A 144179-nucleotide genomic window follows, 5' to 3' on the forward strand; every position below is an offset into this window, starting at 1 on the left:
ACTGAGAATAATAATGGCATGCCTGAGAGTAGGGTCTTTGTTGCTTTCCCTTATGAGGAAAATGCTCTACCCTTTGGATTTGAACAATTGCCAGATATAGTTCAAAGAACTTATTGTCACTAGTTAGAAAGAAAGGAAAGAGAAAGGAGGAGTAGAAATAGGTGCAAACGATTACAAAGACTAATATCGCATGATGATGAGGATGACTCAGCTTTGGCCTTACATTGGTTTGCACAAACGCCTAGTGAACATCATGGTAATTATGTTAGGATTATTAGAGAATTAAAAAAGGCATTGGAAGTAGAATGTGAGGCAGCAATGATTGCTATGAATGAAGCAATGAAGAAAATTACTGAGTTGCAAAAGAAAAAGGCAGAATTTCAATTTAGAGAAAGGCGATATGTAGATGAAATTTCACTTCTAGAGTTGTATTTAGAAGAACAGAGGTCAAAATTTAGTAGTGAGGAGTTACAGATGGAACAAGCCTTACCTACAGATAAGAACTATTGGGACGAATATGAAAAGACTAATTGGTTTTGGAAAAAAGATAAGTCTAAGTGTACTTTTGAACCAAAAACTCAAGGGAAAAACCCTACTAGTGCTCCTTGGTTATATCATCCCTTTGAGCACTTCAATGGAATTATGCAAAGATGTATCATTGTTCTAAGGGACCACTAGTTGGTTATCAATGAGTCCAATCTAAATCCGCTAAGATTAATATACAAAATATGCAAGAGGTTGTATTACCTCATCCAAGAGAAAGGGTGATGCATTTTACTATCTATGGGGATGGAAAGGAACCACAACTTAGATGGTTTGAACCTGCAACACCTAGGGGTTTTGTAGAACTTAAACAAGTCATACATTATCTGGGTTGTCAAATTCAAGGTGAGGAAAATGAGGATCTACATTCATTAATTATTAAACTTAAGGGTAACCAATGGTCTTGGATTTTAGATGATTAAGAATGTTTAGAAAAGAACAATAAAATCTTATGTCAATATCCTTGTAAGTTACATGATCAATATCCATGTGATCAAGAGCAGATTTGTCAGATAATAGGTTCTATAAATACCATGTTCACTACAAAGTATAATATAAATTTGAATCCTATTTTGCATGGCTAGAGTAAAAGACAAGGAATTCATACCTATAAGCTATTGGATGTCCATATGATAGAAATGATTGAGGGTATTCAAAATGATCTCGCTATTGTTCCTTATACGGTTGTACCCTTAGTACATTCTGTGAATGCGAGGGAAGAAGAACCAGAATCGAGTGCCATGAATAGTTTGCTTGAAAATGTATCAATGGGGATATCTGAGGATGTACCTACAATCAAGCCTCGAAAAATCGCCTCTTTGTTTCTTGAAGAGCCCGAAGTGGAAGTAGTTAAAATAGAAATGGAAGAAGGGAAATATTTAAATCTAGGGGCTCAATTGGAATCCCAAGATCAAGAAAGATTTTAGGAGGTATTACGAGCACATGTTGGGTAATTTGCTTGGTCTTATACAAACCTTAAAGGTATTAGCAGGCCATGAGCTATATTCTTTCATGGATGGGTTTAGTGGCTACAATCAAGTGTTGATTCATCCTAAAGATCAATCCAAAACTACCTTTACTACTGAATGGGGTACATTTGCTTATAAAGTAATGCCTTTTGATTTGTGTAATGCACCCATGACATTTCAAAGAGTTATGATTGCAGCTTATCAAGATTTTCTTCAACAATGAATGGAAGTTTTTCTAGATGATTTTTGTGTCTATGGGATGGCAAAAGAAATGCCTAATCAATTGGCGCAAGTGTTTGAACATAGTGACGAAGTAGATATCTCCTTGAACCCTGATAAATGTGTTTTTGGAGTGCCAAAAGGAATGTTGTTGGGGCATGTCGTTTCTAAAGAAGGAATAGCTATGGATCCAACTAAAATTTCTAAGATTTTTGCACTTCCAGCTCCAAAAAATCTTAAGCAATTGAGTGGATTTTGGAGGCATCTAAATTATTATCAATGATTCATTTTCAATTTTGGAAAAGTGGCCTCACCTTTGACAAATTTGCTACGAAAGAATACTCCTTTCAATTGGGTTGCTGCTTGTCAAGAAGCCTTTGAATTTCTTAAATAGAAGTTAATTGAAGAACCAGTATTGGCACCCCCGGATTGGACAAAAGAATTTCATATTCATTCCGATGCATCTATGTATGTTGTAGGAGCCATTTTGTGCCAAGCTGACGACAATAATTTGGATCATCCAATTTATTATGCAAGCCATAATTTAAGTGATGCGGAAAGAAATTATACTACTACTGACAAAGAATGCTTATCAATGGTATTCGCGGTGGAAAATTTATGTCATTATTTATTAGGGAATAAATTTACTATTTATGTGGATCATGAGGCATTAAAGTATTTGCTTAATAAAGCAAAACTTTCGAGACGTGTGATTCGTTGGATGTTGTTATTTCAAGAGTTTGATTTTCAAATAAATACTTGTCCTAGTAGAGCTAATGTTCTAACAGATCATCTTTCACGATTATTAACCTTAAGGAAGAAGATGTGGAGGATGATTTACCAAATGCATCACTTTTTACTGTGGAGACGCAAGTTCCATGGTATGCTGATATTGCAAATTTTCTTATTACAGCTCAATATCCACATGGTGTTGATAAATGATGAAAGCGACAAATTTTAATGCAAGCACTCTCCTATGGATTATTAGGGAGTTATCTTTATAAATTATTTCCATGCAAGGGTATCTATCGACGATATGTAAGGGAAGATGAAGTCCCAGTGGTTCTTAAGGCATTGCATGATGAGTCGTGTGGTGGCCATTTTGCCAGTGATTTAACAGCACGCAAAGTTCTATTAGCTGGTTATTGGTGGCCTACCCTATTTAAAGATGCTTATTATTATTATCGAAAATGTGATGTCTGTCAAAGGACTGGTCATCCTTCTAAGAGTTTTGCTACACCTTTGACACCTACATTGGCATTAGCGCCTTTTGAGAAGTGGAGAATTGACTTTGTGGGCCCAATTGATCCACCTACCAGATATCGATCTAATTGTTATATATTGGTTTTTACTGACTATATTACTAAGTGGGTGGAAGCGAAAGCGCTTTTAAGATGGATAATGCCATTGATGTGGCTAAGTTTATGTATGAGAATATCATTACCCATTTTCATTGCCCATTAGAATTAGTAAGTGATCAAGGTTCCCATTTCTTGAATTGTCTTATTAGCGAGCTAATGGAAATATACAAAATTAAGCATCGAAAATCAATGCCTTATTATCCCTGAGTTAATGAGCAAGTTGAAGTAACCAATCGCATTATTTGTGGGATTTTAACTAAAACGGTTGCTTCTCACCGAAGAGATTGGGATGAGCGTCTGTATGAGGCATTATGAGCCTATTGAACCACTTATAAAGTGACAGTGCAAAATACACCATTCAATTTAGTTTATGGAACTAATGCTATTTTTCCAATTGAGCAAGGGTTGCCTACTCTATGAATTGCCCTCTCGTTTCGATTAGGTGAGGCTCAATCGTTGACGCGAAGGATTTTACAGTTGGTGAGGTTAGATGAGGAAAGATTATTAGCTTTATAGAGCTTAGAAGCAATGCAAAAACGTCGTAATGCTTGGTATGATCAAAATATCAAAATATGAGAGTTTAAAAAATACAATTTAGTTTTATTATATAATAGTCGCTGCTACAAATTTTCTGGGAAGCTCAAAATTCATTGGTTAGGATGTTTTAAGGTTGTTAAATTTTATGATAATGGTTCTCTTGATGTACAAGATATTAATGCTCAAAATAAGATATTTAGAGTTAATGGCCTCCGTCTTAAACATTGTGTGACTTAGTTTAATTAGGTATAGTTAGGTAAGTGGTTAGAATGGCCCCTTAAATAATCTATATTTGGATTTCTGTTCTCTTTTGGGGGTTTTTAATGGGATGGATGCGCTTTACCATCGTCTTGATGCTGATAGTTCTGATCATATTCATGTTGGGTCTTATAATATTCCACATTTTCAGACACATGATAGATTCTTATATGCACCGAGGGGAGAGACCTATTGCGGTTCTTTTTTTGTGATCATTTTTTATTTGCAATTCCATCCACCATTTGGTTGTAAACAGTGTCGAAGGCATCTTTTCATGCATGCTCAGCTTTTGTGTTGGTAGTGTCGTATATACTTTCAATGCTATGGTACCACTGCCATGCAGGATGCTATAAGCTACACTTATCAGTGCCACAATTATGATAGTGTATTCTCACTTGAGCGTGGTGTTGCTTAGTCTAGGGTGGATAGAGAGCAATAAGAATTTTGCCGATATCAAGCAATTGTTTACTATTTTACTCTATCATATCCCGATGATCAAGTAAATGTTAGTTGTCCTTGTTGTGCTTATATCTATTGGTATATGTCACTAAATTGATTGCTTATTACGCATTCTCTATTTAATAAATTCATGTCAATAAATTAATGACTCTCTTTTCTTTAAGTGTTGATGATGATTTAGCATGGCCACGAGACCATTTAGAGACTAGTATTCCTAGTGCATCACTTAATGGGGTGATCAGAGCATTGTGACAGGGATATTTGGTATAGGCACTCCAAGTTATGAAGGGGAAAAGAAGTGTCTGCCAAGTATAAGAGTGTACACAAGAACCAAGGAGTTACACATAAATGAAGATGGATTGAGTTCTAAGAAGAGGAAGTGCACTACCATTGTATATGTATTTATGTGTGCATCTAGGGATGCCTAAGAATGTTTACTTGTGTGTAATGAGCATTGCATTCATTTGGGGTCATCCTCTCCCCTATAAGTCAAGGTTTAAGGTATTTTCTTTCATTAAGAAAAACGAGAGAGGGAATTCTCTCACTAAGAAAGACGGGAGTTGTGATCCTCTGGAAGTGAGGAAAGAAGTGATTTTCTCTTTCTAAGGTCTAAAATGACACAAGCTTTTGTGTGGAATTCAATCTTAAGGTTGAGGCCCAAGGAAATCTAATGAACTCTCCTTATCTGTGACTCAAGGTGGTTGCATGGACCACAAGTTAAGAGTATAGTTTAAAAAGCTATTTTTTGAAAAAACTATTTTTAAAATATCTCACAATAGAAAAAAAATCTCTAAAAACGAACCGCTATGGTTATCAAAAATAGCGAGATCTACAACTTTTGTGTTGGACGTTTTTTCATCCAAACAATGCACAAAGAGATATCTCAAAATTAGTGCTACAAAGTGAAACAACCACATCTTGCATGAAGATCAACTCAACTCTCTCTCCAAGAAGAGAAGCTCTTGAAAGCCTATAAAAGAGGAGGCTCTCCTTGGGTGTAAGGAAGAGGTGAAGGAAGCATCATCTTGCATGTATCCAAGAGGAGAAAAGAAGGTACAAGTGCTGCGAAAGGTCTGGTGAAATCAAGTATCGTGGAAGCTCTACTGAAATCAAGTTCCAAGAGGAGAAGAGAAGGTGCAAGTGCTACGAAAGCTCTGCCAAAATCAAGTTTCAAGAGGAGAAGAGAAGGTGCAAGTGTTGCGGAAGCTCTACTGAAATCAAATGCCAAGAGGAGAGCCCTACACATATTGTGTAGAAGAGAAAGAGACTCAAGAAGGATCAAAAGGTGCCAACTTCCAAGTTGTGCAAGTGTTAGCCGATTGTATACCATGCAAGGAACCATGATCTTGTTTCCAAGATCTACAAGTAAGAATTGGCTTATATATAACAAAGGAGCTTGCTCCTTGTCAATAATACAACTCCACAAGGGGGGGACTGGCCCATCTTCCGTCCCTAGTGTGTTGCCAATTTCTCTACCTCTCTCTCTACATCTTTCTTTTCTCTCATCTATTCTCCCTCTGTGCCAACATAATATTTGCCATATATATTTTAAGTATACAAGAAAGTCGAGCGTGTATCTTAGATTCTATAACAGTGGTATCATAGTAGGTCTCTTTGCTTTTCTCAAAGTAAAGGCGATCCTTGCAAGAAGAAGGTAAAGATGGCAACTAATGAAGCACCTACAAGTGCGCAATTACAGGCTCAATTGATAGAGTATCGTAGCTTGTTGGAGATTCCCAAAGTACGTTAATTGATTGATAGCTCAAGGGTAAGGGAAGAAGCTACTTATGAAGGACCGAATCCTCCAAAAGATGGTGATACTGGAGGAAACACCATTGCACCAATTGATGGTGAAGATGCAAAGCATCCAATTGCTGAGAAGCTTCCTAGAAGGAAGAAGGATTCTCAAGTCAAGAAGAGTAAAAAGACCTCACCTCGAGTGAGGCGATAAGGAGGGAGTCATCTCCCTCAACAACCAGCTACTCCCCTGATTACTCAAGTTCCTCCTCATCATCATCATCTTCTAGTCTCTAATCTCTTGGTTCTAAGTCTCGTGCAATCCGCAAAAGGAAAAAGAGGGACCATAAGAGGAGCAAGCTTAAGAAGACTAAGACTTTCAAGTCTCGGGATAAGGACATAAAGTTTGACTCTTACTCCAGTAAGAGAGATCCTGCTAAGGCGTTAGCCTTTGTCAGTTGCTTTTTTTAATGGTAATTTCTCAGAAAAGTCCAAGGCATATAGGCATGCACTTGAAAGACACCGCTAGCAATTGGTGGTTGACTCTCATTTTGGAGGGAAGGAAACCAACTTGGGAAAAGTTCAAGAATAAGTTTTATGCTCAGTTCTTGCCTCCTGATTTTGAGAATGATGTCAAGAAGGAGTGGGATTGGCTAGGCTAGAAAGAGCAAGAAAATGTCACTAGTTATGTGGACAAGTTTTGGTCTACTCTTCTCAAGGTTACTCCTTTCATGGAGATCAACGATGAAGAGAAGAAAAGGAAGTTTGAAGCTGGCCTACTCCCTCATTTACAGAGAACCATGAAGGTGTATCCACATGAAACCTTATCTCGCATGATGGAGACTGCCATCATAGCTGAAAGTTTGCATACACCTAGTACATCTCGAAAGTTGGAGATGAGTTCTTATAGAGCTAGACAAGAGCAGCTCTATGACCAACCAAGAGACAGGACTAATCGAAGAAGACCTACCTTTACCCATGACCAAAATTCAAAGCCAGAGGGTAACAAGAAGAAGCGCAACTATCTCTCACCCTATGAGATACAAAAGTACAAAGAGGAAGGAAGCTGCTTTCTTTGTGGTGAGTTAGGGCATATGAAGCCTGATTTTCCTCACAAAAGGAAGGAAGAAAATGTGGTTAAAGATCCTCCTCTGCCATCCTCAAATTCTATTCCGGATGTGCAAGCTAACACTCATTCAAATGAGAAGAAAAGACAACTCTTAAAGGGTTTGGGGACACTCAACAATCAACAAGTTTTGATACTCTTTGATCCAAGGTCCATAGATAATTTTGTGTCAACAGGTACTATTGAAAGGCTACAAATTCCATCGAATCGATTGGGAACACCAATTGAATCAGGTTCGGCATTTGAAGGACTTACAACCAATTCTACTCCTATTCAAGGGAAGTTGAATCTTAGAATTGGGGATTACCACGACCAAGAATCTTTTCTACTTACACCCATAGGTAACTGTGATGGTATCTTAGGCATGCCTTGGCATTACAAGATTATACCTCTTCCTGATTTTGTTAAGAAGACCCTTGCATTTCAATTCAAGGGTCGGAACATAGTATGCATTGTTGATGTTGGAGATTGGCCTGTGCCAATGGTTAGTCATGTTAGCATTTTTTAATAAATGAAGAAAGATATTTCTATGTACATGATTTTTGTGAGAGAGTCATAAGAAACTAATGATTCAAGGGCACTTGGTGCCTTTAATGAACACACAATACCAACTAATGCTTCTAAGTCTTAGACATTAAAAGAACCCCTCTCTTTAATTGATCTAGCTAGACATGATTTTGTTAAACAATATGAAGATTGTTTTAGTGATTCACTCCTAGGACAATTACCTCCTAAGTGCCCGGACGATCACACAATTGATCTGATACCAGGAAGTTCACCACCTAACCAACCTCCTTACCAAGTAAGTGCAAGTCAGCAATAGGAGATAATAACACAAGAAAACGAATTGTTGGAAAAAGGGTTAGTTCAACCTAAAGAATTAAGTTTCTTGTGACTCAAGAACTAGTTCTCATAGTTCCGGATCTTCAAAAACCTTTTGAAGTTCACTGTGATGCTTCTGGGGATTGCATTGGAGTTGTGCTTAACCAAGAGCATCATGCAGTAGCATTTGAGAGCCGACACCTCAAGGACCATGAGCTACATGCTCCAGTATATGATAAAGAGGTTATGGTGATGGTACATGCACTTCAAGCATGGAAACACTATTTACTTGGTGCAGATTTTGTTATTAAAACATATCACCAAAATCTAATATACTTTTTCACTCAGAAGAAGCTCTCAGAGAAACAAATGCGTTGGGAAAATTTATTATCTATGTTTCATTTTCAAATCCTTCACACATTTGGAACTAAGAATGTGGTAGCAGATATTCTATCACGGTGACCTCAAGTGAATGCAATCGCAACTGTTTACCATAACGAGTTCATGGATTTACCCAAAATATATACAACTGATTCTGACTTCTCAACCATATGGGATTAGCTTAACTCAGGTCAGTCGATTATACCTTACTCAATTCGAGATGATTATTTGTATAATCATTAAGCAATTTGTGTAGCATTACCATTGCGACACAAGGTAATGGATGAAGCACATGCATCTCCATATGTTGGACATAAGGGTATTCTACCCACTACTCAAGCATTGAAGAGATATTTCCTTTGGCCCACTCTTAGAGCTAACATTGAAAGATATGTCTGCGAGTGCAAGATATGCCAAAAAGTAAAGTATGGCAGGCATAAACCACCAGGTCTACTAAAGCCATTACCTATTCCCAATGAGCCTTGGGAAAGTATAGCCATGGACTTTATCATGGAGCTTCCTCACACACAAGCAGGCAATGATGCAATCTAGACTATCATTGATAGATTCAGTAAGCAAGCTCACTTTATACATGTGTGAAAGACAATCAAAGCCGATCATATGGCTAAGCTATTCATTGCTCATATTTTCAAGCATCATGGCATGCCTAAGTCCATTATAAGTGATAGAGATTCCCGCATGACCAGCCTCTTTTGCCAAGCTCTCTTCGAGAACCTCGGGACAAAGTTAAAGTTTTCATCCTCAAATGGATGGGCAGAGTGAAGGTGCTAATTCTACTATTTTGGACCTTTTAAATTCCTATGTCTCTGATAATCAAAGAGAATGGGAAAAGTATTTGCCTTTAGTAGAGTTTGCATACAATAATACGATGCACTCTAGTACTGGTAAGGCACCCTTTGAGATCATCTATGGTAAGCCTCATTTACCACCCATTCTTCTTACAAAGGATAAGATCTTTGTAGTAGCAGATGATTTTGTTAGAGACATTGATACAACTTTCACTCAAGTAAAAGCTGCTATCCAAAGGACACAAGAGAAGCATAAACGCGAAGCAGATAAGCATCGTCATAAGTTAGATCTCAAGTTGGGACAATATGTTCTTCTTAAGTTTGAGAAGGCTCGCTTGAAGAAGTAGAAAGGTCAAAAGGGTAAAGTGGTTCAGCTTTCTAATCGCTATTATGGCCCTTTCAAGATCATCGATAAGAGAAACGATGTGACTTTTTGTTTGGATCTACTAAGTCATTGGAACATTCATAATGCTTTCCATATAAGTTTACTACATCCCTATATTGGATAACCTCCAATATGGAACCAATCAAGGAAGATTTACTTGACATAGAAGAAATAGAAGAGTTCCTTGTGCCTGAAAGAATTTTACACCATCAAGACAATACTCTAAGGTCAGGTAAGGTATTACGGAAGTATTTGGTTAAGCTTAAGAATTTTCCCCCATTGGACGCTCAGTTTATGACTGAGAGAGAACTACAAGACTTTTCAAATCTTCTTAAGGACTATGCATCCCCTCTACAGTTGAGGTCAATTGTTTAGAAGCCACAGGGATGTCACTAAATTGATTGCTTATTACGCATTCTCTATTTAATAAATTCATGTCAATAAATTAATGACTCACTTTTCTTTAAGTGTTGATGATGATCTAGCATGGCCATGAGACCATTTAGAGACCATTATTCCTAGTGCATCACTTAATGGGGTGATCAGAGCACTGTGACGGGGATATCTGGTACAAGCAGTACAAGTTATGAAGGGGGAAAGAAGTGTCTGCCAAGTGTAAGAGTGTACACAAGAACCAAGGAGTTACACATAAATGAAGATGGATTGAGTTCTAAGAAGAGGAAGTGCACTAACATTGTGTATATGTATTTATGTGTGCATCTAGGGATGCTTGGGAATGTATACTTGTGTGTAATGAGCATTGCATTCATTTGGTGTCATCCTCTTTCCTACAAGTCAAGGTTTAAGGTCTTTTCTTTCATTAAGAAAGACGAGAGAGGGAATTCTCTCACTAAGAAAGACGAGAGACGTGATCCTCTGGAAGTGAGGAGAGAAGTGATTTTCTCTTTCTAAGGTCTAAAATGACAAAACCTTTTTTGTGGAATTCAATCTTAAGGTTGAGGCCCAAGGCAATCTAATGAACTCTCCTTATCTATGACTCAAGGTGGTTGCATGGACCACAAGTTAAGAGTATAGTTTAAAAAGCTATTCTTTGAAAAAACTATTTTTAAAATAGCTCGCAATAGAAAAATGATCTCTAAAAACAGGCCGCTATAGTTATCGAAAATAGTGAAATCTACAACTTTTGTGTTGGACGTTTTTTTATCCGAACAATGCACAAAAAGATATCTCGAAATTAGTGTTGCAAAGTGAAACAACCACATCTTGCATGAAGATCAACACAACTCTCTCTCCAAGAAGAGAAGCTCTTGAAAGCCTATAAAAGAGGAGGCTCTCCTTGGGTGTAAGGGAGAGATGAAGGAAGCATCACTTTGCATGTATCCAAGAGGAGAAGAGAAGGTGCAAGTGCTGTGGAAGGTCTGCTGAAATCAAGTACTGCGGAAGCTCTACTAAAATCAAGTTCCAAGAGGAGAAGAGAAGGTGCAAGTGCTACAGAAGCTCTGCCAAAATCAAGTTCCAAGAGGAAAAGAGTATGTGCAGGTGCTTCGAAAGCTCTGCTGAAATCAAGCACCAAGAGGAGAGCCCTATACACATTGTGTAGAAGAGAAGGAGACTCAAGAAGGATCAAAAGGTACCAACTTCCAAGTTGTGCAAGTGTTAGCCGGTTGTATATCATGCAAGGAACTGTGATCTTTTTTCCAAGATCTACAAGTAAGAACTGGCTTATGTGTAACTGAGGAGCTTGCTCCTTGTCAATAATATAACTCCACAAGGGGGGGGGGGGGGGGGGACTAGCCCATCTTCCAATCCCTAGTGTATTGTCAATTTCTCTACCTCTATCTCTATATCTTTCTTTTCTCTCATCTATTCTTCCTCTGTGCCAACATAATATTCACCATATATATTTTAAGTATACAAGAAATTCGAGCGCGTATCTCGAATTCTATAACAGTATATGGATATGACCAAGGGATACTCTTTAGGATGTTTACAAGTGGAACCTATGCCCTATTATGACAATGCAACTGCGACTCCGCTCCATGATGTGATGGAAGTTTTTAGGGATGCACCTGATAGCCGATCTATGATATCTGATATGTCTACATTGGAGGCTATTCATGAGCATCCTATATCTAATGGTTTAGTTGACAGGCTTGACATAGATAGTGTGGATGATTTTGGATTAAGGTTATTGTTTGCAGTAGAAGATCTTAGAGAGTTTAAATATTTTAGTTTAGCTCTTTTGTTTTCTTAGAGTCTTTTGGGGTTTTTAACTTTATTCTACATATAAAAAACAACATACAAAACAAATAATCCTAGAAAAAAAAACACATTTAGTTTGTTGATATCTTTACATTTTAGGTTTTAGCGCACTTTAGATTAGTTAGTCTCCACGTAGTTAAGTAGTTAGTTGCACGCACAGTTGGGATACTCCTTCAGTGCTAGAAGCTTATTGCAAGGAAGTTTGACTAGATGGTTGGTTTCTAAAGGAGTTTCACTCTTAATTGATCTAACATATTAATGGTTTAGTGGTTAGTGGTTGAGTTCTGTGCAGGTTTGATGATTATTGCAATTTGCGAACCACTACGTGTTTATCTTCGCATTACCTTGGAGTTGCAATATCCACGTACATAACAGGTTGTTTCATATCTAATTTATCTATTTATATTCGTTTGAAATAATGGAAAATTAAAATTTTAACTTGATTAAAATCATTTAGAGTTTTTCAAACCTAAATACCTACAGAAGAAACACAAACCTCATTTTTTAAAACACAAATACACCAAACGATACATAAATAATTTAGTCTATATGAGAGTCCACCCACATGGGATGGGACTTAGCACCAAGGAGTGATTGAAAGGGGGTGATATGTGTGCATGACATAATGAATTTCATTGTATGGGAGTCTGATTAGGAATCCAATAGAGTTTTTCCCTATCTTTATGTCACTTTTCTAGCGATATGTTGGGGTAGCTGAATAACAAGGTTCTCTCCACGAAATTTTGACTAAGAGTAGCGTGGACGAGAGATGCTAAGCTTATGAGTATCTTTTTTTATCATTTGCTTAGCTAGAGTGACTAGTATTATGTGCTAGATTAGATTCCTCGAGCAAAGTTGTTGAGCTGAAATGTTTGACCTTTTTTTTTAAAAAAAACTTAAAGTTCAATCCAAATAATAAAAGTTCGAAAGAGTCTATATATTCATTCTTCAAAAGGAAAGAGAAAAAAGAAAGAAAGAAAGAAAAAATGCCATGAGACTGCAAGGTTAAAAAGAAAAAAAAAACACCAAAAGAAGATAACCATCACTTCTGAGGCTTAGGTAGGCTGTAGGGATTTCCTTGATGGGTGCCCTATGTCCGATGCCTTGCATCTCTTGGGGGTGGGACCTTTTGGGAAGGAGAATCAATGTATATACTCTTTTGGCATTAAAAAGCAAGCCACTACTATTAAAAACAACAAACAACAAACAAACATTTTGAACAGTTAGAAGCTAGGGACCATTGACTGGTTGTTCTAGTAGAACATGGAGGGTTAGCAACTAAACCATAGGAGTCCTATTTGGTTTCGTAATATTAGCTTGCTTTGTTTGGGTTCTTGGTTAGGCATGGGCCTTATCAGTGAGGCTATTTCAAAAGCAATATTCCTAGTAGGATAGCAGTGTGGCATTTTCTTGCCTAGAGGGATTATTGTTGTTTAGCGGCTCTAGAAAGCTTCCTAGTTTGTATATTCTATATGCACTAGATGAAGCTATGTTATACACCTAAGTGGGGAGAGTGAGTAAGGGAATATTTGTTTTGTTGGATTTATAATATGACACTAGTAACTGTTTTCCTATCTTTTTCAGTATCTACTAGTTTTCTATGTGTGGTTTTGTAGTTCTTGTAGCTCCGCTCATGACGACACTTCACAATTAAGTGGGGGAGAATGACAACACCTAGAAACAATGCCTACTATTGCAAAATTTTTAGCAAAATTGTACACAATTGGCACATTGTTTCCAACTTTTTACATTAATTTAATGTAGATGCAGTGTTTGTTGTTGCTGTTTTTGGAGGCCGTGTCTTTGCAGTTTTCCAAGACATGTCATTACAAGGAAGTTCTTGTAGGAGAGGAAGGTGGAGTTTTAAATAAACTCTGATAGATTTACTTATTGAATCTACATGATTGAGAACAAAACCCTGCTGCTATGTCCTGATCATCATCATCATCATTTACATTGATAATTTGGTAATGATTTTAAAGGGGGTGATTATTAGATCAATTATTATTGAGATCCCTTTGGGGAGGTAATGAATATCAAGTCATTGGAAAGCTTGAACCTTTCCGCAACCAACATAGGATCTTCCAATGAGATATTCAAATTGTCAAAGCCAAAAGTATCACGGGATCTTTGCTTCTTAAGGATTCTTTGCTTGACTGAGCATAATATACAAAGGATACTTGGTTTTAAGTACCATCTCCTTATTCACATGTGGACAATGAGGGTGTTAGATAATGAGAGAGAAAGCCTTGTAGACAAAGAAGGAAGACTAAGTCCAGACCTAAATACAAACAAGAGAAGTAGTTTGGCAATGAACTCATATTGAGAAATATTTGTCTTTCTAACATCCCCATCTTCCTTAGGCTTACATTGTCAATAGTAAAGTTCTCCTAATACCCGATTTAGATATGTCAAGACTTTCCCATCAAGAATGAATTGTTGGGAGTTAGTGAAAATAAGGAAAAGAAAAAATAAGAAGGCCGTTGCAAATACGAGGTGATGGGAGGGCATGCGAAATGAAGAGGCACTAATTGATGGAGAAGATGAAGGAGATGCTATAAGGGATGGGGAGTTGCCTATTCGCTTTAAAAATTTTCACAAATAGAAAAGGCCATTGGAGGCCTTTGGAAATAGGAGGGGTCGTGAACATGAAGGGGGGCGCCATCATGCTACAGTGGAGGATAGAAAGAGGGAGACGTTGAAGAGGTTACGCTTGCTGGAAGAAGATTCGGAAATGAGAATGAAGTCCATAGATAGGCAACTGGAGAAGAAAGAGAGGGGGAGATCATCAAAATCTGCGTCAAGGGCGCCATCATCTTCTTGAACGCCATCTTCTTGGGCACCATTATTGGAGAGAGAGTGAGAGGAGGAGGCTTCTTGAGCTAATCACAACCAAGAAATGGACAAAGAATTGTAATTGGAGAAGATGAAGAGGGGAGAATTGAAACTCGTGCCTCCTACATGATCATCATCATGCCTTCCCTTTGAACATGGAAATAGGAGATTCAATGTACCCACCCAAACAGAGATTACATGCTTGGAGAAGAATTTTTTCCTCTTCAATTCAGTCTACTTCGCACAAGATTCTGTGGCCAGACTACCAAGATATGCAATTAGTTGTCTTCTCCTTCATAAGTCATCTCACTGTGAAGAAGCCATAGCTATAGCTATTAAACTCTCAATTAAAGCTTAATAGCTTTATCTCATAAACACCATTCCCATTACTAATGAGCACTTAGCGAGTAAGAAGCTAGGAGGAAGTAAAAAGGGAAAGCTCTCGTTTGAGATGACTGGGTGGAGGATAGATCTTGGCCGGATTGCAAAGGACAAGGTTTCCAAAAGCATAATTGTGACTCGTGTACGTTATGTAAGTGCCTTGCATCGTTTAACATAAATAAGTCATTCAGCATAAACATTTCTTTGGTTTATAATTTTTATAAAATGTTTGTGAACCTCATTTTCAAGTTTGAATGTTGTTTGTATTTATCCATGTTAGATTTATATTTTAAAAATAAAAAATAGTTAAAATGGTTTAAAATTTGTATAGATAAATTTTTATAAAATATTTGGTTGAATAATTATGATATGTAATATTTTTCTAATGAAGTCTAGACTACTTAAAGTATTTTGAATTTTTTTAAATTTTTTGAAAGATGTTTAATATGTCTAAAAATCAAAAACAATTATTTTGGATGAAAATTACAGTATTTATTGATAAGAATCATATTTCTAACTCAACAAAAATTAGGATCTTTTATAGAAAAATTGAGAATATAGTTTCGATGTTTTATGGAATTTTCTTGGGGTTAGAGAAAATAAATCAATTTGATGTTATTACTTTGAAGCATTATTAATATAAAATATGGTGTGTCCAACTTTATGGAAATTAAAAGTATAGACAAGGTATTAAGTTATACCATATTGGACAAGGAAAATGCTTTTAAAGGGAAATTAGAGTTTATGGGTTTTTTGTTGTGAATTTTTACTGATTTATAAATAATAAAAGGAATTTATTATATAAAGATAGAGGAGTGATCTTTTAAAAGGAATTTAAATGGAGATGTGTAGATAGATCTATTGGATCTATGCTTTGAAGTTTATTCCCTAAGGGATAAAAATCCTAGGTTTAGTGTTTTAGTGTCTAGTATAGAGATATAATCGTGAAAATATAAAAGATGAAGTGCAAGAATAAGTAAGTTTATTAGATTAGTTAGACTACTATAAACGAGTGTCGTAACTACTAAGGAAGGCTAGAATAAATCATAAGAATTAGTTATTTATATCACCTATTCAGTGCAACAACTCCTAGGAGTTGGCTTGAAAACTTGATTAAAAGTGGCTTGGTCTTTGGTCGATCAAAAACAAAAAGTGAATGGAGAAGCTCATTCTTGTATGTGGCTAAAACTTGCTCTCCTCCTCCTCCTCCTCCTCCTCTTCTTCTTCTTCTTCTTGCTTATTTGAGCTTGTGCTTGAGAGAGGGAGTGTGAGGGAGTGAGGGAGTGAATGTGTGAGGGTGAGAAACCGTGGTGGAGAAGCTCTCCATCTTCTTCTCTTCTCTTGTCTTGTGCCAACAATGGAGCATGGAGCTTGGAGCTTGAGGATCAAGCTTGCTTGGAGCTTGAGGATCAAGCTTGCTTGGAGCTTGAGGATCAAGCTTACTTGAGCTTGCACCTTGGATCGTGGAGCTACAAGAGTGCATGAGAGAGGATGCAACTTGATCGAGCAAGGAGATAAGATCACTACACTTGTAGGTGTGAGAGCGTGTATGGCTATGTGAGAGGTAGCCATTGCACTTGGCTTGAAATGTTGAAACGATAAGCAGTTCGTGGGTCTTAGCAATCAAGCTAGAAGCTCCCACATCTTATCTCTAAGTTCTTGCTCATTATATTCACATTGCATAGTATGGAACTTATCATTGTGATTGCTTGTAAAGCCATTGTTGCTTGACTAATTTCTACCATAAGAAGACTAAGGTCTTGCTACACATATGGGTGGCCTTGAAGGATGAATATTTTCCCCATCAGCGTTGCCAATAGGGAATTCATTCCTATGGGAAGTCTCTTCAACTTCAAAAGTAGTAGTAGGAATCCCTGTTTGGGTACCTTTTGGGACATGTTTGCAATTTTTCCCTTTCTTGGTGAATTTTTTCCCTTTCTTTCTCCTTTTTTGAATGTTTCTTTTAACTAAATTTCTCTTTCCCTATCTTGGAATTCCATCCATTTCTCAAATTGATCATAAAAGCCTATCGATGAAAGACATGGTGTTATTCATGGCATCAAGTAGTTATTCATGCCTAGAAGAGAGTTGGGTCTCATGCTCACCCAAAGTAGCATTCAATTGGCGAAGTTCCCAGTACACTTGAGCATCATCAAAAGACCTTTATCATTTTCGAAGAGGGAATCTCTAAATTGGATTGAATGTTCCTCTAGAGCCTTATTTTTGCCCTTGTGCCTTATCATGGTAGTATAGTCCTATAATACCTACTGTCACTAAATCTACTATAGCTTTTGCTAGAGAGCTACAATCAATAAAAATTTTAGTTAAAATTGAAGCTTACTTTTCCTCTTCAAATAGAGCACTTAATGCTACAGTTTGGTTCATGATAGAAAAAGTTCAATCTATGTAAAATTGTCTGACAAAATGTGTCCAAACTCGTCCCTATTTGAATGACCTTGGTGGGTGATCCATTAACTCAATTCTAGCCCTATCAAACCCCATAGGCTTATTGTTTAGGCTTGGAGGTTACTATGGAACACTTAGGCCCTATAAATAATCTATGGCAAGCTTTAAATGACCTGTAACACCTATGTTTGAATCTTGAAATACCATATTTCTCATTGTAAGCCTTGTTTCCACATGTTTAACCAATAATGAACTAAGAGACACGCTCTAATCCTCTATAGGAGCTAGAAATAGGCTTGATTCTTCAGCGATGACACCATCTCCAACCCTCCTCGACATTGTATCTTTGTGAGGGGTAAACCACGTTCATGGCTCCCTATATGGGCTTCGAGATTTGAGGGGTGTGCAAAGTTCCTCCTCAAGTTAGGTTGTATACCCCTTTGAGATCCTAGATACAAGGGAGGGTCACCTCTCTTTTATCTTGTATCTCACTCAGCATCTACTTTTTCCACATGAGAATTTAACCATGGCAATAGCATTCTAGGCTAATCAATCAACATGATATGCATAGACTTGAATAAATCTTTTAGCTTTCAATGAGATACAATGGAACTTAAACTGAAATGTAAAAATATAGTGGAGAATAGGGCTTTACGGTGGGTAGGCAATGACTCACTACTATCACTTACCTTTTACAATGGATTTTGTATTTTCAATTATCAAAACAAACACCCACTAATCAAGGTTGAGAGTTAGAATGAAATTTCAACTCCATTGAGTCTCTATGAGCAATGCCTAGGCTAATTGAAAAGATTGAGGACAAATAAACTTACTAATTTGAAATAAGAGAGCATTCAAGCAAGATCATAGCTCAAATTTACAATAAAACTTAATTCTTGAGTCTCTTCAACAAGTGTATTAAAGCTCAACAAAATAGATTGAAGAAGAGAGACTAAGAACTAAGAAAATAACTTAAAAGGCTTGATATTGAATGCCCTGAAGAATTAATACAATCGAATGCATTGATAAACTCTTCAATAGGTGGCTCCAATAGCCCTCCTACAATCAATGAGTAAACATTACTTTGTCATAAGCAAAAACCCCAAAATAATGCTCCAAAATTACACTCCATAGCCCCATAATGTCTTCTATAGCTCCATAATGCATCAATGCTGATCAATAACAAGCAAAGATCACTTGAACCTAATCTAACATGGAAGACAAAAGCTTGAGGAATGTCCTTGTGTCTACACCTTGGCTTGTTGGATTTAGGGCTACAAGAATGCGCATACATAACTTAGAAAAGAAGAAGCTCAAGATAGCATAACTCAAAGAGTATTGAGATATATCAATATAAAATATTTATAAGACCAAGTATACTACATGGAAAAAAACCTCCTACAAAGAAAAAAAGTGCCATGGTAGTTCTAAGTGTATTCACACGCATCACGACCAAAATATGGTAACAAATTCCCCCTAGGAGTGATGTAATGGACAAGAGCTAGCACTCATGTATAGGAAAATGCCAAGCCCAATCGACTAGAATCAATTTGCAAAGGAAGGTAAGCCCAAATCTTTGCAAAAAGCTTTAAACTTCTCATGAGACAAAGCCTTTGTTCAAAGTTCTACAAGGTCATCTTGTATTGGCACATAGGCCAAGTTGATCTTTCCTCTACAAAGAGTATCTTCCTAGCATAATAATAATGCACCTCAATGTACTTAGTACATGCATGAAATATTCGATTCCATGCAACTTGCACTATGCTCTAGCTATTAGCAAAGATAGTTGTGGCAAATGAATATCCAACACCCATATCAACCAAAAAATATCCAAGCCAAACACACTCAATTGTAGTTGTGGAAGTTCTCCTATACTAAGCCTCATAACTAGAAGTAGCCATAGTGGATTGCTTCTTGCTCAACCATGACATGCATGAGTTGCCAAGCATGAAGCAAAACTCACTTCTTGTGGATGCATGAGTGGCATAGCAACTAGCCCAATCAAAATGTAAGAATCATGTGAATTTGGCAATATTTATCTCCCCTTGGTATAAACTAGTCCAAGGTTCAATGTAACATTGGAGTAGCGAAAGATATCCTTCATTTTTTATCAATGCTTAGTACATGGGCGATGCATAAACCTATGCATCTATGAGATTCCAATCTGAATGTTAAGCCTCATAATTCATAAATTAAACATTCAATAGCTTACTAATAGAGAAAGATGTGAAAGAAGTCTCCAACATCATGAAGGTTCAATTTCAAACCTATCTCTATAGAAGTAGTAATAGGCTTGCGACCATGAATCTCTACAATAATGTCTTAATATAGATTTTTTGACACAAAGTAACATCTCCATCACATTGCTTGAACTAAATGCCCAAAAAATGATGCAATAGGCCCAAATATGACATGTCAAGGGTAACTCAACTCAACCTTAAAGTACAACAATATGAGTCTCACTAGGACCAATGAGCAACATATCATCAACATAAACCACAATGAGCAGATGCATATCATGCTTATGTTTGACATATAATGTGCTCTCAATTGGACTATTCTGAAAGCCATATATGCAGTTAAGTATATATGTATCTTCTCATATTGTACCCAGGTGCTTGCTTTTGACCATACGATACCTTTTTCAATTTGCACACTTTGTTTTCTTGCTCCTTCTATATAAAATCACAAGATTTAAACATATACACCTCCTCATGTAAATTACCTTTTGAAAATGTGGTTTTGATGTCCAACTAATATGTATTTCAATCATTCTAAACTGCTAATACACAAATGCTACAAATAGTTTTCATATGATGAGTAAGAGCAAAGGTCTCATCAAAGTCAATATCTTTCTACTAAGCATAACCTTTACAAAATGTTTAGCTTTGTAGAGATCAATACTACATATGACTTGCATTTTAACTTGTAAGCCCAGTAAGTGCCCATGGCCTTCTTTCCGAGAGGAAAATCCCATAAAAACCAAGTACCATTTTTTACAATAGCATCATACTCAAATTACATAATAGCTATCCAATTTTCTAACTTTTGTGCCTTTTCAAAAGGCACATGCTCATCCCTCATCACGCACACTAAAAATAGCTAATGCATAACAATTTGATGCATAATAGGCACTATGAGATTCCAATAAGTATGACTAGTCAACAATGCATCCACTTATTGTCATGCAATGTTTGTACCATCCATTTTAGCACAATCTTAGACTCTTCAATCTCTACACTCTCAAGAAGAAGTACATCGTGCACATCCACATAAAAAATAGGCTACTATGTTGTATCATGAGAAACTTGCATAGGTTGAAATTTTGCCTCATTTGGTGCTACATATGATTGTGCACCATTGAAAAGAGAAAACAAATTGTCATAGATATCCTATGAGCATACATTTATTTTCTTTGTATATGGAAGTAAAGGCTAAATAGCATCTTCCAAAAGATTAACATTTTCTTTCAAAAATTTGTAAATAACAAATATGCATTTCAAATCCTTGTCATCCAATTTCTTGCATTGTTACACTAGTATCAAAGAATAAGCTAAGCAACCAAAAACACACAATTGAGAAACATATGGCTTCTTTCCATGCCAAGTCTCATATGGAGTGACAAAATGCAATGCCTCATTAGGACATCTATTAAGTACATAAGCTAAACACAAAACAACCTGAAGTCAAAAATTATGGTAAAGCTCAACTTTTAATCATACACTACGTGTTCTTCCTTTCAACTATACCATTTTGTTGTAGTATATATAGCATTATACATAGATGCTTTATCCCATGCTCAGCTAGGTATGCATTAAACTTCTTAGAGATATAATCTTCCTCTCAATCAAAATAGAGAGGGCCCACTTTATATCCTAGTTAAATTTTAGCCATGTTGACAAACTACTTGAAGCACAAAAACACTTCAAACTAGCTCTCAAATCATGTATCCATGCATGTTTAGAGTAATCATCAATGAAAGTCACAAAGTATAGATAATCATGCATGTTTGGAGTAATCATGAATGAAAGTCATAAGGTGTAGGTAATTGCAAAAGATGGTGTTTGCATAGGACCATAAACTTTAATGTGTACAAGCAATATTTTGTTAATAACTCTCACTAGACCATCTTTTGGAAATGAACCATGCTCTATTTTACCCAATATGTAACTTTTACAAATGTATTTTTTAGGCTTCTCAAGAGTAGGAACAATTGCACTATATCAAATTTCTACAAGGGTAACAAACTAGTAAAATTCAATTGTCCAAACATGTATGCCAAAGTTTTGTATCTAAAATAACCTACAAATCTACAATCGCATATGCATCTCTTCTTCCATACATTCACTATAGTTATTGAGCTTGTGTATCTCATGACATGCATAACTAGATGTAATAGTTGTATCACCTAAAGCAAGATCATGAATTGTGTATCTATCACCAATAAACTTCACAATCAAACCAAATTTGATAAGTGCAAAAACTGCAAATAAATTCTTCTTGATCTCTGGTACATACAAATCATTTGTAAGTGTAAGAATACTACCATGAATAGTAGTCTCAATTACAAACTCCTTTAATAGGATAAGAGGAGTGATTGACATACATGATAATATTGCCTTTTGGGGCAAGCTCAAGAGAAATGAACAAACTGTGTAAAGAAGTAATGTGCTTAGTGGCACCCCTATCAAAAGTACCATATATCTAGATCCACATTAGATATGCAAGAATCATATAAATAAATCCATAATTGCATTGTGCACTAAATTTTCACTCTATATCATTCATAATATTTGCATATTTTGACCTAGAAGTTGAGGTATCTATAACAACTATACTAGCCTCTTTCAAGCAGTCCCTAATGACATGATTTTTGACATTATAACACTTACATATTTTATTTTCATTTTTCTTCTTATCATAAATTAGCCTTCTTTGTCTAAATAGCATTTGGAGATTTATACTTATCAATAGAACATGCAATCTTTCCTTTACTTTTCTAATTAGCCACAAAAGCTTGATCTACAACATGCACAATGGACCTATTTTGTCAAGATTATGCTTCTTGTAGCAAGCAAAACAAGAAACAACTCATCAAATGATAAGGCATTTAGAGTTTCTTTCAACATAAAATAAAGCGTATATACAAAACTCTGATAAGAATTAGAAAAGCCATTGAGAACAATCTAGTAAATTTCATTTATAGCATTAAGATCTTGTCTTTGTCAAAAAATTGTTCATGAAGTCACATTCACTCTCTAATTCCTTATATAGATAAGCAACATAGGCTTCATTTCTTCCTTACTATAAATGTGCAAGTATATTCCACGCATCTTTAGATATTTTAAATGAATAAATATGTGGGGTCATGGTACATTCAATAGACAATGCAATTAAGACATGAGCCTCTATATCTCTTCCATCACAACAAATCTACTCAAGAGTAGATGGTGGTGGTGCTCTAGTATTAGTTGGAGAAAAATTGAAACTTACAACATCCTCAATACCACATGTTTTTGTTGTTTCACTCAAAAGTTCCAAAATACCACTAGGACATTTTTCACTTCCATGTACAATGTTTCAAAACCTCTTTGCAACCATTACATGATGCATCATTTGAAGCTCATAGTACATAGTTAGTTCCATCCAACTTATCTTTAAAAGCCAACATACAAAGATCACATGATTATTTCCAACCATAGCTATTTACTATACTTGATGCAAAAGTTTCCTATATAAAGAACAAATATGCATAACAATTTGTGCTATGTAGCATAGCACAAAGGAGACTGTAAGGGTTCTTACCTACAAAATTGACTGTCCTCAAAAATTATTCACAAAATGATGAAGTAGGCTATACAATACTAGCAATAATGCAAAGGAAGATGGAAACAAATCCAAATCAAAAATCTAACAACGCCAAGCTCTTACAAGCCTTCTCACATTATTTTTTGACCTACGAACACTCATCAAATCTCGTCCCAATTTGGAAAAATCAAGCAAAAGGTATTAAGGAATCTGCCCAGGAGGTCAAAGCTCAAGTTGATACCAATTGTTGGATTTAGGGTTACAAGAAGGCACATACAAAGCTTGAAGAAGAAGCTACTTGAGAGAGCACAACTCAAAGTATATTGAGAGCTATCAATAGAAAAGATTTACAAGACTAAATATGCTCTAAAGTGAATAGGCATATATACATGGATGAGGGGAAAATCCTTCTAGAGGGAAAAAGGTGCCCCATTGATCCTAAGAATGTTCACACATATCACTACTAAAATATGGTAATATTCCTATATTTGCTCTAGCTCGTCTTATTTTCACTGTAATCGGGAGAAAGACTAAAGATGTTGGCATAATAATCATGAACTGGGGAAAGGTTTTGTTCTTGGTATTGAGCTTTGTTGCCCTTTTTATCCATTATTAAGGGCAAAATTTTTCTCTCCTACTTTTTCTTCATTAAAGTATTTCTTTGGTAAGCTTATTTATTTGCCCACCCTACCACCACTCGTTGGGCCTTACGCTCTTCTCCGTTTTTGAGCTCTAATTTGATTTTGAGGAGATCATGTTGGGCTATAAGGTCCTCCCAATTCGTAGCTTGTTCTAGAAGGGTAGAATGTGTACACATTCGTGCCTAGATGGTTTATGGTTTTTCTATGAGTTTATTTTTAGATTCCTAAGGAGATCTTGGGTCTGTTTTATTACTTGCTGCCAAGTAGGAGGGGAGAGGAAAGAGGAGACTGCAACACAACCCCAAATGTATTGTGCACCCTTTTTAATATGCTCCAATATGGATAGGCTAAGTTCGGCATGTAAGTAGGTAGCATTGATGATCTAGTCATAGAGTGGTTAGATATTACAATGTCTTTAAACACCTTCAAATCAACACTTACTTTAAAGGAAAGTAAAACCAAAGGAGACATAAGCCCCATCTCTTGTAGTCTTTCTCAGAGTCAAACCCTTTGCTTGTTAGACCAGGTAAAGAATCTTTCATAATCTGTTTCTACTAGACTATGTTTTAATTTTAACGTTAAACCAAGCCTCTTTATATTTTCTTACAATTTGTCACTTTTTAAGGATTTTGTCTAGAATACATTCCACTATGTTAAAGTCTCGTGAGGATCATGGGGCATTGAATCTTCATCTTTGAAAACAATAATTTAGCATATGATGAAACAATTGCAAACTCCATCATCTTAAAAATGATAGCAACCCATTAGTTGTTAGGGTCTTTACATATATGTATTTCACCATACTTACCATTCTTGAATGTACACCAATAGCAATCCCTCCAGTTCTACTTTTGTGCTCGGTGAACTACCACAAGAAGTCAATGGAGACACTCTTGAATTTCTACCTAAGAAATTCCCTAAAACCTTAATTTCTTACAACCAAATGCACTTAGGAGAGAGACACAAATCTATACCATCTCATTTTTTATCAATGTAGCTCTAAAGGGGTCAAAAAGACCATTTGTATTGTATGAGGTAGTTTTGAGAGACTTCATCATTGTTTCTTATAAAGTTTCCCCTTATGAGCTAAAGGTTTGGTTTGTAAAGTGGGGGAGGCAGCTCCAACCTTAAGAGTACCCTCTTTTGGATGCTGATGGCTAGCTCTTCTATCTCAAACAAAAAAGTAGTATATGTTGTTGTTAGGGAGTTACTGTGGTGATAGAACTCCACCCCCTCAAGAATTCCCAATTCCTTTTCATCCAATTTTTAAGAAATTCTATGAAGGGTCGAGGCTCAAGGCATAGCTCCATGTTAAAGTCCCATTCGCAAACATATTTTTCCAATGATTGATGTCTTCATGCAAAACAGAAATTCTAACCTTACCTTTCTTTCTTGATGTTTGATCATGGTAAGATACATTCGCTTGGGGGGGGGGGGATAAAGGAGGCCCTCTGGCTATTGCCTAGGGGTTTTTTGTGAGCCTCTACTTCCTTCTATTGTTGTATGTAGTGAACTACATCTCATTGACCATTGGTGAATATTTCTAGCAATGTTCGAGGGCCGAGACACTTGGGAGTTTGAAAATCTCCCCCAATAGAGGAGCTCTCCATGTCTTTGTTAGATTAAGTCATAGGTACTGGTCAAAATCTAGAGGAAGCACATATCTTTCTTTATTGACTACAAACACGAAGTTGAATTGTCCACAGTTATATGCTCGCATAGAGAGAGAGAGAGAGAGAGAGATTCTTTGTAGGAATCATATTTGAAGTGCCATTCACCTAGTTATATGCTCGCATAGAGAGAGAGAGAGAGAGATTCTTTGTAGGAATCATATTTGAAGTGCATTCACCTGAGAGAATTGTTTTCTTGGGATTCTTGGTGTTTGTTGGCTATAGCAATAGTTGGGCTCTCATTGAGATCTCATGTGGTGGATTGGTAAAGACCCAAAAGGCACATGTTTAATATATTAAACTCGTGTTATGGCTGTTTCGAGAGCATCGCTTACTTTGAGAGTATCCGAGGACCACAAGACTGTTACATAGCTGCCCAGACGCCACTCTCTTAAAGAATCGGTCAATCAAATTAACTACTGTAGTGTGATCGAGTTTTTCGTATTTCTTTTGTAGGCCTCTTAACCTCTTTCTTGTGGTTCAGCTCTGAAACTGCTGCTGTAGCAAAGCCTTGATATGGTTTATTTAAGAGGAAAAGGTGGTGGGATTGTGGGTGGTGTCTGTGTGGATGTGTCAATGCGCTTCCCTCTGTTGTAACGAGATCGGGATTGGAGGAGGGCCGTGTCGGAGTCATCATAGCCGAGGGCAAGCATGTGGACTGCCTCAGGTGACCGCAGCAGCTGGCGCGCCACTAGAAACCCTGCAATCGTCCAGGTCTGATGGAGCCGTGCCTGCTTGCCCACAAACTTCCCACTCTTCAAGTCATAGTACTCTGGCCACTTGTCTGCTGCCAGCCTCTCTTCCGCCACTTGCGCTGCCTTGCATGCCAGATCTGGCCTCTTCATTTTCAAACAGGCTACTGTCAACTGTTTCAAAACAAAGGATGGTTCAGAAGAAACCAAATTGATCCACCTTAAGTACCTGACAGGTTGTGTGATGGCTCTCCTTGCACTGTGTCACGTTACCTGCCATAAAAGGGTCGGCCAAGAACCTCCATTATGATAAGACCAAGGCCTGCAAAGGTGCTATATTAGGCATTATGTTGAGGGCTATTTGCCAACAAGTAGACCAAAATATGCACAGAGACTTAAAAATGACCAATAAAGGTTTAGAAAAGCTCATAGGGGCTTCCCACATGCCCAAGTTTGTGGTTAGCCCCAAATCTTGAAATGCAGTCTGGCATTTACAAACGACACCCATTACAGGTAGAGTTTGCAAATTTTGCCTTTGTTTGTCAGACAAATGCAAGATATTTTCCTGAATTGAATGCAAAAGGCACAGTTTTGTTCCCTTGTGTGAAACCCCTCCAATTAGCTGCTGAGATTTGAAAGCGTGTTCAGAAAGTTTTAAGCAACTCGTGCATTCAGAAGTAAAAAACAGCTTTAACAATCAAACACGCAAGCATTACAGCATATATGATATAAGTACCAGTTGTCTTATGTAGCTGTTAATGGAGTCTGGAAATCAACTGAGAGCGTTGGAAATCGGGATATCCTATCCCAAAATAATAGTCAAGATGCAGAGTGCGTGCCTTACAAGTAGCACTATCAGAGCAACTGCCTGTGGAGTCAACTGAGCTTGTCGTGACTCCTATGAATAACTGCACTGCAATCTGCAATGGAATATCAGGTGTGGAATAACCTACCCCATATAATTACCAAAATCTGCTGCATCTGCGTTACAAGTGGCTTTTATACGATATGCTAATGGTTAATAGATCCACTGCTTTCTTCCAGTCAGTCCTTGTGTCAAAAGGTTTAGATAACGTTAGGCTAAAGGTGCCAGTAGCAGGTCACCCCCAGAAGAAGATCACACCCATGCACCTATTTAAGATCTCTTCCAATCGACTGAACTTTCACTTTAGTGGAGTTTGCTTATCGCTCATTGTTGGATTTGGGTGATCTTCTCCCCACAGCGCGGTCTCTTACTGGCACATAGAGATTGGGCATCAACAATGAAATTCTTAGAGGAAGAAGAACTTATGTCGAGAATCGCTTCCTTGAAGCGAAGTAGAAGATCAACTCGAAAAGCAGAAAACGATGCAATATATTAGTTGCCGAAGCATTTTCTCTTCGCTGACCTAACACTGGCTCGTCTACCCTAACACAGCCAAATTGCTGCTTAAACTTGTTTCACACAAGAGGCTATGTATCCTATGAGGTGACTTGCTGTAAGGGACATTTTCTCAAATTAAAAATGTAACTTCTGCCGTGGCTTTTTAAAGGATGATTATCAGATGCCAAACAGTCTCATTCCATGTAATAATAGTTATTGGATGTTTGGCTGACCTCTCTCTATGGATCATTAAGCCAGGATTCAAGTAGGTTGTATGGTACTTGGTTAGAGCACGGCTTCACTGGCTGCAAAAGAATTTCTATCATTCTACATATATCTACCTAAGTGCCTAGCAAGTCACTGAAATCTACTCTTTTTGCATTTTCACCCCTCAAGAAAAGACTGGCGATTTTCACCCCTCAAGAAAAGACTGGCGAATTCCAGGAGCTCCTTAAGTAATATTGTGTACTAGCAGCAAAAATTATGCTAAACTTACGTGTTTTTGGGATCACTCCCAGTGATAATTTGCCATTCATTATCTACAAGTGCTGGATAACATATCTTGAGGGGCATGCTTCCCACGAGATCAGTCCACTTTGCTTCAATCAGGTCCAAAATAGCATGCGATTGTTCAGGAGTAGCTAGTGATCCGACAATTGACCACAAGTTGCCCAAGGAAAAGAACCTGAAATCCATATGAGCAGGCTGTAAATTGCCAATCAGGTAGCCCCCACGATCTGGCATCCAGTCTACCAGCCATGCAGGTATTTGATCTGGATAGATATTGAACTTGTTCACAGCTTCATGTGAGTACTCTTCTGTCTTGTAACGATATATAGTATTCAGCCTCTTCATGTCTAGCCAGTAGTACTCCCGAATATGAAAAGACAACGATAATAATCTGTTACTGATAGCTGGACTGAGGGTGTCATCGGCTGGAAGCATCTCACGTGCACAGCGAAGTGCCGAGTAAAACAGAGCCTGATCATAATGTCAAAGGTTAGGTGTTTGTGACTCTCTTCTAGATCTTAGACTCCAATGTCGAGTCAGAGAAAGTTACTGCTCTCACTTTGCTACACAGAAAAGAAGATTTACTGAGACGATTTGTATTAGCAATGTAGAAGCTCTTGACACGTTGGGCATTAGAAAAGGGAACACAGCTTACTTGAATTTCCAAAGGGTGCCCATGGATGCCCATTCTACGATCAATCATACAAGAGCCATCAGTCACCAGTAATGTGGGGAACATATCAAAGCCATCCTCTAGGCACAATTTTAGTACCATCTTAACACCTGTTTGCACATCAATTCTTTGTTGCAATGAAAGATCACCAGTACACTTTCCGTATGCTCTCAGCAGAATTATCCACCATAGACCTGGGTGTAGTTTTGATCATTTGTTAAGAACTTCTCTGTGAAAGCTAATAACTAAATGACAGCAAGACCTTTGGAATTTTGGGGTGTAAAACTCATCAGAATTTGATGATAGCCTGTATATCTAGTATGGAGGCTTAACACTAACCAGAATCAACTGGAGCAACTCTACCAATTGCAGCCTCCCCAAAATCAGGATCTAGAGTCTCTTCATTTGTAGGTGACTCAGCTTTAACTTCACGTGGAACAAGGCGCACCTTGAAACTAGCTGGCATCAAACCTTGCCCGGGACTAAACCAATCCACAGTTTTCTCCCAGCTCTACAAGTAGATTAAATGTGATGAGAAGAAGTTATTCATGTACACAATCATTCAACCAATAGATTTACTTGTTAGACTCCACGTTCATAGAGATAACTCACCCAGGTTTCATAGGAATCGTAGAAACCTTATTTATAAACCACAAATCCCTTGATGTTCAGCAGCTTATGCATTGCAGTTGAAGAAACAACTCATGCATTAGATTGTTATCTAGTGCCTCACTTACTGATGATGTAAAGTAAGATAATACTCGCAACTGTTCCCAGCATGACCAGGTTTTTTAAGAAAGATGCTGCTGATGTGTCCTCTGATGTTTTGGAATAAAAGGTCTGCTGATGTCTCCCCTGATGTGTTAGACTGAAAGCTAAAAATGCTTTCTCACAGAAGAGGCAGGTTCAAGTCCCATTGGTCGCACTGGCACTGTGGTGCAGCCCACCACCCCACAACCTTGTGGTTCTTGTCCTTTTTAGGGACAATTGACCCATTCCTGGTGAGATCAGCTGTTCCATGGCCAGCACCTTGTCGCATGTGTCAGTTCACATAGCTCTTGTCAAACCTATTCCAATCTTAGGAAGGGGATAGCACCGTGCCTGTTGAGAGTGCTTTCATGTGTACTTCCAACAACTGATGTCAGTCGCAACCTTTAAATGGTAGAGAATGCAAAGCTACACGAGAGCATAGAGGGACTCGGCAAAGATGGGAAAAGCCATCAGCTTGGCACTTTGTTCTGAAGAAAAACTGACCTCTTTGTTTGTCTTCTGACTTTCTAAAGAATAGCAATACAGTTCCCTCTCACCTGACTACACAATCATCTAGAGAATGCAATAGATTATGAAGTACAATGCTGAGAAGATGGAGGTCCATTACTCATAATCTGAATTTACAATGAAAGATAGGATTCTTTTATCTTAGCATGTTCCTCTAGGCACCTAAGGGATGAATAACTTACTAATGCAACACAGTATAAAGCTGAGAAGAAGACCTTTACATGTCTTCTGACTTAAACGATGACTGATAGCATTACTTTAGCTGAGCATCCCCCTAGTATTAATCAGAAAAATTTTCTGAAATCTACCATGCAATACAGTACAATGCAAAGAGGACCTTTATATTCATATGGATTTTAGGATTTGTATAATATATTAGTATTAATCAGAATTGAATGTGAAACTTTACATGACTTAGAATAACAGACATTAAATTTTATTGGATGCCTGCGCAGTCAGAACTGTCTGCATGCAAATTTCAGGGTGAATGCATGCGATACTTGCAATATTGCAAAACACCAGGCTCCGGTAGATGAATCTGGTCATCATGCCAGCCAAACACCTACTATCATATCAAGTTAAAGTATTACTATACTGTTTAGATTCTTTGGAACACTGTGCTTCAGAAGTCCCCATCATTAAAAGATGCTCTTTACAATGACAGGATTACTTTAGCTGAGCCAATTGTGTACAAAACCTAGACTTGTTAATCAGAAAGATTCTGAAACTTGTGACGTGACTTAAGAATTTACTTTCAACATGAAAAATAATTGGACACCTGCCCAGTCAGAGGTCCATGCATGCAAAAGTCAGGGTGAATTGATGTAATACTTGCAGCTAAAACTGGATATTGCAAAACACCCTTGGCTTCCGGAGATGAGCCTCGTCATTCTGCCAGCCAACATGAACACCTATTGTCATGTCCATTTAGTATTTTACCATACTGTTCGGTGGGATCCTTTGGAACACTGCTTCACGAATCCCTATCGTTTAAAGATGCTGTTGACCTTGTCTCACAAAGCCCCTCCTAAACTTACTCCGGGAAGTCCAGGACATAAGTAGAATCAGCAAAACTTAGAAACTCTAGAAAACACAACTCTAAAAGCACCAAGTTAAAAAAAATAAGTGCATGAAGAACCATAGCTGCTCTCAGCTTCTAAGGATGAATTCAGGAGAAACGAAATGGCCCTCATGGAATACTTCTTGTTTTCTTTTAAGGAGGACTTGAGTGAGGATGAAAACTCAGAAGTACTTCATCGGCCTTCAAAAGTTGCTCGAATCTGTTGGACAGCATATTCCAGCAACAAATACTGAGGAGCTGGTTAATATAGAAATGCAACACTCCTTTTTTATAGACCATCTTAGCTTCATAAATGGCATTACGTTATGTAATTGTAGTATTGACTTGAAATTTGGAGCTGAAATTCGCCATTATGTGGGTCTTTATAGGAACTATCCTCCAACTATCTAGCATTAACGAGGCATTTCACCTAACAGGTACTGAATGTGCATCCAGCCCATCACTTCCCAAACACAATCTTACCTGCTACTCCACCATATGTATGTAGGTATCAACTGGTTATGGAGTTTTACTAAAGTCAATAGATTTATATTGCAACCTCCTCCTGTAATCAATATGCAGTCTCACCTTTCACTTCTATTCAAACATGTAGATAGAGGCCATGGATAAATTTTTAAATGCCTACCAACATGTATGTTGAGATATTTGCAATCACACCTAATGTAGCCTCTTTGTATGAGGCAATCTGGGCTTAGGACATTCAGGCTGCAGTAATCCCATATGCACAGAGAGGGAAGATTGCTACCCATCCAACAACTATAGAGCATTGTACTTGACTACCATTTTTCAGCATAGAATGAATACAATGTCCTGATGCTTTGTACTTTCAATGAAGTGTTTTGTCATTGTCAATACTACACAAGAATGTCTTTATGAGTCCAAGTCTCAATCTTGGAACCTAATTCACTTGTGAAAAAATAGTTGTCTTCTTTGTCAATGTCATCATGAGTTCTCTCTTCATCTTCCATCCTCCATAGCTTCCGCAGTTTGCCATGCTCTAAATCCCGCTCATTTCGACATGGTGTTAGAGCCCAGTCGGACATGGCACTGCTCCTCCAGTTCACTCTCATCTAGCTCAGTTTGAGCTCAGTCCAACTCAGGCCAAGTCTAGGACCTCATCTCCTACTCTTTCTTCTCACTGCCCTGCTTGGCAGCCAGGGCTACACAGCACATACCCTGCTTTGAGCACTCATATCTCCTCATAGAGACCATATCTCTTCACGATTCCTTCTGGGAGAATCTTCCCCAACTCAAGGCGCTCCTCACTCTCACATCACAGCACGACATTGCTGCACCTACCTCCCAGCATTGCGCAATTAGCTCGTCGCTGTCCAGATCCGGCCGCCTGCTGGTCGTATGCCTCGTTCGCGCTGTACTGTCCGTGATTAAACCTGTGACCATAGGGCATTTGAAGAGCAGTGTTCAAACCTCCTTCCACTCAAATATCTGACCAAATGATCAAGCGTGTGCACTGCTGCAGCCGAAAACACAGTCGCATGTCTCTGAACCCTAAAGAAGAAGCCATAGCCACAACATCAAAGCTTTATCTCTACTTTAATTTTTGGCTCAAGGATCCTCTGCCACTCAGACCTGACTGAACACTGAAGATTCTAACAAGGATTTCTCATCAAATCACATCAAGGAGGGGAGATTTGTGCTTGGAAGATTTGAAAGAGTTGAAGAAATCAAGTAGCTCGAGCAACAACCACATCAAGCTCCTCTTCCAACTCATCCTTCTCACTCTTCTCACTCAACTGAAGGTTTTGCTACTCTGATTTGCTCCAAAACTCAGTCTTCAGCAAGAAATCAAAACATCAAAATCAACAACAAGAAGGTTCAAGAAGATCCAGCATCAACATCAGGCTCATCAAAAACAGGTATCTATTGATACTTATCAAGTGTTATTTGGCATTATTCTTCTTATATCCTTTGATACACTTAAGTACAACACTCTTACTGATTTATCTCAAATTTGAAGCTGATTCTTGGTCATATCAATGACAATCAAGAAGATTTCTATGTGGATATACTTCATGAAGAGTAACATAACTTGTGTTGCTTATTTACATGACATAGAAGATGTTCTTACTCTACCTGCAGAAGAAAATGGAGCTGCCTACACCAAAGAGAAATCAATGAATCCATTTGAAGACCTTGAAGACATGAAAGTGCAAAAGTTTGAAGACATTTTCGTTGTCTCAAAGATTGTACCTTTGCGTGAGGGGAACCATAAAGACAAAAACCAGATGACTAATGTAAGCAAAGTCCATGAAAATGATGACCATGAAGGAAAGATCAAAGAGAAAAAGAAAAAGTAGAAAAATCATGAAGACTCTGAAGCGGCAGGCAAAGTGAACAGTAAGTACATGATCAAAAAGGGCAAGCTGGACTACTCCGACAATAAGACTTACAATGAATTGAGTAATGCTGAAAACTGCAAGGGCCTACCGGTCCTTGATCCAATTTTTTGCTGACTTCTTTAGCCTTATAATGTCTAGCCCAAATGTCTTTATCATAAGCTTGTAAAACTCCTCATGTAGCCTTGTACTACAGCCTTTGTAAGGCCCCTGCTACAGCCTCTAGATGACCATCATGTTTGTGGTACCCACACTTAGCCTTTTCTGCAACAGCCTCTGGTGTTTTACCATGTTTATGGTGTGCCCACACTTTGCAGGTGTTACTTTCACTAAAGCCTCTACACACTTTGTACTTTCTGGTTGTGATTGAGAAGGGGTGTTGAGATATTTGCAATCACACCTAATGTATCTCTTTGTATGAGGCAGTCTGGGCTTAGGACATGCAGGCTGCAATAATCCCATATGCACAGAGAGGGAAGATTGCTACCCATCCAACAACTATAAAGCATTGTACTTGACTACCATTTTTCAACATAGAATGAATACAATGTCATGATGCTTTGTACTTTCAGTTAAGTGTCTTGTCATTGTCAGTACTACACAAGAATGTCTTTATGAGTCCAAGTCTCAATCTTGGAACCTAATTCACTTGTGTAATAACAGTTGTCTTCTTTGTCAATGTCATCATGAGTTCTCTCTTCATCTTCCATCCTCCATAGCTTCCACAGTTTGCCATGCTCTAGATCCCGCTCATTTCGACAATGTAGACTCTCAATGTGCCTCTGGAAAGCTTGTAGACAGTGAAATTTTAGCACCTAGAGTGAGCACTCTTTATTGTGTGAGCTGATCTGGAAGGCTTTGCTCTTGACTCCACTGGCTGCAGTAACTCTTACTAGAATTTGCAAGGCCAGCTTCCAAGGTAGTCAGCTGGCCAATTACTTGATCCTCGTATTGCAGACCCTGGACTTCAAGATTCTTATGTAAGATACTAGTCTTCCACTGCCACAATGCAGATGAGAAAAGAGAATCCAAAGCTGAAAATGATTCTCCTAAATATATTGCAGCAATAATGTGGATGTGTACAAGGGTAAAGACAACATGCAATTCTGCACCCCTGTGCTGTCTAGGACAGAGACTCTCCAGCACTAACAATCCACACAATCAGCACGATCAGCACAAACTCTCCTGCTGCACTCATTCTTTGTCCAGCGCCATACATTTACTGCAGACTGCAGATGATGGCATTTGCTGATGACAACCAACAAACAACCAACCGACATCGGCATCATCCATGTCAAACCTTGGGATGCCACATGCCGTCCTAGTGAGGGATCTGTACCAGAAAGCAATGTCCCATGCCACGTCACACTCAGTGCTCCCCTCCCCCTATTCCAAGATGGCAGTGGCTGTTAGTAATGGAATCGATGTGATGGATTGATGTCCCAACACTGCCTCTGACACATGCACACATGCACACACAGATTGTAGTACATATGTATGTAAGTACGTACGTATGTGTGTGTGCGCGCGCGCGCCATTACCACTTGACTATGACACCCACCCTAAAATAGGCACATTCAATTAATCAAACAGCCCTACATCATCTGACCTGATCCATCATCCTGTCCATCTGGCCTGCCCGGCCTACTTTGCTGCCTGCTACATACCACCCAATCTGCCATGTATCACGGCACATGCTACTACCTGTGACAGTCCTGTTGCCCGCCTGCCACCATCCAGGCACTTACTCTTGACACATCATCAGCTTGATGAAGGATGACTTTAATGTGGGCACTGCATGAGTGTATTATCATACAAGGCTTTGCTTTGCTAGCTTCCAAGGTAGTCAACTGGGCCGTCACTTGTTCCTCAATTTTTGTAAGCCATGGACTTGAATTTAATTGGTCGTGTGCTTGAAGTTGTAAGAGTGTACAATTGGAGGGGAGCTACGGAGCTCTACCCCGAGACTTACGGACCGCTTATTGATCAAGCGTTTCAAGCCGAGCGGCCATGGCTACCTCTCACATAGCCAACCCGAAATGCCTACCTTACGGGCGTAGTGAGCTTACCTTGATACTCGATCGAGTTCCCTCCTCTCTCTTGCACTCCGGTAGCTCCACGATCCTTGTGGCAAGCTCAAGCAACCTCAAGCTCCATCCTCCATAGCCGCGCAAGAGAAGAGAAGAGAAGAGAAGAAGAGAAAATGAAGAGAGAAGATGGGGAGCTTCTTCTCCATGATCCCTCACTCTTACACACTCACTTCCTCACTCCTTCACACTCCCTCAATCCCTCACTCAAGCACAAGCAAGAAGGCAAGAAACAAGAGAAGAAGAAGAAGAAGCTTTGGCCACACACAAGAATGAGCTTCTCATTCACTTTTGAACTTTATATACATGCCCTACTTTTTGGGCGGTCATCCCCACTTTTTACATGGCCGGCCATTAGCCTAGGCCCTCTTTTCCTATTTCCCACCGTTCTAACTTATCCTATTCCCAACTAATACATACAATTTGCACAAGAGTGAGCCCGGTACTCTTTTACAAGGATTCGGGAGCGCCTTCACATTTAATGGCGCGCTTTTACTCTTTTCTTTTCTCGAGGCGACACTGAAACCTTTTGGAGAGGTCGTCATTCAAATTTTCAGGGTCCGACCTCCATCCGAGGCACCTTTTCCTTCCTTTGTCCTGTGCCCTTCCGATTATCTCCTTCTTCCATTTTTCCCACACCTCTGCTCCATTTTCTTAAGGCCAATCGATAGGGTTGGGATCCCCTCGTAGTAGCACCGGCTCTTCAGGGAATTGTCTGCGCAATGACCGTACTCTGCGTTGGGCTTCCTCTGCCAGTTCTTACCTTCTTCTTCTGGCTGCTACAATGCGCTCAAGCATGTGGGCATCTTCAGGCTCTTTAGACGGGAGATCTAGTAGAGGTGGACTGGGCATTCTTCGTTGTTCTTCTTCAGCATCTTGCTCCAAGTCCGGACCCTCTTCGACATTCTGCTCGGCCACTGCTGGGGCCACTTGTGGTGGTGGTGTTAGCTGCTCCTATTCTTCAAACCCAAGTTCCTTAAGCTCAACAATGGAGAGGCTGGCACAGCGCAAGTAGTGAAATTGTTGCTCTTTCGTGATTCCTCTGCATGTTGGAAGCTCCCGTTCTTGAAGGCTATATCTTGGCGCTCGGGTAGTCAGTTCTAGCTTCCTTCTTACCTTCTCCACTGAATCATTGCCCTCCGCTTGGGTGACATGTAGTACTGTGCTGAGAAAGGCTTGCCTTTGTGTGTTGGCGCATACATCGGCTGCTTCTACCTTGGATTCGGCAAGCACTCTCTCGCATTCAGCCACCGCCAAGCGTTCCGTTAATTGCCTAACCCTTTCAAAGTTGTTCTTTTCCCACTCGTTGGCTCTCTCGTCCATCTTCCTTCTTCCCTCTTCCAGCTCACTTGCCAAGGTAGTTACCACCTACTGCTGTTCATTTGTTAAGACCCAGAGTTGGTTCCACTCCCTGGATTTCCGAGCCAGTTGTTCTTCAACAATTTCTTTCGCTTGATTTGCAATGCTGAATCTCTGTTCTGCCTCAGCAATTAGTTCTGACTTTTCTTGCGCTAGCTGGTCGTGGCTTTGGATCTCCGCAAGGTGCAATCTTCTTTGTGTAAAGGCCATGGCCATGAGGGCCTCTGTGTCTTCCTTGGCAATCTCCAATGCACCTTGCAGTCGTTGTGTCTCCTGTTGCAGCCCTTGTGCTTCTGCTGCGAGGATTGCCAGCCTTTCCTGTGCTAGGAACTCTATCTCTCTCTCCAGTCTATCTTGTTCCTCGAGTTCATACCATAGCTTTGCTATTGTATCCTCTTGCCGCTCGCTTGGCTCACCTTCTTGAGCTGCTAACTGTCCATACCTTTCTAGTTTGGCAGTTCTCTGTTCCAGGTCAGCATATTGCTACACTAGCAACTTTAAGCTCCGCTGCTCTGCCACCAAGTTTTGCTCTTCGTCCTCCAGGCTTTGTCTGAGGCGGCTCTCATTGTCATGGGCCTCTTTCGTTTTTGCTTCCAGTTGATCTTGCAGCACTTTCACCTCCCTTTTTCGGTTGGCTCCTTGCTTTGAAACTTCTAGCCTCAAGGCTGCCAAAGTTTCCTTTTCCTTCTCCAGCTCTACCAGGGCCACCTTCTTTTCTTCCTTTGCCTTGTCCAATTGTGCCAGGAGCTCAGCCACGTAAGCGTCGTAGTCCGCACCAGGTGGCATGGGAGTAGAGGCTATAGTGGTTGACGCCTCTAGCTTTTGCCGTTTCGGATCTTTCCTGGACTCGGCATCTGCAACAGCGGGTCTTTTTGCTCCAGTTTTCGGTACAATCTCAGCCACTTTACTGACAAGCATCTGCATTATGCTCATCATTTGGGCCGTGTCCAAAGGTGGCATGGGTTGCGGGGCGGTTGTGGTGTCGGTTGGCACCAGCACGAAGGAGGAAGGCAGGGGGTGCAATAGGGACTTGTCCTTGCCTGCAATCACTGGGGTTGCTTCCACACTGCCACTTGCTTCGGCCTCATAGTGGGGACTCAAAGGGTTGATCTCTCCTCTTCCATGGGTTTCTTCAATAGATCTGCAAGTGGCCTCTGCCAACTCAGTCAGTTCTTTCATCCTTAGCTCGTCGGCTTCCTCCTCCGCCCTTCTTTGCCTCTCTTCTTTTGCCCTTTTTGATTCTTCTCTAACTCTTTCGAGTTCTTCCTCTTCCTTTTTCCTTCGTTGCTCCTCCACCCTCCTTGACTCTCTTTGAGCCCTCTTCACCTCGGCCCGCTCCTCTTTGCTTAGTCTTTCCTCCTTCTTCTAGCTCTTGTCAGTCTTCCTTTGCTTCTGTGGTTTGGCCGTTTGAGTGGATGGTATTTCCGGCTCTCCTTCGTCGCTTATCGTCTTTTCGCTTGAGCCTTCTTCCTCGCGGTGAGGTGAGCTTTGGTGCATAGCTTGCTCTTCCTCTACGCCGGCATCCTTGATAGCCTCGTCAATGATTGCCGTTAGGACACCTGCGTATCTGATTGTAGAGGCTTTTGTGGCAGGTTTTTTTCTTGCGGATCATGCAGTAGAGGCCGGAGAATCTCCACCAGCTAGTGCTGCAGTTAGAGCCAGGAGCACAGCTGAACTCCTGATAGTTTTCTGGACAAAGCCGTTCCAATCCACCTCTGAAACTCCTGCCACGATGCTTTCCAGCAATGACACCCTAATTCTATTCATTAGTGCATTGTATCTATGGCCCGAGAAAAAGACGTGGACCATTTTAGCTTGCATCCTTGTCGCAGGGTCTGGAATGTCAGCCAGACTAATTCCATCCACCGTGTGCACGTCCTCTTTTCTGACTCCCATCATGGCATACACATCTCTTTTTGGACGCCTCTCTTTCTTGGGCACAAGTCCCAGGCTTTCTCAACAATGTCTGCATTAAGGGGCACTTGCACCCTTCTTTCCTGGTCACCTGCCCTTGCTGTGACCGTGCCATAGCTCCTCCCTTCATCAAAGCTCCTTAAGAAGTCCGCGCACATGCTGTAGTCTATAGCCTGTCAGACCTTTTCGACGTACTTTTGGAGGTTACATTTGTCCACCAGCTCCCTCACGGCCGGCTCTTCCAGGATGGCTTCATCTAAATTCATGGTATGCTTGAACGTGAACTGGCTAAATCCACGCGTCTCGATGCTGATTCCATTCTTTGTCAACTCCTCTCCAGTGAATGGAAGTTTACTCTGTCCTGCCATGGTAGGTGCCTGTCATCACACCAAGTCAACATTAGCGTTATAACTTGACTCATTACTAACAAAAACCCAAGAAAGAATGTGTGTGTCAATTTGCCGTGTTGATTCAAAGAAATGAAACTTGGAAATAATTCACAACCAACATCTTTTTTCTCCTTGCATTCTTTCCTATTTGAATTCAGTTGATCATTTTTATCCATTATACATCTTGCTACATCACTTGGCTCTCATTTGCTCCCCCCGCTTTCCTCAAGTGTTAAGGAAATCCTTCCTAGGATTAGCAAGGGAAGGAGGAAGGCTCGCATGGGCTGTGTGGGGCGAGTTACTTGGCCAACAGCCAAGTATAAAGATTAGGGTTATATTCAAACTGGGCATGACGATCAAGTTCGCATGGTCGTATGGAAGCTTGAGTAATGTAGGTCAAGACATCATGAAAGATATCCCCGAAGTTGAGGCAACTAGCAACATGCAACTCCTCTTCCGTGAGGAACTTGTCAATGTAAGGGTGGGCCAATACCCGGTCATCTAAGAGTATGTTGCATGTAATGGTCAAAACCCTAAATGAAAGAGGTGCCACATAAGTAGGGTCGTGTTCAATTGTTTTGATTGCCCTCCTTTGCTCAGCATTGGTCATGATACGGTAGCCTTTTTTTTCCCATTGGAGTCGTAAGGCATACCACAGTTGTAAGAACGAAGAAACAGAGCTAGTAAGCTGCGTGAGCTCCTCCAATTCTTGTTCAGGTGTAGAGCGAGCAAGCTTGCAGTAAGAGGTGATTAATCTTCTGAGAACAACTTGCTCCTTTGAGATTTATCCATTAGCAATTAATTCGGCGGCAATTTTGGGAAATTTGATGGTCATAAACTCATAGTCTTCCCAAGTGCATGGCAACACACGAACATCAGAAGCAAGGGGTTCGTCAAGAAGTCCTAGGTCAAGCCTCTCATAGCTCCTAGCGAATGTGGTAAAGGTGTCATCCAACTCCTTGATGCATGTCACTACGTCATTACCCGAGGTCTCAGCAAGATCCTTGGCCACTGAAAGGAAAAATCGTCTTTTGTACAAAGGCTTAAGACCTGCTGGTGGTGATGATGCAATTGAGTTGGACAGTGGTGACTCCTTTGCTGGCGTCACAGATGGGACTTTGCACTCTGGGGCACTTTGAGATGCTGCAATGGGCTTCAGTGGCACAGAAAGTGTGCTGCATTCTATTCGAGCTAGCATGGGGGTGCGCAACTCCTCTGACTTGGATGATGCTGGGGCATCCAGCTTGGAATGATAAATGTGTTGGGATTCATTAATCACCACTGGTGCTGGTTTAGCTTTCTTTGCAGTTTGTGCTTTGTATGTGCTAGCCTGTCCAGCTGGAGTGGGGTTGCTCAGAGTTGAGCCTCTTGAATGTCCACTCTTAGGCACCCATATCCAGGGGTTGCCCTTATAGTATCCTTGTGCTCGCAAGAGAGCTTTGGGGATCCATCGTGGCGTGGTAGTGCGTCTATATCGATAGCATATGAGCTGCCTCTTAGGTTGCGACTGATAGTTTTTGCGTTTAGAAGCACTTTTCTGTAGTTTACAAGGAGATGGCCCTCGTCGTTTTGGCACCCATATGAGCGTGGACTCTTTGGCCTTGTGAATGACCTGGGTGGGCTTGATTCTAGCAGTTTGAGCGTGGGGTGAGATATCCCTGCCCTTCTCCTTAGGCTTGGTCATGGGCGTGGCCGTAGGGGTCTCTATCGGTGGCTCTGCAGTTGTGGGAAGCGCAAGATAACCCTTGCTGAAAGTAGTCACTATGCGCACATTGCCTACAGCAAGATGGATGCGATCTAGGTTGTAGTCCACATTGCAGTTCGTCTGCTTTTTAAAAGTGCGACCTAGTAGTGACTTATTACCGGCCCCTTTAGTGTTTGATAGCACATAAAAGAAGACTAGGATACTTTTAGACTCGAAGGAGACATCCACTTTGCATTTTTCTAAGAGTAAGTGTTGCCCCCAAATGGGCTAAGTTTAGCGTTTGTGGGCTGTAATTTAGGCTGACCGATACGTGTCCAATGATCATGCATCAAGATATTACAGTCGGCACCTTCGTCGATCAAGGCATCAAAAGAATACGTCCGTTTTGCAGTGACCGTGATTCGTAGGTAGGCGGGTGCTACTGCTTCTTCATCTAGATCTATTAGTTCGGTAATTGTGGCCACGCAGACGTTGACAGGGGCTTCAAGCATAGGTGGCTTGTGCAACGGATGGGAAGGAGGATAGTACTTTTTCATGCGCGTACCCGGAAAGGTCCCAGTCCTCGAAATTACATTTTCTATTTGTGACCTTTTACAGAGTATAGTAGAACGAGGTCCCCCTAATCAAAGTTGGGTCGGTTGACATGCTTGTCAAACCACATCTTTCGTCGTGCCTTCTCACAAATCAGAGCGTAGGTGGCTAAGAGTCGAGTCTCCGTGAGACGCTCTAACTCCACTAAGCGGTCGGTCAAACCACATCTTTCGTCGTGCCTTCTCACAAATCAGAGCGTAGGTGGCTAAGAGTCGAGTCTCCGTGAGACGCTCTAACTCCACTAAGCGGTCGGTCCAAGCTTCTCTTCCCTCCCAATGCTCCTGAGCTGCTATCCTTAAGCTAGGGACAAAGAACTCTAAGGGTAGAATGGCCTCCGTTCCATAAGTCAGTCTAAAAAGCGTCTGTCCTACAGCCGTCTTATAAGCTATACGACAGGCCCACAAGGCCGCCATCAATTTATTATCCCAGTCTCTTCATGATGTGGATACTATTTTAGTAAGTACGTTGACTAGGATTTTATTCGTGGACTCTGCTTGGCCATTTTCCTGAGGGTAGTAGGACGAGGACCTTCTACGAATGATTAGGAAGGTTGAGAGCAGGTGGGATATCTCTTCATTAATGAAGTGTGTGCCCTGATCGCTCACTAGTTCGATTGGACAACCAAACCGTGAAAAGACCTGCTCCCACAAGTACTTCGCAGTGGTTCTAGCATTGTTCTTTCTAGTGGCTCTTGCCTCCGCCCACTTCGTCAGGTAATCAGTTGCCACAATGATGTAGCGTGCCTGGGGAGTACTATGCCGTAGGACTGATAGATCCAATGAAGTCAATGCCCCATTTTTTGAAGGGCTGTCGAGCTATTATAGGGGTCAACTCCATCTTATCCTTGCGCATGGGCACCTTAGTCCTCTGGCACTCATCGTAGTGTTTGACAAACTTAGCAGCATCACAGAATAGGGTGGGCCACCATAGTTGGGATTGTAGCACCTTACGGGCGGTCGTATCCCCAGTAAAGTGTCCTCCAGCTATCCTGCCATGCGCTTCTCTCAATACATCATGCATCTCGTGCCCACACACACATCTACGCAACAAACTGTCTTGTCCTAACCTATAGAGTTGGCCAGCGATCAGTTGGTATGGTTGGATTTTTAAGATAAGTCTCCTTAGCTTGGCTTTCTCAATAGGTCTCTCAAGCAGACCATTCTCTAGCACTTGAACTACATCATCGGCCCAATATGGTGTCAAATCAGCCCTAAACAAGTCTCCTTCGCCAGACAGGCCAAAGAGATGAGCGTCCGGTAGGTCGTCAGGTATGCCTTGTCCAGCAGCTTCTCCCATGGGTATCCGGGACATGTGATCAGCCATGTGGTGCTGCTTTCCCTTACCTACAACCACAAAAAAATCAAATTCCAACAAGAGAAGTAACCATCTTGCTATGCGACCTGTAGCGCACGGCTTATTCACAAGATAAAGCAAGGCTTGATGGTCAACGAAAAAGACGAAGGGTGTGGCCAACAGATAATGCCTAAATTTCTTCACAGCAAACACCATGGCTAACCCTTCCCTTTCTGTAGTGGAATAGTTCATCTCCATTTCGGTGAGCTGCTTTGCTAGCAAAGCTCATAGGGTAATCAAGGTTATGTTCACCAGCCTAGCATAGAACAGCTCCAATAGCAAACTTAGAGGCATCTATGTGTACATGGAATGTTATACTCCAGTCTAGGGCTCGTAAGATTGGTGCAGGGGTGAGAGCCTTCTTCAACTGTTCATATGCACACTGGCATTCCTCAGTCCACTCGAATACGATTAGCAGCTTGTACAATGGTCTAGCAATCAATGCGTAATTCAGTACAAAGCGTCGGTAGTATCCCGTATGGCCTAAGAAACACTGAACGCCCTTGTAGTTAATGGGTGGTGGTAGGTCGACAATGGCCCTGACTTTTGAGAAGTCGGTAGCAATGCCATTCCTTGACACTATGTGCCCTAGGATAAATCTGTGCTTCACCCAGAACTGGCACTTTAAGGGGTTCAACGAGAGATGGTATAACCGACACCATTCAAAGACAGCTCTCAACTTTTCTAAGTGTTCGGCCCAACTAGAGTGTATGCATAAGTCGTCTACGAACACCTCTAACTCGCATCTAAGCATATCCTTGAAGATGGTGCACATTAATCGTTGGAAAGTTGTAGGCGCATTCATTAGCCCAAAGGGCATAACGATGTAGACGAATACACCCCACTCCGTGGCGAAGGCAGTCTTGTGCTTGTCGTCAGGGTGCACTTGCACTTGATTATAGCCAGAGAAGCCATCTAGGAAGCTGTAGGCTTCTTTGCCTGCCACCCTCTCCAACATGTGCTCGGTATACCGTAAGGGGTAGTTGTCCCTCTTCGTAGCGGCATTAACTTTCTTGTAATTGACGCACACTCGAATTTTACCAGTCTTTTTCATAACGATCACTATGGGCGATACCCAGTCCGTATGCTCAATCTCATATATATATCCCACCTCCATGATCTTATCGATTTCTTCCTTCGCTGCATGGGTGTGTTTGGGACTCATAGGGTAAGGTCGCTGCTTTGTTGGCACCGCATCTGGAACCATTGGGATATTATGGGTCACAACCCTAGGATGACTCCTTTAAGTTTCTCCAAGGACCAGGCAAACACGTCGACATACTCTCGTAGGAGAGCAACAAGTCTAGCCTTCTCATCCTTGGTCAAGTCGTCAACGATGAACGTAGGTCGAGACTTCTTGCCTTCCCCTACCAAGTCAACTTCCTTGACCTTGGCGGGTCCCTCAATTGGCTCACTGGCTTGCCCTTGTCTCTTTGCTCCTAGCAAAATCACCACTCTATCACCCTTCTTAAACTTCGTAAAGCATTTGGGAAGATCTTGCGGCTTCTTTTGCCTCTCTGCTTCTGAGTCCTTAGTTTGCTTCCTAGCCTCCTCCCTTAGCCGTTTGCGCCTTAGGTGGACTGGCAAGTCCCCTTTGGAACGTCTGACCTTAGAGGGTTGGGGTATTTCGGGATCACTCTCTGTACTGACTTTAGACTCCAAGTTAAACTCACATCCCTCGCTTGAGGAAGGAGTTTCGCCACGGGGTCGTAATTCAGTAGGTGAATCCGTCTTTAGTACTGGAACTACCAATGGCTGCGCCACCCCTGCCTGCTCATAATCCATGGCTCCCATGTGCTCCAACCAGGATCTATCGCACTCCGTCCACATGACTCCTTTTTCATTCCAACCTGCCCTTTCCCTTCTAGGCCTAGAGTCTGCCATGATCTGTTCGATTGCTCTCCCTTTAGTGTCATATTCTATCGTGTCCAACTCTTCTTCACTCTTGTCTCCAATAGAGCGATAATCCTCGTACCCCTCTTCATCAGAATCTTGCCCCTCTGGCTGCTCGTCATCCCCCAGGTTTTCCTCTCCAATCTCCTCTTCGTCAATAACTAAAGCCCAATTGTATAACAGGTTAAGATCGTGAATTTTGGTCCATTTCCACTCAGGCCTAGCCAACAAATCACTTAGGGTTTTAGATTAGCAGCCATGTTGCCCTTCAGTTTATCGGTCAGGCACTCTATGATTTCCTGAAGCTCGAGCTTGTTGGTGGGGATATGGAACAAGACTAGTTTTCCTGGATCACGCGAGCTTCCTGCCATCATGCAGAGTGGCACGATGGGCTTCTTTGCTGGCATGCTTGGTGATTTAGCAGCTTACCTATACAGCTCTTCTTCATCTGAGAACGGTAGGTCAACGGTTGCCAAGACATGTATTCAATCCCGTTCATCCTCAGGGCAAGGGATGTACTTGGTCAATGACCCATAGGGTTTGCTTGCCTGTGCATCACCTTTTAGCATGGTTGAGATAGCATCGAGGTTGGCTAGGGTAGTCTTCCAGGTGTCCATCTCAACCCTCACCACTTCTGTTCTATTCTCCAAGAAGATGAGATTGTTCCCCCAGTCTTCAGTAACTCGCGCGTTCCTCATCCAAGGTCGGCCTAGCAGTATGTCGTAGTCCACTCCCTTCATGACAATGAAGTTCACGGAAAACTGCACTCCTGCGACCTTCACTGGCCAGTTCTTTAGAACCCCGAATGGTTTGACCTTCATTCCGTTGGCCAATGTAACATTGAACCTAGCCGTTTCCACAAGTGGGTTTCCCCAGGCCTATAGAACTGCGTGGCTCAAGACACTGACCTCGGCGCCTGTGTCTACGATTTCTTTTCGTATTGCGTCCCCCAAGGCTAAGATAGGTAAGACTGCATGCATCTCCGTGCCTTCCCAGAAAGCGTTAACATGTAGTGACCTTGGAGTTGAGTGTAGCATTAGGCTTGGAATCTGCGTGACTGCGTCCTGCTCTTGCAAGTTAGCAGCAGTATGCTCCCCTTTTCCCTCCACCCAGTGTGTTAATTCTTGCCATAAGGGAGGGTGCTGCCGAAGCAAATCTCCAAGGCTCACGGTTACTGGGGTGGTTACTAAAGTGGTGAGGGGGTTGCTGGGTGGTTGGCTTCCTCCTTGGTCAACATTCTTTGGCCATATGTCTTGGTTAGCTTGCTGACAAGCTTCTTCTTGGTCTTGCCTCTATGGCATCTCACGTGGTGTGGGTGCGTTCCCCGATTGAGGTCGTGATAGTGAAACGGGTGTACTCACACTAGAGAGGTCTTCCATTCGGTCTTCCAGTATGAGTTCTACATCTTTAAGGTGTTCCTGGGCGTCCTTGACCCACTCCTTGACTTTGGCTATAGCCTCGAGTTGCCGTCTAGGGTGGGGGTATTCCCCTACCTTGGCACTCCCTAGTTCTGCTGTCTTAGGAGCTGAGGTCTCTGCCTTTGCATCAGTGACCCTCCTTCCTGTCACTAGAGTTGTAGCTTCCTCAATCTTAAGGGTAATCTTTGCGTCTGTTCTCTTTCTCCTTCTCCTCCGGCTTTTCTTTCCCAATGAGGCTGCATCTAGGTTACTTGGCCCAGGCAATGAGATGCCTGTTTGTTTTGTCTGTGCTCGCGTCATGACATGTAGTGGGATGGGCATATCCTCACTGCCAAAGGTCTCCACACCGAACAGCCCCACGGGTACGGAGGGCACGTTGGCAGAACTAGTTGATGGCTTCCGTCTGGGACAGTCAAGAAATAGGTGTGTAATTCCTCGAAGGTCAGCTTTGTCCTTGTTTGCATGTTCCCTTTCTGAGCAGCGTGATGAAATATAGCATGGATGACCGCAAGTCCAGCATGAGATTGGATCTTGGCTTGGTCCTCCAAAGCCTCTGTCTCTTCCTCTACCTAGCGCCATTACCGGCACTAGTCGATTGTCCATCAAGACTGAATTTCCTTTCTCATCATAGGAGATGTATGGATTCACATAGGTTTCCTCTTCACTAGGTTCTTCCACATAGTGAACAGGAGCATCACTCGGTGGTTGGATTACATAGGGCCCTAGTGGTCTAGGTATGCCTGTTGGGTTCATCTCTAGCCTAAGAATGGCCGGTCTTGCGTCATTTGGTGCTGGAAGCACCAGCTAGGCTCCCCTGCCAAAGAGGTTAGGTGGCCTGTTGCCCAAGTATGGAGGGTTGCATTGCTGTGCATATGGGAATCTCCTTAGCAATCTACAATGCAATGCATCATGACCGAACCTACCTCAGTTCGAGCACGGCCTAGATCTAGGATCTTGGCACTCAGCTAGGAGGTGGTTTCTGCCACAATGTATACACTGCACATGCAACCGCACAGGCTTCCTCATCTGTTCTTGCAATCGTACAAGCTCCATTCTTACCTCAGCCAGCTCCTGGCCTTGGTCAACACCTTTTCTCTTATCCCGTATGCTAGAGTTCTCTCTCTTCTAAGGCTATTGTCCGCTCTGGAGCTCTTTTGACTTATATTGTCCCGACTGATGTTCCTCATGCTTCGCTCCCTAAGCTGATCGTCCACCCTTATTGCCTCTTCAAAAACACTAGCTAACACGTTTCTGTGTAGAGTGGAGTTACTAGCCAAAGCCTTGTACAGCCCCTCGCTTCGAATTTCATTTATAAACACGGTAGACACATCCTTCTCGTTAGGTCACTCATTGGCAGGGATCCTCTTGAAGAGGCCACACACATGAGTGACGTAGTCTCTTACATCTTCCTTTTCCCTCTGATTGACATTCATTAACCGGACGATGAGATTGTCAGAGTACCCTACCTCAGAGAATCTCTTGATAAAATGGTCTTTAAGATGGGCAAAGTTCGTGCGCTCAGCTGCATCTAGACTAGTGTACCAAATTCTCCCCTTATCATCTAAACACAGCCCGAAAGCTTGAGAGCATTGTGCAAGGTTCGTGAAACCGTTTGCTTCGCAAACTTGTTCAAATTGCTCCACAAAGCTATATGGGTCATTGCTAGGTTCGTACTTGTCTAGCTGCTTTGCTACAACAAGGATCCTAGATTACCCCTTTGCCCCTTGCGTGACCCCTAATCCCAAGAGTAATGCTGTGGCTAAGGCTGTTGCCCTCTGCTGAGCGGACGTATTGTCCATGAGCTGTCTCGCTACAAGTTCACTCAATGATAAGCCAGCCTCTGCTGCTCGCTCTCTCTTTGCATTTGGTCCTGCTTTGGCTGCACCAGCCAGGGCTAGCACATGCCGGGCCCCGTACATGTCTACATCTTGTTGGAGTTTCTTAGCCTTTTGCTCGTGGTTATAGGCAATTATGCTCTCTAGTGCCTTTCTAATCGCCTTTCTTTCCTCTTCTAGGTTTGCTACCACTTCCTCTATTGGCCTGCCCTGAACTACCGTCCTAGTCAACAAGTTGTACTCATTGACTAACTCCTGCACTAGGGCTGGGAATTCCCCCAAGTCCAGTCGGTCCTCTCTTTGTCCGCGTCGTGATTCTGACATTGCTCCCACTTCCAACTCCACAAGGTTGTCGATCAACTTGAGTAGCTCCGGCAGCATCCGATCTTCTATGTTGTCGCCTTCTGGGTCGTCGTGTTGTGCTTCGTGCTTTCTAGTGCTCAGTGCGAAAGCAGGCTTCTCCTTTTCTTGTAGTACACCTTTGGTGATGAAATCAAGAAGTGAGGTGCGGATGCACGAAATGCTCAATGCAAACTCCACTCTTCCCCTCACGTTCGTAGCCTGATGTGGCTCTAAGCGTAGGTTCTGGCTGATCTAAGGTTTTACTGAAAGTCCCTGCTGCATTCTCTATTCTGCTTCACGGTTGGTTGGTTGCTTGGTCGTCGAACGTCAAATCAAATTCTAATTTTAGTCTGCTCAGTGTCTAGCTGTTCGGGGTGAATCCTCGATTATCCTGTCTGGCCTCTGGCTTCTAAGGGCTAAACTGGGTTTCCTGGGGGATCAGGGATGTGAACAAGGTGGCCAAGACTGTGGAGCAAGTTTAAAAACCTTCTATTTAAAGTTCTGATGAATTGGTCCGATTCTGGGAATCGGACAGACTGGTCCAATCCTAGGAATCGGACTGGGCTAGTTTGAGTTTCACGCTAGAAACAGTGGTCAAATTCTACTTTGGTCTGATTTTCCGAGTCAGACAGGGAAGGTCCAACTACTACAATGGGTCGAGTGGTCCAAATCCATCCGGGACTAGGACATGTGGTTCGATTTTGACACCGGATCCGATTATAACAGTCGGACGGGGGTAGTCCGATTTTCGGACTGGTCCGATTCTAGGACTCGGATCGGAAAAGTGGTCCGATTTTTGGAGTCAGACGGTCCGACTTCAGAAATCAAGCAGTCCTATTCTGGGACTCGGACGGCCTGGTCCGACGGCGCCGACAACGGCCCGCAGGTTGCACGCGATGCCTCAAGATCAATGCCTACTCCACGGAATCATGCCGTGCCTTCCAAATAGGTGCAAAGCAATAGAAGGAACTGTCAAGCATACCTTGAAGCAATGCGGCACTTGAATCGATCGGCGCTTCAACGATCTCCCCGCAGCTCTCTCTTTCTCTCTCTCTCTCCTTGGCTCTCAAGCTCACTCTCTTCTCAGAAGGCAGAATGTCAAATGTGGTCTTTCCTAGTTCCCTGGGCTCAACGATCTCCCTGCAGCTCTCTCTTTCTCTCTCTCTCTCCTTGGCTCTCAAGCTCACTCTCTTCTCAGAAGGCAGAATGTCAAATGTGGTCTTTCCTGGTTCCCTGGGCCTCTTATTACCCCATCCCAGCCTGCTGTAACCTCAGAAATTAATCCCTCATACTCTTTCAGCCAGAATTCTGAATCTGTGCTCCTATTTCCCTGTTTCCAGCAGCAGCAGAACCCTTCTGTTTTCCTTCTTTTTCCTATCCTAATATTAACCTAATGCAACCAAAATCAAAACCAGAGATGGAGATGGATGGGGTCCTACTCTAACATTCAACAATAAATCAAAATAATTACTTGCTCCATGGATCAAAACCTCCTAAATCTCCTAGCTATCTCGAGCACCGGTTCAGGTTGCAAACCCTACTTCTATGCTCGATTCGATGCGCACGGCGCTCAAGGCTCGATTCCATCGGTCCTGGCAATGGAACCAATACGGAGGGGAGTTATGGAGCTCTACCCTGAGACCTACGGACCGCTTATTAATCAAACGTTTCAAGCCGAGCGGCCATGGCTACCTCTCACATAGCCGACACGCAATGCCTACCTTATGGGTGTAGTAAGCTTACTTTGATGCTCGATCGAGTTCCCTCCTCTCTCTTACACTCTGGTAGCTCCACGATCCTTGTGGCAAGCTCAAGCAACCTCAAGCCCCCTCCGTCAAGCTCCATCCTCCATAGCCGCGCGAGAGAAGAGAAGAGAAGAGAAGAGAAGATGAAGAGAGAAGATGAGGAGCTTCTTCTCCACGATCCCTCACTCTCACACACACTTCCTCACTCCTTCACACTCCCTCAATCCCTCACTCAAGCACAAGCAAGAAGGCAAGAAACAAGAGAAGAAGAAGACGAAGCTTTGGCCACACACAAGAATGAGCTTCTCATTCACTTTTGAACTTTATATACATGCCCTACTTTTTGGGCGGTCATCCCCACTTTTTACATGGCCGGCCATTAGCCTAGGCCCTCTTTTCCTATTTCCCACCGTTCTAACTTATCCCATTCCCAACTAATGCATACAATTTACACAGGAGTGAGCCTGGCACTCTTTTACAAGGATTCAGGAGCGCCTTCACATTTAATGGCGCGCTTTTACTCTTTTCTTTTCTCAAGGCGACACTAAAGCCTTCTGGAGAGATCGTCATTCAAATTTTCAGGGTCCGACCTCCATCCAGGGCTCCTTTTCCTTCCTTTGTCCTGTGCCCTTCCGATTATCTCCTTTTTTCAAATTTCCCACACTTTTGCTCCATTTTCCGATCCTCTGTGCTGCGGTAAACAACAACGGAAGGAGAATATGAACATGGACAGAAAAGGGAAGAGAAAGACTGCAATGAAAGAAGAGAATGGAAGTGATCATTTTGTACTGAACTTTGAATGAATGCTGAATACAAGGTGGACTGATCAGTCTCTGCATGCAGCCCAAGGCATCAATGAGAGCACCAAACCAGGCTAATGACAAATGACACAACCGGAAGATAGAGGAGAGTCCTAAATGTCAGAGTGTGCTCAATCTGCAAAAAAGAATGAATGACCAGCAACTGAGCGATTGCCATAAACAGCCAATCAATAGATCAACTGGCCGAATGTTGTGTAGGAGTGCCAAAAATCTGGCCAACTGCATAAAATAATGAAGAAAACGCAGTCACCTATAACATGAGCTGATTGCCACAAAAAACAGGTATGACTACACCCTCCAGCCATTGAAAAAGAAACGCAAGACTGGAAATAAGCATCAGCCAATGTATGTACACAAAAAGACTCACTGAAAGTGTAATGCACAATAATCCACACTCAAGAATGGGCAGCATCCACAAAGCAGCTCTCCAGTGAGACTATGTAGGAGTCTTCATGAAAGAAGACAACAATGCCACAACAAAAGAGATGTCTGGCTGAGTATGAATGAGCTAAAACAAGGAGCCAACAAGTAACCTATACCAAGTGGCATTTGGTAGGGAATCTCTGCTGCCCTCTGTGTGATACCCTTGGCAATAAACCTAGCTTTGTGCTTGTCCAAGGTGCCATCAACTAAGTATTTGGTCTTATAGACCCACTTCACACCTATCACCTTTTGCTTTCCTGTACATGGAACCAACTCCCAAGTCTAATTTCACTCGATAGAATTGAGCTCCTCCTACATAGCATGGCACCAAACATCCTATGCAAGAGCCTCCTCAACAATGGTAGACTCATGATCTAATAAAATCCTAAACATAAGGATAGTTCACACAAAGTAAAGTACCTTGCTTGGCCTATAGCCTAGTTGATCTACATGGGCCCACCAATGTCTTGTAAAATTTCCACATCCTACACAAGTTGAAACTACTAGAGAACAACAATGGATTGATCCTACTACAATGGAGACCTAGAGGCCTTCTATACGTATGAAGCATCTATCTCAATAGGGGACTTCCCCTCACTAGGCAAAGATGCCTCCCCCACATCAAACGACGATGACTCCTTTGACAGATCAATACCCCATAAAAAATCCTAAGAGAATGGGGTAGGAGTAGAAATACTCAATGAAAAAGAAGTTGCTAAGAGTGGAGGAGTAGAAAGAGAAAGAATAGGGTTAAGGGAGAGGAGGAGGAGGAGGGGGAGGGGGAGAGGGAGGAGTTGGAGATGAAGAAACGGTACTAAGAGGTAGCTTGGAAGTAGGGGAGGTGTTGATGGTGGGGTACAAGTGGAAGCAGGGGGTGGGGGGGTGGGGGATGGGTTTGGATATCAATCAAAAATGGAGAACCGTCTGCAAAAGAATCACCGTCACTGAGACCATCTAAAGCCACAGCCTCATCAAATATCACATCCCTACTCACCTTTATCTTTCTTTTCTTCAAGTTAGAGCTATAGCCCTTCAATATGTTTGTACTACAACTAACAAAGATGAGCTTTCTCAAATTCAAATCGAGCATTCGGATCAAGCTAAAGCCTTGTCTACTTGTCCACAGTCATTGGCATCACATCCAAAGATGTGAAAGTGAGAGACAAAAGGATTCTTCCCAAAGAAAGCCTCATACGGAGTCATGTTCTGTAAGGACAATATCGAAGACATGCTACGGATGTGAATTATAATAGTAGCAACCCCCTCACCCCAAAGGGAGGAAAATGTCATATTGCTCCTAGCATCAATTGGGCCATCTCAAGCATGGTCCTATTGGGGCACTCAACCACGCCATTCTCTAAGGATAAGTGTACTCCATCCAAATGGCATGCTCCCTACAAAACCTGTCGAAGAATTTAGAGCAAAATTTGTTAGTGAATAATGTCAATTCATGAGTGAGTCTATGCATGTATTTGTGGGCTAGGCACATTTTGCCAAAGTGTCATGTGGTCGCAAATCTTAGGTGCCTGATTTGTGGCCACCCTGGAGAGTAACGGCTGGCCGACTTATTTTTGTGGCCCCCAATTTATGGCTAACCTATTCATATTCTCGGCCTATTTGATAGGCCATTGTCCCATCCTCATTTAGAGTGCATACACCATGTTTGCAAGGTTTGTCAAAGAGAGGGAGCTGGTGCCAATGCCCACAAAACCGATGACTTGCAATTGGTTCCATATTGTCTCGTCTTGTTTATGGGTTCCATTTCCCGAGCATTCTCTTTATAAATTCTTTTGCAATGTCTCTTTGTTTGCAATCTCTCCTCTCTTCTGTTGTGTAGTCTGTTACAACAGATTCTTGTGCTTTCATCACTGCACCCATTTTTGACACCATCCACGTTGGGATTTTCAGTGCTGTTTTCTGCTATTCCAGGTCCACCCTGTTCCTCCACTGCTGTTGCTGATCCTTCCTGACTGCTGTGACCTGTTTCCAGCCTAGGCAACCCCTGCCTGCAGCTGTTCGACCTGTTCCCTGCTCTAGAAACGTGTGTTTTGACCAGTTGTACCTGTGTGTTGCTGATCCTTCCCGACTGCTCTGACCTGTTTCCAGCCTAGGCAACCTCTGCCTACAGCTGTTCGACCTGTTCCCACCTCTAGAAACGTGTGTTTTGACCAGTTGTACCTGTGTTTCACTGCAGCGATCAGTTTTGAGCCTGGATGACTGCATTTTATGGTGCATATTGATCATCAACATTTGCCCTTTAAGGCTGTTTTTATTTTCTACAAGCTGGGCGACAGTATTTTCAGGCTCTAATTGCTGCAATCAATGTGCAATCTGTTGAGTGAAAACATGCATTACTTGCTGATTAGCCTCTTAAACAGCCCCAAAACACACTAAAAATGCTCTTTTAGAGTAAAACACTAAAACAGGAAGCGGTTCGAGAGAGTTTAGTGGAAACCCTAAAATGGAGAGCAGTTCGAGAGAGTTTAGTGAAAACCCTAAATTTTTGGGGCACCCTTCCACATCTATAAATAGACAGGCTGCCCCCATTCAACCTCATTCTGTTTGTGCAAGTTTCTCACTCCACGTGCAGATTTCAACCATCAACCTCCTCCCACATGGCTGTCCAACCCTCGAGACTGTTGCCACTCCATCCGTGTTTGCTCTTGCTGCTAGCGCCTTCATCCATGCTGACGTCAACTGCCGTCGACATCATCATCTGTTACAATCTGATCATCCAGTCATCGCCAGCCACATCAGACACTGTTTCAGCCTACTATTTACAGTAGACTGTGCACAATTTCCAGCCTCCGATCAATGGTACATTGCTATGTTTACCAATTTCCTACCTCCAAACTGCTGTGTTTTGGTGACCAACCTGTTGCCATTCACTATTCAGCACTTCGACTGGTGGTCACAAACTTGGGATCCGTCTTCGGACATTGCTTTACCCTTGAGCACACTGTACACTCTTACATTCATTTACAGCATTCATTCACTTCAGAGTTGTGTTTTCTCTCCCTTCTTCTGTTTGTGTTTGAGTTTCTGTGTTTGAGTTTTGAGTTTTGCATTTAGGGTTTGAGTTTTGCCCTCTGTGTTTGTGTTTGTCTCTTTGTGTTTCTGTCGTGGTCGTACACTCTGTGTCCTCAGTGCAAACCCTAGCAGTTTTCTTCACACAATCATCATAATCTAATGCAAATGTAGAGTTTTAGAGCAGCAATGAAAGCCATGCCCATTTTCATACCAATTACAATGACTGGTACACTAAATAGTAACCTCATGTGGCAAACATACTATCAACAAACAGCACCATGGCATGCCTGGATCGATCGTCAATGATCAAGATCCACAAATGACTAGTTTGTTTTGGAAAGGGTTGTCTAAGAATATAGATGCCTCACTAAAACTTTCTTCCTCCTTCCATTCACATATAGATAGTCAATCGGAAGAGGCAAATTCCACAGCCTTAGATATTTTGAGATGCTATGTTTTAAACCATGTGCATAATTCCACTAGCAAAGCTTCTTTTGAGGTTATTGAGGGTGGAAAGAAAGTTCCACCAATCTTGCATACCAAGGACAAGATTTTTGAGGTTGATAAATATATCAAAAACATCCATGTTACCTATCAGAAGGTCAAACGAGCATTGCAAAGGTCACAAGAGAAGCAAAAAAGAGTAGTTGATCACCATAAGACATGCATTAGAGTTTGCAGACAGCAATTGGGTATTGCTCCATTTTGAAAAGGCTAGGTTGTAAAAAATGAAAGGCAAAGAGCACTTTATCCAAAGATGAATATGTGTGATTATGGGCCCTTATAGGTATTGGAAAAGATTAGTGATCTAGCATATAGGCTAGGATTGCCTTCATATTGGTGGATACATAATGATTGTCATGTGAGCTTATTGCAACCTTTTCATATTGATGTATCTAAGGATAATGATTTTCATGTGAGCTTATTGCAACCTTTTCATGTTGATGTATCTAAGGATATATGCATTGAAATTTAACCAAAAATTGAGGAGCTAGATGAGCTTTTGGTACACAAACAAATTTTGACACATAAGGATAGAAAAATCACATGTGAAGTTTCTAAGAGATGCTTGGTGAAGTTTCAAAACTACTCATTGATGGATGCCGAATGGATGGAAGAGGGAGACTTAACAAACCACCAATGAGTAATTTTGAAACTACTCACTGGTGGATGCATAATGGATGGAAGAAAGCAACTTGGCAAACCACTCTCAATTGTTGCAACATTATTTAGTAGCATTTCAACATGAGTCAAGGATCTTTTAGGTTCCAACGAAGCCGGAGATCTAGAGCATTGCTTAATGCTCAAGGAGGAGGCAACAGTTCCACTACTCTAGTAATGGAAAGTTCACATATATAGTGGATCTCCGATGTATTCAAGGTGCTAGCAAATATTGTCAGTTAATGAGTAAGTCTATGTATGTATTTGTGGGCTAGGGACATTTTGCCTGAGTGGGATGTGGTCACCAAAGTTTAGGCCTACCATCTGGAGATTTATGGTTAGCCGACTTTTTTTTTGCCCCAGATTTATGGCCAACCTATTCATATTGTTGACTTATTTATAGGCCATTTCTTCCTCCTCATTTAGAGTACATACATCATATTTATAGGTTCTATTGGAGAAAGGGAGATAGTGCCACTGCCCACACAGTCGATGACTCACACTTGGTTCTATATTGTCTCATCTTGTCTATGGACATCAATTCTCGGGCATTCTCTTTCTAAGTTCTTTTGCAATATTTCTCTTTCTTCACAATCTCTCTCTTTTCTCGTGTGATGTGTAGTTTACTATGGCAAACTCTCACACTTCCAACACTTCACCCACTTTTGACAAAACTTACCACCATAGTTGACTCATACACCTCAAGCTTTGAAAGTCGTGTGTTTCAACAAATGCCTTCCAATTGCAGAAGAATACACCTCACTTTTATTTTCCTAGAAATAGGGCCATATAAACCTACTAAAATCATCAACAATACGCATTAGAAACTTGGCCTTCCCAAGGGAGACCATACCCATAGGTCCGCACAAGTAAGTATATGAACCAACTCAAGCGGAGTAGATGCCCTAAGTGATGCAACCTACGGGGGGGGGGGGGGGGGGGTGTGATAAACCTGCACTCGTTACGCACTCAACACGGCACAGAAAGGTAACACGATATGAGCTCAAGGTATACTCTTGTATTATTCAATCCAAAAGCGGGACAACATAGACACATCCCAGGACTACACCCTCGTGACGCCGCACATAAGAGGGTTCACCACTGGGTATAGGGAATCACACGTAGAGTGGAAACAAGGCAGGGCTTTGAGTCACTACTACTCCCTATGTAAGTGCAATTGGTAGCAACGGCATGGTATAGCTACAAAGCCCTTACACTCACCCCCGCTTACTGGATTGCTGACCTCAGCAATCTAAGGGTAGCGTTTGTTATTTGACTCATCCGGGGTCTTAACGCAGCTTTTCCTAGCAAGCTGATCAGTGTCTGCCGGTCTAAAGGGACCGCGGGGTCTTAACACAGTCTATACTATCAAACTGGCCAGTGTCTGCCGCACTAAGTTATTGGGGCTTTTCCTTTTTTATGGAGTTATTTGTGATGATTGCTACCATGTGAGTCCACCCTCGACTCGATTACATTTGAGGAGTGGAGGCACATTCGAGGTCTATGATTGAGAGCCGCATTATTTGTTGGAGTGTTGAGGCGGCTCAAGGGTCGGTAGAAGGAGCAGGGGGGTTCTCCTCGAGCCAAAGGGCGAAGGCATCCTTTCCGCGTTCACGGGCCTCCGCTTCTGAGATCCAAATGGCCTCCTTGAGTGGACGCCCGCGCCACTTGGTGAGGTATTCGGGGAAGCCTCTTTGTTCCCGGCGTCGGAGAAATGCTTCTACTTCGAAGGGACCATTGGAATGGAGCATTGGTACGCGCCGTCCCCATTGGTTGTCGGGATAGAACCTGCGCAGAAGACGAGTATGAAATGCATTATGAACACAAACACTGTCTGGCAGGTCCAGCTTGTAAGTGACTTCGTTCAGCACTTGAGTGATTCGGTAGGGTCCATAGTAGCGGTGATTAAACTTTGGGGTCATGTTTTTGGGAAGTGACATATTCTTAGAGCTCACTAGGACCATGTCTCCTTTGGCGAATAGTACATCCTTTCTCTTCTTGTTTGATTGCTCTGTCATTGTTATCTTGCTCCGCTCGAGACTTTGCTTAGCTGCTGCATTGCGATCTCTCCATTTCTTCAAGAATTCTTCTGCATCTTGATCCTCCGCTTTGGCCGCTCCGGATGCTAAGGCCAGTGGTGTGATGACTTCTTTTCCTGTAGCTAACTCAAAGGGAGTGTACCCTGTAGCCGAGTGGATGGAGCTATTATAGTGAAATTCCAAGACATCAAGGTACAAGGCCCAATCTTTCTGATCCACTCTAGCATAGCTGCGGAGGTAATCTTCGATACCTTGGTTGACTCGTTCTGTCTGTCCATCTGTCTCCGGGTGGAAGGATGATGAGAATCTCAGTTGGGTTTCCAGAGTCTTGAAGAGTTCTTTCCACATGTTGCTTATGAATCTTCCATCTCTATCTGATACAATGGCCAGTGGTAAGCCGTGCAATTTGAATACATGTGTGAAGAAGAGGCGTGCTACCTCTTTGGCATTCAGTGGTGGTTTGGCCGGGATGAAGTGGGCCTATTTGGAAAAATAGTCCACCACTACAAAGATGATTGTGTACCCATGGGACTCCGGTAGTTCCACAATGAAGTCCATGCTGATGACATCCCATGGGCGGTTGGGTACTGGTAATGGTTGTAGTAGTCCGGCTGGTCTTGATCTGGGTGCTTTGACCATTTGGCAAGTGGGGCAAGTTTTGATGTAGTCTATCACTTCTTCCTTCATGTTCGGCCAAAAGAACTGCTTCCTAAGGGCCTCCAAGGTTTTGCTTTGCCCTTTGTGGCCTCCAATCTTGCCGTCATGTATCTCATGTAGGATGAGTTTCTTTAATTCCACATTGTTGGGGATATACAATCTTTTGCCTAAAAATAGAATACCCTCTTCTAAAGTGTACATTCCATGGGGGGTCTTCTGTGCTTCCACATCTTGGATTATCTTGTGCATGTCTTGATCTTGTTCTAGGGTCTCTTTGACAAGTTCTATGAAGTTGCTGCTGACAACACTGACAGCTTTCAGGTCAGCTTTCCGCCTCAAGGCATCTGCTATTTTGTTAGTAGAGCCAGGCTTGTGCTTAATTTCCACGTCAAATTCGGCTAGGAAGTCTAGCCAACGGGCTTGCTTTGCTGATAACTTGGGTTGGGATTGGAAGTATTTGAGGGAGATATTGTCGGTGAAGACTATTGTATGCTTGTCTTGAACATAGTGCTTCCATTTTCTAAGGCAGTGGATGACTGCCAACATTTCCTTCTCATGTGTGCTCCACCTTGTTTCAGCATCAGTAAATTTCTTCGACTCATATGCAATGGGGTGCCCCTCTTGGACCAGTACACCCCCTATGCCATAGTCAGATGCATCTGTAGAGATTTCAAAGGGTTTGGTGAAGTTCGGTACCCTTAGGACGGGAGTTTGGCTCATGCACTTCTTCATATGCTCAAAGGCTTCCTGTTGCGCGTTCCCCTATGTAAACGAGTGGTCTTCTTTGGTGAGGTGGGAGAGGGGGGCAGTGATGAGGCTGTAATCTTTGATAAATCTTCGACAAAATACTGTGAGGCCTAGGAACTCCCGCACTTCTCTTACAGTTTTCAGTACAGGCCATTTTTGGACAGCTTCCACTTTCTTAGGATCCACTTTGATTCCATCTGCTCCTAGAATAAAGCCTAGGAACTCCAATTCTTTCACTGCGAATTCACATTTTTCCGGCTTGGCGTATAACTGATGTTGCCGCAATTTCTCAAAAACTTGGCGTAAGTGTTGCTTGTGCTCTTCTAAGGTCTTGCTGTAGACTAGGAGGTCATCTATGTAGATAATGACAAAGATATCTATCTCCGGTCTAAAAATTCCATCCATGAGGCCACAAAATGTGCCTGGCCCATTGCTTAGGCCGAACCCTAATACTAACCACTCAAAACTACCATATCGGGTGCGGAAGGCTGTCTTTGGGATATCTTCTTCGGCTATGCAGATTTGGTGGTATCCTGATCTAAGGTCAATCCGACTAAAGTGCTTGGCCCCATGCAGTCTATCTAAGAGGTCTTCCACTAGGGGCATAGGGTATTTGTTCTTTATGGTGATTTTGTTAAGAGCCCTATAATCTACACAAAGTCTAAGTCCCCCATCCTTCTTCTTTAAAAACAACACTGGAGCACCAAAGGGGGATTTGCTAGGGCGGATGAATCCTTGTTCTTCTAGTTCATGTAGTTGCTTCTTCAATTCCATGAGCTCAGTGTGGTTCATGCGATAGGGAGCTCGGGCCGGTGGAGAAGACCCTGGAATCAACTCAATCTTGTGATCCACATCTCGTCTGGGTGGCAGACCTTTGGGTAGTTCGGCTGGCATTACATCTTTGAATTCTTCAAGTATTTCTGCCACTTCTGTGTTCCTCTTCTGTTATTTGGGTTTCTTGCCATCTTCTTCTTCTTCTATTGGTCGGATCATACACAGATAGACCATATCTCCTTGTTTGACTAATTTCTCGACTTGCTTTGCACTGCATGTCATGATACGTGGCCTGATGACGGTCCCTTGGACCGATGCTTTTTGGGTCTGGCCCTTTGGTTGGTTTGCAGCTGGTTTTACTGTTTGGCATGATACTCCTGGCTTGTTCTCCTTCATTTGCACCTTGATTGGGGTTCTACCAGGTAGCTGCATTCTTTCACAGGGTACTCTGACGCCTTCTCCTTGCATATCTAGAATCATTTCATTCACACCCTTACCAAACATTGCAATGACATACTTGTCATAGAATTCTAAGCCTAATATCACTTCAAAATCATCCATGGGGGTTACTAAGAAGTTGAGTTTCGCTTTCCACTTGTCGGCTTCCACTTGGACTGCAAAGACTTGTTTTACTTCCTTGGCTTCTCCTTGTGCGAATGTTACTGTCAATCCTTCTGGGGCTTTGGATAGTTTCAATCCATGCTTTGCTGCACACTGTGGTGTCATGAAGTTGTGGGTTGCTCCCGTGTCCACCATGATAGGTTGGTTTCCTTCGCCCACTCGACCTTTAATGTATAGATGGTGGACTGCCGCTACTCTGGCTGCCATGCATTGGGGTCGGGCACTAACTGACCCTACCCTTGGGTAGTCCATGCTCTCTTCACTTCCATTTGGAATTTCCTGGATACGCGGTGGTTGTGGTTCTTCTCCTCCGTATGCACAAGCTGCATTCACCCTTGATCCACTCGATGAAGCTGTCTTCTATTGGGCATCTTTTTTGGTAGTGTGGACCCCCGCATTTGAAGCATCTGATGCCAGTGGAAGGGCCTGGGGGTCTCCACCATGATGTGTTTGATCCTGCAGGCCCATATGATGTGCTAGGGGTTGGCCTGTAGTGATTGTTTCCCCATCTCCCTGCTGCTCCTCTTGGGACTAATGCGGTTTGGGATACGGCCGTGGTGTTAGTGGTGTTTTGACTCCTGGTATCTGTGAATGCCCCTGTAGGAGCATTGGGCCTTTGGTTCCAGGAGTTGCTGTTGTTGAAGGTGTTGTTGAAGTTGTTGTTGAACCTGTTTTGATTCCCTTGTGCTGTTCTTCTGCCTTCCAGATCCACCAGTCGTTCGGCCATTCTCATGGCTTCTGCTAAGCTTGTTGGCTCTTGTCTCTCCACATCTCTTCTAGCCCATTCTTGCATTCCAAACAAATATCCATGTAGCTTAGTGTCGGTATCCATGTTTGGTAGTTACAGCATGATTTGCCTATATTTGCTGACATATTCTTTCATCTTTCCCTGTGCTTGCTTGAGGTTCCTCCATTCATCTCTCACTTTGAATTTCTCCAGCTTTGGAATAAAGTAGTCCTTCAGTTCTTCCTGGAGTTCTTCCCACGAACAGATTGTGTGGCCCTCCTCCTATTCTAACAGGTACCAACTGGCAGCATCCTCCTCCAAGTAAATGGCTGCCACTTCCGCCTTCCTGTCTTCGGTGATTCTTGAATATTTTAAGTACCTATTCACCTCTGCGATCCATTTCTTCAGAACCAACCCATCTCTCTCTCCCTTATACTTGGCGGGTTGGGGCATCTTGAATTTTCCATAATCATCTTCTGAACTACTGCTATCTTCCTCTTCTTTGCGATGGTGCTTCTTCTCCTTCTTCTTGTCTTTCTTTTTGCTTCCTAATTCTACTACTTTCTCCTTCTCCTTCCTTGTATCTTGCGCCCTCCTAGATGACTCCTCTCTACTCGTTCTATCCATCTCCTCTTGCATTCGGTGTCTCCTCTCCTCTTCTTGTTGTTGACTCACCCATTCTCTATAGCCCTGCTCTACTTCTAGTTTTTTCCTCCTTTCTTCCTCTTCCTCTTTCATCTGCATGTTCCTCCATATTGATTCTAGCATGCCTGACATACCATCTATTTGTCTTTCTAGTCCGGCCACCTTCTCCTCTTGGGCCACTCTCTATTCTTGTCCCCTACTCTTCTTCCTCTCCTCTAATGTCGGGAGGGTGATGTTCTCCCTTTCTTCCTCCATGTGGTTGGTGGTGGTGTCGACGCGGGGAAGCCGCGTTTCGCCTGTGGTGGTGTGGGTCGTGCCGCGGGGAAGCCGCGTCACGTCTTCAGACAGTGGGTGTCGAGGTTGGGACGTCACGCCGGGGCGACGCGTCGGGGGGGAAGGGAGGGGGGGGGAGAGGCGTCGCGACGTGGGTCAACGCGACGTGGGGCGTTACGACATGGGGCGTCGCGACGTGCGGCGACACGACGTGGGGCATCGCGCTGTGGGTCGTTACGACTTCGATCTCTTCGGGGCACTGAATCTTTCCTCCTGCTTCCGTGAGCACTCCTTCACTCCGAGCAAGAGTTGCTCTGATACTAAGTATGATAAACCTGCACTCGTTACGCACTCAACACGGCACAGAAAGGTAACACGATATGAGCTCAAGGTATACTCTTGTATTATTCAATCCAAAAGCGGGACAACATAGACACATCCCAGGACTACACCCTCGTAACGCCGCACATAAGAGGGTTCACCACTGGGTATAGGGAATCACACGTAGAGTGGAAACAAGGCAGGGCTTTGAGTCACTACTACTCCCTATGTAGGTGCAATCGGTAGCAACGGCATGGTATAGCTACAAAGCCCTTACGGGGGGGGGGGTTTGTGTGGGGGGGGAGGGGATCTAAAGTTCGAATACCCACCCATAACGGGCATGCAAAAGCAGCCAAAGCTCGTAAGAAGACTATGCTGTAAAGGTGGTGTAAGCTTGTAGGTCCCACCCTCCTATGTACCTATCCAAAGCACAACACTAGAATATTCAATAGTAACAGCATCTTGCTGGGAGAAGACTATTCGTATACCTAGCTACATCAAACCATGAAGAAATAAGAGATTAAAACCCTTGTCTAGACATAAACTACATTGGCAAAAGAATCTTGATGATCTAGTAAAAGGGGAATGATCCCCACTCCACAAACTTGGACAAAAGAATTGTCACGAATGGTAAGAAAACCCCTTGTGGACTGAAGGCCTTGAAACCAACCTTGTCAATAGGTCATATGTAAAGAAGCCCCATTGTCCACAAGCACTAGTCTCTTGTCAATGGAAGAAGCAAGTGCCATATCTTTGACCTCATACAAATGGAGTAAAATCGACTCTATAGTAGCCAGGGTAGCCTTTGAATCTTTATCACCTTCCTTTCTTTAAATGGGGGTATTTCTATCAATACTTCTCCTCCAAATGAGTGCCTTTCACACAATGTGGGCACTTTGGCTTTGACTTCTTACCATCCTACTTCTTGTTCTTAGCCTTTTGTTTGTTCCTCTTGTTCCTCCCTCCTATGCCTATAGTAAAAGCTTTCATGGAGCCAAATCCACTCACACCTATCTCCTTGAGTCTCTTCATGATCCAAAAGAAGTGGAGCTGAATCCTCCCATAGAACAATATCCCAATCCTAGAGGTAAGTAAACTAGTATAGAAGATATCATACTTTGGAGATGGTAGATGGGTGACAAGAATCATTGCCATATTCTCAAATGAAATTGTCCTACCAAGGGATGAAAGCTCGTTCCACATGTCCTCCATCTTGTTGATGTGATCCTTCATGGAAGGAGATTGATCAACAAAAAGCATCGAGAGTTTCTTCTCGAAGGAAGCCAAAGCACTTGTACATATGGTGCCATTACAGCTATGAGGGGACCTGTATTTCTGGCCCTATGAGAAACATCTAAAGAAATAAGGGGGAGAAGGTAAAATAACATGGCTCTGATCTTCTATCTTCACATCGCAATTCACGATATTTGGGCTGGTAAGTACTCTTGTCTTCTAAAGAATAAATAGACTCCTCATCCAAGTCATCAAATGCATCAAACTAGTAATCCATGGCTCTTCAAATAGACCTGCAAACACACAATAATCTGTCATATTTCTAAATAAGGCTGCTTGAATGGACGTGACATCAGCTATACTCTTCAAAGAGAAGTTCTACATGTCCAGCACACTTCATAAAAGGCTCAAACAATGCAGAAAATCTGTGTTCTTTGCAACAAATCTGGTCCAAACAGCAGCCTGACTATGGCCTTCTCTTCTTAAAGCCTTGGAGTTCTCTCTTTTGGCAATGATACCATGTGAGTATGTGCAACGGAAGAAGAACAGAATACACAGAGAGAAGGGAAGATAATGAGAACAATCAAAGAAGATAATGGAAGTGATAAATCCGCACTAAACTCTGAAAGAATACAAGGTGGACTAATCAGTCCCTACATGCAGCCCAAGGCATCAATGAGAGCACTGGATTAGGCTGATAACAAATGGAAACACCATGAGAGTCCTGAATGTCAGAGTGTGCTCAATCTACAGAAATGAATAAATGACTGGCAACTGGATGACCCAATCAGCAAATAAACAGGCAACTATTGTATAGGAATGCCAAAAATCTGGCTGACTGCATAAAATAATGAAGAAAATGCAGTCATCTACAGTATGAACTGATCAACACAAAAAACAGGTGTAACTGCACCCTCCAGCCATTGAAAAAGAAATGGAAGGCTGGAAAGAAGAGTCAGCCAGTGTGAACACAAAAAAGACTCTCTAATAGTGTAATGCATTGTAATGCACACTGGAGAATGGGCAGAAACGGCCAAAGCTCTCATGTCTCCATCCAACTCTTATTGGAGCTCACAACCACGAGATGACAAACTGAAATAGTGCAAGCTAATAGAAGCTGGACCTGATCACTTCCTAGGGAAGTGACGCATGTGCAAAACAATGTGCCCGATCTCCCATAGGTGTCGTGCAAATGTGTTTTAAAACAGTTTCATACATAGGTGTCGTGCAAATGTGTTTTAAAAAATTACATACATTGTGGGGTGCCACATGACAAGTGAATAGTCCAGCACTACTTATGTGTCATAGCACCCAATATCTGTCATAGGCCGTAGTAGGTGAAAGAAGTCATGGCCCTCACCTTGTGGGGTAACCTTTTGGTTGGTGAGCGTTAGAAAGCAAATGGTGCCATCCATCTCAGTTTGTCCATGCCACTATGTGCTTCATTTGAAGGTTTCAACAGTCGGCTTGACCATCTAAATCTGAAAACCTTAGGGTGATGGAAGACCTTCGGCCTCTCCCGTAACTTCTTTACAGGCCCAGGATTCAAACCCTGGGAAATGGGTTCTCTCTAGAGGTGTGCATTAAACTTCCAACATCTCCCCTCAAGGCCCACTTCAGCAGAGTTCCCAGAACTCAGGTTCATGACCACAGTTCTGATACCATGTTTGCAATGAGATGGTCTATATTGCACCTGTTCGTCCTTGGAAATAATGCATCTCACTTGTGTACACAACTGCAGACTTAAATTGAAAGGTTTTCAGGATTGGTTTGGCCAACCAGATCTCAAAAATTTGGCGATGGAGGATCTCTGGCCTACCCCTTTTGTTCAAAACTTCCTTACAGGGCTAGGATTCAAACAATGTGAGGGTACACTTTTGAAAATCAAAACAAGCACAAAGAGGGCAAGCAATTAAAAAGTCAGATTCTGCAACTTCTAGTCTTCCCTCATATTTACACCAAAAGGTTCCTCATAAGTACAATACAATGTTGGCAGGGGCACATGCAAGATGAAATACCAAAGGAGGATAGACCTCACAGCTCACCTTTTTATGGCAATTTTATTATATAGCTAAGTAACAAAATGATGTGACAACTGACCCATGCACTTTGACTGTTTGCAGTCATGATAACAAATCCTGCCCATTCATTATGAACTATGGCTTTGTATTCAAAAAGTAACGGTTAACTCTTTTGTTATTTCAAGTCAGTAAAATCTGCAAATTATCACGGTGACAGAACTCATGGACATATCTCATTCTTCTTCTTTTGTGTATACAACAATCAATTATAATGCTGCTGAGTTCTCACCTGCAACTGCAGGGTATGGAGAAGAAAATTTCTGACAATCTCCACTTCACCTTTGAGCAAGAAAGCAATGGCCGAGGGTATGAAATCCCGGATGAACACTTGATCGTAGTTCAAAGGATTGGGATCTGCGGGGTCACTAGCTGCAATGGTTCCTACTGGACTGCCACAATAGTACACCATAGCTGCCCTAAGCAGTTGCCAACCCTCCTTCTCGGCTGAGCTCTCTTTGAGCACAGAGTTGCATGTTCCCCTCGGCACATCATGGCATGGGCAACTGCAGGATGTGGTATCATGTATCACATCCGGTGCGTCAACGGCTCTTTCAGTATAGCTCGTGCTATGTTTCTGAGCGGGGTCGCAGTAATCGGACGGCGTGGAAGCGACGCTACCGTGATCATTCGAAGTGTACTGGAGCGATCCCTCACCGTCCTGAGGAATCTTTCGCGGCTGTCGTCGGTCGTCATGGCCAGCGCTGCTGCATACACCTCTGATGCTGAGGAAAGCAGGGACATTTGAATGAGGATGGGGCAAAACGTGAGCCTTGCAGAAGGAAAGGGGACGAAGGTGTCTGCCTATGATATAGGCGTCTGCAGTGGAGACACCATGGTTGATGCAGAAGGGGTGCTTGATGATGCGTCTGACATTACTGCCCTCAATGGAACTGTTCATGCAGAAGGGCTGCTTAATAATATGGAGTCTGCCATTAACGAGACTGCAAAGGCTGGGGGTGCCTCCAGAGCCGTTGGCTTGTTTTGCCGCATGTCGAGCCGACACGAGCGGCAATACCTTACACGAAGCAGCCGACATGAGCACGGAAGCATTGATGGCTGTGAATTGATGGCTACGTGCATGCAATATTCGCCGCTGGGACAGAACCGTGATTGCTCAGCATCACGTCACCGTTGGCTCCTGACACACGTCAATTTTAACTACCCCTTGTAAGCCTAATAACTTACTAAGGATATGACTAATACTGCTTATATAGTCGCCCTGCTATGACCTTTTACGACCTTTTGATCATCCATGACCTTCTACTTGCCATAACCTTTGAGCTTTCATTACCTTGACATTCCATCACTTCATGACCCTTCATTCCTATGATGTTTATTCTTAAGCCCATTCATTATTAAGTAAAATACCATGATTATTTGGACGAAATGCCCTAGGAAGGACAATATGAGGAAAGTTGTGAAAACATGATGTCAGTGCGTAAAACTTTCTTCAAAAATGAGGTGTCAGGTTAATGAAAGCTCAAAGGTCATGCTTAGGTGGAGGTACTAGAGCTTATTTAGTATTGAAAACTAAAGTGGTGACTACAATAATATGTGGCATGTTCTCATAATACCACTCACTGAACTCATATGCTTGTCATCAGAAGCATGCTTAGGATGAGTTATGGACAAAATACATTATTGTGACATTTTGTTGAGGCTCAACCCATATGAACAAGGTACCATCGTCACAATGTTATGACAAGTCATTAGTGTTTCTTGATCGTTTGATAGCTATATGCTACTTTGAATATGATGGCTTCACATTAATCACTCACCTAGCTACGTGAGTCTATATGTTGGTTTAATATATATGTTAGCATGTCTCCAAATGATCATTACTTGCCATATTCAATACCTCTTATTATCAATAAAAGTTAACTTTAGTGTGCATTATCTCCCCAAATGTGGGAGGATCTAGGTTGGCACAACTTTTCACAATGATAGAAGCCATGCTTATTGGTATCTTGGAAGACAATGATCGCAAGGTCATTTAGCTTGTTGAAATGTCCAAAGATCAACCACTTGCATGATGCTCTCCATGATCAAAGCAATCGATGAGTTAGTTATATTATGTCACAATTTATTGAGTGTCTAAATAGTCTACAAAGCAATTCACTTACCAATGTAACAATGCATTAGGGGAAATGTGGACTCCAAAATGATTATTTAGAATAGGAGTTAATGAATTTCTTAGTTACTAAATTGCCCCCACAAAAAAAAAAAAAACCTATTGCATCATGGTCCCCATGTTAAGTGGAGCCCACTACTACATGTTAAAAAGAGCATGTAAATTTTGAATACCAACCTTCTTCTCCTCTCCCTTTATCAAAAAGAGCTTTTTTTCCCACCAAATAGTCAAGGAAATCATTTTTTGCGCCTTTATCCAAGAAAAGCTTCTAATTTGGTCATTTTATTTTCCCCATTCAACAAATATGTTACTAAAATTTCAAAACAACCCTTTTCTTCCATAGCTATAACCATAGCTACATAATTAGCTTCTCCATTCTCAATTCTTTGGCACCTCACTTTTAAAGCTCCAAACATAGTTATCTTCTTCTCAAACCCATTTGAACGGCTTCAATGAGGCATCCTCAAGATTCCATCTCTATAACCTATTATATGAAGGATGAGCACAAATTTAAGGAAATAGAAACATTCGAGAAGGATTTATGAGTCTACAAGCAATCCAAAACTCATTGAGTTGAGCATCATGATGTATTGGAGAACATTGGAAAGGTAGGTCAATTAGGTTTGGCCGATTGCCAAAATCTAGGAGCTAATGGAAGCAAATGGTGGAGATAACTAAGTGTCTCATAGATGGCCGAAGGTATATCTTTGTGCTTGGTAGATTTGGCCAATGTTCTATACTCTTTCCCACTAGAATGTTTCTTGGAACTTGATGTATAAAATATTGTTTCCATTTAGATCCTAATATACAATCACACCTTTTATTACTCATACTTATGCTAAACCAATATAGATGTTTAATTCTCACGCTTAATTAGAAACTTGTGTATCATTCTCATGTTTAATACCAAATTGTACAAAGATATTTTAAATCTTGCTAAAATGATATCATCAGGCACTACTAAGGCTTTGAATTAGCCTAGAATTTTGGAAGAGTAAAATTGATTTAGCCTTTGAAAACCTCTTGTAGGTTTCTCTATACATTGATTGAAATGTATTATTACACTTTTCAAGAAAGTGAGGGAAATTTTTAAAAATTCAAGCATGATATGCACTAAGTAGGGAGAATGATTAGATGCATGCAAAACTTACAATGTAGCATGGGGCTAAAATTGTTGGGGGTAAAGGCGCCTATGCCTACCGCTCGTGTATTAATCATACTAACAATACCTGCACTGTGTATTAGTTACCCACACACCTGTACACTGTAGGTGGCAGGCACCCATCACTATCACTTTATTCTTTATTCTTTCAATGGTATTTGAATAAAGGAAAGGCAAGTCACACATTGTGACTATTGGAGTTCCCACATCTCTCTCTCTCTCTCTCTCTCTCTCTCTCTCTCTCTCTCTCTCTCTCTCTCTCTCTCTCTCTCTCTCTCTCCACCATAGCTCTTACTTCCACTCTGTGCTTCCACTTCAAGGCTCACTCCCTTCAATTGGTATTAGAGCCATTGCACCGACATTGAGAAGCTCTTCCCTTCACTTGACTTTATCCCACGAGAAAAGCTTTAACTTGAAGGTTTCATGGCAATTCAGCCCTCTTCTTCCTGAGGTATGAATCTTGCTCCCACTTCTTCCTTACACGCTCGCTCCACTTGAGGTTTGTTCCAAAGCTTGGAAACCCTTGTTTGAGCTTTAGCAAGTACTTAGTAGTAGTAATCATTACCACCAATAGGACCAACAACAACATCAGCGTGATTTGTGCATGTTTCAGGACTGGTCTTCCCTGCTTCTCCTTCAGACATTGGCAACTCTATTCTAGTCCTTGTGACACTTGGCATTAAGTAGACATTGTTTACCTCCCTTCTCAGCATTGATACTCAGTTTGGAGTATTGGTTTGAGCTTGAATGCTTTAGCTATTAACTATTTCAATAGGGCAACATGTTGTCATACAACAGGGATAGCCATTACTTCACAGTTTGACCTTCATTAGTACGCATACACCTATGCATTGATCCTGGAATACTTGATACATGTCTTGGGATGCTTCTTGGATAGGTTTAAGATTTCTTTGCTCAGTTTCAAGCAAGGTTCTTTGTTGAATATACAATGGACAAAAAGTACTTTACTTGAAAGCTTTATGCATCGAAGACTTATATGCTTCTCAAGTCAAAGTATATAATTGGCACTGATGTATGGGATTGGACATGTTTATGGTGACATTTGAGGCTCTATTTTGAGCCACATTGGATGCTTTGGCACCTTGGTTTTATGCTTCCACTGTATTATGCACTTGAAGAGTACATATTGGGTTTTATGCTCTTGGATATATGCTACTTGGAGCTTGCAGACTACATATTGGGTTTTATGCTCTTGGATATATACTACTTGGATCTTGGATGTATGGATGCCTTCCACATGATTTTTTGAGCTTTGTTTGCTCAGCATTTGACTTTTGTTCCAATGGGAGCCGCTACTTGACACTTGGATGTTACATTGAGCATTTGGTTAGGCAACTAAGCTTGAGGGTCTTACAATGAGACCGTGGGACTTGGTGACATGTACATGCCCTTGTCATGCTTTATGTATGCAATTAACTCTTAGTCAACTGATCTGACACTACTTTTGGATTGGCACTTATCTTTGTCACAATATTTTCAGTGATGTATGCATATTGGTTGGCTATGTATTGAGGTTCTATTACATTTCTAAATCTATTGTGCCTTTGGTTGGTCTCGCAATTTATTACAACAACTTGTTTTTCCCTTCTGTGCATTCACTTAGTCTCAATATGGCTGGTGGTTCCAATGATATTGCTATCTTTAATATTGACAAGTTGGATGGCACCAACTACAGCTATTGGAAGGCCCAAATCTAGCAAGATCTAGTGCAAAAAATGCAAGTTAAGCCTTTGAAACATAAGGGTGTCAAGCCCAAACGTATTGATGTACAGGATTGGGCTAAATTAGATAAGTTATGTATGTCTACCATCATATAGTCCCTCTCTAAGCATGTGTTCTATAATGTTGTCTCTCTAATGGGGAGTCCACATGGGTCTTATGGGAAAAGATTTACAATGTCTATGACAAGCAAAGCCCCAATTCTTAGGATATGTATTGGCTAAAGCAACTCATGGATCTTCGTATGATGAAGGAGGGCACTTCCATATCAATCCGCTTAAATGATTTTCATTCGATTCTCAGTCTTTTGTCTTCGCAAGGGATCAAATTCAAGGGCAATCTCCCCTCTTTGTTCCTGTTGGTTACACTACCTGAATCATGGGATATATTTCATATTGCTATGTGTGTTAACAGGCCTACTACTGAATCATGGGTTATATTTTGTGCTGCTTGTGCGTAAACATGCCTATTGATAGGCTTAACTTATAGGGTGTAGAGAGTGCACTCTTGAATTAAGAGAATAATAAAAAGAATATCGGTGCTTCTCGAACCTCTCATGCTTTCACAGTTAGAGGCAATAATGGTAGGAGTGGTAATAACCATCATATGAGATATTCCCAACAGTCTCATTCTTAGGCACATGGAGAGTTGATGACACCCAAAGAAGCATAAAAACAAGGCACAAAAGAATCCAAGCATGCATCATATTTTTATTTTTTGTCAAGAGAATAATACTACATTGTTACAAAATTACCAAAAAGAGATAGAGATATGAGGGGGGCACATCCACATCCACATCCACATCCATAATAAATAAATGGTATACACAAAAGTGTTACGTGAATACATTTGTGAAGGGTAGGAATACTCAAAATTAAAGGCCAAAGGTCTTATAAGATCAAATGTATCAAAGTTTCAAAGAAATAATAAAATACGAAGGGGTGTGCTTTTTGGGGAAGAGGTGGGGTGGAGTGCATTAGTGGTTATGTGCCTCTTTCCCTTCCCTCTTTCTTGTCCAATTGCATATTCTCCTTTTTGGTGGTGCAAAAAGTTGTTCTCTCTCCTCTCTCCTCTGTCTTTTGTGCAGAAATTCCTCTTTTCCCTTTTGTTCTTGCATAATGGTTGAAGCTATGGATGCAGATGATGAAGATAACGAATTTGTTCATTATTAAGTGGAAGATTTATGGTTTCTTTTTAGTTTTTGAGATTAATGGCAGAGCCATACACATAGATTTTGTGTGCTTTGTCCCTGGTTTTGTGGTTGATTATTTTCGTGGGAGGGTTGCTGTCATTTTGGTGCGCAGCCAGGGAAGAAGCTTATCTCAACAACTACAATTGCAGAGAGATTCTATGATCTTCTATGCTACAAACCCTCAAAGAAGATATCCTTCAGAATCTCGTCTCCATCAATAATGGAGTCCCTTTCACATCCCCTATTTGCATGTCCCTCAACAAAGGATAGTAGCATGAAGAAGAAGATGGCAAGGTGTTTCAAAGTAGGAAGATCAAAGACAATCAGCAAGAAGAAAAAGCAGCAGAAGAAGAAGAAAACAATTCTCCCCTCCTCTATCGACACCCTATAGAGAAATGATGACAGATCAGTCCTGAGTGATGGCAGACGGCTCATCACTTCGATGATTAGTTGTCAAATTGAAGAGGAATCAGCCATACATAGCCATGGATTCAATGAAGATTAGCCGTTAAATGTTCCAAATTGAAGGAAAATTTTGCCATAGATTGATGGCAAATTTTGTCATAGATTGATGGAAAGAGGACCCATGGATCATGTTGGCGCTGTGTACCCTTGCATTCTAGCGGTCTGCCTGCAGAAGCTCATCTCGACCTCCAAGAATGGTGGCAAGGACAACCTCGTTTGCGAGGCTTTTGTCATAGGCCACCAGCTCTACCTCTAGCACCCGGACCTTAAAGCCTATGTCGGCCACATCATCCATTGCCCCACCTTAGGCAAAGCCCCCCTTAATCCCCCCCCTAATCCTCCCTGAACACCCTCCCTCAACAGCAAATCCCACCCCCAACGCTCCTACAAGGACAAATTCCAGCTTGTTTTAGCCCCAAGCAGAGAATCATCCAACAATCAGAGTAGGCAATTGATTCAACATCAAAGCAAAGACATCCCTCTCATAAATCAAACCAAAGGATTAGTGCCGCATCAAAGCAGAGATATATCTCTTGATCATTGCCAGGGATCTTCTCCGAACTGCCTTAGCTTGACTCCATCAAGTGATGAGCAAGTGGATTGTAGTAAGCCTTTGATTAAGCAGCATTACCCCCTACTCCACCAGCCTCTTGATTCAGACCCATCTTGCTCAAATCATGATCTAGCCAACACCAGTCATATTTCTTCCTGCATCCCACATTGCCCTCTGACACCGGCCATCAATGCAGAGGCAAGGGCTCATGCTAATGAGGAGTTTACAGATGATGACAATCAGGAGAACCCCCCTTCCTCCTCCCGCTTAATCAGCCCCAAATCCATTGAAAAACAATCTACTTATCAATATCTCAATAAGGGAATTATCAATTCACCCTCTTCATCTTCTTATTCTTCATCGCATTTGGCTACCACTCCAAAAGCCAATTTCCCATTATTTATTGATGTGGAGGATGCTCTATCTGTTCTAGAAATTGCATATCAAAAATGGGCCAAAGGGGAAGAAGAAGAAGCATCATCAATCGTAGAGAGAGAGAGAGAGAGAGAGAGTCATTTTTCATGCCTATGGTTGGCATTCCTACCACTCCACCTCTCATGATCATGAGATGCTCTCATCTAAAAATACACACGACAGCCCAACCATCAAAAGTGGTGCGCTGATTATTCTTTCCTTGGTCAGACGACTGAGTTGGAGATTGTTTATCGCTGAGAGAGAGAGAGAGAGAGAGAGAGAGAGAGAGAGAGAGAGAGAGAGAGAGAGAGAGAGAGAGAGAGAGGCAGTCGCAGAAGAAGAGAGTGTGTACTAGAAACACAGATCAGAGATGTTTCTGAGAGAGAGACATAGATTGGAATATCGCAATTTCATCAACATCCCGTGGAATTATGACAAATCGGGTGGAGAGGAAAATCCTAAAGTCAAAGGAAAATTTTTGGACCTGATGTAGATTAGAATCCATGGCCTCCGGCTACTCATTGGCCACAACGACTTGGCTCCTAATGAAGACCTGCAGTAGTAGCATGATTAAGAGGAGACAAGTTAACAATCATCATCTACAGCTCGAACGTTGATTTGTGCCCAAGTGTTTCGAAACTTTGGTCTTGGATTCCAACTGCAAGGCAAACACCATGGCATCTATAGTGCTTTGCCATAAGAAGAATGAAGCAGAAGAGAGAGATGGAAAGCTATAACAGATCCTAAAGATGCATATGAGGAACGGAGAGGCAAGAGAGAAAGAATGTGCAGCAGGGGCGATGCACCCGCCCTAAACACGTCTTGCTCCCCTATTTCTGCCATCATCCCCCATTCCTATCATAACAGTCACATAGGCGCATACCATAGAGGAAGGGCAAGAGAATAAAATTCCCTTCTTCATCGACCTCATCTTGGTGCATTTGCAAGGCTTGGTCGGATCTATGTTGATGCCTTGCCTTCCGGCTATGCATAATCGCCATAGCATTTTGTTGTGAGGTTACGTATGGCATTATTTAGCAGGTCACAATTCTAGGTAGCAGGCTCACCAAGCTCCTTGCCACCTCTCATCTCTCTCTTTTGACTGCACATGGTGATCCTCATGCCTATCCTTCCTACCCTCCTATGGTTTTACCTAAATGTTGCTATCGTTGGCCTCAAATCCTAGCAACTCACCCATTCTAACTTTCTCTTATCCTCTCCATGTGGCATCTTGTTTCCCCTAACCCTAAGGCTTTCAACTAAACAAAAAAAAAACCGGTAATATATGTCTATTTTGTTCAATAAACCACCTTTGAAAAAGGGAGGCCCTTTTGTAGTCCCACATTTGGCCATCAAACAAATTCCCTAGAGTACACATCTCAACAACCATTCCCTTGTCCCCCACCATTCCTAACTTTCCCTTTCCTTCATCTCACATTGGCAACAACCACAAGGAAGTGCAAGAAAAGGTTTAATAAAGAATAACCCTTTAAAAAATACACTCTTTTAAAAAAAAAACCTTATCTCAAGAGGAACAACCAAGCCCTATTCCCAAATTATCCTTGGGGCTACATGATGGAGTCTTATTTATTTCCCTATTAGGACAGAGTTGTTCTTATGATCCCTTATTGAAGATTGAACCTTATCTTTTGAAGACTATGTAAGTTTTTCAGTGTGGGAGTGTAGTTGAGGTAGGAGTTCCCTTACTCTGGTGGTCATGGATTTGGAGTCCTATACCCTACCATGGCTAGGCCTTATGATCAAAGTTGTTTTACTAACAATTTTGGAAATGTTTATGTTAGACAGTGGTTCTTCTTTGCCAAGGTTTGCGAGGACGCTTCACATTTCACTGTGGGAGGAATATGATGACACCCAAAGAAGCATAAAAACAAGGCACAAAAGAATCAAAGCATGCATCATATTTTTATTTTTTGTCAAGAGAATAATACTACATTGTTACAAAATCACCAAAAAGAGATAGAGATATGAGGGGGCCACATCCACATCCAAATACACATCCATAGTAAATAAATGGTATACACAAAAGTGTTATGTGCATACATTTGTGAAGGGTAGGAATACTCAAAATTAAAGGCCAAAGGCCTTATAAGATCAAATGTATCAAAGTTTCAAAGAAATAATAAAATACGAAGGGGTGTGCTTTTTAGGGAAGAGGTGGGGTGGAGTGCACGAGTGGTTATGTGCCTCTTTCCCTTCCCTCTCTCTTGTCCAATTGCATATTCTCCTTTTTGGTTGTGCAAAAAGTTGTTCTCTCTCCTCTCTCCTTTGTCTTTTGAGCAGAAATTCCTCTTTTCCCTTTTGTTCTTGCATAAGATGAAGATGATGAAGATAACAAATTTGTTCATTATTAAGTGGAAGATTTATGGTTTCTTTTCAGTTTTTGAGATTAATGGCAGAGCCATACACATAGATTTTGTGTGCTTTGTCCCTGGTTTTGTGGTTGAGTATGTTCGTGGGAGGGTTGCTGTCAAGAGTCTTGCAGTAAGTCCCATGGGCTGTAAGTCCTCATTGACTTGCAAGGCATATTTAGTCACAATGCCATAAAATGCATGAGGACAAGTGTAAGGAAAAGGGCAAGATTAAAGTACAAGATAAAAATAATAATTGTAGCATTGCCCTTAGCAAGTCCAGCGTTAAGATTAAAGAGATCCATGTTATGTAGAGACTGATTCTAATGATGATTTCATACTTGGAGCTTCTTCTCTTGATACTTTACAACTGACTACTGCTTTTTCAAGGTATACTCAGTGTTGGATGATAGATTCAGGGGCTTCCTTTCATGTGACCCCTCATAGAGAGTGATTTCACTCCTATCGCAATTTGACTATATCTATCAATTTAGGTAATGACTTGACACTAGAGATAGTTGGTGTTGGTAATGTCTCGCTACAGTTTGGTTTTGGTTGCATGTTTACACTTCACAATGTATGTCATGTACCTGCTCTCATGAAGAGCCTTATCTCCGTTGGCACTTTGGATGATGCAAGTTATGTAGTTTCTTTTGGTGATTCATCATGGAAGATTACTTGTGGAAATCTTGTCATTACACATGGTTCTAAGTCTCATATTCTCTAACCCTTGCTTGTATCTAGGTCCCTTGGCCATGTTTTAGTAGTGGATGTAGTTCCACATGTATCTCTTTCCAGTTGATATTTCCACCTTGGGCATATGTCCTTAAAAGAAATGAAAATACTTATCCATTTGCAATATTTCTCACCCCTTGACTATAAGTGCTTTTAGTCTTGTGATCATTGTTTATATGGCAAGAAAACACGTAATACGCATGGGTGAGCCATTAGCTCTTGTTCATTCAGACATATGTGGTCCCATGCCCTGCAAGTCATTAGGTGGCACGAAGTATTTTGTTACCTTCATTTATGACTATACGCATAAGGTCTAGGCATATCCTATAAATTAGAAATAAAATATATTTGCTACATTTCAAGGTTGTCTTGCTTACTAGAGAACTGGTCTGGTTATAAATTGAAATACCTACAACGAGATAATAGGGTGAGTATGTCTCTAAATCCTTTGAGCAATTTGTGAGTTTTGGAAAACCTCCCTCATATGCTCATTTGTGTGTATTTGACTACAGTAAGGCTTCCTGCCATGTTCCCAAGGACAAGCAAAATAAGCTAGATCCTAAGTCTAGGAAATATATCTTTCTTGGTTATTGAGATAAAGATGAGATAGGCTATCAACTATGGGATCTCCAAGCTTAGAAGGTTATCCGCAATTGTGATGTTGCTTTCCATGAGGAGAAAATGTGCAATCAATTTGAGCATGTTATTGAGGTATGTAAGGTAATCTTTCAAGAGGAGACTCCTGCTACTACTGTATAGCCATCTAGATAGCATGCAACGGATGATGTCTTAGTGGCCCAAGTCCCTAATGCTCCATAGGATGTCCACGCCTCCCAGCTTGTTTTGAGGTGATCTACTAGAGATTGATGACAGTCTGTGTGGTTTGAGCCCTTTATGGATTATATTATGGTGACATAAGCTAGTGAGATTCTTACTTATGATGAGGCCATACACAGAGGTGATAGTCACTCTTGGGAGAAGGCCATGCAATTAGAGTATGAATTACTACAAAAAAATCATACATGGGATTTGGTTCCTTTTCTTTACAAGTTAAAAAGTACCCACGGCCACCCCAAGCCAACATACAAGGCCAGATTGGTTACTAAGGCTTTCGAGGAGGAGCATGATGTGGACTTTGAGGAAGTCTTTTCTCCTATTGTGATGATGACTACCCTATGTTTGGTACTGGCTTTGGTTGTTCAGCTTGACTTAGATCTTTATCAGATGGATGTCAAGATAGCTTTTCTTCATGGGGACTTGCATGATGAGATTTACATGGAGCATCCTAAGGGCTTTGCAAAACTTAGTAGGGACCACCTACTGTGCATATTGAGAAAGAGTCTTTATGGCTTTAATCAAGCACCTAGGAAATGGTACCACAAGTATTATGCCTTTATGCATTCACAAGGATATTCCCACTGTAATATAGATCTATGTTTATACACGAAGAAGGCTCTTGATGACCGCCTTAAGATTTTGATCCTCTATGTGGATGATATGTCGATTGCTGGGAGTGCTCATGATGAGCTGGATGCCTTGAATGGTCAGCTCAAGAAGAGCTTTCAGATGAAGGACATGGGATAGGCTTCACATATTCTTGGGATGTACATTACATGTGATCACTCTAACGGGCTCCTTTATTTATCAGAGAAAGAGTACATCCATAAGGTCATTGAGCAATTTCATTTGTAGAATGTTAAGCCTATTGATTGCCCTTTACCTTCTCACGTGAAGGTTAGTCACACCAATTGTCCACTGTCTAATGAGCACAAATCCAAGCTAGCCAAGATCCTTATGCATTCATAGTGGGCAGTTTGATGCATGCCATGATAGCCACTCGCCCTAACATAGCATTTGTAGTGGGGGTTGTGGCACCCTATATGGATACACCTGGCAAACGGTATCGGGATGCCATCAAGGGTATCATGAGGTACTTGAAAGGGCACAGCAACTATATGCATATGTTGCGATGGCCAGGATACAGGGCTCGTGGGATACACTGACTCTAACTATGCAAGACATGTAGACACTAGGAAGTCCACCTCTAGCTACATCTTTACCTTTGTTGGAGGCAATGTTTCTAGGATATGTAGGGTACGAAAATGCATAGTCATATCTACTATAGAGGCCCATCATATTCACTTTATTATTTATTCTTTTAGTGACATTTAAATAAAGGAAAGGTTGCATACTTGTACACTGCATGTAGTGGGTGCCCATCATTTTCACTTTATTCTTTATTATTTCAGACATTTGAATAAAGGGAAGGCCAGTCACACATTATGACTATTGAAGTTCCCAAATCTTCCCTCTCTCTCTCTCTCTCTCTCTCTCTCTCTCTCTCTCTCTCTCTCTCTCTCTCTCTCTCTCTCTCTCTCTCCACCATAGCTCTTGTTTTCGCTCCATGCTTCCACTTCAAGGCTCAATCCCTTCAAAAATGAGCTCAATTCACATTGCATGGACACCCTTTTCCATCCTCTTGTCTTGCTACATTGGTCCCACCCTTTTCATCCTACTAATCATGTTGGCCTTCACCACCCTGTTGATAATGCTCCTCATCATCCTCATTGCCCTGATCATCTTTAGGATCTCTACCTTCCTCTTCTTAGCTTGGTGCTTTAGTGTCATCATCCTCAAAAGTGTCATCTTCCCATAGGCTTTATTGTTTCATAGCCTCTAAAGATTTTTTGGAACAAATCTTTTGACTTGTTGATTGATGAGCCAATCGTGGTCATGTGATGCAAATAAGTTAGGAACTATTTTCCCTTGCCACAATGCTGACATAAATTATTGTCTTCATAACAAATGTCCCTATGTAGTTTTAATGGTGTGTACCATGATATGGATGAGAAAGGAATAGGGAAAGAGAAAATGGGAAGTGCTAAAGAGAAAATTAATTTAGACAAAAGAAAATGTTGCACTGTTAAAAAGATTTAAGTAAGGTTCACACATAAACCTATCAAGTAATTGAATAGTACATTTGTAAGACTAGTTGAAACTTTCTATGAATCAATTATTTCTTTGAGTACCCCCTCCATGCCACAAATTTTAAATTATGCACCATGAGGACAATATGGAGACTTCTCATAGCTTGGATGCTCCACATGATTTTTCTTCACAAAATAAGGTGTGGCCAATTGTATTACTTGAAGAAAGTACAACCATGTACAAGTGCTCAATAATCTAGCTATAGAGATAATCTATGAACAAATCAAATATGCACAAGGCTTCTTAAGGCCATCTAAACCTAGCCATATTGATCATCACCATCTTCATCTTTTTCATCACACCTTTTATCTTCTTCCTCAAATTTTAGAACTTGGAACTCTTATAACATTCTACAACTATTACCAATGGGTGGAGAGTTGTTTTTTGATATATTTTTGAATAGTTGATTATGAACCACATGTATGACCTTGACACAAACCCGGATGACTCTTTTAGAGGCTTTTCAGATAGTCAATCATTGAACCATGTGCACAATGTCCATTTCTAGATAGATGTAGCATACTACAAGACATCCAAACTTGTCCCCCATAGATCATAATACCTAAAACTAGTATGTGAGCCCATATCCTCATCATCTGGTCACATATGGACATTGTCATCATGAGGTCCTCATCTTCCTTAACATCTTCAATCATAGTTGTGCCCTAAGACAAACATCACAAAGTTCCTAAGAACTTTTGACCTAAAATATAAACCAAAACATACGAAAATGATGCCTTATCAAACTTAACAAACTTGATACTTTCTCTTTCTTGAATTGTCACCACACATGTTGAATACCATGATGGTTTAGGTTTGTGCACCATCATGACATCCTTCATAGTAGACCTACACAATTGGGCATATGGCATGCATGTTCCAACATCCAAGTCTTAGTAAACCATATTTCTATCATCCTCATGGATATCATGATAACATCACTTAAATAACTAATAGAATTGCACTTGATGATAGATTAAACTACAAAAGTAATGGAAGTTAAAAGTCCAATCTATTAATAGGCCTCTTCTTTTCACAAGACAAAGACAATTGCTCACCTCACTTCACGAGTATGTCATGGTTTTGGCTCTCAAGAGGAGAAGGTTGGGTGGATGTGCTATCCTCAACCATAAGCCAACAATGAAAATATTAAGTAAAAATATGCAAACATCAATAGGGGCGATGGAAATAAGATTCACGATGAGATCACAATTCTTGGTGAATGCAATGCACACCTACAAACATAATATCCCAAGAAAATACCTACACTTAAAGAATGTGAATATACCATACACAACATGACAAATGGAGACACTATCCATGATATAAAGAAGGGAATATGCTAGATGCAATTGTCAAAATCAAGAGGAGTGTGAAGGGGAGACAAAATAGGTGAAACTTGCAAAAAATAAGACTAGGAAGAACTTACTTGCCAATCATTTGCGGCATTTCCTTGTTTCAATTAAAGCACTTTGATAAAACACATAAGTTAATTTTGCTTTGGAGGGCCTATATATCATGATAGATTGGGAAAGATGGCAAATTTCAAAACATAGGACCCGTATTCTCTAATCCATTCCATACAAGGCCCTTTTGGAGTTCATAGTTCCCCTAATTAATGCTTTAAATGTTTGGAATTGAAAGACCCAATGACCTATCATTATCCTAATCAAAAGATCATGGTTAAGTGAGCATGATAGCTTTCTCTAATGGAGCCCTTAGTGCTTGATAAATTACGTCTATGAGGCTATAAATATATAATAGCATTGTTACATGAAGATGTTACTACTTCTATTTGGATACTAAAAGTTTGAGCTTAAAACTTAATTTCCATTTTTGTGTAAGGGGAGGACCTAGAGAGGAGAGAGAAATAGAAGGAAGAGAGAGAAATAAGACTAAGATAGGAGAGAGAAAGATGAGGGAGAAATTCCAAGAAGCCATGAAAGCTATAGACAGTATGAAAATTTTGGACTCAAAAATGGGTGCTTTAAGGGGTTTAACTCACTCTCTCTCCTAAAAAATGGGGCCGATGTGAAATTTTGCAAATGAACTCCAAATTTGTTGGACCTTGGATATTTAGAAGGTACTCTTTGAGCTATTTTCATTTATCTATAGAATGCCATGGCATTCTTCATATTTCAAAAGATTCACATGCTATGTTGGGACCATGGACACGCTCTTATTCCTTCAAGAGTTTCGCAAGGTTGTCTCTCATCTTGCCCACTTGCACATGGACAAAAATACACAAGCTGACCTATGAGGGATAGATGAACTCAAGATGGTGTATCAATTGTACTTACCAACCACTTACCATGTTGTAGTCACAATAGGTTGATGATAAAGTGTCACTCCATGATCCACATACATTGCTCTTCACTCACAACCTTACTTTCATAATTGCCACACATGGGACAATTAGTGGTATGCAAGCTTGGGAAGGAAAAATAGAAGGAGAGCTTCCTGTAGAGCATCCCTCACTCCCTCATTCTCTCAACCTCATACATTCTTGCCAAAATAAATCCAAGAGAACAAGACGAGTGAAGAGAAGAGAGCTTCAGTCCTTGTCCCTCACCCTCTCACACACTTCCTCTCCTTCATTCACATACGTAGACCATAATAAGATGGTAAGGAGCAAAATTTTGCACACACATGAATAGCCTTTTCATTCTCTCTCATTTCTTTTATAGAAAGTTTTCAAGTTTTTGACCACCTTTGGATATCATGTCCACATTTGTGGTCTCTTGACCACCACAATTGTATCCACCTTGGTGTTTCCATGGAATCCACTCAAGTTTTTACAAATAATATTTACAAGTTGTACAAGGGTAAGCTCGGATCTCATTTTCCATAAACACAACTTTATTATTAGAATCATTTCATGGCACATGACTAGAAAAAATTGTTGCACATAATTAGTGGATGCCCCTGTTGAGAGTCAAGCTCATAGTCTTCTATCAGTGTTCTACCTTAGTTGAATAAGGTTAAGTCATACTGACTCAACCATTGTTAGATCTAGGTTACTTGGTTTGGTATGAGAGTGGTGTACATAGTTGACTTGATAGTGTTGAAAAAAAGGATTGAACAGGGAGCATGTCTGCTACCCTTCTGGAATGACCCTTGTTGATCTCTCTCTCTCTCTTTCATTTCTAATATGGTATGAGAGCTTCCATCCCCTGTGAGACTTTCCAGACACTCAAATCCAGATTTCAAAGGTTGATGTGGGAGCTTTCACTCAACCGCTAAGACCCACGAACCGCTTATTGTTTCAAGCGTTCCAAGCCGCACTAATGGCTACCTCTCACATAGCCGATGCGCCATCCATATCTACAGGTGTAGTGAGCTTACCTCCATGCCGATCGAGTTACCTCCTTTCCCGTGCACTCCGGTGCTCCACGATCCAAGTGCAAGATTCAAGCAAGCTCCATCCTCAGGCTCCACGCTCCAAGCTCCATAGCCACGAGCAAGAGAAGAGAAGAGAAGAAGAGAGGAGAAGATGGAGATCTTCTCCTCCCCGGTCCCTCGCCCTCACACTCTCACACTCCCTCTCTCAAGCACAAGCTCAAGCAAGCAAGAAGAAGAAGAAGAAGAAGAAGAGGAGAGCCACTTTTGGCCACACACAAGAATGAGCTTCTCATTCACTTTTCAACTTTATATACAAAACCCTAAATCCCTTTTGGGCGGTCATCCCCTTATCCCCTTTTTTACATGGTCGGCTGTGGCCTAGGCCCTTTTTCCCATTGTCCTCCTATCTTCCTAGCTTCCTTTCTATCGCCCATCTACCTTTACAAATTGCACGGGTGAGAGCCCGACGCTCCTTAAATTAAATCGTGGTACCCTTGCGCTTTTTTACAAAAGTATTGACTTGCGTCTTTTCTTATGCGCCTTTTTTCTTTATTTAGGACTTTTCTGCACTTCTTGAGTTTCCATATTTTTCTTGGCGCGCCTTTGTCTTCCGTTTCACTTTTGCCTTGGCCTTGTCTTTTGCTTCATCTTTTCCGGATTTTTCACCTTTGTTCATTTGAGGGTTAACATTACCCCTCTCCTAGACGAGTGGTAGTCCCATGGCACTCACCATCGTAGGTAGCATGCTTTAGTATGCACCAAAGACGTGGTGGAAGGGACATCTGTGATTGCTGTGGAGGAGTGCTGGTGGTGGTGTGGAGGAATGTCATTGAAGGCCCGTTGGTGGCCTAGGTGGCTGTTGGTAGGGTTGTTGGAGTTGGTACTAGGACTGTTCTTTGTGGGGGATTGCACTGATGTGGCCAGCACAAGTGGTGGTTTGTTAGGGATTCTACACATGCCGATTCTTGGTGGGCTTGCAGGACGATAAAGGATAAGAATTTAGAGTTGGATGTCGATGAAGAGCGAACGACACTTTCGTTGGAGTCTTCAATACCTGCAATTGAAAACCTCTCATAGGTTATCTCTCCCTAGGGGTAGTGCTAGTCTTCTCTATTGTGCACAAGACATAGTTCAATTAGTTTGGGAGATAGGTCGAACTCTAAGCAAGCTAAGAGTATTGTCCTACACTTGAGGATCCAAACTGTGTATATATTTCAATGCAGATATTATGTGAGTGCTCGTGCATACTTAGATATTACGTAGTTAGAAGACCGCGGGCTGGTTTCTTGTAACAATGTGTGGATGAAGCAAAGTTGTCCATGTTGAGAAGAAGTACACGTGAAGGTGTATGAGACATCTTTTGCATTGTGACTGCATGACGTAGCATAATTGAACACATGGACACCACACTTTCGGTAGCTGGGAGCTAGTGGACTTGCTTGATGAGGATGGTGTACTTTTCATGCCCATTCGTGCAGTGCTTACCACAATTGATTTATGGTAACAGGTCTAACTATAGGCGAGACAAGCTTCCTAGGTATGTCCTACCCTTGATGTGCCCTGAACAATTGTGGGTGATGCTAAAGGGCTAGGGGACTAGGGACGAAGCCAGCTGACCAAGGTCACTGGATGTATCTAATTTGAGGACCCCTAGACGATGTGCTGTGGTCATGGGTGCTTCGTATCTTTTAGTTTTTCTTTTTCTTTTTTTTTTCTTTTTTCCTTTTCTGTTTTCTTTTTCGTTTTCTTTTCTTGTTCTTTTTTCTTTCTTTCTTTCTTTCTTTCTTAATTTCTTTCTCTCTCTCTTTTTTGTTGGACTTGCCTGCGTACAACCATTGCAATATGTTGAGGCTATCAACCTTTCAATGGGTTGGGAAATGTCAAGCTTCGAAGGCTCAGGAAATGGATATTATAGTGATGATTGTGCCCTAGCCTCGTTGTTAGAGAAGTAGTCGTTGAGATGGGGAGATACACTTGAGATATTGCAACCCTCTTTGGAATGTGTGATGTTGGTACAATTGGGGTAACAACTGCCGTGAGTGCCCGGCGTAGAGTGTAACCTAGAAAGAGGAAGTGGCTAAGATCATGCTTTGGGCCATGCAACGTGGGCACTCACACGAGAGATCTTTGCTTTCGGTAGCGTGGCTTTGTCGCGGCTCTTTGTGGGGTCGGTGGTCTTGCGGTGACTTGGGCATTGAACACTTTCGCACAAAGACATGTGTCATCCTGCATCCACTTGTCACTTCATGAGAGTACATGCATGGCATATGCCGCAACTATAATAAACTAGTGCAATGCAAGGAGACATCACTTATCTGAATTCCATGGTGTTGACTTAGATACTTATCACCTGCACTTGATTAGCTTTTTCGTTTGCTAAAGACGTGAAATATATTAAACCTAGATATGAAAAGTTTGTACAATTGGGAAACATGTCAGCACTTAATCATTTAAAGACAAAAAGTCATGGCCAGGTAGCATTTGATAAGCATTTTATACACGATGGGGCTACTCTATTTGTACAAGGCGGGGCGAGTTTGGGTGGTCGGGTGACTGAGGTTGTGCTGGTGAGGAGCTCTTGTGAGGCTGGGTGGGGAAAATGTTTGCTGGGACCCAGATGGTGTAGTCCCTGGCCGCAACTGTTTCCAAAATGCTTTTAAAAAATGTGTCAAATTCTTGCTTGTCTTGAGCTGCCCTCTCCTCTTTTGAGCACTTGGTGCCCGAGTGTCTGGTGGGAACCTGCTTGACTAGTGTTGCCATGCCCCATGTGCTCCCTTGAGCTTCTATTCCCCTTGGCCAGGGGTTTTTTGGCCTACGTCTGGGGCAGTGTTGCTTGGGGCCTCGTTTCTTTGCATACCTTTTAAGGGTAGGTACATAGCATTCTGGCAAAGGAACTTGTGCTACATGCTCCCTTCGACAGCGGATAGCATCCTTACAAGCCAGCTGCACTGGGTGCTCCATTTCGGTTACCGTAGGGGACCTACAAAATGTGAACCAAGGATTAGGCCTTGAGGCATGATAAAAACTATTTGCATGGAAGGGATTATACACTGGGTTATCAAGCGCATATGACGAGGAGGGGTGAGGTGAGGCATGCAATGTTTATTGTAGAGGGATGGCCCCCATGATGATGTTCATTTTGCCTCCAGCCATTAGCAGATCTTGGCTTATGCCAAGTTTCGTGGGCTGGTTGTCATGGAGTGGGGCATGGCTCATCCTCAGAAGGATAGATCGAAAAGGGGAAAGGTGTATAGAAAGGGACGGTACCCCATCTACACCATCAGAGATGTTGGTCAGGGGTTCCTATGGTGGTAATGAGGGTTGCATGCCCTCCACGGGAATGGTCACACGTCTTCTAAATGTGTGGTGAGAGGAGGACCTAAGGAGCTTAGCCTGTCAAACCCAACTCTTCTCCATGCACTTGACTCTCATTGCTTGTGTGTGTTAATATTGTCTATACAGGGTCACAAAATTCATTGTTTATTTATATGCATATTTACGAATCCATGTCACTTCACAAGGATAAAAGCCAATTGCAAAACTCCGGATTGTACTAGAGTGTGGCACATGCATCTAGTACTTGTGGTAGCTTACTCAATAATGATAGATATTTTGCAATATCGACTAGCATGGAATCTTGTCCGAGTCTACTGGCAACATGTAACTCCTCCTCAGTGATGAGAACCTTATCAGACAGAGAGTTCTCTTGGCTAGTTTCAACTAAGTCTGTACCCCGAATGGCAGTCAGCACTCAAAAGGAAGTTCGTGCCACATAGGTTGGGTCTCTTTGAGACCGCCATTTGGCCAATTGCTCCTCTGAGGCTCTATCATGATCTGGGCTCCTAGTTCGGCCATTGCAACATGGTTTTCAAACCAACGTTGTTCAAATTGACTTCAACCCTCTGATTGTCACTTTAGTCTCTCTATCTCTAAGAGATTTGGTTGGCACAGCACATCATTGAATGTTACAGTTAAGCGTAGTTCGTCGACTTCCTTGTCAGAGGTGCGTTGCATGCGTTCATGCAAGAGCCTGTCATAGTGCTCGTCAAGATATTCTTGCTCTTCCCAAGATAAGGGAAATGGCAAGTATTCTTCAAGCTGCTCTTTAGGGAATGCACCCATGTCTGCCAGGACATAGACACGTGTGAACACTTTGAGCTTAGCATCCAACTCGGTTAAGCATTCTGCGACACTTCTATGTTCAACGAGGGCTTGCTCAATTGCTATCTCATGCAAGGTTCTAGGAGTTTGCCTAGGCTTTAGCATAGCTGGGAGCTCAGGCCTAGACAAGCAAGATTGGTCAATGCTAGGATTTCTTATGCTCTTGGGGTTTCCATGTTTCTCCTGAGGCTTTGTTATTGCATCATGGTTCTTCTTGGACGTGACTGGTATATATTTGTCACCCTATTGTGACAGCGTTGTATCCACTCTTGATTGGTCAATGCGAGTTCTGTTGTTGGTGGATTGAGTGTTGCAAGCAACCGTTGATGGTAACGACTGCTTTGATTTTTCAGAGCACACGAATGTGTTCGAGGTTTCATCGCTATTAGGAGAGACATCTGTGGGTTCGTTGGTGGATGGACTCAATGCTTTATTCCTCAGCTTTCCAGTGCTCTTGGTCTCAATGTTCTTGGGTTCCACAACCACCTATAACTGCTGTTGTTTTCGCTATTTTCTCCTCTTTTTCTTGGTCAGTGAAGGTGCATAACTTAACGACTCAAGACCCTCAACTAGGACATCCGTTGATGTGCTTGGTTGGGCCTCAACTTTCCCCTTCTCTAGTGTGTCCTCATGGGACATAGCTGCACCTACTGGACATCCTTGCTAGGTTGATTGGTTAGATGTGCCATCTCCTTGGACACATCTTTGAGAGGTTTCTCCTCAAGCCTAGGCTTTAGGTGCTTTGGAAGTTCTGGAGTTTTCAAGGATGCTGGTTGCGACACCTCCCCCTAGGTGAACTGCCAGGGACATGTTCCACAAGGGTCGTTGTCACGGCCAAGTAGCGGCTAGTCCAGTGTGCTGGCTAATCTTGGTGGATTGCGATGTCAAGTCCCTAGGGTGATTGGAAGTGGCCGTGTCTTTTGTTGCCCTTTGAGCATTCACCTGTGTAGATCGAGCATGAGTTGATCTAGTCACATTAGGGTGCACAGGCATATCCTTGGGCCGAGAGCTTCGGATGATGTCATGTCCCACCTCTTCGACATTTGGAAGATATCAAAGGCTCCTTGGGCACTAGTGGCTTTTGCGTATCCTCAATGATTACATCTGATATCTACTTGTCAAGCACGCTAGGCTAAGGATCTACCTTCCGATTGGTCCTGTTTGGTTTCTTGATTTTTCGTTTAGATCTCCTCATACGCTTCTTTGCTCTTGATATGATCTAGCCTTCAGTCAACAAAGGAGGTTTAGCAGGGGATTTTGGCACCCAAATCCATCGGTTACCTGCATAATACCCTTGAGCACGTAGCAACGCTTTGGATATCCATCGCGGTGTTGTGCTGACCCTCCATCGATGCCTTTGTCTTTAAGGCTTGGGCTTCTTTTGGGGTCTTCTATGATATTTGTAAGTCTAAAGGCCTTCCTTGGTATTGTCTTCTGACCTTCTTGTTTCAGGCATGGCCTCACTCATTGGTTCTCGTTTTTCGACTTGTGCTTGTATCAACTCTTCCAACAAGTCCTTGCTCTCGTTAGTAGGCTTAACTGTTATGTCAGCACCTTTCTTGCCTTTCCCTCGAGGTTCAATGAGGTCACCCTTGCTAAAGGTCGTGACTATCCTTACACCCGGTAGTGTCAGGTGTATCCTCTATGCTACATAGTCGGTGTCACACTTGGTCACCCTTTTGAAGGGTCTTCCAAGGAGGGTTCCCTTCTCACAATTAGCACTATTTGGAGGAACATGAAATAGGATAGGCAAGCTTTCAATTTCAATTGTCGCAAGGATTTTGCACTTCCCTATGAGTGGTTGGGGTGTCCCCCGTAAGGGCTAAGAGTTGCATTAGTCGGTGTGAGCTCTAGTTGGCCTAGTAGGGTCCATGCTTCATAGGTCAAGACATTAAGATCTACTCCTTCATCAATCAGAGCATCGATAGTATGCTCTCTTTTCGCGGTGAGTTTGACCCTAAGATAAGCAGGTGGTACTATGTCTTCATCTTTTGAGTCTTGGCTTGTAAATTTAAGCCTTTTGACAAATGCCCTTGAGTCCCCAATTGCACAACCAGATGTGGATTCTCCACTGGTGTCTTGGATCATTAGTGCAGTGCTATTCAAGGAGCATCTATTGTCAGGACTGTTATATCTAGTCATTCTAACTATTGTAGCTTGATGTTGTTGCTTTCCGCTTTGACTAGATGCAGTCCGAATGCAACACATATGTGTTTTTGCAGTGTGGCCTTTTTGCCCTTGTTGGCTAGATGGGCCCATTGAGGTTCTAGGGTCTCTGTTTCTCTCTGTTCAAATACGAGCTTTTGATTGCTTTTTTGCAAGTGAGAATCCATGCTCATGTAGAGCCATTACTATAGGTTTGGAGGACCTATCACGGTGCGCATTTTCTCTCCAACCTACTTAGGGGAGGTACGGAGGGGGCCCCCTCTGTGGGGGTCTGGGGGGGCAGTCCCCCCCGGCCCGTAGGGCCATTACAGTAAATGCCATATGTGAATTGAAAGACCCTTAATAGCCAAATTTTGAACTACTTGCTCTAAATTTCAGCCTAGTGTGATTGATCTATGATATGGTTTCGGATCTACATGGTCTCTCAGTCAGTTTCAGGGTCTACAAGTTAAAATTTGAAAAAATCTAAATTCAGCCCAACAAGTTCAAATTGCAGGGTCAAATGCCCGATTCGGCCCCGTCTGAGGGCCAAATGTAACTGGTCTAAATGTCATATTTGGCCAGTCCGAATCTAGTTGTCCGTGGGCCGAGTGGGCTGAGAGCGGAGTCAAGTTGGCCAAGGCTGAATTTCAAAATTGGTCTGAATGATCAATTCAGACGGGGCTGAGCGGCGGGTCTTGGGCCGAGGGCCGAACTAGTGAATGGGGCCGAGTGGACTTCGGGCTGAGTCAAGTGGTCCGAGTGGTAGTGGGCCAAGTCAAGTGGTCTGAGTGGTAGTGGGCCGAGGGTCGAATGGCCGAGCGGTCCAAGGGCCGAACGGCCGAGTGGTCCGAGGGCCGATTCTGGGACTCGGCCCAGAATCTTCGTCACTCGGACAGGCCCAATGCGGTGCGACTTTGATCAGCGCAACGATAAATCGCTCGAATCACATGATTCAGGTCACAGCCTATCATACACACCTCCAGATCAAAGCTATGGATGGAGGGGAAGAGTTGTATATACCTGGAATAGCCAATAAACTCCAAAATGCAAATCGCCAAATGAATCAAACCCTCATGCCCTGTTATGACAGCAGAAACCCTAATGCTTGTTTTTCTTATTTTTCTTTGTTTTTCCTTACCCTAATGCATACAATTCACAAAGCAATCACCTACACTACGCCAACATGCTTTTCCAAATCCAAAAAACCAAAAACCTACTTGCTAAGGAGATAGAATACCTCTTCAAACTCCCTCGCTTCCTATCTATCTACCTCAAGCACCAGTTCGGGGAAAACCCTTACTTCGATGCTCGATTCGAAGCGCGCAAGCACTCAAGGCTTGAATCCGTTGGTCCCAGTAACAACGGAACCAAAATGTGGGAGCTTTCGCTCAACCGCCAAGACCCATGGACCGCTTATTGTTTCAAGCGTTCCAAGCCGAGCACTAATGGCTCCCTCTCACATACCCAACACGCCATCCATATCTACGAGTGTAGTGAGCTTACCTCCATGCCGATCGAGTTACCTCTTTTCCTTTGCACTCCGGTAACTCCACGATCCAAGTGCAAGCTTCAAGCAAGCTCCATCCTCAAGCTCCGTGCTCCAAGCTCCATAGCCATGAGCAAGAGAAGAGAAGAGAAGAGAGGAGAACATGGAGAGCTTCTTCTCCCCGGTCCCTCGCCCTCACACTCTCACTCCCTCACACTCTCACACTCCCTCTCTCAAGCACAGGCTTAAGCAAGCAAGAAGAAGAAGAGAGCCACTTTTGGCCACACACAAGAATGAGCTTCTCATTCACTTTTCAACTTTATATACAAAACCCTAAATCCCTTTTGGACAGTCATCCCCTTATCCCCTTTTTTACATGGCCGACTATGGCCTAGGCCCTTTTTCCCATTGTCCTCCTATCTTCCTAGCTTTCTTCCTACCGCCCATCTACCTTTACAAATTGCACAGGTGAGAGCCCGACGTTCCTTAAATTAAATCGTGGTGCCCTTGCACTTTTTTACAAAAGTATTGACTTGCGCCTTTTCTTGTGCACCTTTTTCCTTTATTTAGGACTTTTCTGCACTTCTTGCATTTCCATATTTTTCTTGGCATCCCTTCGTCTTCCATTTCACTTTTGCCTTGGCCTTGTCTTCTGCTTCAGCTTTTCTGGATTTTCCATCTTTGTTCATTTGAGGGTTAACAGTTGATGATTGCACTTGACTGAGTCAAGCTTGCAAGCAGGAGAAAGAGTCCTAGAGAATGAATTCCCCAGCAGCTGCAAGACGTCTAACTCCATACAAATGATGATGTTACTCCCCCCCATCATCTTTGAATACACTTCAGATTCAGTAGCCCACTCGATGGTCTAATACTCTCTTTGGCAATCAGCCACACTGGAGGTGCAAATTAATTGGATTTTGAACTGTAGAGCTTGGTCGAGGACAGGTTTTTCATTCTGTGTTGAAGTTTGATGAGAAGCATGCCCCATCTTTTGCATTGATGTATAAGATGTATACAGATGTGCACATGTGGGAAGATGTTAGGATGATCCCATCTTCGGTTTGAGACTGTTGATGGATCCTTCAATGCTATTGGCCTATATTGCAATAGTCATGCTATGCTTGTCAGTCTCTCTTGTCAGGCAATCCAACACTGCCATAGCTAACATAGCTCACAAACGATTTGCCTATGGATCCATCTATCATGTGCTTATTGATTGCAAGGCACAACATCGATTGTAATATCACCATTGGGCCTCGCATCCAACTCGAAAAATCAAAAGAACTGGGGCTGATTCCCTAGCCTGTAAGGCAATGAAAATGGTGGATGTGGTACTTGCCTTTTTTTGTTTTCCAAATATGACCCAAAGACCAGGAAGATTGAAGAGTTCACCATTAATTCATGCCTCATCTTGCTCTGCTCCATCGATGGGTGCTCTGTGATTACTATAGAGGGGCTAGGCAATACGTAGAAGGGCTTCCATGCAATGCAATAAAGAATTGCACGTTTTCATGGCTCTCAATGTGGCTACTACACACTCGAAATGTGCATGTCCATGTATGCTTGGCTAAACAGTGCACAGTTTGACACTTCAAATATGAATACTTGCAAACCCTTGCACACAATCCCAAGCTTGTCAGTGGAGACGGCCCAATCTGCCATAGTAGGTAATATCAGCAGGTGCATTGGCTACATACCCATTGTTGATGCATGTAAAAGCTTTGCTGGAGATGATTTCTACAAATCATGTTTACCTTGTACAATAGGTCATCCTGAGCATTAAATTCAAGGGTACAATTGGTATCAGTGATGAACAATATTTGAAGCTTGTATTTGTCTCATGTTTGTGGCAGCAGTGAATGTATCAAGTAGGCTTGAAGATTTGTACTTGATGCTCTCTTATGCACTGGCAATGATTAATGGCAACCCATTGTTAATGAATGCCATATTGACAGAGGGTACAATGATTGATAAGTGATTGTGTTAATAACTGTGGTTGATTAGGCACTTGTGGAAGCTATTGAGCTTCATGTACATGCAATTCACAATAGACAGACTATTGTCATAGTCTTGGAACAATTTTATGAGGTCACATGAGTATTGAATGACTTGTGGAATGTTGTGAGCATTAAATGGTTAGTTTTTTGAACTGATTTGCTACAACTTTTGCAGTGGGACTGACTGTTAACAGTGTGCAGTAAGCATATGTGGTATTGTTCCCTAAAGAGGTAGACAAACATTGGTGTCTATTGAGTTATGTATTGACTCCCAGAGGTTGTGACACCTGGTTGTTGTGGTTTATGGCTTGTTTGAGATGAGAATAACCTCATTTTGACAGAGAATATATAGTTGATTACTTACAGACTACTGATTACAGATTGTTGTCAATCATTGAATATTGCGTATGCCTACATGTCTATTGATCAGACAATGCTACTTGGTTGGAATGCTATTACATTTAGATGCTTTGCCACATGTTTGGAAGTGTATGATATTGTTGTGAACTAAAATCTTCTGGCTTTGCAAAGCTGAAGACTTTGAAATGGCAAATACATGAGAGAAGGACACTATCACTCAGATAGTTGGTGGACTACAACAATTTCGTTCTATGGAAATTTAGGATGTCTAATTTCTTAATTGGAAGAGGCTATTGGGACCTAGTCACAGGTCTTGAAGATGAGCCCAAGCTACCAAAGGATGACCTCCAATACATGATCAATTAAAGGCACACATGACTTGGTTGGAAAAGGCCAGCAAAGTCTTGCATTGGTTGTCATTATGTGTGTGAGACACAAAAGCTATGCAAATTGCAAACTATACTTCCCTAAAAGCTACTTGGGACTTATTGATGAAGAATTATGGGCATGTCACTCATGCGAGAAAGACACAACTGAAGCAAAAATTCAGCCACATATCTAGGAATGGAAGGTCTATTGAAGACTATGTCAGTGAGATAAGAACCATTGCAGAACAACTAGGCTCAATTGGAGTTGAAGTTGAGGATGATGATTTGGTAGCCACTACCCTCCATGGTCTTGGAGTAGAATATAGGTAGTTTGACACTTCTGTGGCACTTCTATTGCATGAAGAAGTGAAACTTGGACTCAATACAAGTTCCAGTGGGTCTAAAAACAATAGGGATAGTGTTTTCTACTCAAATCAAATGGCTACAGAGGAAGATCAAATTTTAGAGGAAGAGGTGCTGGAAATGCATATGTAGCCCGTGGACAACAAGCTATCGGATGGCAAAATAGGTAGCCTCAAGCAAATAGAGATGCCTCAAATGATCATGGAAGAGGGGGGTTATTTAGCTAGAGGGAGAGGCACTTGGCAGTAGCCTCAAATAAGTCATGGACAGCAATCAAATGCAAATAAGGATTGTCATTACTGTGGCAAATACGGGCATGTAGCTAAGGATTGCTACAAGAAGGAAAATGATCAGAGAGCAAGAGGGAGGCAACATGGTTTATGCTTCTTCTAGTGGTATGCAGGAGGATGACAGGTTGTTTGCTATGCAACATGTGAAGAAAGGGTTGCCTACACAAGGCAAAGTAGATGATGTATGGTATATAGACTTAGGGGCATCTAAGCACATGACTCCTCATGGAGAGTGGTTTGACACATTGGTACAAGGTGCTCATGGATGTGTTTGCACAGGGGATGATACACATCATGACATTATGCATACAGGTAATGTTCCCTTGATGATGCATGGGGATAGGAAAAATAGTCTCTATGATGTGTTACATGTACCCTCCATAACCAAAAACTTGCTTTCTGTGGGACAAATGGCTGAACAGAATCTACAAGTTAGATTCAATAGAGATGGATGCTACATTGAAGAGTATGGTCAAGGATGCAAACTCACTGCTAAATGCAAAAGAAATGGCAGGATGTTTACATTGGATACGAAAATTCTAGCATTGAATGATGCTATGTATTCACATGACAATGTTGCAATAAGGGACATTGAGATATGGCATAAAAGGATTGGTCATGTGAATGTTCAAAAGCTAAAGAATATGCAGCATAAGCAAGTTGTAATTGGACTCCCTAAGTTCAAGCACGTGGACATGTATGTCAATCGTGTCAATTTGGGAAGCAATCAAGGCTTCCATTTATGAGGCATGTAAGCACTACTACTAGACCGTTACAGCTTTTCTGATGTATGGGGACCCTCACAGAATGCATCTCTTGGAGATCATGTTACTATGTGTCATTCATAGATGACTATAGCGTTGGAAGAGAAGGAGAGAGATAGAGTGGAGCGGAAGATGAGCCTCAGCTCAATGTTGTTCTTCTTTCATTATTCTTCCATCATACTAACTAAAAGAGACTTACACACATAGGTATGACTAACCAAGACTAACTGTGGTTAAGTCACTAACTACACCGACTTATTGAATATCACACATGTGTATAGCTGTATCCAGCTAATGTCAGTCACACACATAAAGATAGACCGATTGAATAGTAACGAGAGAATGATATTCTAACACTCCCTCTCAAGCTCAAACCATCTAATAAACTCCAAGTAAATGTTTAAAGTATACGAACTTTTCTTTACCAAGAGACTTACTAAATATGTCTACTACCTGGGCTTTAGTCTTCACATGAATCAAGTCAATCTGCCCTGTAAGAACCATTTCTATGATGAAATGGTAGTGAACCTCGATATGTTTGGACCTAACGTGGTAGACAAGATTGCTAGCCAACATAACATTGCTGAGGTTATCACAATGCAATCTCACTTTGCTTTCTAGCTGTATTCCCAAGTCTTTCAACAGTTTCATCAACCAAATTGCTTCACACACCACTAAGGTAGCTCCTCTGTACTCAGCTTCTGTACTCGACAATGCCATAATAGGCTATTTCTTACTGTGCCAACTAATCATATTGTTGCCCAATCCAAATACATAACCACTGGTTGACCTCCTGTCATAGGCACAACCAACCCAATCAGCATCAGTAAACCCTGTCAAGTCAAGAGATTTTCCATATGCATAAAACAACCCATAATCTATAGTACCCTTTACATATCTCATGATCCTCCTCACTACATCTAAATGTGGTTTGCGAGGCTTCTGCGTGAACTAAATAATCATCCCCACTACATAACATAAGTCAGGACAAGTAATTGTCAAGTATATCAAGCTGCCCACCATCTGTCAATACGTGGTCACATTCTCTATGTCATTCCCAACATCAATCTGCAACTTAGCATTCTGATCAAGAGGTGTCTCAATAGGCTTGCATTCAGCCATACCATACTTTTGTAACATGTCATGAGCATATTGCTTCTGTAGCAACCATATACCTTGAGGCATAAAGACTACCTCAATCCCAAGAAAATACTTTAGTTCACCAAGGTCTTTGACTCTGAATTTAGCTTGTAAACATGATTTAATTTTAGCAATGTTCTCTTCATCATCTCCAGTGATGATAAGATTATCTACACAAACCATTAGAAACACATATCCATGATCTATCTTCTTCATGAACAGACTGTGATCTGCATCATCCAATCTAAATCCATGTTATTGTAAATAACTGCCGATCCAAGCATTCCATGCTCTAGGTGCATGTTTTAGTCCATATAAAGCCTTTTTTAGCTTACATACATGTGTAGGAAAGTCCAGGTGGATATAGCCTTCAGGCTGCTCCATATATACTTCCTCAACCAAATCACCGTTCAAGAAAGCATTCTTGACATCCATTTGCCATAATTTCTAGCCTTTGCATGCTGCTAAATCAATGACAGTTCTGACTATTGCCATTTTAGTCACCAGACTGAAAGTATCCTCATAATCAAGGTCATATTGTTGTGCATACCCTTTTGCAACTTGCCTGGCCCTATAGCGTTCTAACGAACCATCTGACTTGCACTTAATCTTGTACACCCATTTGCAGCCAATAGGGACTTTGCCTTCAGGCAACTCAACCAATTCCCATGTCTCATTTTCAGCCAGAGCTGCATACTCCTCAGCCAGGGCTGCATACTCCTCAGCCAAGGCTACATACTCCTCATCCATGGCAGTGCACCAGTTATCATATGTAACTGCATCTTTGTAGGTTCTTTGTAACCTGTAACACTAGCCATATATGCATAATGGCAGGTTGAATAACCAGTGTACGTAAACCTGTCAACTGGTTTTCTGACTCTCTCAGATCTTCCTAACTGTGGCTCACTCTAAGCTTATCTCTCATGAGGCAGTACATAACGGTTTTGCCTTGCTCCGGGCATCATAATAGGCGGAATGCCCAACTCACTATCCAAATTGTCGCTGTTAGTTGACTCATAACCTACTGTAAGTGGACCTGTCACATCCTCAGCATCTTTTCTTTTCCCTTATCTAATCTCCCCCTCACTGATATATCCGTGTTAATGGACGTAGGAGTACGACTCCCAAGCGTCCTGACCAAGAACTTATTGTAGGTGGCCCATCACTTGTAGGACCACTCATAGATGTACTCAATGTAGGTGTATTTTTAGCATTACTAGTGTTGGTTGATCAATCAATAGCCACTGCAATAGGATTACCATACCACGATGCTAGCTCATCAAAAACAACATCTTTGCTAATCAATGTCTCATGTGTAGATGATACATAACACTTGTAAGCTTTCTAGTCTTGTGCATAACCAAGGAACACACTCTTAATAGCTTTAGGATCCAATTTCTTCCTCTTTTCATCAGGAACATGCACATATGCAATGCTGCCAAATACCTTCAAGTGTGAAATGTCAGGCTTATGACCATACAACCTCTCATATGGAGTTACATCATGAATCCTTGCTGTAGGGGTTGTATTCAGCACACAGACAGTAGTCACTACTTCTTCAGCCCAATAATCATTTGGCAAACTCTTCTCATTCAGCATAGCTCTTGCCGATTCCATCAGTACTCTATTTTTCCTTTTTGTTACACCATTTTGCTACGGTGTATAGTTGCAAGTTAATTGTCTTCTGACCCCATGTTTAGTAAGGTACCTATCAAAGTAATTAGAGACATATTCTCCACCTCCATCTGATCTAAGACATGAAATTTTACAACTCAACTCATTTTCAGCATGCTTCTTGAAGTCCTTGAATGCATCAAACACATCATCCTTATGTTTCAATATGTAAAGCCAAGTATACCTAGTGCTAAAATCATCAATGAAGGATACATAGTAATGAGCACCACTAAACGAAGCATTATGAGATGGACCCCATACATCTGAATGTACCAACTGCAAGGGTCGTTAGCTATTCCGTACATGTCTCATAAATGGAAACCGTGCTTGCTTTCCAAACTGACACACATCACATACATGTCCAAAGTCATGATACTTGAACTTAGGCAGTCCAAGCACAATCTCCTTTTGCTGCATAGAATTCAGCTTTTGTACATTCATATGGCCAATCCGCTTATGCCATATCTCAAAATCCTGTATAGCACCCTCATCATGTGTAAACATGGCTGCTTTCAATTCTGGAATTGACACATCAAGAGTAAACATTTTGCTATCTCTTCGGCCTCTAGCAATCAATTTGCAGCCATTACCATATTCTTCAACAAAGCATCCATCTCTATTAAATCTCACTTGCAAATTTTGTTCTACCATCTGTCCAACTGATAAAAGATTCTTGGTTATTGTAGGTACATGTAGTACATCATGCAGGCTCTTTTTCTTGCCATCGGGCATCAACAATGGAACAATTCCTCTGTGTTGAATGTCATGTTGGGTGTCATCCCTAGTACACACATAGCCATGTGAACGTGCAACCATCTCATCAAATAATTCTCCATGGGGTGTCATATGATTTGAAGCGCTTGAATCAATGTGCCATCTCTCATCTCTGTTATGTCTAGATGCATTATTAGACACATGTTGCATGGCAAACAACCTATCAACCTGCTCATCATGAGCACCACTAGAAGATGCTCATCTCTGTTATGCCTAGATGCATTATTAGACACATGTTGCATGGCAAACAACCTATCAACCTGCTCATCATGAGCACCACTAGAAGATGCATGGTGCCCATGTTGTTTGCCCTTTACCTTCATATCTCCCTACTTCTTGTAACAATCCTTTGCAATGTGTCCATATCTGCTACAATAGTGACAATCCTTATCTGTGTTTGACTGATCATGACTGCCATGAACCATATCCACCACCTCTACCATGGGGTGATCTCCCCTTGTCTCTAAAGCTGCCAGATCCATGTTGGCCCTATGTATTTGTGCCATGCCATGCATTCTGTTGATGCTGTCCCCATAAGCATTTTGAGTGTCTCCTCGACCTCGAAAGGAGCCATGGACTCTCGCACCTCTAGCACACTGGCTAGAGTAAAAAACAATGTCTCTGCTTTGAGATGTACTAGAACCTATATTCAGCCCAAGCTTAACTTCCTCATGCAGCAACAAAGCAATTAGCTCATCCTAATTAGGGGATTCAGCTCTCACAAAAATAGACGTATCAAATGCCTTATACTCTTTGCCAAGTCCATTCAATGTCACTGCAATCATATCATCCTCAGACACTGAAGATCCAATGGTGGCAAGCTGATTCACTATATTCTTGATCTCTGTAGTGTAGGCACGAATTCTTCTGCCATTCCTAGACATGTTATTGCACTGTTGCTTTAGCTGAATCTTTCTTGCATGTGTTACATTTCCATAATTCTTCATGAGTGATAGACCCAAGATTTGTGCAAAAAGAAGGCGCGAAAGTGGACACTACATCGACATATCCCTAGCATTTGGCTATTTCCTTTGTAATATTTATGATCTTATCATAACACCATTATGTAAAATTGGCATGACTCATTACTATAAAGTCATGACACATGCTATGTAAGTTGAAAAGAAAAAATACTAGGTGTTCTTACTTTTGGAAAGGTCATTGAACCTAAGAATCATAGCAATGTACAAATATTAATGTGGTAATAAAGAAAAAGGAGGATTTAGGAGTCGTGGGGAAGAAAGAAGTGGTTGAGAGAAGTTGTAACTTCCTCTCTCTTTTCCTTTTATCTCTTCCTCTCCATGACTTTCTCCCTCTCTCTCTTTGGGCACAACTTTCTTGTCTCTTTTCCTTTGTGCATTCCTGTTTGTTCTAATGGAAGAGGGAGAGCTTGAAGATGGCGAGGATGCAGAGCCTTTGTGTGCTTGATGGATGGGTTTGGGTATTCATTTGGGGTGGAAGAGTAAGAGTTTCTACAGATTTTGAAGGTGGGCATTGTAGATGCCACTCTACAGCCTGGTTTATGAGCATATTTTGGTGCCTCGTTGGGCGTCACCATTTTTGGCAATCTTGCCAAGGGGTTGTAGGGTAGCTTTCGAAATCTGCAGAAAATTTATGACTTGTTTCTCAAGCAAGGCGTCCTTCGAATCTGGTTATTGAGTCAAAAAGCGAAATCAGGCAAAAGATTGGCCATGGTTTATGATGCGCATGGGATGAAGGAAGATGTATATGCATTTTGGATCTCACAATCAACGTCTTTGTCTTTTCTTCAAAATTGCAATCATTTGATGAAGGTGTAGTCAACGAAAATGGACTCCATGATTGCATCCACAATTTCACAAATTAGTAATTTAAAAGACGAAGCAGATGTAGAGAACAAGTTGTTTGAGGATACTGCTGCCATGATGACACCCAAAGAAGCATAAAAACAAGGTACAAAAGAATCCAAGCATGCATCATATTTTTATTTTTTGTCAAGAGAATAATACTATATTGTACAAAATCACCAAAAAGAGATAGAGATATGAGTGGGCCACATCCACATCCATAATAAATAAATGGTATACACAAAAGTGTTACGTGCGTACATTTGTGAAGGGTAGGAATACTCAAAATTAAAGGCCAAAGGTCTTATAAGATCAAATGGATCAAAGTTTCAAAGAAATAATAAAATACGAAGGGGTATGCTTTTTGGGGAAGAGGTGGGGTGGAGTGCACGAGTGGTTATGTGCCTCTTTCCCTTCCCTCTCTCTTGTCCAATTGCATATTCTCCTTTTTGGTGGTGCAAAAAGTTGTTCGCTCTCCTCTCTCCTCTGTCTTTTGTGTAGAAATTCCTCTTTTCCCTTTTGTTCTTGCATAAGATGAAGATGATGAAGATAACGAATTTGTTCATTATAAAGTGGAAGATTTATGGTTTCTTTTCAGTTTTTGAGATTAATGGCAAAGCCATACACATAGATTTTGTGTGCTTTGTCCTTGGTTTTGTGGTTGATTATGTTTGTGGGAGGGTTGCTGTTATTATTAGTATTTGGTTATGTGTGTGTTGTTGTTGTTTTTTTTTTTGGTTGTTTTGTTTTGAATTTGGGTTTTATGGTTTTTTTTAAATGATTGTTGTTTTTTTTTTGTTTTTTGGTTGGGTTTTTTATATTTACTTATTATTATTATTATTATTATATGTGGATTTTGTGTTTGTATTATGGTTTTTTTTGTTAGGTGGGTGTTTTTTTTAATTGTTAAATGTGGTTGGTTTTTTTTTGTTTCTTTTTTTAAAAAAATTTAAGGATAAATGTGTTAGGGGTGTGAAAAAGGAGCGCATCGTCGTCTTGTGTGCACGCACGGTGGGCGGGAGTAAAAAATTTTGCATTGACGGGATCAAACGAGGCAGGAACAGCGACGGGCGAGGCATCGAGGTGACAGGGGCATCTTGAGGCACATAAAACCAAAAATAGGCGCGTTCACACACGACAAGAGAAACGTGGCCACACAGTAAAAATGAAGAAAATTTAATAAAATCCAAACCGTTCATCGGATAGAAAAATTGTAAAAAGGAAAAATGTGTCAGGAGATAAGGGGAAGATGACTGAAAAATGCGACACTTGATCCGGGCCAAAATCAGGGTGTTCACATGGAAAAAACACAAGAAACAAGCCCGAAAACACTTACGTGTATTAATATCGGAAAATCCGTGCGTCGGAATGAAGTGCAGAAAGAAGGAAAATGATGCAAAACAATGTGTCCAACAACCCTATCATGATAAAACACAGTTTTGATCGAGATAGGATGCGTTCACATGAAAAAAATCCCAAAAACGGACTTGAAAATGGACTTGAAAATTAATATGAAAAGAATCGTGCACCGGAATAGAGAAAAATAAACATGAAAATTTTTTGGAAGAAAGGGATTCACAGGGCTGACACATCAAAACTCAGGTTCGGGGGAATTGGGAGGGGTTCATATGGGAAAAACACAAAAAGCACACTTGAAAACACGCAGAAAATTTAATAACTAAAAATTCGATAGTCAGAAGAGGGGGAAAGAAAAAGGAAAAAGTGGGGAAAAGGCTGGCTGGACACGGCCGTCAAATTAAACTGGAAATTCGGTGAAAATAGGGCATGTTCACATGGAAAAAAGTGAAAATAAAGCACGAAAAGGGCCCAAAAACTTGCAAAAATTAATAACTAACCAATCGTGCATCGGAATGACATGGAGTAAAAAGGAAAAATGTTAGGGAGAATGGAAAGGACAGGGCTAGCACATCACATCAAGGTTTTGAAGCAATAAAGATGCGTTCATATGGAAAACCGTCCAATTTACGAGAATTGCTTCAAAATTTAATAACTCCAGAACCATCTGTCGGAACAAGGGTTGGTTAAAAAAAAAATGGGCAGTTAAAAGGGACGAATAGGGCTGTAAGGTTGGATGTGAGTCTCAGTAAACGTAGGGTGTGTTCGCATGGAAAAGTCACAAAACAAAGGATAAAGGCAAATGAACAAGGAACAATCCTGAGGACCGGGTGAAATAGAACGGAGGAATGGGGAAGGGATTCCATCAGGGCATAAAAAATGAATTTCCACATTTGGAGATTGAGAGATGTATTTCCATGATGATATATAGAACAAATGCGCAGGGACGCATCCCGACACTTAAGACCTTAACAGGAAGGGTAAAACAAACAACAATGACCTAGTACCACACATCAGACCAACCACAAACATCCCCACACTTAAGACATGATCGTCACTGAGAAACAGAAGGTATAGGGTTAGAAAAACTTGGCCCATATTGCCGAGGAGTAATGTCGACTATCGAGGTTGTGACTTGTGTCGTTGTCGGCTATAGGAAGTACCAAGGTGGCTTCTCAGCACATGTTCTTCATGGTAGAGACCACGCGACAGCACCCAAGGAGGTAGCTGGTTGAAGGAATTGCAGAAAATTCGTCGATGACGAGAGATATTACACTCAACTCACGATCACTCAAATGGAATGAAAGAGCAGTCACTCGCTCCATTACTAACATCACTCGAGGTAATAATGATGAAACCCAAAGCTCACACCTGGTTTAGAAATCGATAAGGGAATGGTGCAGAGAGAGTACTCCAGGGTGCACAATTGATGGTGCATTAGTGCGTCCAACCCCGTCTGGTATAGGTGCAAGCAAAAAGGCAGGGAGCCTTGCAGTGTGTAGTGTACATAACAAAGTGACGTGTCATGTGCTGATAGGAGAGACCCATCCCGTGGGTGCAGAGAGAAATGAGAACGTACTTGACTCCAATTGTTGTAATGTCCCTCAATCCTCACCTCTTGATAATTGATTGAAGAAACACCAGTCACACTCAGCCCACCCTCTATCTCACGCTCTGTTGAAAGATATAGAGGGCAGTCTATTCCTAAAACCCATTGATGTAATCCTCATCGTCACTTGTGCAGAGGTTGTATGCCTTGTATGCAATTGATGGTGCAATTATGCATCTCGCCCTGTGTTGGCATACAATGCAAGAAGAAAGGCCAGGGAGCCTTATGGTGCAGTGCATAGGAACAAATCGTGCGTTGTGCATTGAGAGGCCCAACCCGTGCGTGCAACACTTCATTCACACATCTCACCTCTTGATTTGAAGGGAAAAACTGGTCACTTACCCCACCCTCTGTCTCATACTCATTGATAGATACAGAGGACAGCCCATACTCACGTCCCCATCCTGTTAGGATGAAAGCTCACATCACTCAAGGGATTGGTGATGAATATCACGTCGGCTATTGTGATCAAGATCTTGAAGACAAGGCGTACCCATGGAGGCAACCAACAAGTCTGGTACTTCAATGATTTGTAAGAAATGTCATCTATTAAGAAGGACAGACAGACTGATATTGCAAAGACAGCGCACCAAGGGAGGTGGCTTCGAATTACTTGCTAAAAAGGTTCTATTGATGAGTCAACTATCCTGAACTGCAGGGTGTTACAACCTTTTCCACAGTCAGCTTCCCACCCAAGGGTGTTTCCACCTTTTCTTGGAACAAGGCCTATTATGATAGGGAATTTCTTCCTTTTCTCCTATAACAGTTTGTGTTTTTTTTTTCTTTTTCCTTTAATTTTTTTTCCCCCCGTTAAGAAAGAGAATGGTAGAAATACCATGTGTCAGTACCAACCTTACCACCTTTGTTGGATCAGATGAGAAGAGAATAAGGTTGGGTTGAGATGTATCTGTGAGGGGCTAACAGAACAAGACCGCCTCATGAGGAGAATAATAAGGGCTATCAGAAGCACGATGAGAAGGACAGTGCGACGCCCAAAAGGATTGTCAAGATCCCCAAGGAGGAAAGTACTTCTTCATACGATAGCCATTGATCATGGAGGTATCATCAGAGGCATCAACAGTCTGCACCTGAACAGAGCCATTAGGATTGATAGCAAGTACCTTGTGCGGGCCCATCCACCGTTGTTGAAGCTTGCCAGGAAACATGCCAAATCTCGAATCATAGGCCAGGACAAGATCACCTTCTTTGAACTCCTTGTGCTTGATGAAACAGTGTGCAGCAATCGTTCTTGACAGAATTGAGCAGAGGATGCGATTGGTGACTTCAACTTAGCCATTGGCTCTAGGGTAATAGGGAGTGGACTTACGATGGAGGATCTTATACGATTTTGTCAGTTCCTTCATGATTTTGTTAAGGAAATGAGTACCTCTGTCACTTACCAGCTCAAGGGGACTGCCAAAACAGGTGATAATATTCTCATACATGAACAGGGCTATGCTGTTACCATTGTCCCGCTCCAGCACTTTAGCTTCACGCCACTTTGTGACATAATCTGTACATACTAAGATGTATTTGTTCTGCTTCCGTCTCGTATGTGGATCAATGGGACCAAGGAAATCAATCCCCAACTTCTTAAACGGCTTTAGGAGAAGAATAGGTTGCAGTGGCATGGCACTTGTTTTGGTGGGTTTTTCCATTTGCTGACAAGCATCACATCTCTTGCAGTAGTCATATGCATCCTTGTGGAGGGTCGGCCACCAGTATCTTACTAATAGAGCCTTCCGGGTTGTCGCTTCTCTTGCGAAGTGTCCACCACATGGTTCCTCATAGCATGCTTTCAATACTATGCCGATTTCATCCCCTGTAACACATCTTCGCAGCACTTCATCCTTGCCTCTCTTGTACAATGCACCGCCGAGCAAGGTGTAGGGGGCTGATTCTAACAGAAGCTTCTTCTTCTCACGGCTTGAGATGCCAGGAGGATATTGTTGAGTTGCCACGAGGTTGGCTATGTCTGCATACCAGGGAGTAACTGTTTCAACTAGAAACAAAGAAGCATCAGGAAGGTCAGGATCATCTTGTTCCTCTTCTACAGTTTGAGGGATCTGTGATAGATGATCAGCTAGGACATGGGAACGCCCAGGCTTAGTGACCACTTCATAATCTAACTCTTGGAATAGTAGCAACCATCTCATAAATCGTCCTTTAACATCTGCTTTGTTCATTTGGAAGGATAGGGCTTCATGATCCACGTAGAACTTGAAATGCGTTGACAGTAGATAGTGTTGAAACTTCTCCAGTGCAAACACCATTGCTAAGCATTCAAGCTCTGTCTCACTGTATAGTTCCGTTCCCTATCAGTGACCTTCTGGCTTGCATAATATATTGGTTGATCTAATTTAGAGGGGCTCTTTTGACATAGGACAGCACCTAGCCCTTCAACTGATGCATGTGTCTGCACATGAAACTTCTTCATCCAGTTAGGAGGCTGTAAGATATGTGCTTTGATAAGGCACTATTTTAGGGTATTAGAGGCTTCTTCACAGTCATCATTCCAAAGGAAATCAGCATCTTTCCTTAGGAGCTTCTGCAGAGGAGTTACCTTGGTTGCAAAATGTGCAATAAATCTTCTGTAGTAGCCCACGTGGCCAAGAAATCCTCTCAATTGCTTGAGGTTTATTGGTGCTGTCAAGGTGGCAATCTTCTCAATCTTCATTGGGTCTATTGCAATCCCTTGTGTAGAGATAATATGGCCCAGAAGAACTCCTGATGAGACGCCAAAGACACATTTTTCGAGGTTGAGAGAAATCCCATACTCTCGGCATCTGTCAAAACATTGCTCTAGGTGTCCCCAGTGCTCTCAGATCAAACTATAGGCACAAAAGTCATCAAGATATACTTCAATGAAATCATGCATATGATTTTGGAAGGCAGCCATGATTACTCATTGGAAGGTGGCAGGAGCATTACAGAGCCCAAATGGCATCACTCTGTAGGCATAGGTTCCCCATTCTGTGGTGAAGGTTGTTTTGGATTGGTCCTCTTCTGTGATTTGGACCTGGTTATATCCATTGAATCCATCCAAGAGGGAATAGAGCTCATGGCTTGCCACTGTATCCAACAGTTGGTATGTAAAAGGGATAGGGAAATGATCGTTCTTCGTCTTCGAATTGAGCTTCCGAAAGTCCACACATATTCGAAGTTTCCCGTTCTTCTTGGGTACTACCACAATGGGCGAAACCCATTCACTGTTAGTCATGGGATAAATGAACTCTGCTTCAAGAAGCTTCAATAATTCTGCCTTCACCAGAGCAGAATAATTAGGATTCATACACCTTTGTCTTTTCCTTACAGGTTTGGCATCCGGCTCTAGGTCAATGTGATGCTGGCATACTATGGGATCAATCCCCTTTAGATCTTTATATGACCAAGCAAACACGTCTAAGTTCTCCTTTAATAGATCTCGCAGGATCACTAGTTCTTCTTCTAGAAGATTGAGACCCACTTTCAAGTGACGTTCAGTACTGTCCGTATCCAAGAATGTTACTCGCCTTTTACCTTCCACTTTGCGAATAAATGTCCCAGGGATTGCTTCTGGATAGAGGTCTGACTCTTTCAAGAGAGTAGTATCCTCGTCTGATGTTCCACTAGAACCAGTGTCCTCCTTCTGGACAGATGACTCATTTGTCTGTTGAGGTTGCTGGAAGGGAACCTACTTCGTTTTCTTCCTCCTCATTCTCATCCTCTTCCTCTGGAGGCTCTGTCTATGCTTCTGTAGAGGCTCTGTAGGAGAAGAACAGATCTTCTGCCTCTGCATCTGCTTCTGTTTCTATCTCTGTTTTCGCTAAGTATTTGTTCTGTATCTACTCTGTCTCTGTATCTGTTATTGCTATGTATCTGTTCTGTCTCTATTTTGTCTCTGCGATTGTTATGTAACAGGGAGAACAGTACATCCATGCTTCTATTTCACTGTCAGACGTCATTTCAGAAGTTAATTCTAGTTGAGGCAGGAGGTATTCTCCCATGGACAAGGACTTTGCTTCCCTTGGTAGTTGGTTTACAGTACCCAATGTTAGGGACTGTGCCTTTGTTTTCTTAGGAAATATCTACTTAACAGTCTCTTCGTCTCTTGATGTACCATCTGTTACCTCATTGGAGGAGTCAGTTATGACTTCAATGGATGTGGATCCATTGCCTTTTTGCGATCCATACAACTTTAACACCACTTTGTTGGGTCCTCTGCCTAGGGTTAGGGTTCCTTTGAACCAGTCCGTCCTGGCTCTCGCTTCAAAAAGCCAAGGTCTTCCCAACATCAGAGGGTATGAGGTCCCATAAGAATTTGGTTTGACCACCATATATGTTAGCCAATAATCTTTTCCTACAAGGGTTGTTTTTACGTATGGGAGGATGCCCAACGGTTTAATTCTGCTTTGGTCTCCCAATCTGATAAGCCACTGTGTAGGTTGAATTTCTTGCAACCCTAAGTCCTTCGTTGTCACATCCATCATTATGTTTACTAATGAGTCTCCATCACTCAATGCATTTGAAATAAAGCATTCTTCAATCCATACACTAATCTCTGGGGTTCCAGGATCTAAGAAGGCATTAGCCACATCTACTTTTTTTACAGGCTACGCGGCCTTATTGGTCTTGATCCCTGTTGAAGGAGCGATTCTTAGTCCACATCTTCTTGTCAAGATGCTTTTGAATTTCTTTCGGCAGCTGGGAGACAGCATCAGAAACTATCGGAATGCTAGGTTGGTTTAAAGGTGTCTAGGTCTTTGACCAAGTCATAATCTTTGATAGGATCCACTGGCTTCTCCAGCCTGCTGGGGAATGGGGCTACACCTATTTTCATCTTTCCTTTTTCTTCTAACAATGGTAGCATCGGCACTCCCTATGTTTCTAGAAGTGCTTCTGTATCATCTATCTTCTGGACCTCTGGTTCTGTTTCTAGGATTGTCTCTGTGATTCTTTGTGGCACTAAAGTGCTCTATACTGCACTGTTCTATTCTGTACTTCCCCGTCCCTCTGTTGGTAGGTTGAACTTCACAGTCTTGGAAGGAGAGTTATTTTCATTCTGAACAATTGGTTCCTTCTTCTTTGTGCGCGTAACAGTGGCAACTTCCAACTCTACCAAATTGGAGGCAAACTCTTATAACTTCTGTTGGCTATTAGTGCCATTGACCTTTACAGGGCTAGACTTGGCCAGTCCTTTGCAGTGTGGCCTTCTCCTTTGCATCAGCTGCATAAGGGCTTGTAATCCACAGATCGTCTAGGGTTTGGACGATTCGGGGAGATATGACCCTTTTCTCCACACCTATAACATTCCACCTCTCATCTCTGACCACCGCCAGACTGTCATCCTCTGTAACTTTGAGAGGGAAACCTCCTTGGACCAAAATTAGGAATGAATTCCCTACGCTTTGGTCCAATATCCAGGGTTGTCATTTTGGACTCTAGCAAGTTGAATCTTGCATTTTCATCCTTTTGTCTTTGTTTGTGCATCTCTTTCAGAGAGCAAATATCCTCTGTATGGTTCTTCCGCAAACAGTAGGAATAGAAGGCTTCGGGAATAGTTGGTTTTCGGGTACATTCAGTGGCTAAATGCCCCGCTTGATGACACTTTCTGCACCATGTATTATAGCGCATCACATCTCTTCCAGCTCCCGTAGGGGTGGATATATTGGCAGTATTTACCTTTAGCGTCTCTAGCTGCTCTGTAATCACATCCATAAGCTCTCCTTGATACTTACAACTGAGTTGGATAAGTAGTCCTTCAGATTTTCACCTCCTGAAGTGCTTGTAGTAGGGTTTTGGGAAGCTTTTGTAATGACTGCATACATTGGTTGGGTTGATCCAGAGGGTCCTCTGTTCTGGTTCTGATTCAGAGCTCCTGCTGAGACTTAGGGTTGTTGATCCCAGTTGGTAGGATTCCACTATTGTTAAGTCGCCATTGGAGGAACTGTTTGAGGCCACTGTTGTTGTGGTTGAACCATCATTTGAGGCATTGTCATTTGTGGTGACCACAGTGGATTAGGTGCATTATACCACAACATTTCTTGCATCTGGGGATAGGGGTAGGGAAATGTCCCTGGGACTACATTTGGTGGGTATACCATGCCTGGCATGGTAGGAGGTAAGACTCCTCTTCCTGGAGTCATTGACAGCCTTGCTTCAACTTTGTCATACAACTTCCATTGCAGCTTGCAGATTGACTGGTCTTTTCAATTCCATGAACTTGCGAACTTCTGGTTGTAGGCCTCTGAGAAACACTCCTTTCTGGATACCTTTGTCCAAATGATGGTTAGTTCATCTCTTCAGGATGGATTCCATTTGAGAGACATAAGCTTCTACTCTTTCTCCAGAGGAGTGACTTAAGTTCATGAACTCCTCTCGCATCCGCTCTTCAAAACCTTCACGCCTGAATTTAGTGAGAAAGGCCAACTTTAGGTTCCATGTGCCAAAAGTTCCTGCTGCATGTCTCTCATACCACTCAAACGCCGCACCTTTGAAAGTGGCGGGGAATATCGCTAACCAATGCTCAGGGGTTCTGGCATTGTTAGCCACACATACTACTATGAATTCTGCTACATGAATATCAGGGTCTCCATTGTACTCTGTCTTAAAAATTGGCAATGGGACTATATTTGCTAGCCTATCATCAATATTTTCGGGACGAATCTGACTAGGAAGGGGACCTTGAGTAGCCATGGGAACTTCTGTAAAGAGTGCTTTTAGGGCGTCAAAGGAGACTTCTATTGCGAGCTCGTTCTCGGCCTTGATTTTTGCCTTCTCTCTTCTTACGTACCTCTGGACTTGTTCTAGCACTTGCCTCTTGATTGCATCACTCCTCAGGGAGTTGGCTCCAATCAGTTGGTCTGTACTCAACAGGATAGTATCAGAAAGGGCATCAGTCTTTGGGGGATTCTCTAGCCAACATCTCCTCTACTTCCTTCTTTTCAACATCTCTAAATTCGTCTTTCAAACCACTACAAAAGGGGGAGATATTCCATTCTGAAAGTATCAAAACTCATTCTTCTTAGGATCGTTGTTGTATCATTATAATAATGCCAGCTTCTGAGGGTTTCAATAGTGTATGTTGTGAAAAACACTCTGTTTGCCAACTTCCAGTGGGTTGCTAATTGGACAAACAGAAGATTATCAGTGCACCAAGCATCCCACGTATCTTGTTGTTGAGCATCCGCGAACAAATTCCAACTCTTTTCCCTCTTGTTTTCGTGAACCTCCACTGACCACGACTCCTGAAGCTTCTTCATAATCTCCCACTTGATGATGTCTGGAAACTTCTCAATGAATGCTAAATCTTCCATGGATAGTCATTCTCTCTGCTTCTGCTCTTCAATTTGTTCCCAAACAAATTTCCACCAAGATGCAAGTTCCTGCTGCCTCAACAGGAAGAGAAAAGAGTCCACCACATAGAGCATACATCATGATGGTAATATGTTTCCGCCATTGTGGGACGAACTTCTTGTGGAAAGTGGCTTTGATGATGAGAATCTCCAACTCTTTAGTGGAAGAAGGAACTTTGCAATCATCCATTGAATTCTCCTCTTCTTGGCAATGCCATTTCCTTCATTTTCAGCCTCTTCTGATGCGTGTTGATGGCAAGTTTCCCCGGTTGCGCACCAAAAACATGGAGCCCTAAGAGAAACACCAAGGAAAAGGGGATTCTACTGTAAGAAAATCTATCTTGTAACGTCAACAAGCTTTTATTTCATTCTTTTGATGACCAAAACAAAGAAAACAGCAAATCTTTACGCAGCATCATAGTAGATATCTCCCACGGATTTGATAGAATCAACCATAATCTTCAACATCTTCATAGAATCCATCAATAGAACAATGAACATGAAAGAATACACAATTTTTGAATGGAAATCAATCACATAGTATTCATATTCAATGTCTCCATAGTTTTCTCTCTCAATCTCTCATATACAGTTACACTGTTTTGATAGAATTTGGCTATCTCTAGCTCTCTCTCTCTATATATATATCAATAGTACATCATCTCCTCACTATAATACTCTCATAATGACTCTCAATAATCCTTTTTAGGTCGTGGATGCACCTCACAAGAGGTATGTCTGATGTGAAGATGCACCATAGCCACTACAGTGTCTCTTCATAGCTCACTACTATCACTGTCGCTCCAGTCTTCTCTTCAGTCTTGAGCAGCTACTTCTTCCATTTGTTTTAGCTCTTTTGAACTTAGATTCATTCTTTCCAAAAGTTAGAAAACTTTCCCAAAGTCACACATACATTCTATTGAACACTTACAGAAGATCTACATAACAGTACAGTATAGGACCAGAGTAGATACAGAGCAGATACAGAGGCTCTACAGAAGGTTTACAAAGGGTTACAGAAAGTCATCAGAGAATATCAAATCCTCATAATTCATACTAAAATCATTCCAAACTATCAAAAACTATTCAATAAACCTTCAAAAGATTTCAATCTTCATCAATCATTAATCCATGCTTCATACAGAAGAAAATTAGAACAAAATAGAAGCTATACAGAAGGTATACAGAACTAATCAGAACCCTATCAGAACATCACAAAGCTTCATATTTTCACTAAAAATCATCACGAGCTTTCAAAACATAATCAATATCATCCAAAACATTCTCAAGCACTTCCTTTAACAATCATACATCACTCTAAATCTATCAAAAATCGATCATCCAGTCCTCAAAAACAACAAAAATCAGTCAAAAATTCAATCTTTTTTCACTCTAAGAAATAATAATAAATAAATAAATATTAAAAAACCAACAAAAAACCCAAAAAAACAACAATTATGAAAAAACAAAACCCACATTCAAAACAAAACAACCAAAAATTTGAAAAAAAAACATACACACATAACCAAACATTAATAATAATAAAATTAAAATTAAAAAAAACACACATGAAAAAGAAAAAGAAAAAACACCTCAAAACTACCTTACCTGTCGCCTTGCATGCTCCTCCTTTAATGATCTCTCCTTCATCCTCCCTCCTGCGCGCCGGTTGTGTCCTCGAGCCTCCACCCTCAGCGCCCACACTCTTCCTTGACCTCCTCCCTCCTGGCTCCCGCCCGCGCCCTCCTCCACCCTCCTCGCTGATGCTTCCACTCGCCGCCTACCGCCCTGTCTCGCCCTCTCCCTCGTCAGCCCCGTCTTCGCCCTCTCCCTCTGCAACCCCGTCTCCGCCCTCTCCACCCTCTTCCGCCCGCCACCGCCTACACCTCCTCTCGCTCTCCTCCTCCCCACCTTCTCGCCCCTATCCCCGCCGCCTCCTCTCCTTCCCCACTTCCATCTCCAACTTCCCTCCTTCCTTCGCTGCCTCCAACTTTCCCCCCTCCTCATCCTCTCCTCCTCCTCCTTCCCCTCCACCACCTGCCTGCCCGGCCCACCAAATTATCCCCCCCTCCAAAATTAGCCCCCCCCCCCCCCCCCTCCAGCTAACCCTTACCCACCCCTAGTTAGCCTAACCCTTACCTCAACCACAGTTACCCTGACCCCCAGTTATCCCTACCCAAGCTTCCTTTCCCACCCCTTCTCACTTCTCCCCCTCATAGCCCCCCTTCCCACCCACCACCCTCTCCCCCCGCAGCACCCCTCCCCTGTTCCCACGCCGTGCGAACCTTGCAGTATGCGTGAGTGTACGGGTGTGGCTAGTGGGTGTGCACGTGCGAGGACGCGCATTCGACTTGTCCGTGCGGTGGTGTGTTGCAGTTAGCCGTTCACACGCATTCATCCTCCGTCGTTCACACATAGCTCAGGTACCACCTTTTAATTTTAAAACCCGAAAAACACATAAAAATACATAAAAATAAACATAAAACACAAAAAAACTTTAAAATTTCATTAACATTCCTTTAAAATCTAAAAAAATTACTAAAAATTTTCTAAAATTTTTTCAACATTGTTGAAATCATTTGGAATATTTTCTAAAGTGAGAATTCAAGAAATTAAATTCCAAAAAATTCAAAAACTTTCAAATTCTTTCAAAAATACATGTGAAATGAGCAAAACTCATTAAAAATTAGTAAAAATTTAGAAATATTTCCTAAAAAAATTGAAAAAATTTCACAAACCCCCTTGCCTCTTTTGCCAATAATTTCTTAATTGGAAATGCTTCCATAAATGGCTAAAGTATTATTTGAAGCCAAAACCCTAATTTTAATATCTCATCTCTTGAAAATGCATTTTCAATTCTAAAAATCAACTGGAAAATCATGGATAAATTCACACATATTGTTGACACTTGTTGGTGTAAGAAGCTGGGAATAACAAATTAGTGTTAATAATATTGATTTTATGTCATGTCGCATTGACATTGGTATAAAAGGAGAGAAGATGTAATTTTTCACATCTTTTTGACACATTAATACAATTACAGTCTTTCTCTCCCTTCTTGCTCACAGCTTCTATGGCTTCCCCTTCTTTCCTGTCTTTCTCTCTCCTCGTCACTCTTCTTTTCTATCTCTTCCTGCAGTCTTTCTCTCTCTTCTATAGTCTTCTCTCTCCTCTTTCTCTCTCCCTAGCTCTCTCTCTAACAAGTGGTATCAGAGCTTGAGTCTTTGATCCATTCTTTTAATCCATTTTCAGTCCCATTTTCCTATTTCAAAATCAAATTCAAACAAAAATGGTACAAGACAGTGACTAGTGGAGTGTTGCAGATCATCTACAGTTAGTAAGAGACTACATCTGGAGATATCCAAGGTCAGATATGGTGGATAATGGCTTAAATGGTTGGACATCATCAAATTTCATGCAAAAATGGAGGTAACTAGGGTAAAGGATGGTTAACCGGGCTTAGTTAGAGGCTAAACTACAGTTACTTTTCAAAAGAGAGCTTCTCTTCTCTCTCCTTCAAGCTTTTGGCTGAAGCTTTCATGGTGGCTGTCAAGAAAATTCCAAATACCTCTCTCTGCTGAACATTTCTCACTGCCAAAGCATAGGGCAAAGGTTCCTTAGTGCATGAGCTTCAGGAGGAGTACCATGGTTGATGCATGATGTAGAGTATGTGCCAGATAGCAGCTCGAAAAATGCGCTGAATTCCCTGCTTCTTCTCCCTACTCAGCTTGCTCCAGATCTTCAGCTCATTGATCATAGTTCTTGAAGGCTTTATCAAGCACTTGTTGACAACAATCTTCAGCCCCACAGAAGCACTTTGATCAGCCATTCTTTTGTTCAAAATCCTAATACACAGCAGGGCAGCCATAGCCACAGACTTGGAAGCTCAAATTTCTCAAAATTTTGGACTTCCCCGACCTCCAAGGCTTCTCTAATGCTAAGTACAAGCTAGATAGACTCCAAGATTCAAGACATTGAGGAGATTTCAGCCCGTGCATGACATTGGAGCTCAAATGGAAGGATTATTTTGGGGCTTTTCATCAAGGGGCTTGAATCTTTGATGTCCAAGCGTTCAAGCAAGGCTGAAGCATTGATTATTCAAGGATTTCATCATATGGACTAATTCTATAGAGATTTCAAGCTTTATGACAGATTTATGAGGGATTATGAAGAATTTTTGCATCAAGGGGATTGAAACTGATATCAATCACATTCTTCAAGCTTAATGGAGGTATTCTCTTTTACTGATCTCTGAAATCTCTCAATAATCCAATTGCTATTGGCTTTTTCACTTGTTGATGGGAGATTATTGATCAATTAATTCACTGGATTGATCAATAAATCAGAGATTAGTATTAATTCTCATTGATTCCAACCTATTTCATTGAATTTCATTTTGATTCAAATCATTACTTCATCATAGGTATCATTTGATCAGCTTGATGCATAACCTTGATTTGTTTTGTTGAATTTCTTTCACCCAAGTTGAAATATTGTAAAAGGGTAAGTACTAACAATCAGTGAGTCATTGAATTGCATCGGTAAGACCCTTCTCCTATCCCAATTTTTCAAAATCTCATTCAATTGCATCTCATGAAAGGCTGAATGAATATTTCAGAAATGCATATCATGTTGATTGCTTAGAACACTAGCCTCTGCCATGTTGATATTCCCACCGAGGAAAAAGGTAGATGCTGGGGGAGATAGTGGGACAAAAGAGAGGTGACCCTCCCTCACTATCGAAGATCCCGAAGGGGTGCAACAACCGACCCAGGGGGAACTTTGCCCACCTCCCGGTGATTCGGAGCCTATGTAGGGAGCTTGTCATGTTGTTTTATCCCTCACACAAGTACAACGAGTGGAGAATTGAAGATTGAAGACTTTCCAAGGACTCAAGTACCTACAGGACCAAAATAGGGTAAAACAGGGAATTTACAGGTCACTTACAGGGTACTTACAGGTGGTTACAGGTACACCATTTATTACTGAAGCACAGGTACAAGTACTACAGGGTACCCACATGTCCTATATACCCTTTTGCAGGGTTTGGTAGCCATTTGGGGTTACTATCTTGCATTACAGGGTCAAAACAGGGCACTTACAGGTCTAGACAGGGTGCAGGACTGGACAGTTCAGACTCTGAAATATAGCTACAAAATTTTATGTCCTAAACCTGTTATAGAGTGCTATAGCTCATCTCGAAGAGGGCATTCTTAGCTTCGATTCGCACAAAAAAGTTCTGAAATCGGAGCTTCCTAGCCAAAGTTATAGCTGTTTTTCTAACAGGGGGTACTGCAGGACTGCACTAATATGGCAGGACATAAATGCAAAAATAAGGTCCAGGAAGATTATGCTCAGCAAATCAGGGATTCCATGATGGATAGTACACTTCAAGAGAACCCTGAAGAGCTTCAACAACAAGGATAAGTTAGTATACTCAATAATACTTTGTGTGCCCATGAACAAAGACATCGGGAACGACATGAGGCCATCTTGTCAAGAATGGAGCAGATGGTTCTATCTACTGATCAAACCAAGGCTTCTATTGATAAGTTGGTGGAATCCAATGAACAACTCATGGCACAAAATTCTAAATTCATGCAGTTGCAAATGACATCAAGAGAAGTTAATGAGAAGGCTTGTTCAAACAGTGGCCCTTCAGCCCCACTTCAGCCATCTAATCAAAATGGTCATGGAAATGGGATTATTGGAAGAAGAGGCATTCCAAATAGTCAGTATGAAGTAGGAGAAGTTTCACAGAGGCATGATGACTATTTGGGCAGTTTGAATGGGGCTAATACTCAAGCTTTTGGACTGCATACTCAAAATTCTAGGGGTGCTCTACCAACAGGAAGATTACATAGTAATTCTCAGCCACTTGTTGGAAGATTTTCGTCTCAATTTGGAGGCTCTGTACTTGGTAATCCTGATCAGCCAATTTTGGGACAGCAACCCTTTCATGAAAGGGAGTTTAAGGACAAAATTGTTTTAGCCAAATTTAATGGCCAGTCATCTTCACCATCAGACTTAGAGGAATGGACCTCTAAGATGGAGTCTTACTTTGATATATACCCTAAAACTGATGATATGAAGATTCACTTTGCTTCCTTGCATCTAGAAGGATTTGCCCATACTTGGTGGAGGTATATCAAGAAAGAAAATATATTTGTAGAGAATTGGGAAGCTTTCAAGGCACTTATGGCTAAAGTCTTTGTTTCACCTCTTGAGAAAGAGAAGTTAGCACGGAGATGGTATGGTTTGGAACAAAGGGGCCTAAGTGTAAGAGAATATACAAACCAATTCCTCAACTTGACCATGTATATGGAAAGCATCAGTGATGAGGCTAAGCTTCACAAGTTTATGTATGGTTTGGAACCATATTTATCAACTGATGTTATGGCGCAAAATCCTACTTCACTTTTTAAGGCTATTGAACTTGTGGAGCGCTATGGAAGAAAGTATATAAAAGAATCTTCATTTCAGCCTGGTTTTGGATAGCCAAGGACTGTTTTAAAGCAGGGACAAGTTGGTAAAACTTATGGCAGTAATCATGTGCCTAGTGGGAGCTTACGTGTACCAACTTATCCTCCATTTAATGCTTCTAGGCCTCAAAGTAATTTCAAGATAGCAAACAGTCCAAAAATTGAATTCAAATAGGGGGACAGCAAGCCTAAGTCCATTTCAGCTAATACAAATTCCAAATCTATTCCCATGAATCTTTACAAGGAAAGGAAAGACAAAGGCTTATGTTTCAAGTGTGGAGAAAAGTATACACCTGATCATGCTTCAAAGTGTGTATACAAAAATGCCAAACCTAAGCTTTAGAATATGTTGGTTTTTGAGGATTTTGAAGATGGCATAGATGAAGCTAATGCAGTGGCAATTAATGTTGAAAATGAAGATCTTGAGGAGGAAGTTGGACACGAGTCCTTTTATGATCCAGTCGACTCTTTTCCTTTTGATCCAGGTGGAAATGTTCCGTTTGACCCTGGTGGATCTTGTGATGAGTCGCTTGCTGCCTCTAATTGTTCTATCTCTATGGATGCTTGGACGGGATCTAAGAGCCCTAATACACTTCGTATGAAGGGAAGCATATGTGGAAAGTTAGTGTTCATCCTGATAGACAATGGCAGTACTCATAGTTTTGTCAATAAGTCCATCATGGACAAGTTAAATTGTGTTTCCACAGACTTAGAGCAGCCCATTAGAGTTCAAGTGGCTAATGGTGAAGAAAAAATCAGCACACAGATTTTCCCACAGGTTTCTTTGCAGTTGGCTGAAAATTTTGAAGCTAAAGTAAACCTGATCACTCTGGAAATGGGGCCCATAGATATTGTACTTGGTTGTGATTGGTTGATGACATTAGGCAGGATTACTATGGATTTCTCATAGTTATATATGGAGTTTATCTCCAATGGACAGCTTATCCATTTACAGGGAATTCCTAGTAGATCTGATTTTCAGCTTATCACCATTCAACAACTCAAAAGAGAGTACAAGAAGCGCTCACAAATATTTGTTTTGCATTTGAACAAAGAAACACAGGATCAGCCCAATAATTTAGCAAACCATCTAGCCTTGACAGCTCTTCTTGAGGAGTATAGAGATTTATTTGAAGTACCTACTTCATTGCCTCCTAAGAGAGTGGTGGATCACCCCATTGATTTGGAGCCCAACTCAAAGACAATCAATAAGCCACCTTACAGATTATCAAAGTGTGAACGAGAGGAAGTAGCCAAGCAAATCAAAGAACTTCTTGAAATGGGATTCATTGAACCAAGTTCTTCACCTTACGCATCTCCAGTCCTGTTAGTAAAAAAGAAAGATGGATCTTTCAGAATGTGCATTGACTACATGGATCTCAATAAGATAACAGTGAAGAACAGGTATCCTATACCCAGGATTGATGATTTGCTTGATGAGCTTAAGGGGGCTCGATTCTTCATGAAGATTGATTTGAGATCAGGGTATCATCAGATTCGCATGCGAGAGGGTGATGAAGTCAAGACTGCTTTTAGGACTGATCGTGGGGTCTATCATTTCTTGGTGATGCCGTTTGGGCTTACAAATGCTCTAGCTACCTTTCAAAGCTTGATGAATAAAATCTTGCAACCTTTCCTCTTTTAGTTTGTCTTGGTGTTCTTTGATGACGTATTGATCTATAGCAAGACTTTACAGGATCACTTGGCACATATGAGGAGGGTTTTTGATGTATTGAGACATTATAGGCTTTTTGTTAAGGAGAAAAAGTGCTCTTTCATGCAGACTGAAGTGGAATACTTGGGACATATAGTCAGTGAAAAAGGAATACATGTTGATCCCAAGAAGGTGCAATGCATAAGAGATTGGCCAACGCCTACTACTATTACCTCTCTTAGAGGATTCCTTGGTCTATCTTCATTCTATCGCCGATTTATAAAGCATTATGCGGCAATTGCAGCTCCTTTGACTGACAGGTTGAAGAAGGAGCTTTCTTTTGGGATGCTCTTGCAGATAGCAGCTTCAACCAGTTAAAGGAACTCCTTACTTTTGCTCCTATCTTAGTATGCTCGGATTTCTCCAAAGAGTTTACTATACAGTGTGATGCCAGTGGCCGTGGCATTGGGGTTGTTTTGCTTCAGGAGCATGGAGTAATTGCATTTGAGAGCCGTAAGCTTACAGATAAGGAGATGGTCATGAATGTTTACGACCAGGAGATGTTGGCTATCCTGCATGCAATCAAGAAGTGGCACCATTACTTATATGGTAGATGATTCAGAGTACATAATGATCACTGGGTACTCAAGTATTTCCTTACTTAGTCAAATCTCTTTCCAAAGCAACGTCGCTGGGTAGCTACATTACAGAATTGTGATTTTGACATCACTCATACAAGGGGCAAAGATAACATAGTGGCTGATTCTCTTTCTCGTATGTGGGCCTGCAAAGTTTCAGCTATGACAGAATTACATAATGACTGGATTGAAGAACTACAGGAGGCCTATCTTTTAGATGAGGAATTCAGCCAAATCTTTCAGAAATTACAGCAAGGTCTTATGGAAGAAAACTCGCATTACCAGCTTAAAAATGGTCTTATTTGGTGGAAAGGCAAGATTGTTATTCCCTCTACTTCTTCTTTTAAGCAGAAAATTATGGAGGAGTTACATTCTTCGCCTTTAGTTGGACACTTGGGAGTTTTCAAGACTTATGACAGGATCAACAAAAGCTTTTATTGGAAAGGACTGTGGAAAGATGTCAAGGACTTCGTTATGAAGTGTATGCCTTGTCAGCAAAATAAGGATAGCACCCATAAGCCAGGAGGTTTGTTACAGCCATTGCCTATTCCTACGGGTAAATGGACTCATATTACTATGGATTTCATTACTGGCTTATCTACTACTAAGAAGGGGTGGAATAGTATTTATGTGGTGGTTGACAGACTCACCAAGGCAGCTCATTTTATCCTAACAAAGATTCAGTTTACTGCTTCTCAAGTGGCCAACCAATTTATGGAGCATATTTTTAGACTACATGGATTACCGCAGGTGATTGTCCATGATAGGGACTCAAAGTTTATGAGTAACTTTTGGCAGGCGGTATTTACATCCATGGGCACTATATTGGCTCCATCTATGGCTTATCATCCTCAAACTGATGGACAGACAAAGAGAGTTAATAAATGGTTGGAGACTTATCTTCGCCATTTTTGCTATGATGTCCAAACCTCATGGGATTCTTGGTTACACTTGGCAGAGTTTGCTTATAACAATTCCACTCATGCGAGCATAGGAGTTTCACCCTTTGAGGCTTTGTATGGTTACAAGGTGCCCTTACCCACAGTCATCTTTAATGAAAAGATCAATCCTCATGGGAAGGAGGAGTTGGAAAGAATGCAGACCCTTCTTCAGCAATGTAAGGTGAATCTAAGGAAGGCTCAAGATCAAATGAAGATGTATGCTTATGAGAAGAGGAGGCCTTTAGAGTTCCAAGAAGGAGAGCTGGTTTTGTTAAAGGTGCCTAAATCCAAGTACTCTACGTTAAAAGATGGATCCAGTAATAAGCTTGCCCACAGGTTTTATGGCCCTTATAGGATCCTTAAGCGAATTGGACATTTGGCATCCAAACTAGAGCTTCCCTCTTCTACAAAGATTCATAACGTCTTCCATGTTAGTTAGCTCAAGCCCTATTATGGTGATCCAGTGGATATAGTTGATGAGCTGCCACCCATTGATGAAGATGGTCTTGTTGAGTACATCCCAGAGGCTGTTATAGGTCAGCGTGAAAAGAAGCTTCGATCACGTTCTATTATGGAATATTTGATCAAATGGAGAGGTTTACCATCTGAAGAGGCTTCTTGGAGACCTAATTCTATATTGGATAAGTATCCATACTTGAGGGAGACATTGGTGGCTGAAGCCTAATGCTTATGGAGCTAGTAATGATGCAGACTGGTTCAGAACAACACGCTGTTTTAGAACAGTTTTTATCGTACCTAATTTTTAAAATTAAGCTATCTATATGGGCTTAAAGTACTCTTCAAGAGCTTCGTTTTGATATATGGTACATCTCATCTGGACACTTCTATCAAAAGTTATGGCAGATTTGGTCCAGCAGGGACTGTTTACTCAGCAAGTTGTCTACTTTGTTCTGGGATTATTTGTTGAAGACTTTATGGCTCCATTTGCTTCTGAAGTATTTCAAATCATGTATATAGCTGGGGCTTACTTCCGTTCTTCAAATTCAGCTCATGTAGTGGTCATTTTTCATTCATTTCCCATTTGTAAAGCTGTAAAACAGAGTAGTACTCTGTTCTATCCATCTTCTTTCTAGTTGTTTCTAGGTTTGTCTTTTAGGACAAAAACTTTTGGGAAGGGATGGATTGTAAGAAGTTGGGAATAACAAATTAGTGTTAATAATATTGATATTATACCATGTCGCACTGACATTGGTATAAAAGGAGAGAAGATGTAAATTTTCACATCTTTTTGACACATTAATACAATTACAGTCTTTCTCTCCCTTCTTGCTTACAGCTTCTATGGCTTCCCCTTCTTTCCTGTCTTTCTCTCTCTAAATCTAGTTTTTCTCTCTCCTCGTCACTCTTCTTCTCTCTCTCTTCCTGCAGTCTTTCTCTCTCTTTTGCAGTCTTCTCTTTCCTCTTTCTCTCTCCCTAGCTCTCTCTCTCTGACAGTTGGATTGCTGAAATCCCACCCTTATACTTCACAACATATTCATGTGTCATATATCCTGTTTTAATCATTAAAAAAAACTTTTTTAAAAAAGAAAAAAAAACATAACAAAACAAACAAAACAAAATCAAACCATTTACACAATACAAACACACCTAAAATATAATTTTAAAAAATAAACAAAATATAAATATAAATAAAATACAAATAACACACAAACACTAAGGTGCTTTATTTTTTTCAGTCAGTGGTGTTTGTTTTTTCTTACTGGATTCCTTGCATTTGGGACTACTTAGTGCGCCTTCTGTCTATTGCATGCACATCCCTATCAGGTATTTATTTTTTGAGCTTTATTCATTTTTATAATCCCTTAACCACAGTTAATTGCTAAAATAAACTTTATTCACCTACTCTTTCACACGCACTCGCACTAAACACACATTTTTCTAATAATCAAAAATCAACCAGCTGTTCACTTTGCATACGCTACGTGCACTTCAGAGGCACCTTAATTTTTAATAAAAAATAAACTAGTCGTCACCAAAAAGCATGCGCTGGCAAAAAAACGCTCCACATCACCATTAATTTCTAACTAATGAATTTGTATTTAGAGACCCCAATCTTGGTATCGTAGTTCGAGTTTCGTTTAAGCATCGTTTCACCCTAATAAATTATAAATAAAATTTTAAGAAAGAATTGTCGTTTTTTTATTAAGGTTTATAACCTAATAAAATGTCACCCATTGTTAATAATTTCTTAAAATGAACCCTTCATTTAAAACCATTTTTCCTCATTGCACTTTTTTTCTCCTTTTGAAGAAACATACTTCGTGGGTTGGGCACGTAAAGTTCTCTTAGCTGAAATTGTTGGTCAAAGTTATGGTTAAGTCTTGAGTAGATTTTTAAGGTATAATGGTTTGCTTATGTGATATGATTATGGGTGCGGTTTGTAGTTTTTTCTTCTTTTTTGCCTGATATGGGGTCTTGGGTGCCTGGTTGTTGCATCGCATGAAGTTTTCGATTGCATATGTGTAGAGGTCATGCCGAATTTTTTCTAGGATGTGGGTTGTTTGGAGTGGTCAATTGGTTAGTTACGTCTGTGTGTGTCATTCTTTTGATTGATTTCTTTTTTATAGCTATTTGGTTATTTTGCAGGCATTCTTTGTGATTGTTTATGTTTGTGATGTGTGTGTTTTTCATTTGAATGGTGCCTCACGCTCCTCCTTCTATCCAGTATGTCCCATTGATCAATAGGGATTATTCTTCCCTACTGGCTTTTGAGCCTATAGCGAAATCAAGACTTGCAACTTTTGTGGCTGCTTCACTCCCATTGATTCTAGACGATCCATCTATGTGTGATGAGTTTCTTGCATCGTACAGTAAGAAGTTGGGTCTGGTTCGTGGTGCTTCCATGGTCTTGAAACCTAGAGGGTTAGGGAAGGCTTTGTCTCTTCCCTACAAATGAGAACCCTTTGTTATAGCAAGACAATTATTCTCCAATGATGAGATTTTCAAGCTATTACAGAAGCAGACCAAAGAGGTTCTGGATGTTAAGAAAGTGATAAACACTTCAGGAGCGTCTTTTTCCATGATCATTGATCCTCTTTGGAAGCTAGTCTATCAATTCCTCCAAGACAGGTTTATGCCTGCCAAAACACCATCTCATTATTTGTCAAAGGAACTCTTCACATCTTCTAGGATGATGTTAAAAAGAGTGGCCATTGATTGGAGTACTTATCTGCTTACGAAGATGGACCAACATTTTGTCAAAGTGACCAGAGGGAATGTCACAAATGTCACTTATGGTTCCTACTTATATGCTTTCTTGACATACTTAGGCCTTAAGAAGGGTGTGCTACCACCTCCTCCATTCTTCCAGTGGAGTGGGGCTTGGTCTTCTGATTTGCTGTGATAGAAGTGGTCCGTATGGTTTTTGAAGATTCTGTGATGATGACGGATACCATGTTGCTGTCTTACATGTATCTACGAGGTGATCTATTGATTTCAGATGAAGTAGATTGGCCTTGGTATGTGGTTTTGCAAGCTGTTTTGTATGTCAACTATTTGGAGTTGAGGATAGATGACATGTTCTAGTGTTATTCTTCTAAAGTGGCTACTTGCCTTGACATTTCATGGCATTCAATGATTGATTCTGTGGTCCTAAATCAATTTCAGAATATAGCTTCTACTTATGTGTAGAGCACTAACCAAATGAGGGTAGATCTCCTAGCTTATCTTTCCAAGAACCATCCATTTGATTCATCCTTCTTTGATGCCTACCAGAGACGATCTGTTTTAGGTCCCTTTGTTCCTAGCCTATTGTACTACCAACAAATGGTCCATCGCTATGATACTTATCTTTCCCTTTATCAAGCCAACTCAGCAGCTAACTTACCTCTTCTTTTCCAACCTTAGGGTTTTCCTCAAATTCTTATATTTACCTATTGTTCTTTCATCGAAGATCGAGTTTTTTTCCCTTCCCCACCATGTCCTTCTCCATCTATCCATATACCTTCTACTTTTCCTGTTTATCAATTGATACCTTTCCTAACTGATTCACTTAAAATTTGAGCCACTCCTTCTTTAGCCTATTCCTTCTTTTATGATTTTGCCTACCCATCTCTTCATCCTCTTTTACTTATTCCACTTCCATCTCCTGCCACTTCTATTTCTCAACCCCCTTAGTTGGTTAGTGGGTACAAATGATTTGATTAGCAGATTCCAAGAAGAAGAGGATGGAGCTCGACTGATTCTCTCACGAGACCATAGATTAACTGGCCATTAATTCCAGGGGACTGGACAATTGCTAGTCAAGCTTACTGTTGAGAATGGAAAAATAATGCTTTTTGACTGATTTTTGTTGTTTTTAAGGACTAAATGATTGATTTTTGACGGATTTTGAGTGATGTATGGTTGTTAATGGAAGTGTTTGAGAGTGTTTTGGATGATATTGATTATGTTTTGGAAGCTCGTGATGATTTTTAGTGGAGATATGAAGCTCTGTGATGTTTTGATAAGTTCGGTTGAGGTTTTGATTGGTTCTCTGAAAGAGATGCATGAATGAAGATAGAAGGATGAAAATGCACGATTCAACTTGCTAGAATCCAAAATGACAACACAAGATATTGAACCAAAGCCTAGAGAACTTGGTCCTAATTTCGGTCCAAGGAGGTTTCCCTCTCAAAGTTACATAGGACAATAGTCTGGAGGTGGTTAGAGATTAGAGGTGGAATATTATAGGTGTGGAGAAAAGGGTCATATCTCCGCGAATTGTCCAAACCCTAGACAATCTGTGGATTACAAGCCCTTATGCAGCTGATGCAAAGAAGAAGGCCACACTGCAAATGACTGTCCAAGTCTAGCCCCTGTAAAGGTCAATGGCAGTGATAGCCAACAGAAGGTACATGAGCCTACCTCCAATTTGGTAGAGCTGGAAGTTGCCGCTGTCACACATACCAAGAAGAAGGAACCAGTTGTTCAGAACGAAAATAACTCTCCTTTTCCAAGACTGTGAAGTTCAACCTACCAACAGAGGGACGGAGTAGTACAGAACAGAAGAGTGCAGTACATAGCACTGTAGTGCCACAAAGAGTTGCAGAGATAGTCCCAGAAAAAGCACCAAAGGTCTAGGAGATAGATGATACAGAAGCACCTCCAAAAATAGAGGAAGTGTCGATGCTGCAATTATTAGAAGAAAAAAGAAAGATAAAAATGGGTATAGCCCCATTCCCCAGCAGGCTGGAGAAGCCTGTGGATCCTATCAAAGATTATGACTTGATCAAAGACCTAGACACTTTAAACCAAACTTAACATTCCGACAGTTATTGATGCTATCTCCCAGCTGTCGAAAGAAATTCCAAAGCATCTTGACAAGAAGACGTGGACTAATGATCACTCCTTCAACAATGACCAAGACTAATAATGCATTGATTGATGGAGGCTCATCAGTAAACATAATGATGGATGCGACAATGAAGGACTTAGGGTTGCAAGGAATTCAACCTACATAGTGGCTTATCAGATTGGCGGACCAAAGCATAATCAAACCGTTGGGCATCCTCCCATATGTCAAAACAACCCTTGTAGGAAGAGACTATTGGCTGACATATTTGGTGGTCAAACCAAATTCTTATGGGACCTCATACTCTTTGCTGTTGGGAAGACCTTGGCTTTTTGAAGCAAGAGCAAGGACAGATTGGTTCAAAGGAACCCTGACCCTAGGCAGAAGACCCAACAAAGTGGTGTTAAAGTTGTATGGATCCCAAAAAGGCAATGGATCCACATCCATCGAAGTCATAACTGACTCCTCCAACGAGGTAACAGATGGTACATCAGGAGACGAAGAGGCTGTTAAGCACATCTTTCCTAAGAAAACAGAGGCACATTCCCTAACAGTGGGCACTGTAAGCCAACTACCAAGGGAAGCAAAGTCCTTGTCCATGGGAGAATACCTCCTGCCTCAAATCGAATTGACTTTTGAAATCACCTTTGACAGTGAAATAGAAGCATGGATGTACTATTCTCCCTGCTACATGACAGTCGCAGAGATAGAACTGATACAGAGACAGAGTAGATGCAGAACATAGACAGAGCAGATACAAAGATAGTCACAGAGATAGTAACAAACGCAGAGCCAGAGACAAAGGCAGAAGCAGAAGCAAATGCAGAGGCAGAAGATATGTTGTTCTCCTACAGAGCCTCTACAGAAGCAAAGACAGAGGCTCCAGAGGAAGAGGATGAGAATGAGAATGAGGAGAAAGAAAATGAAGCAAGTTATGAAAGCGCAGATGAAGAATTTCCTTTGATAGAGGATGATATTGCTGATATCCCTACAGAGACCTCAGAGGCCGAAGATCTCAGGGTGTTGGATGGAATGACCATGGTTCCATTTGGGTTGATCAATGGACCACAAAGTATGTAGAATTTGTATAAGCAATGGATTAAAAGCATAAAAATTAAGTTCACCAGTGGCTCTTGTCACCCTAACTGTTTAGTCCAGAGAAAAGATGATGAGGATGCCCCCTGCCAACAGAAGTCAGAGCTATCAAAGCCACGGCCTCTAGAAGGTCTGTGTTATGTGACATTCCTGGACGTATCCTCTGAAGATGAATACCTAAGTCTAGAAGAAATTACCACTCACATAGAAGCAAACAAAGCTCTGATACCCTTTTAGCAACCTCAACAGACAAATGAGTCATTTGTTCAGAAGGAGGACACTAGTTCTAGTGGAACATCAGATGAGGACACTACTTCCTTGAAAGAGTTAGACCTCTATCCAGAAGCAATCCATGGGACATTTATCCATGAAGTGGAAGGTGAAAGACAAATAACGTTCTTAGATATTGACGATACCAAACGTCACTTGAAAGTGGATCTCAATCTTCCAAAGGGAGAACTAGTGGTCCTGCGAGAACTACTAAAAGAGAACTTAGACGTGTTTGCTTGGTCATATAAAGATCTAAAGGGGATTGATCCCACAATATGTCAATATCACATTGACCTAGAGCCTAATTCCACACCTGTAAGGCAAAGACAAAGATGTATGAATCATAATTACTCTGCTCTAGTGAAGGCTGAATTATTGAAACTTCTTGAAGTTGAGTTCATTTATCCCGTGGCTAACAGTGAATGGGTTTCGCCCATTGTGGTAGTACCCAAGAAGAACGGGAAACTTCGAATATGTGTGGACTTTTGGAGGCTCAATTCGAAGACGAAGAAGGATCATTTCCCTATCCCTTTAATTGACCAATTGTTAGACACAGTGGCAGGCCATGAGTTGTATTCCCTCTTAGATGGATTCAGCGAATATAACCAAGTCCAAATTGCAGAAGAGAACCAATCCAAAATAACCTTCACCACAGAATGGGGGGCCTATGCCTATAGAGTGATGCCATTTGGGCTCTGTAATGCTCCTGCCACCTTCCAATGAGTAATGATGGCTGCCCTCTAGAATCATTTGCATGATTTCATTGAGGTGTATCTTGATGACTTTTGTGTCTATAACTTAATCCGTGAGCACTGGGGACACCTAGAGCAATGTTTTGACAGATGCCGAGAGTATGGGATTTCTCTCAAGCCCAACAAATGTGTCTTTGGCATCTCATCAGGCTGGGCCATATTGTCTTTGCACAAGGGATTGCAACAGACCCGGCGAAGATTGAGAAGATTGCCGCCTTGGTAGCACCAACAAACCTCAAGCAATTGAGAGGATTTCTTGGCCATGTGGGCTACTACAGAAGATTTATTGCACATTTTGCAACCAAGGCATCCCCTCTGCACAAGATCCTAAGGGAAGATGCGAATTTCCCTTGGATTGATGACTATGAAGAGGCCTTTAATACCCTAAAATAGTGCCTTATCAAAGCACCTATCTTGTAGCCTCCTAACTGGACGAAGGAGTTCCATGTGCACACACATGCTTTAGTTGAAGGGCTAGGTGCTGTCCTATGTCAAAAGGGCCCCTTTAAATTAGATCAACCCATTTATTATGCAAGTCGAAAGGTCACTGATAGGAAACGGAACTACACAGTGAGACAGAGCTTGAGTGCTTGGCAATGGTGTTTGCACTAGAGAAGTTTCGACACTATCTATGGTCAACGCATTTCAAGTTCTATGTGGATCATGAAGCCCTGTCCTTCCTAATGAACAAAGCAGATGTTAAAGGACGACTAATGAGATGGTTACTCCTATTCCAGGAGTTTGACTTCAAAGTGATCACTAAGCCTAGCCATTCCCATGTCCTAGCCGATCTTCTATCACGGATCCCTCAAACAGAAGAAGAGGAACAAGATGATCCTGACCTTCCTAATGCTTCTTTGTTTCTAGTTGAAATAGTCATTCCTTGGTATGCAGACATAGCCAACCTCCTGGCAACTCAACAGTATCCTCCTGGCATCTCAAGCCGTGAGAAGAAGAAGCTTCTGTTAGAATCAGCCCCCTACACTTTGCTCGGCGGTGCATTGTACAAGAGAGACAAAGATGAAGTACTGCGAAGATGTGTTGCAAGGGATGAAATCGGCATAGTATTGAAAGCATGCCATGACCAACCATGTGGTGGACACTTCGCAGGGGAAGCAACAGCGAAGAAGGCTCTGTTAGCAAGATACTGGTGGCCGACTCTTCACAAGGATGCATATGATTACTGCAAGAGATGTGATGCTTATCAGCGAATGGGAAAACCCACCAAAACAAGTGCCATGCCACTGCAACCCATTCTTCTCCTGAAGCCGTTCGAGAAGTGGGGGATTGATTTTGTGGGTCCCATTGATCCACCCACCAGACAGAAGTAGAACAAATACATCTTAGTATGTACGGATTATGCCACAAAGTGGTGTGAAGCTAAAGCCCTGAAGCGGGACGATGGTAACAACGTAGCCCTGTTCATGTACGAGAATATTATCACCCATTTTGGCACTCCCCTCGAGTTGGTAAGTGATAGAGGTACTCATTTTCTTAACAAAATTATAGAGGAGCCGATGGAACTGTATAAGATCCACCATCGCAAGTCCACTCCCTATTGGGGACGCTTCCTTGCGGGTCTATGTTGCATATCCCCATGCATATACCTTGCTATGATCATGCATCTATGCCATGACTTCATTTTACCCTAGTGGGGTCCCTTCCCCACTCCTCCGTTCTATTTCACCTTGTCCCCGGAGCTATTTCTTGACCATTTGCCTTTATTCTTTGTTTTGTAATTTTTTCATGCGACCACACCCTACATTCACTAAGACCTATATCCAACCTTACAGCCGTGTTTGTCCCTTTGAATTTCCCATTTTTCATTTTTACAAACCCCTATTCTGACAGACGATTCTTGAGTTATTAATTTTTGAAGCAATTCTCGTAAATTGGATGGTTTTCCATGTGAATGTATTTTTATTGCTCCGAAACATTGATCTAATGTACCAGCCCTATCCTACCCATTTTCCCTGATATTTTTCCTATTTACTCCCTGTCATTCCGATACACGGTTGGTTCGCTATTAATTTTTGTGTGTTTTCGGGCCCTTTTTATGCCTATTTTTCACATTTTTCCATGTGAACATGCCCTATTTGCATCGAAATTCCAGTTTAACTTGACAACCGTGTCCTACTAGCCTTTTTCCCACTTTTTTCTTTTTCCTCCCCTCTCTTCTGATTGCCCAATTTTTAGTTATTAATTTTTTTGAGTGTTTTCGGGTGTATTTTTTGTGTTTTTCCCATATGAACCCCTCCTAATTCCCCCAAACTACGTTTTGATGCACCAGCCCTGTGAATTCCTTTCTTTGGACATTTTTCCTATTTATCACACTTTGTTTCGGTGCATGGTTCTTTTCATATTGATTTTCGAGTCCATTTTCGGGTCCATTTTTTGGGTTTTTCCCATGTGAATGCATCATATTTTGATCGGAACTGTGTTTTTCCATGATAGGGTTGTTGGACACATTATTTTGCACATTTTTCCTTCTTTCTGCACTTCGTTCCGACGCGTGGATTTTTTTATATTAATATACGTAAGTGTTTTCGCGCTTTTTTTGTGTTTTTTCCATGTGAACACCTTGACTTTGCCTCGAACCCGGTGTTGCATTTTTCCATCATTTTCCCCTCATCTTCTGGCACATTTTTCTTTTTGCTAATTTTTCGATCCAACGTACGGTTTGGGTTTTATTAATTTTTCTTCGTTTTTGCTATATGGCCGTGTTTATCGTATCACGTGTGCACGCACTTGTTTTTGGTTTTACACGCCTCGGGACGCCCCCATGATCACAGTGCCTCACGTGTCGATGTCCCTGCCCCGTTCGATCCCGCTGATGCAAATTGTTTTACTCCCGCCCTGCGCATGCGCACGGAACGGGGGTGAGCTCTTTTTTTTTTACACCCATGCCCAATTTATCTTTTGGAAAAACAAAAAAAACAACATTAAAAAAATAAAAAACACACACATAAACAAACAATAATGACAAAAAAAAACCTACATTAAAAAAACCCCAAGAAATAGCAACACAGAAATGAAATTAAACCCAAAAAAGAAAAAACGTAAACAACCAACCATTAAAAAAAAACGAAAAACCAACAAAAAAAAAAAGGAAAGCAAGAAAGAAAGAAAGAAAGAAAGAAAGAAAAAAACCAACGTACCTGTATGTTCCTCCCGCGTGCCTTCGCCCCACGACCTCCCCTCCTTTCCCTCTCCTTGATGCGACCTCCCACCCTTCGTCTCCCCTCCTCCTACCACATCTCCTCCCCATCGCCTCCCTCCTCCATGAGCCCTCCCTCCCCTTCTCCGCTTGGTTCGCTGCCCTCCGCCTCTTCCCTCTTTCCTCCCAACTTGGGCCGCTGCCTCTCCTCCACACGGCCCTCCCTCCCATCGTTGCCGCCCGCTCCTACCTTGTTCCTCCTCCCCGCCTCCTCCTCTCCGCGGCCCTCCTTCCCCTCGCCGCCTCCTGGCCACTCCTCCTCCCACCTCCCGCCTTTTCTTCCTCCTCCCTCGCCTTTTCTCCCCATCCTCTTCTCCCCTCCTCCTACCGCCCCTCCTCCACCACCCTCTTCCCTCTCCTCCTCATCCTCCCCTCCTCTTGTCGCCCGCCCCTCCCCGTGGGCCTCCTCCCCACCTGCCTGCCCAGCCATCAAACTTACCCCCCCCCCCCCCTCCAAACTTGGGCCCCCCCTCCAAAATTAGCCTACTCCCTCTAAACTTAACCCCCCCCTACCCAACCCCAGTTACCTTAACCCCCCTTCCCCACCCCAGTTAGCCTAAACCCTAACCCTTAACCACCTAACTCTAGTCTCCCTAACCCTTAACCCACTAACCCCAGTTACCCTTCCCCTAGCCCCCCTTCCCACCCACCACCCTTCACTCACAGCATTCGTCCCCTCTCTCTCCCTTGTTCCCACACTGTGTGCCCCTTTTGGGAGGTATGTGTGTACGGGTGTGGCTCGCAGCCGTTCACGCGCGAGGTCGCGCCTTCGACTTGTCCGTGCGGTGGTGTGTTGCAGTTAGTCGTTCACACGCACTCATTTTCAGCTGTTCACACGCAGCTCGAGTACTGCCCTTTAATTTCCAAACCCAAAAAATATATAAAAACACATAAAAATACACATGAAACACAAAAAAAAACTTTAAAAATTCATTGAAATTTATTTAAAATCCAAAAAAATTGCCAAAAAAATTCTAAAAATTTTCCAACATTGTTGAAATCATTTGGAATATTTTTTGAAGTGGGAATTCAAGAAAATAAATTGCAAAAAATTCAAAAATTCAATTTTTTTTCAAAAATACATGCAAAATGAGTAAAATTCATTAAAAATTGGTAAAAATTCAAAAATATTTCCAAAAAATTTTCAAGAAAATTCACAAATCCCCTTGCCCCTTTTGCCAATAATTTCTCAATTGGAAATGCTTCCATAAATGGCCAAAGTGTTAGTTGAAGCCAAAATCCTAAATTTAATACTTCACCTCATGAAAGTTTATTTTAAATTTGAAAAATCAGCTGAAAAATCATGGATCAATTAAAATACATTATTGACACTTATTGGATTGTTGAAATTTCACCCTTACACTTGATACCATATTCATGTGTCCTATATCCCGTTTTAATTATTTTAAAAATAAAAAAACAAACAAAACCAAACCATATATACAATACAAATACACCTAAAATACAACTTTAAAAAAAGAAACAAAAATTTAAAAAATTAAAAATTAAAAAAATAAAAATAACACAAAAACACTAAGGTGCTTTATATTTTTGAGTCAGTGGTGTTTATTTTTTTAAACTAGATTCCTTGCATTTGGGGACTACTCAGTGCGCCTTCAGTCTATTGCATACACACCCCTACCAAGTATTTATTTTTTGAGCTTTATTCATTTTTATTATCCCTTAACCATAGTTAATTACTAAAATGAACTATATTCACTCACTTTTTCACAGGCGCTTACGCTAAACACACAATGTTTCTAATAATTAAACAATGAACCAGTCATTCACTTTGCACGTGCTACATGCGCTTTAGAGGCACCTTAATTTTTAATAAGAATGAACCAACTGTCATAAAAAAGCACACACACAAAAAAGTGCTCCACGTCACCATTAAATTTTAATTAATAAATTTGCATTTAGAGACCCCAGTTTGGGTATTGCAGTCCGGGTTTCGTTAAAGCACTGCTTCACCCTAATAAATTGTAATTAAAATTTTAATAAGGAACCGCCATTTTCTTATTAAGATTTATCGCCTAATAAAATGTCACCCATTGTTAATAATTTCTTAAAATGAACCCTTCATTAAAATCATTTCCCCTCACTGCACTTTTTTTCCCTTTTAATAAACATGCTTCGTGGGATGGGTACGTAGATTCCTCTAAGCTAAAATTATTTATCAAAGTTATGGTTAGGTCCTAATTAGGTTTTTAAGGTATTATGGTTTGCTTATATGCTATGATTACGGGTACGGTTTGTAGTTTTTCTTCTTTTTTTCCTGATACGGGGTCTTGGGTGCATGTTTGTTGCATCGCATCAAGTTTTCGGTCGCATATGTGATGCCAGGAGGCATATTCCACGGTGGATTCCGTGAGGTTTTATGGTGGATTCCGTAAACTTTGATGACCGGGGCTCATACACAAAGCTGATTCTTTGTGCGAGAAGTTGATGGGGACGCCTGTCCTTTTCGGGCGTTTCATTAATTTAGTGTGTACATGGGTGATTCCATAGCGGGTGATTCCGCAAAATACATATCGAATTAATAAACGTTTATGAGTTTAGAGTGCGTACTCGTAATAAATTAAGGTTAGGATTTATTTCTAACTAGTTGATTTATTTATGTAGCTGAAGACTGCTAGGTATTCACTTTTGTCAGTTTAATTGCATCATTTTACTAACGATTGTGAATGGTTCAGTTGATGTGTAGAGATAGCAACAGTGGCGGAGGAAAGCATTGGAGTCTAGCGAGTATTCGATCTATGGATTATATTTTGATAGGCGCCACGCCTATATTTTGTCATGTCTATTGAGGCATCAATTATTTATTATTATTTTGTATGCGCCCATGCGCACGGTTATGTTATTTCTATTTGGACATTGTATTGGGCGTGCTAGACTCTTTGGGCACCGTCCATTAGGTTTATTTCTATTTTTGTAAAAGCAAACTCAAAAGCTAAAAGCTTGTTATATTTTTGTAAATTGGGCTATTATTGAGCATGAAGAAGAAATATACATAAAATACATGCTTTGTGAAGCGCTCACACAAGGCATGGGGGGAGATTGCACCCAATTGGTCTCTTGCTCTTGTCGTTCATGCTTTTTACCTTGTAACTTGTGCAAAAAGTAGAGTTCATTGTTCTTGGGGACCTTCCGGGATTCACTACGCGAGCATATAGCGACCGATCTGCGCACCAGTGGTATTAGAGCGGAGCTGAGATCAAGAGCTTCCAATCGCTACCCATCTCGTGCGAAGGCAGAGCTCCTGGAACAATCAGGCTCTACAGTCAATCTCGTCGCGAACCGTCGATACAGGCAGACTTCTGACGATCAAGAACCCCTATTTCTGTCATTAGATCGCGAAGGACCGGGCTATACAGGCGGAGGACCACTCCTTCATCTCCTTCATCAAGTCGTGGCTACACAGAGAGATAAGTCATCAAATCTATATTTTTAAGCTTTAACCTTTAAAGCTTAGAGACTATACAAGAAGCTTTAAGCTTCAGAATTCAATCGTGAGGTATCGAAAGACCTTCGAAAATCAAGCGCGACGGTTCAAAACGCCCCTCCCCCCCCCCTCCCACGAATCTACGCCGTTTTCATCTTATTAAGCCTAAGCTTAATCAATCAAGCTAAGTCAAGTAAAGCAAATCACTTCTACAAGTCAGCAAACTCCAGGACACACCACAGAAGTCAAGTTCTGCAAGTAATTTCTGATCAAGTTCTGCAAGTTCCTTAAGTCAAATAAGTTCTGCAAGTCTGCAACTCTGCAAGTCACATAAGTCTGCAACTCTGCAAGTCAGACTAGTCAACTGGAGTCAGAACTAACTTGTGCTCAAAACTCCTAGAAGGATTATTCCTACGCAGAAACTCCGAACTGCAAAGTTGTTCATTGGAAGGTACTCTACCCATACGCAGGTTTGCTGAAGCATTTTCAGCATATGAAGAAGGATAAATCGCAAAATTTCTGAAGATTGAGAAAGATATACCAAAAACACATAAGCCTTGTAATCTCGCACTTGAGCTACGCTCATCCCGCTAACCTGATTTTGAGTGAGAAAGGTCTTTTGAGTTTTACAGGATGACGAAACCACATATGGATGATCTTATGGCTGAAATCGACCTACCTGAGTCTATGATGGAGCAAAAGCTGGACTTAATTATGATGCAATTGGAAGAAGAACGAAGGGCTAGGCAAGCATTGCAAGTGCAATTGGCAAATTTACAAAGAGCGTCTTCCGACAAAGAAGAACCTCAAGCTGAAGATCTGATTCGACGTACCATCGACGCAACTCTTGAAGCTCAAACCATCCGCAAGGAATCAAAGATAAGTAAAAGAAGTTTCAAGTTTCGTACTTTCAATGGCATACGAGAAGGAAAAACTGTTCTAGCATTCATTAGTCAGTTTGACGACTATTTCCATGAAGAAACCTATGCAGAAAAAGATAAAATCAAGTGTGTCACTAATCATTTAGTGGTGGACAGAGCATCTCTTTGGTGGACTGTAGTACACAAGAGCATACATTGTCCTGCTACTGGGGAGGATTTCAAGAAGAAGTTCATGCAGAATTTCCTTCCACCGCAATTTCATGAGAAAGCTATTAAGCAATGGGATCTTCTCCAGCAACGAGATCGTGAGCCTATTCCTCAGTATACATAGCGTTTTTGGAATGCATTACTCCAACTACGCATGCTTGAAGACGTACCAGAAGCAACACATAAGCACAAGTATATGTTTGGACTTCTTGGGCATTACTACGCTGAAGTTAACATGTTCAAGCCTGCTACCCTTGAAGACGCCATTTCACTAGCTCACGACACTGAAGATAAGCTACGAGGTAGAGACAGACGTCCACAGCAATTCCAAGCCAATGGTAATTATGGATCTAAACAATTCAATTCCAATTTTAGAAGATTTAATCCAGGTCGTCTCTCTTCATCATCTTTCCGCAAAAATTGGGCAAAACCACCTGCATTACCATCCAATGTCAATCAAAACCTTAAGCCTATTCCACAGCCAAATCCTAATGTATCTAGACTTCCTACCATTGCAAACAACGTAACTAAAGCCAAGCCAATAGTATGCTATAAATGCCACCAGCCTGGACATCTAGCAGCAAATTGTCATTCAAAGAAGCCACCAGCTCATATCAACTACCTTGGAGCAATGGACGAAGACGAAAATGAAGATATGCTTGACTTTACTGAAGATGAGGACGACACTACTACTACTTCCGATACTTTATGAGGTATGCCTACTCCACATTCATTATTGACTATGAAATGTTTGGTGCATGGAAAGGAAAAGACTATTTTGCATGATGACGGTAGTACTCATGATTTTATTTCAGCAAAATTAGTAAAAGAATTGAAGTTACAGACTGTACCTATGCATTATCGCATAAAAGCTGCATTTTTAGACACTAGGTATAATGGTACACAGGAAGTGCAAGACTTAGAGATTCAAATTGGTCAATACACTGAAAGAAGAAATTTCTTAGTTGTTCCATTACAGTCGAGTGACATTATTTTAGGTATGCCTTGGCGTCATCAGCATAACCCAGATATAGACTATTCCACACACACAATGAATATTAATTTTCAAGGAAAATCTATTACATTATATGGTATGCATGCATCTAATGTTTTTCCACTGCTTTCGCATACTCAAGCTAAACGTGCATTACGCAAGAGCAGTAAATCTTATCTCATTGGGTGAATGAACTGCAAGTAAAGGAAAATCATATGCACCCTAGGCATAAAGAATTTCTTGCATATTTTAAGGACTGTTTTGCAGAAGACCTACCACCTGGTTTACCTCCTTCACGTCCAGAAGACCATAAGATAGATTTGATCCCTGGCACACAACCACCTTGCAAAGCACCATATAGGCACAACCAGATAGAGCAAAAAGAAATCCAGAGTCAAGTTGAGGAATTACTAAATAGAGGATTGATTCAACCTAGCAGTTCTCCATTCGCTGCACCTGTTCTATTAGTCAAGAAAAAGAATAATACCTATCGTATATGCATTGACTATCGAGCTTTAAATAAGATCACTGTAAAGAATAGGTATCCTATTCCTAGCAAGAGGCATATTCCACCGTGGATTCCGTGCCATGGTGGATTCCCTGAGGTTTTATGGTGGATTCCCTGAGGTTTTATGGTGGATTCCGTAAACTTTGATGACCGGGGCTCATACACAAAGCTGATTCTTTGTGCGAGAAGTTGATGGGGACGCCTGTCCTTTTCGGGCGTTTCATTAATTTAGTGTGTACATGGGTGATTCCATACCGGGTGATTCCGCAAAATACATATTAAATTAATAAACTTTTATGAGTTTAGAGTGCATACTCGTAATAAATTAAGGTTAGGATTTATTTCTAACTAGTTGATTTATTTATGTAACTGAAGACTGCTAGGTATTCACTTTTGTCGGTTTAATTGTATTATTTTACTAACGATTATGAATGCTTCAGTTGATGTGTAGAGATAGCAGCAGTGGCGGAGGAAAGCATTGGAGTCTAGCGAGTATTCGATCTATGGATTATATTTTGATAGGCGCCACGCCTATATTTTGTCATGTCTATTGAGGCATCGATTATTTATTATTATTTTGTATGCGCCCATGCGCACGGTTATGTTATTTCTATTTGGACATTGTATTGGGCGTGCCAGACTCTTTGGGCACCGTCCATTAGCTTTATTTCTATTTTTGTAAAAGTAAACTCAAAAGCTAAAAGCTTGTTATATTTTTGTAAATTGGGCTATTATTGAGCATGAAGAAGAAATATACATAAAATACATGCTTTGTGAAGCGCTCACACAAGGCATGGGGGGAGATTGCACCCAATTGGTCTCTTGCTCTTGTTGTTTATGTTTTTTACCTTGTAACTTGTGCAAAAAGTAGAGTTCATTGTTCTTGGGGACCTTCCGGGATTCACTACGCGAGCATACAGCAACTGATCTGTGCACCAATATGTGTAGAGATTATGCTGAATTTTTTCTAGGATGTGGGTTGCTTGGGGTGGTAAATCGGTTAGTTACATTTGTGTGTGTCCTTATTTTGATCGATTTCTTTTTTATAGCTATTTTGGTTGTTTTGCAGGCATTCTTTGTGATTGCCTGTGTTTGTGGTGTGTGTGTTTTCCATCTGAATGGCACCTCACGCTCCTCCTCCTATCCAGTATGTCTCGTTGATCAGTAGGGATTATTCTCCCCTACTGGCTTTTGAGCCTAGAGCGAAAGCAGGACTTGCAACTTTCGTGGCTGCTTCACTCCCATTGATTCCAGATGATCCATCCCTGTGTGATGAGTTTCTTGCATCATACAGTAAGAAGTCAGGCCTGATTCATGGTGCTTCCATGGTATTGACACCCCGAGGGTTAGGGAAGGCTTTGTCTCTTCCCTACAAAGGACAATCCTTTGTTACATCCAGACAATTATTCTCCAATGATGAGATTTTCAAGCTATTACAGAAGCAGACCAAAGAGATTCTGGATGTCAAGAAAGTGATAAACACTTCAGGAGTATCTTTTTCCATGATCACTGATCCTCTTTGGAAGTTAGCTTGCTAGTTCCTCCAAGACAGGTTTATGCTGCCAAAACGCCATCCCATTATTTGTCCAAAGAACTCTTCACAGCTTCCAGGATGGTGTTAAAAGGGGTGGCCATTGATTGGAGTACTTACTTGCTTACAAAGATGGATCAACATTTTGTCAAAGTGACAAGAGGGAATGTCACAAATTTCACTTATGGTTCCTACTTATATGCTTTCTTGACATACTCAGGCCTTAAGAAGGGTGTGCTATCACCTCCTCCATCCAATCCAGTACCTCCCTCTCCACCTTTAGAAGAGTCAGAACCTATTGAGATAGAGGATCTTGATTCCCCTCCTCCCTTGGTTATTCAGTGGAAGCGCTTTAAGCATGTGGCAAATAAAACTCCTTCAGTCCTTCCTTCAGTCACAGTTCCTGCTACTTCTGGCAATGACCTCCCTGCCTACCTCACATGCAACAATTTATTCAAGGCACATAGAGAGGGTTCTTTGGAAATATCAGTCCCTTCAATGAACAATTTAGTGTCAGGATATGCCATTCTATTCCTTTGTAATGACATCCAGAGTTTGATTGAACTTTTAGTGACCACTTGTGTTCAACAGCTGTATGCTTCTTTCTATGAAGAATTGATGCAGTTGAAGGGGATGCAATGGCAGTGGAGAAGGAGAAGAGGAAGATGGGGGAGAGAAGAGCACACACAATGTAGGTGCTGTCCAACTGAACTGATAGCCTTATTGCACTATCATATTATATATGAATAAGGAATGGGCGGTCACAGTATACACAAGTAGGCCCAGAGGCCTTTTACCCCAATAACCTCCCACTAAAAGGCCAATGTGGCTAGGGAGTGAAAACAAAGAAAAGAAAAGAAAAGACAAGGTGAGGAATCATAACATCTCACCCAACGCCCAAATGAAAAGCGAGTTGTGCAAGAAGTGTCGGGAACCTCTGCAGAAGAAGAGTCAAGCATCCTTGAGTCCATGACATCCAGGAGATAAGCGATCCCGCAGCTCCATACAACGGAGCAATCTAAGAATGCTTCTCATGAAGCAAGCACAACTCATCAGTGCATAGCTGTAAAGCATTAGAGTCGCGTATAGCATTAGCGTGGCGCATATAAGACAGCGGAGAGCAGTCAAACTCTCCAAAGTTAATCACTGAAAGAGGGCCATCATCTTGGACACTCATCCAACGGGGTCTCAAGACTACATGTGGCCTCAGTGAAGCAGAAGACTGACATATGGCTAGTTGTCTAGCCTAAAAAACTACAAGAAAACAGCTCTTGTGAGCCTACAAGGGGTCTAGCAACTGACCACCAACATCCTCACCCTGATTGCTATGCATAGCTACGTCATCTGGGCCAATAAGTGCCTCATTTTCAGCATAAACAGCTTGTTGTAATGGCACTATAGTTGCTATAAAATCAGCCATAAAGTATACTGAACGCTCATCAAGAGGGCTAAGAGGTGTCTGTGTCTCATAGAAGATAGCATGACGGCTGCGTATGACTTGCTGGCCATCCAAATCCCATAATCTGTAGGCCTTAAAATCACCATCTTCATAACCAAGGAGGATACATCTACGTGACATAGGCTCATATGGCATACGTACAGATGCTTGGCAGTCAAACATCCTCAAGTAATCATAGGAGGGTTGCATGCCATTCCATGCCTCATGGAGTGTAATACCATCCAAGGTCAAGCATGGTGTCATGTTAACCAAATAGACTGTTGTCATAAGGGCCTCAGCCCAAAAGCCATAAGACAACCCAACTGTGGTAAGCATAGAAGCAACCTTTGCCTGTAAGATCAGACACATGCCATGAGCAATCCCATAATACCGTGGGCACAAGAAATCAATGCCATATTGTTGACAAGAGGTCTAAAATCTAGGAGAGAGAGCATGACTCTCATAATCCATCTACAAGCACCTAGGCCTGGTACCAGCAAAATCCATAAACCTGTCAAGCATAACTATAGCATCATCAATCTGCACCAAGGGAAAAGCCCAAACACGATGGGTAGCATGACCAACAAAGGTCACAAAGTACGACGCTCCACCAAGTGACTGGGAAGGCATAGATCCATATACTGCACAATCGACAAGATCTAGAGGAGCATGCCTCATACGATCACCATAAGCCAAGGGGGCTCTACAAGGACCAAGAGTACAATCAGGGCAAGCCTCAAGATCGGTAAGTGACATAGGAGGCAGTAATGAGTCTGAACAAGACAAGATCTCCATCTCTCTGTGGTGCATATGGCCTAGGCGATAATGCCATAACAATGCATGTGGTATCCGGATAACTGCAACCATAGAATCTCCCACATGAGAGACATGCACTGGGTAATGAGAACCAACTCGAGAACCTCTGGCCAAAACCAAGCAGCCATGACAGATCTTCCATGACCTATCCTGAAGAGAAATAGAGTAACCTACATCATGCAATTGACTGACAAAAATCAAGCTCTTACTGAGCATGGGAACATGTAGAACATCCCTGAGCATAAGAGAAGTCCCATTAGGCAAAGCTAGGTGTATGTTCCCTGTACCAACAATAGCATAAGTCTACTCAAGGCCCAAATCAATACATCCATCAACCTCCCTGTAAGAAGAGAACCATGCTCTATGAGGGGTAACATGACAAGATGCCATAGAGTCGAAAAGCCAATCAAAGGCATGGACCTGATCATTGAGCAAGTAAGCTGCAGGGAAACTAGATGACAGGAGGACATGCTCAACTGCATCATCATGGGTAACTACATCTACCTCACCACTAGAAAGAGTGGGAATACCTGCTACATCGTTGACTCTCTGCTCATGTCAAGTCCATCTCTGTCTCTGCTGCTCTCTAATCCATCTAAAGCATTTTCTTTGAACATGCCCAAGCTTCCCACAATGGAAGCAAACAACATCTGAAGTAGAAGAACCTATAGAAGATGACAAGGAATCCAAGTCATCATGAATAGGGCTATCCATAGCATCCATGGAGCTCAAGCAGTCGAGGGCTGTCCCAACATAGAGAACCTACTCATAAAGACAATCATCTGCTAGTACATTAGTGGAAGAAGCATGCTGCAAATGCTCATGAAACCTGAATGGATGGGAGGACATAAAGGCATCAATCAAGGATGCAAAAGCTCCCACATGAAGAAGAGTCATAGCCAACTGCATGACATAACCAACCACAGTACAGTAAAGCATAAGACATATGTCATAAGAGCATATGATATTCAGCCATGAAATCAGCCCATAACCATATGCATACGCATAGCTCTGCAGTACATCATGCCACGAAGGAACATTCAAGTCAAGTAAAGACCGACAAGTGGCAAAGCATCCTGTAAGAGTCAAGCTCCAGGTGAAGCCCAAACATCTATACAACAACATCCAAATAAGTGGCTATATAAGGTATACAATAGTAGACCATGTGCATAGACGGGTAAGCATACATAACATCTCCTCTCTAACATGGACGGGCAACAAGAGCCCAACTAGCATAGAAGCTAGACAACAGAGGAGCAAGAAAGCCATAACTGTAAATCCCAAGCACTATCCAAGTCCACTGATCAGTAAGTACCGCATATCAAATGCAAACGAGAAATCACTGCTCAATACCTATAAGTGCATCCAAGTAATAGCCAAGATCCATAATCGGAGCATCAAATCCCATATAGCATCCAAGGTCATAACGGAAAAAGCTAAGTCAATGTCCAACTGCTTAAGGGAATACTCAAATGAATATCGAGATGAGCTCAAACAACTTCCATCCACAGCCAAAGCATAAAGCATTCACCAAGACATCATAACCCATACTGGGTAGTTTAAGCATAAACCATGTCATAGATGAAATGCAGCTGCAAAGAAGTAATAGTCAGACCCAAATCGAGCTCTAATCTCGTCTCAAAATCATTTCGGAGCATAAACAAGACATGTGGCATAGTCCAAATACATCATGACATCATAACGAGTAGCCGGGAGCACCCCGTGACCAATAGGCATAACCCAACTGTAGCATAAATAGCTTCAGCCCTGAAGTTTCCAGCAGTATATAACCTCTATAAACTAAGCAAATCAGTGCTCAATCCAAGCTCAAATCCATAGGTAAACCATAGGCATACATTCCCGTATGTATAGGCACCAATCGGGCATAATCGGGCATCAAATGCCAAGACCTATAAGTATAAAATTGAAGTAATAGGTGGCTGCCCTGTTTTGGATAGATCTAGGATTGTTCAAAACATTCAATGGCTGAGCTAAATCAGCTCCAAATGCATCTCACATAAGAGGCATAACATCCACAAGTGATCCGGTATCAATAGACATCAGTAGAAGCATCATATAAGCCATAGGCATACAAATACATGCTATCTCAGACCTGAAATCTATTGCAAAATATTATGGCATCAGAATTTGGCAAATCCGACATCACCATCACGTCTAGAGTGTGCCAAAACCCCAAGTTAGACTCTTATCTTGCCTGAATCGGGTTCCAAATGCCCGAGATATGACAAAAATAGTGATTTTTGGGCCAAATTTTGAAACAAGTGCAAAAAAAACGTGAGCTGGCTGGGGGGTCTGCTATCCCACGTGTCAACAATGGGGCTCAAAGGGGACACAAATGGGGTCCAAAAAAGGCCTACACCAAGCCTCAGCAAGCCTTGATAGGCTGGAAGCAAGATCCAGGTGAAGGAAGCTCCAAGAGGTGTGAGCTATGGTTGCCCACAACCTGTGAAAACCCTGCTGAGCTGAAAACTGAGTGAGAATGAAGATCTCATACCTCATGTCGAAGGCTGGGATGAGCTTTTGAAGACCCGCTCTAATACCAGTTGAAGGGGATGCAATGGCAGTGGAGAAGGAGAAGAGGAAGATGTGAGAGAGAAGAGCACACACAATGTAGGTGTTGTCCAACCAAACTGATAGCCTTATTGCACTATCATATCATATATGAATAAAGAATGGGTGGTCACAGTATACAGGGGTAGGCCCAGAGGCCTTTTACCCCAACAACAGTCCAAAGACCAATTGCATAAGGCAACCTCAGAGTTAGCCTCTGATAAAGACACTCTTGCAAATCTGTTTAAGCAGATGGAGCAGCAGACCCAAATGATTGAGACCCAAAGAGAATAAAGAGAGCAATATACAAATACATGCTATCCAAAGAAGCTCAAGAGTTTCGAACTCTTTTAGATACAAAACTGTCAGCTTTATAGAATGCTCATAATACAATGGAATCACAAGCTTCCCAGATTAAGCAGTTGCAAGACCAACTAGCATAGTCACGGTCCATTCCTCCAAGCCCCAATGTTCCTATGATTCCTTCTATCTCTAAGAAGTATTTGGCAGTTCTCGAGAGATAGACCACATTGTGTCCATTGTTTCAAGATAAAGTGGAAAGATTGCAGTCTAGGATGGATTTGTTATGGTCTACATTTGAGCACTTTCAGTAGTATGTTCCTCCGAACCATTCTTTCTTTGTCCACTATCAATTGCAGAAGTTGGCCTTCTATATGAAGCTTTCAATGATGGATCTTCCTCTTCCAGAGGATGGTTGGAGTGGGGCTTGGTCTCCTGATTTGCTGATAGAAGTGGTCTGTATGGTTTTTGAAGATTCTGTGATGACGGATACCATGTTACTGTCTTACACGTATCTACGAGGTGATTTGTTGATTTCAAGTGATGTAGATATGGCCTGGCATGTAGGAGATGTGGTTTTATAAGCTATTTTATATGTTAACTATTTGGATTTGAGGATAGATGACATGTTCCAGTGTTATTATTCAAAAGTGGCTACTTGCCCTGACAATTCATGGCATTCAATGATTGATTCTGTG

The 144179-nt window shown here is 41.6% G+C and overlaps 1 protein-coding gene and 1 long non-coding RNA gene across 2 annotated transcripts; one reads left to right on the forward strand and one right to left on the reverse strand.

The window, feature by feature from the left end:
- Positions 1-26076: 26076 nt before the first annotated feature.
- LOC148013629 (neutral/alkaline invertase 3, chloroplastic-like) lies at positions 26077-66866 on the reverse strand. The gene is made up of 6 exons (XM_087668628.1): positions 65937-66866; positions 29147-29318; positions 28790-29001; positions 28121-28605; positions 26535-26583; positions 26077-26435 (listed from the first exon to the last, which is right to left on the reverse strand). Exons 1-6 carry the CDS (start codon positions 66741-66743, stop codon positions 26091-26093), a joined length of 2070 nt encoding a protein of 689 aa, XP_087524754.1. The 5' UTR covers positions 66744-66866; the 3' UTR covers positions 26077-26090.
- LOC148013630 (uncharacterized) lies at positions 26320-66091 on the forward strand. The gene is made up of 3 exons (XR_015688968.1): positions 26320-26774; positions 27014-27198; positions 65949-66091. It is a non-coding gene; the product is annotated as an uncharacterized LOC148013630 (long non-coding RNA).
- Positions 66867-144179: the final 77313 nt, after the last annotated feature.

This window comes from Lygodium microphyllum, chromosome 26 (genome assembly GCF_053477565.2).
Source record: "Lygodium microphyllum isolate KBCC chromosome 26, Lygodium_microphyllum_v1.1.10, whole genome shotgun sequence".
Taxonomy (NCBI): Eukaryota; Viridiplantae; Streptophyta; class Polypodiopsida; order Schizaeales; family Lygodiaceae; genus Lygodium; species Lygodium microphyllum.

Excerpts from the sequence above, each read along its gene's own strand:
- LOC148013629 (XM_087668628.1), bottom strand. The coding sequence starts at position 66,743 with ATGTCGGCTGCTTCGTGTAAGGTATTGCCGCTCGTGTCGGCTCGACAT. Across the intron at positions 29,319-65,936 it reads TCCATACCCTGCAGTTGCAG|AGCTGGGAGAAAACTGTGGA; the intron begins GTGAGAACTCAG and ends ATCTACTTGTAG. Across the intron at positions 28,606-28,789 it reads GGCACCCTTTGGAAATTCAA|GCTCTGTTTTACTCGGCACT; the intron begins GTAAGCTGTGTT and ends CATTATGATCAG.